The following is a 144,179-nucleotide window of genomic DNA, read 5'->3' as shown; positions in this document are numbered from 1 at the left end:
TACATTTAATTATATTAGTATTTATTTGAGCAAGAATTAAAAAGCAATAAAGAATGAAACAGTAGAAAATAATGTACTTTTTTATATTCAGAGAGAAAAGCAAATGCAATTTAATGACCCATTGGCATAGAAAGCCTGCTATTAGTGATGCAAGGGATCAGAAGCAAACTAAATGTCCAGACAACACATTTAGAAACATAAATTCATGGAAGCAATGGAAGTAATACTGTTTGGATAAATAAAGCACAAAATTAATTTGGATAAATGAAATATTCTAATCTAGGCATCAAGTGTCATGTGAAATCTAAAGTTGCATTTTTTTTTCATCAATTCAATAAGTGAAATGAAGTGTGATTTCTGGATGAGGAGCACAGTACCCAGAGTCCAGGGACAATGTGCCCTTCATTGAACAACCTACCCCAAAGTGTTAGGTGGAAGTAGTATCCATGCCAAATGAAAAGAAGAATCCAATTTCAGAGTTAATGATCTTTCAACCTGTGCACATTTGAGTCCCGCTGAATTGCTACATTTTTATGCTGCCTCATTAGATAATACTTAACATCAGTTACCTTGACTGTAGTTTATTTCTTCTAAATTTCTAATTTTTACTGGAGTGTCTAAGACAACTCCAGGGGAATTTAAAGGAGATAAAATAAAGGTTATGATTAACTAAAATTTTCCTTCTCAGATCATATCAGATCATATATGGCAAATCATCTGATCATTTTCTCAATATTTATTTGGATATTTTTTAACCTTGTGTATTATTCAGCCTTCTCTAGAGGAACAGAACCAACAGGTATATCTCCCAACAAGAACTGGTTAGTGGTATCACAATGGCTGTCCATAGACTTCCGTCTGCAGACCTGGAGGAACCAGTAGCTGTTCAATCCAAGAAGCTGCAGCTTCAGAACAAGAGGGATCAATGATGACACCTCAGTCTAGAACAGAAGGCCTGAAAACTCCTAGAGAGTCACTGGGTAGAGTTTGCTTTGTAAGAGTGAAGAAGCAATGGAGAACCCATTGGTGAACCCATTGGTGAAGAATTGAGCTTGTATCTGCTGCTACTTCCTTGTTCTTTTTGTTCCATCCAGGTCTCCAACCTATTGAACTATTCTACCTACATTTAGGGTGGGTGTCTGCTGTCCCACAGGCCAACTGTTTCTAGATGTACCCTTACCAAAACAACCAGAAGCCTCCTAATGATCTGTGTCTCTTAATCCAATTAAGTTGACAATTCAGATTAACTATCACACATTCTGTTTGAGGTTTTACTATTCTTTCACATTAATTAAAAGCTATAATCAGGTGAATGACCTCATACTACTACTATCCTTAAGAACTTGAGTAGAAAGAACATGAGGATTGTGTTTTAGTATAGAGATAAATTTAAAATAATGTTTTATAGAAATCATATTTAGGGTGTGTGGTTTTTTTCCTGAACGCTTGTAGATAACCAATTTCAGCTTACTTGAAACAAGGATAATTCACTGCTTGTATTGTCTTCGTAAGCATAAATTTCATCTCAAATATAAATCATATGCAAAACCCAATGATAAAATGACTAAAGTAAGAAACAAGAATTCTTATTTCATTTTATAAATTTCTCAAAATAAAAGCACTTCTGTGGCCCAAATTATGGCACATAACTTATAGGCACAGGAACACAAAGCAAATATCAATAACAAAATCATTATAGTTTGTAGTTTTTCTTTTAGTTTTAAAATTTTATCTTCATAATTTCCACCATCAACTTATTAACTTTCTTGTATTTTGGTATAATAGCAAAAATACATCATTGTCATAATTTGTTATGGGTTGTCTAATCATTTTTTTCTATAAATACTTAGTGAACAGTATTTATATTAAAGTCAATGGTAGGCACCAAAGCTGTTGAATTGGTAATGAATAGGCACCAATTAAAAAAAATGTATTATTGTTTCCTTTTAACTCTGTGCCATTTTTAAAACTGAAGACATCTTTCTTCATACTATGGAGATTGAGATTCCCAGAAGATAATGAATGAGACAGGGAAAAGTTTTGGCAGATAGTCAACAAAAACAATATTTTTAGAGAGAAAGGAATGGGCAAAAATGCCAAGCTGGCAACTGCTGACTGGTTTAGAGTCCTGAAAAGATCAAGGGAGACCACATTTAGAAACATGGCATATGCTGGGGTTTAGAATGATTCATGTCCCTCGATGACTTGTAATTCAAAAAGATCATTCTGGCTGAATAGATTACAGCAGAGTGGAATCAACAGCCTGAGGATTCTAGCCAAACAACACTGAACATGAGCTACTAACTGCTTTTGGCATTTGTTGTTATTTAGACAATATTGCCATTATAAGGGAAATTTATGGGAAGCATTCATAGAATCTCAGCAACGTATCCCTGAGGTAGGAATAACACGATTTCTGGGTAAAGAAAGCTAAATGTGATTTAAAGAAAAAAAAAAAAAAAAGAAAGAAAGAAAGAAAAGAAGAAAAAGACAAAAGCAGGTCTTGTTGTAATGTGATAGATGCAAGTGGTTTCTTGGGTAAAATGATAAAACATCCTCTGTAAAATATGTTCCATGCACTAAACAAGTTAGATTGCTTGAATTCACTCTGGGATTGATAAACTAGAGCTTTTGCTGGACTTCAAAACTCTGAATCAGAAAATGGCAACGGTCTCTAACCTTTGTGTAAATATTTTATAATTTCATGTTTTATAGTTTCAGGTAGTTTTCATGTTTTATGAACAAAGTCTCAAGTAATATGCTTCTTACTGTTCTTTTATATAACTGCTAATCATGATCATTTCACACATTCCAATTTATCTTCAAAATAAATGTAGTATCTTTAGGTCAACAAATACCCTAGTGGTGATGTGAAATGTGCTCCCCCCACCTTTTTTGTTTTAGAAGAGAATTCCAGAGACAAATCTGATCTTATTGCTTCACAGCAAAAAGTGGAGCTGTTTTTTCTTTTAAGTTTATACTTACTGGGCACTACACAGTAGTTAACAAAGCTGCTGGGATTGGAAAGTAGAAAAAAAATAGCACCACTCCTTTATTCTACTAAGAAGCAATTGAGAAAGAAGACTAAATATGGAGCGGGGTGGAAGACTAAATAAGATCTTGGCTATTGGGGAATTTTGAATCAAGAAAGTGGCCAATGAAATTTCTTTTATTGATGCTAATATCTGTATAATTTATCCTCCTCAAAATTAAATTGCATGCATTCAGTTACTATAGTCAGCTGATATTCATTGAATATTTGTTAGTATAAGACTACTTTTTCTTCCACATTTATTATAATAAATATTATAATCATATAAATATTATAATCATTGTGTGTGTGTGTGTGTGTGTGTGTGTGTGTGTGTAAATCATTCATCAAGTTCTGGGGGAAAACTAGTGAAGCTGAGCAAAGCAAAGAAGCTTCTATTGTACTTATGCCCAATAGACACCTTTAGTCTCTGCATGTGCTTTTTTCATGGGGTCACAGAATGCATCACACATTCCATACACTTTCAATCAATGCTTGATAGTCAAGAGCTCACCTTTCAATGCTGTTGAGCCACAGCACTCTTCTCTCCATATCTGTTTCTTACTTCTAGCATACTTTATTTTATAAACAATTTCTAGCCACTTTGTTAACATTCCCTCTCCAATTAGAACTAATTACCATTAACTTCATCCTGAAAGTCTCTGATTATAATTTGGGAGCCAAAAAATGGGTTAAGGTAAAATTCTGAAAGTCCAATATTCCTATGCAGAGCCAAATAAAATATGATGAAAAAGAACATCGAATAATAAGTCCATTAGAAAGCTCCTATGACAACCAGTGTTTGATGGTTCACAATCCAAGACAGAAGGAAACCAAGTAAGAGAGTTTATAATCCTTCAGATGGAGTGAGACTATGAGAAGCAATTTCTAGATGCAGAGAAAAAAAAAAAGAGTGAGAGAGATTTCTTTGACTTTCACTGGCAAGGGAAGAGACCATATTGGTATTTATGACTACTAGGTTAACCAAAATTTGAGCATGCAAAGGTGCCAGAAAACGTGAAGGCCAAAGATACAGACAGGAAAAGCAGTTTGTCTGTCTTCCAGCCATTTTGCAATATGTATAAATATTTTTGTGCAGAACAGGGTGTTATAATTCAAGGGGAAAGAATCAATAAAGAAATTCTGTTTTTTTCTTTAAATGTGTGTGTGTGTGTGTGTGTTATTTTCAGAGTTCAAAAGGAATAGAAATTGGAGTTTAATCCTTTCAAAGAAGAATAAATTCAATTATATAGCAATATTAATATTTATTATTCTTAAATGTTATAAAACTGAACATAACAGAATCAAAATAGAATGAACTAAAAAAAATAGTTTAAAGATTACTTCCTTGGCTTAGGTCAGTATTAGTGTGATATTCTTTCAGTTTTTGGTTCCTTCCAGAGAATAGCACTATCCTTCTATGTAGGATAAAAACAAAACTGAAAGTCTTTATAAGTTTCCATATGTAATTTTAATGGTTATTTTTATGTAAAAACTGAATATACTATGGTACCAGATTGTTTGGTCAAACACTAATCCATGTGGTGCTGTGACGTTATTTTTATATATAATTAATACTGATAATCAGTTAACTTTACATTGAGCAGATTATCTGTAATGATGTGAGTGGACTTCATATCACTTATCTAATCTTTTGAGACCTTCAGAGGAAAAGCAAACTTTTCCTGGAAAAAAAGAAAATATTATTAAGAGACTGGAAAAAGAGCTTTTGCCTGATTTTCCAGTTTGCACACCTACTCTAAAGAACTCAGGTTTGTGAGCATCAACAGGTGCAGGAACCAGTTTCTTAATATTCACCTTCTGCCCCAACTAACTCATATAATATACTCTCAATTAAAACAAAAGTGATTAGGCATACAAAAAAGATGACAGAATGGAAAAAATAATATAAGTAGATGCTGGAACCATAATCCAAGATAAACAACCTACCACAATTAACAAATGTAGATATGAAAGTTATTAGGAGTTCTGTGTCCCAAAAGTAAATGTTGAATGGAAAATTTAACTCCTAACCAACAAAGAATCAAATGTATATATTTTTTTGAATTAAAACTGAGTAATGGTGATTAAAAATGATAGATTATTGGGGCATAATACTGGCCACAGCATGAACCAGATGCCAGATAAGCAAAAACATCCAGGCTAAAATTGAAATTTAAAAAAGTATGAATAATACAGAAGAGGAAAATAGCATAAATTACATGTGACATATAATCATCAGATTATATATGTATATATTTAGAGTCAAAGAAAAACAACAGTGCAACATAAAAACAGAAATAATAATTCAATAGAGATATACTGACAATGTCTGAAGACTTTGATGGGGTAGGTTACCCAAAAGTTTATAAGAATGTTGGGCAAAGAATGCAACTGATTTAATGATTCAGAATACATTTTTTTTATTTCTTAACTCTGACAAAGAGCCCTCTTTAACTTTTGCCATACACATTTTAATCAAAGAATCTTATGAAAATTTATTAAAGTTACATTGCCCAAATTCAATGATAGTACAAAATGAAAGTAGCAGATAACACAGTTTTCAAAAGGATTTTAAGCACAACAATGATTGTCTAGAATCAATAAAGTGAGAATTAAATATAAATGTAAGTTTCTTAGTTAAGATAGGAAAACTCAGTTTTAGTAGGAAAAATCACAAACTTTGGATTTGCAAAATTATTCAAAGAAATATTTGGTTCTCTATGAGAACCTGAACACAGTCTGAGCCAATAATATCATAATGCTGCTGACACAGATACCATGTGCATAAGTTATAACAACATCATAATCAGTCATAAAATAGCAATCATCCTCCTAAATTCATGTTTGAAAATGATATTATGAACTATATATAGCTCTTTAGCAGTACTCTTCTGTGAAATATATTATGCAAGAAATAAGTCAAAGAAAATGTTATGCTTCCTAGGTTGGTATATCAAGAATGTAAAACAGATTATTTCCTAATAAAAAATAGTGTTGCATTGATTAAATCCTGTGTTTAATGCCATGTTTAGAAATTTTGCCTTACTTGGAGAGAGATAAAGTTGTTTTTTTTTTGGGGGGGGGGGGGCGGCGAGGGTTGGTACCAGGGATTGAACTCAGGGGCACTCAATCCCTGAGTCACATCCCCAGCTCTATTTTTTATAATTGATATAAACACAGGGTCTCACTTAGTTGCTTAGCACATTACCAATGATGAGACTATCTTTGACCTCCTCCTGCCTTAGTCTCCTGAGACATAGAGATCACAGGTGTGCACCACTGAGTTGGCTAGAGGTTGATAAAGTTTTAAATGTTTTTGAATAGAAATTTGCACAATTAGAAAAGTTATCATATAAGTCATTATGTGGAAGAATATGGGATAAATATTTTAGAGGTCATTGTCACTTACAATATATTAATGGAGTTGAGAATAGAAATTCTAAAAGACTGAAATGTGGATAAAATTCAATATTAATGTTTTGATAGTGCATGAAAAGTTCTAAATGGATCTTTAAGATCAGAGTGAGAAATTGTATCTATTGCTAATAGTGGTTTTAATAGTGAGAGGATTTATAATAACATGTATTAAATCTGAAAAAAAGGCCAACTTACAGAAATTATGATTTATTTGTTAGTGATTGGAATGGATATTCATTTTTGGAAAACAAATTGCAATACAGAGTACTGTGGACTGGAAGAAATGAGAAGAGAATATGTTGGAAGCGTATGAGAAGTGCAGCAGGAAATTGCAATTTGATGCACATAAATAAATTTTATATGGACCAAGGCAAAAAAACAAAAATATGTAAAAGAAAAATAAGAGGGGAATAATGGGAAAACTGTGCAAGTAATTAGTGACCTTGAATGTCAGGATTGATTTATGAAAAATTTGCTTAGTTTTTAACTGTGTCTTTAATATGTCCAACAATTCATATCCTCCATTCCACATTTTAATGATAATAATAGGAAGAATTTTTATCTTGAAAAACTTAACACCACTTTCTCAGGGATAAATATAAGAAAGAATATCTAAACTGCTTTTAGTTTTAGTATTGAGATAATAAGGCCCAGAGAAATAGCATTTGTGTTGGTGATAGAAAAGTAAAAGATAATAAAAGGAATATTATAATGCTAGGATCAACACTATTTAGGACTTAAATAATTTTATTAAAATTAGGTATGCAATGAAAAAATGAAGGTTTCAAGACTATGATCTAGAGATATTATAAAACTATTAAAATGAAAAATAGTTTCAAGAATAAGATATTGAAAATATTAATTTCATACTGCTCATGCAGAATGTGACTTCCTAAAATGCACAATTCATGGAAAGTGCAACATTCTCTCATACCTCAAGCTGCTGATTGATGAATGGGTTTATTATTATTAGCAACATAAAAATTAATCTTAAGATAGGAGAATCTTTTTTTGATACACTATCAGATGTAAAAAACCTTGTGAAAGTTCCCCTCATTCTTTTACCCATGTAATTTTACTATGCAGATTTTCTTCTTGTTTCGTGAATAGGTAGAGTGCAACTTGCCATTTTCCTTGTGCAGATCAGTGCACCATTGGTATATATGACAGAACTGTAGGTTGGACTCACGCTTTGCACTATGACTTGTCATTTGTGGCTGCTGGGAATCTTCAAACATGGTATGAATGAGCCAGGAGATTATTTCTAGCCATCATATATCCTATTTGAAGCCATGCTCAATTGTCAGCTTGTAACAAGCTCTCCCCTGGAGCAGAACTACTCAGATAACCATAAGTATCCTAAGAGATAGTAAAAGATTTGGTTTTTGAAACAATGTATGTTGAGGTTGCTTATTTCACAGCAATTGCTAACAAATATGTAAATTGGGGTCTACAAGTGAGATACTCTCTTAACAAAACCCAACTGTATGTCTTTGATTTGGGTCCCAAACACCAGCCTCATACTAGACAAATGATGACAAATACATTTAAAAGTCTAGAATACTGGCAAGGGAAAAGTTAGCAAAAACTAAAAGGTAGTGAGGTAATGGAAAGAAAAGTCTGAAAAAATAACATCTAGGTTAAGTAGTAGTAAAATATCTGGCAAAATATTGCTTGCAGTGTCATGCAAAATAGTGCAGATACTAAAATACCATTTGCTTATTAAAAATTATTTGGCTTTTACTAGCTAAATATGATCATTACTGCAAGAGGGAACTAAGCAAAAAGAAAGAATTGTTTAGTTTTAAGGAGTTTATAAAGGCTTTTTCACCTCTGTTATTTCTACTCAACACAATTTCCAAATAGGGAGAGCAAATTTATAATACAAAAAATTATAAGCTTGTAACATGCTTGAGGCATTTAAAAGATTTAACATGGTGTGAAGCTGACAAATTTAGCTGGAGGAAAAAAGATTTAAGACTCTAAAAAATATCATCTGATTGCAATTAGGCATGTGATCCAAGGTAAAAAATTAAAAAAAAAAAACCTCTGTTTTATTAAAATATGTGAGTGTGGCTTTTGATATAGGGAATATACTCAAACATACTTCATAGTTGTTAACAGATTACTATGAATGGATGTAATGACAAATTGTATTACAAAATACTAATTTTTTTAAGTTACAAAATTGAATCCGAGCCCCAAATTTCTACAGAAACTAATTTGGATGGAATATTACCAACTATAATCTTGGGACATTATAATAAAAAGGGAACATCAAATCAGTAGGCAAGTTCAAGATTTTATTTGAATTTAAAGTAAAAAGTCAGAAGACAATAAGCCAGGAATCATGTAGAAGGTAGCTGATCGTATCCCAATGATTTCATAATTGCTTCTTTTTTCTCCATTGTTTTAAACAAACATGTATTATGATTATTTGCTTCCAATCTCACTTTCTGTCTTACTTTTGCACGTTGAAAATATGCAAGTTGGATAAATATGACTTTTCTTTCACTGCCTTGAATCAAGAGATAGTGATCATAAGGACTTACATGTAATGAGCTTTAACTGTTCCTGGATCTAATAAAGTACATGAGATTATTAATTATCGGCCCAGTGCCCGAAATGAAAAATAATTTTGATGTTATTGAGAACATTGCATTTTAATGAGGGAGTAACTTACATTGGGTTCCTGGAAATATACTTAACAAAACTCCTAAAGCTCAAAAATAAAGCAAAGAATCAATAAGTGGGATGGCATCAAATGAAAAAGCTTCTGCACAGCAGAGGGAACAATTAAGAGCATGAAGACAGAGTCTACAGAATGCGCAAAGAACTTTGCCAGTAGCTCCTCCAATAGGGGATTAATACCACTAATATACAAATAACTCAAAAAATTTAACATCAAAACCACCACCAACAGCAACAAGAAACAACTCAATCAACAAATGAGCAAACAAGATAAACAGAAATTTCTCAAAGAATAAATTCAAGTGGCTAACAAATATATGAAAACCTGTTCAACATCCCAACTAATAAGGAAAATGAAAATCAAAACTACATTAACATTTCATCACAAGTCAGAATGGCAATCATCAAGAATACAAATAATATTAAATGTTGATAAGGATGTGCAGAAAAGGGTACACTCATATATTGTTGATAGGACTACTGCTGTCCTTCAGGTATAAACTGGGTAGTGAGATAATTTGGTCAAATAGTGGTGCCATTCCAAGTTTTCTAAGGAATCTCCATACTGCTTTCCAGTGTGGTTGCACCAATTTGCAGTTTCACCAGAAATGTATGAGTGAATCTTTTCCCCCACATCCTCAACAATATTTATTGTTACTTGTATTCCTGGTAATTGCCTTTCTGACTGGAGTTAGATGGAATCTCAGTGTAGTTATAATTTGCATTTTCTAATTCCTGGAAGTGTTGAACATCATGTAAATGGCTGCTGCCATTGCAAGCTGAATTAGCCACCTTTGTCATGGAACATAATTTTTTACTGGAGAATGACTGACAAAACCATGGTTATTTAGATGGGTATTGGAAAAGCTTCTTCTTCTTTGTTTTTTTTTCTAAATGAGCAAGATAAACCTGACACTTCTAGGGCAATAATAGTGCTTATTTCCAATGATAAAATTCAAGCTTCCAAATTAAAATTAAAACCCCCCAAAATTTCTCTGTCACTGTGAACATAACAGCTTTTCAACATTTGAAGACATTTTCTGATGACTCAGTAATGAAATATTGACATGAAGAAGTTTGACTTTTTTATTGAGAATTTTGAATAATTCAGTGAACCAGTATTTTCCAAATGACCAAAGCCTGACGTTATAAAATCACACAGGGGTAGATGACCCAGCCAAATTACAAAATGGATCAATGGATTTTAATGTAATAGAATCTGAAAAGTTCATTGCTATTATTTCATATTCTACATTGCAACTAACCTTTAAGAAATTACAACTTGTTGGATGTTGGTAAGGTAGCAAATCAGAAGGAAGAATGTCAATTCTCTAGAAAGGTCATTAACATATACATCCCTTTCCTTGTAATTCTCTTTGCGGTGTGTTTTCTTCATATACTTCTACAAAAACAAGATAAGTGCAGCAGATAGAATGCAGAAGAAAACATATAAAAGTTCAGTGTTTTATCAAGCTGGTTATTGAAAGATTTTAAAAATGTAAATCCAAACTTTTTATTTCTTCATATTTTTTATTTTGGAAAATGCAGTTTTTCATAAAAGATAAATTTCATGTTAAGATACAATGTGCTTGTTGATGTTATGAATGAATTAGTAAACATTTTTTTAAATTTCCTCATCTTCATTCTTTTTATAACAAATAAATACAACCCCCACATTAAAAAAAAAAGAAAAAGAAAAAGAAAAACTAAATAAAATCAGCACACTAGAGTGATACAGCCACATCGATGATTGTAGGAGCATGATTCACAATATCCCAGTCATGGAACCAGTGCAAGTGCCTATGGAAGGATGAATGGGTACATAAAACATGGTATATATACACAATGGCTTTTTACTCAGCCATAAAGAAGAATGAAATTATCATGTTTGCTGGTGAGTGGACGGAACTGCAGAACACTCATGCTAAGTAAAATAAGTCAGACTCAGGAGGTCAAGAGTTGAATATTTCCCTCACGAAGAAACTAGAACAAAGTAAGGGGGAAAAAAAAAAAAAGAGGAACTCCAGAAAATAGAAGGGATTTCAGTAGAGTAGAGAAAGGGATTGAGGGGAAGAAGAAGGGACAGGAAAAATCAGTAGAATTAAGTTGACCAAATTATACTAAGTACAGATATGAATATGCCATAGTGAATTACAGCTTTATGTATATCTTTAAAACACCAATTGCAAAAAAAAAAAAAAAAAAGAAGAAGAATAAATAGTGGGGAGACATGTAGTAGGAATGAACAGTAAGAGGGAGGGAAAAATTTGGAATTGAATATAAATTGAAATGAATCAATTTATACTCTGAGTATATTATTATATAAATAAACCCCTACATTATTTATAATTCCCTTATAAAGGATATTATTATTATTATTATTATTATTATTATAAAAAATTCTTTTGGTACCAGGGATTGAATCTAGGGGCATTTAACCAATGATTCACATCTCCAGTCCTTTTAAAAATATTTTATTTTGAGACAGGGTCTTGCCAAGTTGCTTAGGGCCTTCTTAAGTTGCTGAGGCTGGCTTTGAAATCAGGATCCTCCTTACTCAGCCTCTGAGTACTGAGCCTGGTGATCCTAATAAAAAAATTATTAAAATAATTTTTTTGCATGCTGTTTATTGAAGAAGATTTTCAGAAACTAACCATCAAGGGATTGATGGAAGCCTCCTTCAACAGAGGAAGAATCTGAACTCTAATGAAGTCACAACAGATCCTTCATATTAACAGACAGTACTGGAACAAACATGAACCTTCAAAGTTGGGACAGAATATTACAAAGAGGCCAAGACTTAATACCCAGTATCACCAGATAATTGTTGCCTTCACCAGAAGAGAGCAGATATATTAGAGGAAGTAATTCCCAAGATATAAGGACACTTCCTAAAACTAGGTCAAACTTTGAGCTTTTTAAAGAAAATTCTCTTGCAGGTAGGGGAAATATTATTTTTGTTTTTACAGGAGAATATAGAGAACAGACAACAGCATCCACTAGAATAAGAAATGTGACTAATTTAATGCCAGGGAACATTCTTTGGTAAACAGAAAACATGTCAAAAATTTCTTCTATATTTGTGTATCTTTTTTGTTTGAAATGTGATTTTACCACTACTTCTATCAAGAGGAAGTCTCTGATTCTCAAACCTGTAGTTGGTCATAAAACATTCTTTGCTTAGCGAGATGGTTGGAACATGATTTAAAATGCTGATAAGAGATAATTTGGAGAGAGAGCATGAATAACTACATGGAGTGAGAAGCCTAGTTTTCTCACTCTCCATTCACCCCAGCTAAAGTCAAAGACATGTGCTTATAGCCATGTTGGACAATCTGCTCTCATGAAGCTGCATACAACCCACAACACTGAAGAAAAAATAAAACATGGTTGCATTAAGTCAATAAATTTTGAAGTAGTTTTTATACATTTAATTAATAAACACAGCTATTAAGAATAGATATGTGTATATTAACAATTATTTCTTTTCTCTACTTTCAAGTAATATCATGTTTTCTATAGTGTAGATTTACATAATATATGTGGATCACATCGACCAGGGGTGAAAAGTGGCTAAGAAGATTCAAGGATAAACAATTTATAATTTAGAGAAAAAATTAAAAGATATAATTATTGTATAGTTTGAAAAATCAAATAATTTATTGGTGAATGGTTAATATTTAAAACTAGTAGTAAGTTCCTTTATTATTTTCTATGTGGAGAAACTATAGAAGAAATCTACATTATATTTTATGTACAATTTTAGTACCTACTATTAATCATTTTTTCATAGGTAAAAATGAATGCATATTAGTATAGATGTAAAAATAGCTATTTTTGGAATGTAACAGATGGAATAATTTAAGTAATGTATTTATTATAATAAAGACACAGCAGAGCAAATCAGCAGGATACTTTTTGTGTTTTTTTTTCATTTTCACATTTAATATTTTAAAATTCATCATTATTATGTACTTTCTTGCATGTTCACCAAGGTATATGACTTTATGGTAGTAAAATATCTTAAAAAATAATAACTATAGAATGCATATATAGTAAAAATAGATTTTTGTTTTTAACTTTATGTCAAAAATGACTGCCACAACAAAATATTAATACAGGCTAAGTTAGGTTATACTAAAAAAATCACAGATCTTCTTACTTCATTACTTGGGCTCTTTCCCCATACATCATAAATACATATATAATGTCCCTCTGATATTTTAACAAAAATAGCCTCTATTTCATTGTTATTATGGAAACTAAATACAGACTACCATGATATCTGAGAAAAATTTCATTTTTGTTTTATTAAGGTATGTTGAGAAGCAACTGATGACCAAATAGTAATTTTAATTATTCAATGAGATGGACTTAAATGTTTTCAATTATTTTCATTACAGATTTTTCTATAGATCATAAAACACAGAAAGAAATTTAGTTTAAAACTTTTCTGACTATTGTTTTCTACTCTAACAAGGATGTCCATAATAACCACATATTTTTCCTATGCTTCCATATTTTCTATGATTCAGTCTGCTGTATTATCACAGGTGGCAATTTCTTTACAGACTATTATAAATAGAATTTCATTTTAATTTGATGTCAGTGTATAGAATATATACTTAAAAGCTATTTTCACTAAATATTTCAAACATGATTTTTTCATAAAATATTTGTACATACAAAAGTATACCAAATTCAACCTTCAAATATTTAGCATGGCTACAATAAAAAAATATATTTAACAAAATTTTTTTATCAAAAGCTAAAAATTGATTTAGTATTTTGTTATGGTGAGATTGCAATATATTACTGAGTTGATCAGGAGTCTGAAATTTTATTCACCAGCTGGTGGTCTGGATCCACCAACTGATGGGCCAAGGAGCAGGTGTAGACCCTTTGACCCCCTCCTGGGATTTGTTTATATTTATTTTGGATTTTATAGTCCAAAACCATATTAATCATAAGTTGCTGTTGCTATCATTCAAAACCATAAACAAATGTCATGAGATGTAAAATCATAAACAGAATAGGAAGTAGGTCAAAACAACCCTACCTGAGTACAAGTTAAAGAATGGTTACTAATGTCTAGATAGTTAATCTCTAACAAGGTATACTGTTCAAGAAAAATGGGTACAAAAAAAATAGAACAATTTTTCATTGTATAAGAATTGCCATTTTGTGTTGCCAAACATGCTATGCTATGTAACTATTGGTGGGTACAGAGGCAGAATGTTCCCATGGGAGAAGCATTTCTTACATGATATGGAGTCTCAGTGTAAAATGGAGTCTGTTTAGTCACTGCCCATAAAACCTGGCTCATAACAATTTGCCAAAATATTTTAAATTCTATGTCAAGATACTGAAAACACAGATTTAATGATTGTTAGTTTATATTGTATCAATCATTGTCATGTTTACCTAAATATCTATCCACTCAAAAATTATATAGAGAATGCATAATACATTATATTCGATAAACTTTTAAAATTCCCTTTAAAAAACATCAATATTTTTTATGGCTGCATAACATACCATGTTTTCTTTATCCATAAATCCACTGAAGAGAATCTTAATTGATATCATAATTTAGCTATTGTGTATAGATCAGTGGATGAATGGATAAAAAAAATGTTGTGTGCATTCTTTATAAAATACCCATCCTGTGAAATTCAGATATAGCAAAAGATTGGGTTAGCATTGGATTTCTTTTTGATCCAAAAGATTGGATAATAGCATTAATTTCTTTTGGTGTTTCTGAATAATATTTAATTTCATTTGTCTGTATACAGTATCTTATTTTGCTTTGTTCACATACATATTACTATTCAAACACTTAATGCTAATTTATTCAAAATCTCTAATTTTTTCTTGGTGGCTTGTTCTTTTTGTGTCTTAAAAATGTCTTCCCTAATTTAAACTATTATTCAGTGTTTTTCTACACATTTAATATTTTTCCTATACTTTGAAAAACAAAACAAGTTCCAACTTGTTGCATGTATTTCAAACTAAGAAACAATATTTTTTTAAATGATTTACCAATTGTATCAGAATTATTTACTATTTGTAGATATTTGAAACATTAGTTAGACAATTTTAAATATAAAATTATAAGTGTGGGACTGCTTCTAATTTTCTATTATTTCTATTTTACTAGTCATCTGCTTGATTATTGTAAATTCTCAGTAGGTCTCAATACATGGTTAGTTATTTTATGTCCTCATATAACTGAGAAATTATTACCTCATCAGTTAATACCCCGCTCCTTTTTATAATTCAAATAAATTATATTTACCCCTTACTATATAAAAATACATCAAACCCTTTTTTATTTATTAGTGCATTTTAGTTATATATAATATTGTTTTTCATTTTGACATCATCATACAAGCATGGAATATAATTTGCTCTATTTCAATTGCCATTTAAAGAGAATTTGAGAGAAGAAAACACATACAAGCAGAGGCAGTAAACAATCATAGTTAAATATAGAAGCATGCAAGATATTTTTCAATAACCTTTTCAAGAAAATATCATAAACATAGCCTTATGTCATGTTATTTAAAATCAAACCACGGTTTTAGAGAGAAACACTAAGTTATAGCTTATATTTGACACATATATTACACAGAATTTGTATATATGCACAACTTTTTCTTTAATCAATTGCTGACCCTAAGACACCAACTAGATTGACAAATGTAGCAAATAAGATGAAAGCTCTCCCTTGAATGACTTATGTTAATTCAGCAAGAAATATATTGTGAGAATATGATCCCACCAATCATGATGTTTATGATATATATAATTATGAGATATTTCATCTGTATGTATATAAAAGAGGGGAGCCAGAGACATTCCCAGGATTTGGAAGTGACATTTAGTTCAAGATCTAACACCTGTTGAGAAATTAAATTTCAATATGTTTGGACTAACTGTCACTTTAAAAGTAGGTAATGAGGGAGGTGTTGTGGTGCATGCCTGTAATCCCAGCAAATGGAGGCTGACACAAGAGGATCCCACTTTCATGTTGATCCTTAGCAATTAGTGAGACCTTCTGCCCAGTAGTACCTGTGATATTTCTCAGTTAAAAAAGGATAGAAATTTTTGATTTTTGTTCTATACATTTCTGTACCTTAAATATGAAGAGAATAATATAATTTAGAATAATTTCATTTTTTAAAATATTTCAATTCTCATAAATCATAAACACAATTTAATTTTTAATGTATATAAAATCATTTAAAGATATATGCCATCAAAGTGGATTTGTTTTTGTTTTTACCTTCACAATCAACTAAAGGGAGATCTCAATGAAGTCTCAGAGCTGTGGCTGAAGCAGGAGGCTATGCTGAAGAGAAAGGAGTGGCTCTGAGCAATTTTTTTATCTTCTTGGAGCAGAAATTACTAGTGTGATGTTACTTCTTGTGGCAGCTGACAACATGGAAACTTATGTTAGATCATCTTGACCCAGCTGTGCTTGTGGGTAAGCTGTCAGAAATACATTTTATGATTCTGCCTTGCAGACGAAAAAAGGTCCAAAGTAGACTCTTTCTGGGTGTTGTAGTCTGAGAGAGTGTTGTTATTCTTCAGCTGTTTGAAAATAATCTTACTCTGCTTGTAAGAGGGGGATGCTCCCATTGACTTGGATTTGGGTTCAAAGTTTTGTATGGTTTCTATGGACCTGACCTCAAGGGTGATGGTGGTCCCATCAGGCTCTTCACAGACATCTGTATTTCTGCAGTTGAAAAGAGAAAGCTCAGATAAGATTGTGTGGCAGAAAATTTGGACTACCAAATAAACAAAGTATTTTGTATATTTTAGAGCTTTATCTATATATGAACATACATAATGTATATATTTGTGTTTATTCAAAACTTATATACATACACTCATATATTTATATCTAATATATTTTTTTATATTTGCATGTAAAACATATACATATTATATGTAACATACATGTAAAATCATAAGATGAATAGCACATTGATATATCCGTAAAAACATTTTAATTTTTAAAAGGCCAGGGTAAGAAAGGAATACATAACAAATATTAAATAATTTTAATAGATAAATAAATACACTATAGTTTATATACATGATGGCAAACTATAAAGCTGAAAAATGGACAAGTTAAAAAAACAGAGATGCAAGCATGCAAAAGATTTCAAGCACAATTCTAGGGTGATGATATTTTCAAGAAGCTAGAATACTGGCAAGGTGCCAATTGTGAAGGCGTCATTAGTTCATTTTTTAATTTGTTCTTGTCATGACAATATGACATATTATACATACATGGAGTATACATTCCCACTCTTCTAGTTGTACATGATATGGAGTTACATTGGTAGTGTACTCATATATGGATATAGGAAAGTAATGTGCAATTCATTCTACTATCTTTCTACTGAGTTAAAAAATTAGCAAATGATTTTTATTTGTTTATCTAATTTTTAAATTTTTAAATTATTTTTATTGGTTCTTCTTAGTTATACATAACATCACAACAATAGGATTTATTTTGACATAATTATATAATCATGAATTATACTTTATTCTAATTCAGTCTCCAGCACTTCTCCTTTCTCTTCCCTCTCCCCTAACTTATTATCTTTTTCACTGTTCTAATTGCTATTTACTTCTAGTTTTTTTTTTTTTTTTAATTAATTTCTCGTGGATGTACATTATGGTGAGTTTCACTGTGGGGTATTCATACACGTACACAGGAAAGTTTAGATCAGATTCATTCCACTGTCCAAGTGTTTAAGAAGATGGTGAATGAATCCAGGCCCAACAGCCTGCTAGGCAAAGTGCTCTACTCCTGAGGTACATGTTGAACCCAACAACAGTTATTTGGAATTGAGGGAAATGGAATAAAGGGAATTCTAAAAGAGAGAACGAGATTGGAAATGTTGTGCACAATAATTTGTGTGATGTTTTCACTGGGAATTTTTGATGTCATATTGGAAATATACTCACAACTTCTTTACTTTTTTTTCTCTTTTCTATTTTTTTTTTTTTGTGTGTGTGTATGTTTCTTGGAATTGAACCAAGATCCTTGCACCTTCTAATCATGTGCTCTATAACTGAGGTCCAATCCTAGCTCCATCTTTTATTTTTAGATAGGGTCTTACTAAATTTCCTAGGCTGGCCTCAAAGTCATGAACCTCCTGCCTTACCTAAACAACTGCCTTAGTTTTCCAAATAGCCAGGATTACATGTGTGCACCATAAGTCCAGCTTTTAATTTTTAAAGTAATTTATATGAATATTGAACAGTGAAGCATAGCTGCTAAGTTATTCATAGATATTCTAGAAAGAACATTGCACTCATTCAGTATATAAACATGTCTTGTATGTATTAGCACTAAAATTTAAGTTGAATTGTAAATTTAAGTATTTTAAATAGAAGAATTTAAATTTTGAGTATCATAGAGAAAACCAAGATGACAACAAATGAAAATGCAAATTTTACTATAATATTAGAAATTCTAAATGTACTCAACCATCACTTAGAAGATAATAGTAATGTGGATATTTTAGCAACTTTTTATGCAGAGCAACTTAGCAAATAGTAGATATTAACACTATATAGGAACTGAGATTGTTCACCTAATTGTTTACTATTTCCATAACATATGGTGGTTATAGAAATGTCCAGCTAACTGACCTAAAATTTTAAGGTTTACTGTGGCTCACATGTGATAATAAGCAATTGTATAAATTAGCAATGAGTGCATGAATTTTACCTTTAAAGAATAGTACTAATCAGTAAAAAACTGAACATTTTGTATGTTTTGTTTTATTTACAACTAACATAATAATGAATTAGGTTATTTTAATCATTTATCTGAAGTATGGATACTAAATTGAAAAACTTTTTAAAGAAAATCATACATAATAATAAGATAGTCACTAGAATGATTTCAATTACTTGAATGGTGATTTTCAAGGAATAAATCTTGTATTTTAAAAGATTGCAAGTAGATTATATTCTTTTTATAGTAAACTTTAGTAGCTATTTATTTTAGAAAACATTGCAAATACACACTATTTTTTTATTAATTTATACCTGTTTCAGTTCCTCTGTACTGCATTTATTTGTGTAGTAAAGACATTTATTATTAAACCTTACCTAAATATATTTTCTAGTTTTAAGATATTGTGACATTTTAATTTTTCTAATTTTCCATTACAATATGATGACATAATTTATTTAACATTGTTTTTTCTCTCCTTGATTCAGTATTGATCATTTAATAACATACAGAGAAAAAACAATAATTCATTTTGAGAACATCTATTCAAAAAATTGGTACATCTTTAACTCGTGTGTGTGTGTGTGTGTGTGTGTGTGTGTGTATCATTTGTAACAAATTAACAAATTATAAACATATATAAACACATATATATATATATATATATATATATATATATATATATATCTCCAATGTAGTGATATTTTCATGTAGTAATATATAGGCTATGCTAAGATAATAAATATTTGTTCTAGGAGGTAATTTGTATGTTTTCTTTTTTTAAAAAAAATTTATTTTACTCTATGAACAGTGTGATTCTGCAATCTGTAATTAGAAAAATGAGAAATTATACCCCAATGATTCAAATGTATGAATTTGCCAAGATCATTGTAATGTCATGTGTAGCTAATAAAAAAAATTAAATTAAAAAAAAGAAACATCCCTGGAACAGAGAAGAAAAAAAAAATTCCTTTAAAATAATATTATAAGCACAATACTTCTGTAATTTCTATATCAAAGAAGATTCTGAAATAAGATCAACATGTTATTTTTGAACAAATAGCTATCCTATTGTTGAGGGTGAGGAACAGAATAGCATGCTTGACAACTCTGAATAAAGAAGGCAGAGTTCAAACATTGATATAGATAGAATAAAAAGGAATAAAACATCACTAGCCTTCAGGTTTAATATTTGTATTATTAGGGAGTCTCCAGGGAAAACCAATAGATATATATGTGTCGATCATGAATGTATATATGTGTATATATGTATAAATGTATATATAGGTTATGAGTATATATTTGTATTATGATGTGCAAATCTGTACATAGATACATGTTTAAATATACAGAAAGAAAAGGAAGAAGAGAAAATTATCATGAAAGTTGGTTCATATAATTATGGAAATGTCACATCCTCTATTCTCTCTCTAAGCTGGAGAACCAAGGGCCCTGTTGGTGTAATTTGATCTGTGTCTGAAATACTGAGAAGAATTCCTCAGAACAATGAACCACAATGCCTGAAGGCAGAGAAGATAAAAGTCTCAGATCCAATAGAGAAAATTTTTCTGTTCTTTATGTTTTTGTTCTATTCAAACTTTAAATGAATTATATGATAATGTCCCACAAACATAATAGCATACAATCTTTATTCAGTCCATTATTTACTGAGTGTACTAATTTGTCCGATAATCTCTTCCATAAACTTTAGAAATACACCCAGAAATGATGTTTTACCAGCTACCTGGACATCCTTTACTCAGTGAATTTGATACATAAAATTAACCATCACAAACCCAACCTCTGTAGCTAGGCACTCCCATACTTAGTATTCAAATAACAACAATACCAAGATCATAATTACTCCTTACCGAACACAAGTATCATACATTCTACTAAAAGAGCACACATACTTTTCCCCAGAACAAAATGCAATATTCTTTTTTGATGTTTATTTTTCTCATGATATTACGTAAATTAAGCATGATTATGTAATATTAGAAAACTTAAGTACTGAAATAAAGTCAATATATCTTGTGTCACACAGGGTAAATATAGGAAAAATAACATATATATATATATATATATATATATGAAACTTTTATAGTAAATATTATATATAAATATACATATATGTGTGAAATACATCCTTAATAATATAAGAAGGGAATGTGTATGACAGCCCTCTTTTCAAACTGGTCACCTGTTCATACCTAGTATTTATAATTATCTTCTATTGTACATTATGCAATGCCTTCAGCATGCACCTTAGCTAGTTCTTGCTCTTTACCAGAAAGTTTGAGAAATACTTGCGCATTAGAAGAGGTCTTTTCACTAACTTATTTTCCAAATTAGTTTGTCATAAGATTTCTTATATTCATTCCACATACCTGACTTTCTTGCCTAATCATTTGCCACAGTGCATACATAAATCAATATATAATCCCACATTTGGTTATTTTTTATTCCCAAAAATCTGTGTAGCCAACATTTAATCACTGAAATTTTCTGTGCTAGATAATTTCTCTTTTCCGTTGTCCTTCAGAGATAGGAACCTGATGACTTCCTGAATCATGTAACTTCTGAGTCTTCCTTCCTTTGTGAATTAATTAAAGGCAACTTGTCATGAAACCAAAAGTCCAAGTTGAGCTGGAGAGGGTAATGTAGCAGAAATAGCAATCATGAGCATATCTCCCATATTAATTGTATAGTAGTACCTTCCAGATCTATTTGAGCCCTACTAATTGTAAATCATTTGATGATGGAGGTTGAAGTTGATGATGATATTGTGGACCAAACTCTATGACTTATGGGTAAGATAGGTCAGTTTATGATGGACAGTTCAGGTCACCTGGTGATTTTCTTGACCATGATTAAGTGCTCAGTTTCTTCAACAGCCTAATAGCAGGCCAAAATCTCTCCCTAGGAAAGGATAGCAGTTATTTATGAGAACAACAAAGCTTTGCAATTCATGAATAAAGAACCTACATAAAACTACAAAAGGCATCCCTATCTTCCAGTGACAGTAAGCATCATTGCATCTATTGTATTGTATGGCACAAGCTGCAGAGCAGCTTTTACAACAGCCTGGGCCAGTTTTGGAACCTCTGCTGTTATGGGTTCACTCCGAATGTGGACTGAAGTAACACACACAAATGAGAAATATGTTGTCTCCAAAACACAAATTGGCCCCCTAGGCCATGTGCCTTTTTCTTGGTTGGAAGAGAAGGGAGAAGCCATTTATATAACAACTTATTCTTCACCTAAAAAGGGATATTTCAAAATGCCTTTCAAATACCTAGACCTCTAAATCTCACTGAAGCAGAAAACCATTGAGGGTTCACTGAGGCGGAATATCACCCTCTCACATGCAATTGTCTTACTAGTAAATCTAGAGTAGTTGCTTCTCATCATCAAGGTCTCATCAGTTTAATACAACCAACATTAGGCACCAATGTAATATTTTGTGGAAGATAACAATGATCAACCGGAATATCACTACAAAATTAAGTATGACATAAGGCTGGGCTGGAGAGTTGATATGACCCTGAGGTAGGACAGTGGAAATTCATTTTTTAATTTACCAGCTAAATCCAAGCTAAATTCTGGTGGGCTTTATGAACAAGAAAATGGAGCAAAAATTAATCTTTCACATTAATAGTTTAGTATCAGTTAAAAGGGGGTGTGACAATTTACTCAAAAAATGAAATCATATCTTTAACTGAAGCTAAAATTGGAGTCACTACTTGATTTAGTTTAAGATAATCTATTCCAGTATCTGATGTCTTTTTGTCTTCTGCAGAGACTACACAGAAGATGAGTTTAGTGGGAATATAGATGAACTCACTACCCCAGCATCTTTCAACTTAATGATAAAGGAATTAATCTTTGTTTTCCTTATTCATATGTGATATTTCTGAAGTAGAAGCAGTTCTTTTTTTTCTTCTTTTTTTTTGGGGGGGGGTTGTTTTTTGGGAAAGAAGACCAGAGATTGAACCCATGGGGTGATTGACTACTGAGTCACATCCCAAATCCATTTGTTTGTTTGTTTGTTTATTTACTTATCTATCTATCTATCTATCTATCTATCTATTTTGAGGCAAGTTCTCACTAATTGCTTAATGGCCTGGCTAAATTACTGAGGCCAGTCTCAAACTTGTGATCCTGCTGCCTCAGGATCCTCCTGCCTCAGCCTCCCAAGCCTCTGAGATTATAGGTGTGTGCCACTATAACCAGGAAGCAGAGACAGTTCAAATGGCATTCATTGGACTTTGCAATCATATTAGCCCTCACACTACAGGTCAGGAAACAAACATGAGCATTCTGCAAACTGTTAATTTTTTTCACTTGTGCATTTTGAGACTGAGAAAATTACTATGGGATAAGTTTCTAATCTCTTGGTACCCACTTGGATATAAACTTGAGCTAAACCCCAATGATTGCTGATCCCTGTAAATTTTATCTTCAATTAGTTGACCATAGTGACTTGGATTTCATGGAATCAATGTCTGCTTAAAGAATAGAGCTAATTAGTGTCCCAATGATCTCATCATTTCCTTTACCCTAATGCATAGTTCTTTTTTATAGTGCTGGTAGAAAAATAGCAGTATAGATTTGGGCATTTTACTATGGAATTTTCATGAAGGCACTCATTTTTCCCTTTATTCAGGTGGTTCTTTGTCTGTAAATTGCATCAGGCCTGGGAACTGATTGAGAGACACTAACTCTTTTTGTTTATGATTAGAGTTAGACGTTTGTTCATTTGGCCTGGCACTTTTCTGCTTATAAAAATGAAACCAGAATGTAGTAGATTTCATCCATTTTTTCTTCTAGGAACACCATGACAAACCATAGGACTGTGTGAGTCAGTCTACTCTGATTGCTAGTTTCATTCTGCAATCTATTATAGTAATTATGCTTTCTTAATCCAGTTGCTGTTGCTGTAACAAGAACCTGGATACCCCAAGTTTATTTAAAAAGTGAAAGTTTACTTGTCTCCCAGTTTTGGATTCCAGAAAGCACAAGAACATGCTGATGCTATCTTCTGGAGATTCTGTGAGAAAATAAATGTGCTAGGTTGGGCCTCCTCCATCTGCTTATAAAACCCCACCCTCATGACTTCATCTAATCCTAATTACTTCAAAAAACCCTTATCTCCAAATATCATTGATATGTGAAATTGAGAATTAAATGGAACTCATGAAATTTGGGGGAGACATAAAAACGACAGCATTTTTACCACAGCCCCAATTTCATGTTTTTATCACATGGAAAATATCTATTTTCTAGCTCCATGTCTGTAAAGTCTTAATTAATTTCAGTGTCAAATAAAAAATCCAAAATTCAGATTATTTTGTGAATCAGGCACATAAGGCATAAATCATCCTAGGGTAAATTCACTCCAGCTATGAGCTATAAAATTAAAAAAAGTACTCTCTTTCACAACTTCAATGTTAGAACAGACATAGAACTGACACACATTGCAAAAGGTAGAAATTAGCAAAGTAGGTCCAAATTCAATAATGGAAGCAACATTAAGTCAAGATCTTGCATTATTCAGGCTTGCAGAAATAACAACACAGGGACTTTGCCAAGTTTGATAGCTTGTGTCTTCTAGAGCAATGAGTTGATTTATACATAAAGTCACTTGACTAGCAGTTGGAATAGCTACACCAGAATGCAGGATAAAGAGACTCAGGGTGGTCCAGGACAGTGATTCCATGGAGAATGTCCTTACTCATCCTACAAAATCATGTTGTCTGCTAGATCACTGGGCCTGTGCTGAAAGTGGTAGCCTTGAAGCTACCCTTAAGATTCTCATTATCTTGATGATTGCATTTATTCATACGAATCTCACTAGCAAGCAGTTTCTAGTTTACATCCTTAGTTTATTCTCCTAGAATCTTTTATTTTCTACCACATAGACAAACTTAGAATTTTTCAAATGCCTCAGTTTATTTTTAATTACTTTTCTGGTTTAAATCTTCTTTTTTGCTTTTTCATTTTATTTTAAACAGTTAAAAGTAGCCATATAAATGCCTGAATAGTTTGCTGCTTAGTAATTTCTTTTGCCAAATGCCTTAGTTTATTGCCCCTAAATCTGCAGTCCTTAAGGTGCTAAGCCATGTGCACAATGCAGTCAAGTTCTTTTCTGTTTTATAACAAAGATGGCCTTAACTACAATTTCCAAAGTCTTATTGCTAGGTTCCATTTGAAACCATATGAAAATGACGTTCACCATTCACATTTTTGTCAACATTCTGGTCATGATCACTTAGATATTCTCTAAGAAGTTTCAGATTTTCCCCATTTACTTCTTTCACAAAGCAATTGCCAGAATCTCCCTTAATGCTCCAATTATGGCAATATAAATGTTTTTCAGTATTCACTTCTAACCTCTATAGATACTTCCACATTTTCAGGGACTTTAAGAGAAATAGCCCCACTTCTCAATACCAAATTTCTGTTAATCAATTGCCATGATATTACTAAATACCAGAAAGTGGGTAATTTGTAGGACTAGGAGTTCATTTGGCTGACAGTTCTGCAGCCTGGAAATTCCAGGAACATGGTGCCAGCATCTACTTAGCATCTTGTAAAGGCTTTCTGAAGTACCATAATATGCCAGATGGTACCACCTGGCAAGAAAAATAAAGTGTGCTGGAGTGGGTCTCTCTCCTTCTTCCTACAAAGCCACTAATATTATCAATGGACACCCCACCCTCATGAACTTACATTATACTTATGTAATGGCTAATTTGGGTTGAGGTTTGCCTAGAAAATTGGAAAAGCATACTTCTGAGAGTATCTGTGAGGATATTTCTAGATAACACTGGAATGTGGGTGAGCTGAGAGAGGAAGTCTTGCCCTGAATGTAGGTGGCACCATCAAAGAGTCTGGGGGCACATATGGAATGAAAAGGCAGAAAAAAAGGAAAACTCATACAAATTTAACCATACTTGAGTAATTATGAAATATCAGACTCCAAATTCTTCAGCCTTTGAGTGCAAACTTATTCCAGTGGATCTCCAGACATAATTCAGGTCTTCTGCCTCAGATTGGTGCTGCATTATTAGACTCCGTCTCTCTCTCTCTCTCTCTCTCTCTCTCTCTCTCTCTCTCTCTCTCTGTCTCATTTTGAGGTTTGTGAATTAATTGAATTTATTTGCTACCAAATTTTTCAGCTTCTCAGACTGCAGGCAACCATTGTGGGACTGTTCAGCATGTGATCATGCGAGTCAACTGAAGAAATCTTTATTTCTTATTGGTTCTGTTTCTCTGGGAAACCCTAAAATACCTCATAGTTCCCAGACTCTCTCAAAATACCACTAACATGAATTGGGGAGTTAAGGTCTGAACACACAAAATTTGGAGGAAGACATTCACATATACCATATGCTTACAATGTCTTTGAAAAATGAGTGTGGTCACTGGTCCCCTCCCACCATAGCATCTTTTAACTCTCCTTGTTTTTAAGCTTTCCAATTAAGTGCCTAATTCTTCTCTGTATGTTCTGACCAAAAGATCAGTGAATTTTGAACTTGAAAAAGATGGTTGGGAGATGCTTATAAATTTTTATATCTCAGAGTACTGGTTAAATATATGTCATGAGTAACTTCCCATTGTAGATGGACATTTCTCAAATGATGAACACAATCCCAGTGTCCAATTTTCGTATTTCTTTGAATCTTTCTTCTCCACAATAAACTGACTGAGATTAGCCACTTCAAGTTATAAAAGGGGAAGTCATTCATTCTTCTATATCTAAGGTGCCAACTCAACTATTGGATCATTTTATACCTGTTGGTTTTGCAACACTATATGCATATTATCTGCTTAATAAAACCATCCTAGCTCAACATTGTGTTCCTTCCCTTACTATATTAAACCTCTAATAGACATTTCCAAATATGGTCTCCAGTTTTCTACTTGAATATACTTGAAAATTCAAGTAATTATTTTGGAACATAGCACTCCTCCTCATGAGTCATATTTTTGATTAATTTATTTATTCATTTTTACAGTGCTGGAGATCAAACCCAAGACATCATGCATGGTAGGTAAGAAATCTGTAACAATCTTCTAACTCAATTTTATGACCAGGAAAGACTTGGGTCTCCTTGCAGTTTTGGGCTGGGTGGGGGGTGGGGAGATGGATGGGCAGTGAAGAAAGTCTGTCTTGCAAGATAGTTGCCTGTGAGAAGGACATTCCCTTGCTTTTCACAATGCAGGGTGAATCCTTTAAAATATAGGTAAAGGAGGATACATCCGTGGATGAGGAGGAGATCATTACTAGGTTTGTATAGACCACCTTTCATGAGAGTGGGGAGTCCAGTTCCATTGAGGATGGGAAGGCTGCTTCTACTGGTTATCAGGTGATTGCTTCCAATGGGGGGAAAATAATCATCAGCTTTTTGAAGCTAAAAATCTATAGCTTTATCACTTTCTTCTGACATGTATCTATTCCATTTAACAGGATTCAGTTCTTTCTACTCAGTGAACTTACTTTAACAGGAGAAACCCAGGAAGGTCGAAAATCTGATGAGCCTTTTTATTCAGCCAATTGCTGGATGAGTTTCTGCATTTGATGTTCAGCAATTTTAGTCCTGTTAGTACATGAGATCAGGCTATCCTTCAGAGCACACCTAGACATTACTGGGTCCTTTATACAGCCCTATAACTGATCATGTCCTTTTCTTTCATTAATTTTTCTAATAATATTAGAAGCAGCCAGCCAGTGACAAGTATGAATCTGAGCTTTCTAAAAATGTTCAAAATTTATGTAGAGAATCATTTCACTTTTTGCTTCAAATAAGTGGTTGATTAGGATTATTTATAGAAGTCATTTGCATATTTACGTTGCCAGAGCATTACATGAACTATCAATGCTCTTTTGAATACTGGAAAAGTTAATTGCAATCTTTATATTGAGTCAGATTAGAAAACCAATTTCAGAAAATCCATTGACAAGTTAAAAAACTCATTCTTAAAATTCTCTTCTTCTATCATCTCTCTTGGTAACAAAATCTTTATCATTCAAAGTCCTCCAGTGGAATATAATCATTATATGAAATATAAATATCATAAATATATTACATATGCATTATATATTTGTATATACATATCCTGCAATTATGATGACTGAGAATTGAGAACGTTTGTCATTTTTAAGCTGGAGAGCCAGTAAAACTAGCTGTATATAACTCAGTTGGATTCTGAAAACCTTTAAATCCAATGGTGTAATTCTCATTCTGAGTCTGAACATCTGACACTACGGATGAACAGAATGGGGTGTTGATGGTACAAGTGACAAAGTGTGGCCTGGGTATTACAAACTGTGAGCTCTAAGGGCAAGAGAAGATGGATGACTCAGTTCAATTAAGAAGAACTAGCTTTCCCTTTGCAACGTTGTTCTTTTCAGACCACAAATGCAGAAGATTTTTCTTAGTTCCATTGTTTAAGTCAGATATTTATTATTCAGTCTACCAATTCAAATGCCAATTCTAAAAACACCCCTCATGATATACCTATGAACAAAATTTTTGTAGCTTTCTGAGCATCCCTTAACCCAAATAATTTGACACATAAAATGAATCATCACTATAGTCATTAGTGAATGTTCAGGTCCATAGTTCTGGTTTAATTTGTAATTAATAGACATATGCACTTCCATGAGGATTAAAGGAAAATATTCAGTAAACATGTGATCAAATGTTGTGACCAGCAAACTGTGTGAAATTTTCCCTCAATAATGTTATAGCACCAGAAATATATAATAAAATTCAATATTATGAACCATCAGAGAAATACACATTGAATCCACAGTGAAATATCACCTTAGTCTGATTACATTCTGTGTCAACCTGTGAAAACAACCTTGGATTGCTCAGATTTTATTTTCTTCCCTTGAGAAATTTAGGTCTATATTCAGATGTGTTAGGTGACTATACATGAAAGTTATGTTAATTACTTGCCATGTGTTAGACATTAATTCCCAAATACCTTAATTTTAATGTATTAAGCATAAGTATTTCCTTATCATAATCCTATCCTTAAGATTTTTAAGTTGTTTCAATTCTATTACTACTAATACAAATATTGTGCTATTTTTACTTTTTCTGTTTTTTCAGTGACATAAAATTAAGCAAGAATATATCCACATATGTTAACCTAATTTGGATAAATCTCAGATTTTCTACATTTTAACTGCACTTCTTCCATGGCCTACATTGAAAGTGGTATATATAAGACAGTTGATGTGAGAACCAAAAAAACATCAATGACATTGCTGGAAATACATTCTTCTGAGTTTCAGTAAACTGAAGGGTGTACCTTGAGAAAAATATCTTCAGTCATCCTTATAATAAGCAATCTACCACTCCATCAATCAGAAGATGGCATTGTATCATAGAAATACAGTCTAAGAAACTATAATATATGACCCTATATCCATTTTAAGCATACATATTTTTAAGTGTGAATTTCATTATCATGTGTCTTTGGAAAGCAGACAAATAAGTGAGCTTCTCTTTGCAAAATGAAGAAAAACATGTTAATGTGAGGAATAAATGCTTCAAATATTATATCATAAATATGTTACTTGAATGCTCATATAATAGGTTTTAATTAAGTGAATACTTCACTTAGGATGATCTCAACCTGTTATGCTTTTAAGTGGTTTAAGACATATTAGCAATGATGCAAACATTTTGGCACATTAGAAGTCATTAAAATTCACACAACAGATTAAAAAGCAAAACATACATTGCTTTCTTTAAATGTATACTTTATATATATATATATATATATATATATATATATATATATATATATTCATATATATAAAACATTACATACATGACACTAGTGATATAGAAAAAAAAAATATATATATACATATATATGTGTGTGTGTATGTGTGTGTGTGTGTGTGTGTGTATTTGTGTGTCACAAAAATATCAATTCATATAGCCAGGTACAGTCGTGCATGCCTGCAATCCTAGTGGCTTGAAAGGCTGAGGCAGGAGGCCAGTGTCAGCAATTTATCGAGGCCCTAAGTTACTTAGTGAGAATCTGTATCAAAATAAAATTTTTAAAAAAGGGGGGCTGGGGATGTGGTTCAATGATTCAATCCCCTTTACAAAAGAAAAAAGAAAAAAAGATTAACTTATATACTAAAAGATTCAAACCTATGAATAAGAACATGTTTGACAAAGTATCTTCAAAAAATTATTTTGGCAGTAATGTCATTTATTTGTAAATGAAAATAAACCCAATATAAATCTATGTACCAGCTTCATGCACATATAATGAAATCTCACACACTGATTTATATTAGGATAGCATAACTCATTGTATAATTTCCTGTAGCTGACAAATATCAATATCACTCCTGTGACTTTTCAGATAAGACTGAGTATTAGATAGCTTATAATATAATGAAAGAAGCAAAACAAAATAACATGCACATAATTATCATGGTGGTATCACTTATGCATTTCCTGTAATGATAGTTTAATAGTTTTTAAAAATGACCTGCATCATCAGCAAAAATCTTAATGTTAGAAAAATCTGACATTGATGCAATTTAAAATGGTAAAAATATTCATTGTTTTTGATCACTATCAGGTATTAATGTATCAACATCAACTGTTGCCTCCCAGATCAGGCCCATAACAATGGTCAAATGGTGATGGTGATGTTAGGGGCAATATCTCCCTTATTTACAATAACAAAATCAGGGTTTTTAAGTCAGGTGCAGAACACACCTGTAATCCCAGTAAATCAGGAGGCAGAGGCCAAAAAATTCCAAGTTTGAGGCCAACCACTGCAATTTTGGGAGATGCTGTTTCAAAATCAAAGTGACTGAGAATGTTGCTTAGTGGTAGGAAACCCCTGGGTCAATTCTCAGTATCTCATATGCACATGCATAGAAATCAAGGTTGTTAATGTTATTTATTAAATGTAATTTAGTAACTAATCAATAAAAACATAAAATTATATGTATTAATGTTATAAAATACAATGTTTGAACACATGGATACATTGTGTAAATCAGGATAAATATATCTATATCTTCAATCATTTATGATCTCCTTATGGTAAAATCATTCATGATTATTTCTTATTTATTTATTTGTCTATTTTTGTTGTTTTCTTTATTTGTTTTTTTAAGATCAGGGCATTATTTTTTCTATAGTTACCCAAATATGCAATAGATGATCAGAACTTCTTACTTCTATCTATCTGTAACTTAGAGTTTTAGTCAGCTGTCGCACTGCTGTGAGTAAAAGATTTGACCAGAACAATTGTAGAGGAGAAAAAATTTATCTGGGGGCTCATGGTTCCAGAGGCACAATCCACCCAGAGCAGGCTACATTCCTTGGGGCTCAAATTGAAGCTGAACATCATGGCAGAACAGTATTGCAGAGAAAAAGCAACTCACAGGATGATCAGATAGCAGAGAGAGATTCCATTTTCCAGATACAAAATATATAGCCCCTGGCCCACCTGAAATGAACCACTTCCTCCAGCCTCATCCTACCTGCCTCCAGTTACCACCAGTTAACCCCATCAGGGAGTAATCCACTGATTCATTTAAGGTTGTAACACAATCATTTCTCTTCCAAACCTTCTTACTTGGTCTCATGTGAAGTTTTGGGTGATACTTTATCTAAACCATAACAGTGTCCATTGATAATCTATTCTCCATCCAATCCTATGACCTCTTCCCCAGCAACTAGTAACCACCACTTCTATTTGAATTTATATGGGGATAATTTTTTTTTATATTCCACATGAATAACATCATGTGGTACTTGTCTTCCTCTGTCTGGCATTTCTATTAGCATAAATATTACTCTACTTCCATCCATGTCATTCCACAGGATTCTATTGTTCAATGGCTGAATAACATTCCACTGTGCACATGTACCACATTTTCTTCATCCATTCTTCAGTAAATGGACACTTAGGTAGTTCTCATTGTGAACAGTATTATAGTGAAAATGGGAGTGCATTATCTCCTTAAATTTTGATTCCAATTATTTTAGATAATATCTTAGTTGTGGGACTGCTAGATAATACGGCAGTTCTATTTTCTTTTCTTTTCTTTCTTTCTTTTTTTTTTTTGCAGACTTTCCATACTATTTTGCATACAGATGTTCTAATTTACATTCCTATTTACATTCTAATTTATATTCCTTTTCTCCACATGCTCACCAACAATTTTTATCATTAGTTTTTTTGTTTTAATTGCCATAATAGTTACAGTGAGTTGATATCTCTCATTGTGGATTTTGATGTTTTCTGATGTTTTTTGATGTTTTCTTAATATTAGTATCATTGAGCATTTATTATAACTATTAACCAGTTTTAGATCTTTATTTGAGAAATGCTTAAACTGTTTTTCTAATTTTTTAAAAGAACTTTTTTTTTGTATACCTTTATTTTTTTTCTTATTTATTTTTTATGTGGTGCTTAGGATTGAACCCAATGCCTCACAAGTTCTAGGCAATCTACCAATGATTCACAACCCCAGCCTGTAAACTGTATAATATCTATTACACAGTTTTTATTATTCCTATCTTTTCTGAGTACTAATCTCGTTTGGAGTGTGCAGTTTGCAAATATTTTCTCCCATTCTGAGGTGTGTCTCCTCTTTCAATGACAGTTTACAGTTGATATAATGCCATTGTCCACATTTGCTTTTATTTATTTATTATTTTAGTTGGGGAGGTTTTTTTCTAAAAATAAATAAATAAATCCTTGCCCAAATAAATGTTCTGAATCATTTACCTAATGATTTTTCTAATAGTTTCATAGTTCCAAGTCTTACTTTCAGTATTTAACTTGTTTTGAGTTGGTTTTGTAACTGGTGGAAGATAGTCATTGAATATCATTTGTCTGCATAGGAATATCCATTTTTCCCACCACCATCTGTTAAAAAGAATGTCTTTTTCACAATGCATATTTTAGCAACTTTTTTGAAAATCAGTTGGCTATAGATGCATACTTTTATGTCTGGATTCCTTTTTTCATTTCACTGGTCTGTATGTCTGTTCTTACACTATATTATGCTGTTTTGTTTTCTCTGCCCTATATATATAGTACAATTTGAAGTCAGGTAGTGGAATATCTGTTGCTTTGTTCATTTTTCTCAATGTGTTTTTCACTATTTGGAAATTTTTGTGGTTCCATAGAAATTTTAGGATGTTTTCCCTCTAGATATATGAAGAATGTCACTGGTATTTTTATAGGTTTTTACAGAATCTATGCATTATTTTGATTAATATGAACATTTCAACAATATTGATTTTACCTATCCATGAACACAACATGCCTTTCTATTTATATGTATGTGTCTTTTTCAACCTTTTAATTGGTGGTTTATGGGTTTTATTGCAAAAATAATTTACCTCTTTTGTGAAATTTATTCCTTGGGTGTTTATTAATTTTTAATTGCTATTACAATTGGAATTTCTTCTTTGCTTTATATTTTAGATAATTTCCCATTGGTGTTTAGAAGCACTATTGATTTTTGTATATTGTATATCCTGCTGAGATAATTTATTTTCTAATAGCTAATTTAGGGAGATGAAGTTTGGGGGATTTTCTATGCTTAAGATTATATCATGTGCAAATATTTGAAATTTGACTTTTTTTCCAAGTTGGGTCTCCTCTTTTCCAAATTTTCTAGGAGTATATTTAAAAAAGTAGTGAATTGAGAATCCACATCTTATTCCAGATCTTTGAAGAAAATTTTTCAGCTTTACCACATTCAGAATCATATTAGTTGCATGCTTATAATATATGGTCTTTATTATGTTAAGATTAATTTCCTCTATACCCAATTTGTTCCACATTTTTATCATGAAGTAATGTTGCATATCATCAAAATCATGTTGTACATCTCTTGAAATTATCATATGCTTTTGGTTCTTAAATGTTTATTAAATGTCAGAATGTATGCTAATTTGCATGTATTGAATAATGTTTTAGCTCTGCAGTAAATTCCACTTGATCATGGTAAATAAACTTAGTAAAGTGCTATCATTTTCAGTTTGGTAATATTTTGTTGAGGAGTTTTGCATTGCTATATCTCTTCTTCTTGTGTTTCATATGATTAAGCAGTGAAGTCATCTTGTCCTGGGTTTTTCTTTAATGTAATACAGAATACATTTATATTCATTTTTACTAATACTTATTTTTAACTTTACCTATTATTAGTCTGGGTTTTCTATTTTATTGTGATTTAATATTGCAAAAGTATGTGTGTGTCCAAGAACTTGTCTATTTATTTTATTGTATCTGGTTGTTGGCAGGCAGTTGTTCATAACAGTCTCTAATGATCTCTAGCATATCTGTCGGAATCTACTAGCCTAGCTATTTGACAATTCATCTTTTGAAAATTCAGTCCTTCATTTTTTGCTCTCTATTTTATTTATTTCTACTATGATGTTCATTAGTTATTCATTCTACTAAATTTTTGTTTAATTTTTTTTTCAATTTATAATATTTTGATATATAAAAACAAGTATTTTTTTCAATTCTTAATTTGAGATCTTTCTGCTTCTTGATATGGGCATTGATTTCTACCCACTTCCTTACATATATCCCTTTTCTGCATCTCTTGGCTTTGTTTAATGCATCTACAGTTTTATTTGTTTCAAGACATTTATTCATTACTTTTAATTGCTTCCTTGATCAAATGGTTGTTTAAAGTTATGTGTCAACTTTCAGAATTAGGTACAAATTTTAACAAATTGATAAAATATTAAGTAGCTAATATTTTTTCTCAACTTATGAATATTAGAGTTCCAACAAACATAATGATTTTCAAAAATTCAAATGAATATAATTAAAAGTATATTTCTTACCTAGTAGAAGCAAAATCACCTACCAAATAGAGAGCCACAATATTATATGAAATTTTTGTAATAAATATTCTGTTTTTATTTATTTATATAGGTTTACAATTATTTCCATATAATCCAACTTTCTTTTAAAATATTACCAGGGGCTGGGGATGTGGCTCAGCTGTAGAACGCTCACCAAGCATGTGCCAGGTCCTGGGTTCAATCCTCAGCACCACATATAAATAAATAAAATACAAGTATCATGTCAAACTACTTCTAAAAATTAAATATTAAAAAAATCCACCTTTCTTAACATAGCTTGCTTTGATGTGTAAACAAGGTTAAATTTAGTAGCATTTCAGTTTAGTCACATGTAATTATATATTGCATTCCCCATACGTAAAGACTTCTAAAAGGATGTAATCAATGTCTGCTTCCTTATTATTTGAAAAATTTATTAAAATATATTTTAGATTGTTTTTAAACATTTGTAATAGAGAAGTTTCTTTTTTAAAAAATATTTGCAAGACATTTTTAATACATATTATTTTTTTGGTGAGGGTTACTGGTTATTGAACTAAGGAGCACTCAACCACTGAACCACATCGCCAGCCCTCTTTTGTATTTTATTGAGAGACAGGATCTGTCTAAGTTGCTTAGTGCCTCACTTTTGCTGAGGCTGGCTTTGAACTTGAGATCCTCTTGCCTCCACTACCTGAGCTGCTGGGATTACAGGCATACACCATTGTGCCTGGCGAATTTTTAATATATATTCTTGACTCATGCCACTTTTCAGGTTTCATACAGCTTTCATATGATCCATTTTTTATTTTCATTACAATATTTATCTTTGTCTCCTAGCAAATTGATTTTGTATTCTGCATCTATATTATTGAATTTATTGAGCACTTTACACAATCTAAAATTTATTTCTCTATGAACTACAAAAGATCAAAGAAAATAAGATTTCTCTTCCATAATAAATCCTATATAGACACAAAGTCCTGTTAACTCATGTTGTTTATTCCTCTTCCCTAGTTAGCCACACTCTTCTCATGTACTTATCAAAAGTCAACTACTTTTTGTCTTAAACCTGGTAAAAATAGTTTTACTACACTTTCAAATTATGTTTATTACTAAATCAAATATACATATAAAATCATTAGAAAAATGTAATTATATTAAGAAAATTGAATGCTTTGGAAAGTATAAAGATGAGTCAGAATAATTATTGTCAAGACAGTGTGAGTCAAGTATAATAGGTGATTAAACTAAAGGGATTACAAGTTTCTTAAAGACCAAAGAACTGCTAAAATTCTCTCCTATCTTGGTAAAATAAAAGTGATTACTAAAAATATGTTTGGAGTATATAACAAAGACAGCATGCAATTCCATCAACTAAGGACCTCCATACTCAAATTAAGGTGTTGATCATCATTACAGGAATTGTATGCTTGTACACATTTTCAAGTGAAATAAAACATACAGTTTTTCATTGAAAATTATTTATTTAATCTTTTTGTATTAAGAATTTAACTCTGATTCTCAATCAAAATTTTAATTCAAGAAAAACTTCACATTTTTTGACTTGGAAAAAGAAACATAAAGTGTAATGCATGAATAGGTAAAGAAAATCATATTTTACCTTGGAAAATTAACAAAAACAAATACTTTATAAACATTTGCTCTCAGAAAAGGCAAAATCACAGCTTTGTTTGTGCTTTCTTTTCTTTGGTATTATCTTTATTTTTGAAAAACAAAATATACAGAAAAGTTTGTATGAAAAAAAAATCAAACAGTTTTTATGACTCCATTACCTTATGTGTTTATCTCTACAGACCATTGTTCAGTATTTAACCACATTCACACAAATACACATGAATATGCATATCAGTGTAAAATGTTGTGTATTTATGTTCATGTCTGTATAGACACTTGAATAGATAGATGCACAGAAGGTTATATTTATAACATATAAATTTATAAAATGCATTATGTATTTCTTTATATCATATTATATGTATTATAGGAATACAATTTATACATTGTCTTACCACTATATATAAAAACACACATGTAAATTATCATTTCTTTTGATGTTGCTTAGGTTTTTTATTATACAAATTTTATATTAAATATTATTATGTTACTATATAAACATGTAATATTACATATGTAACTTTCACTTTCTTACTGATAAGTTTATAGGTGCCATTTTTCACCTTTATGAACAATTCTGTCATACTTGTGCTTTTCCCCAGGTTGGATTACTTCTGTTTTGGATATTCCTAGCATTGGAATTATTGTCAGAATTTTCAAGATGCCTGTATGATTTTTTATAACCCCATTTTTATCCAGTACATGATCTTGATTCTCCTTCACCACTGGCTTCAAGTTACCATATTATATAAGGGTAGAAATACAGCCAGGAAGTGAAGGGGTCAGGGAATGGGAACCACAGGGTTAGGGGAGCCTACACATTCTCCCCTACCATTTTCCAAATCATCAATCACTCTCTGCATATAAGAGTACTAGACATAATATTTCTAAACTGCCCCTCTTCCCACCTAGGTCCTAACCTCAAGTCTGTCCTGTCAGCAGCAAAGGTCACATTCAGTTTCAGTCTACATGTTCAATTCCCTCTGAGATCCTCTATTTTATCAATCTGACAAACAAATAAAAAGCCACACGCAGATCAAACAGCTCCCAATGCTGCAATCCCACTCAGTAGCCTTGCTATGTTGGAAGCAAGGTGCTTTTGACTAATACCTTGGACCACTTCCAAAGATCCTTTGATGTTTCTGCCTCCAGGGAAAAACCACCATTTGTAATAAAGCAGCATTGCTTCACCTTACCCTGCTCATGTGTGCCTTTTAATTAGCCCAGGGTCACACACTCTCTTAGATAACACAGTGCATTTCTCACATTATAAGATGTAAAATTCCAAATTGTGGAATAAGGGAACTAATGATCTTTGAACTAAACAGGCTGGAATTTTTGTTTTGAGAGGATATACCAGTAACCATCTGGGGTTATTTTAAAGCCTTCATCTGTCTTCCCAGCAGCTTCAATTTAACAATATTAATGCTGGCTGGTTCTTATTTTAGTTTCAATCCTATCAAACCAAGAGCAAAGGTTAATTTCTTTTCTGGCCTTTGTGCTTTGGCAAGTGAACACACTGAATATTAAATGAATAAAAATGACTAATCATTGCCGTTCTTTATATATTTAAAGAGAGTCACCATGAGAACAAATATTATAACCTTTCTTTTCTGTTCTTTTAATAGAACCATTAATAATAAGGGGTAAATGAAAGTATACAACAATGCAATGTTTTTCCTTCATGCTAATTATGTTGTCAGCTTCCTCTTTGATTATATAACTGGCTGTGGCAGCAGCCCATATCATATTTTGTAAAGGTACTGTGTTTAGTTTGTGTTTATAATGTTCCTGAAAAGAGCACCAGTTTCGTAACAGGATTCATTTCTCAGAGAATTCAGTGTCAAAATGCACCAGTGTAAAATTTCCTGGTCATGGCTAGCTATAAAACAGGACAAACGTGGGGTTTTAAAGTTTAGAAGTAATAATTTTTTTTTTTTCGATCTACTCCAGTATTTTTCAAATTTGAGAGCACTTGTGATCAATAATATATATGTATACCTATCTCCATGAGACATTGCCACAAGCATCCTGGGTAGTCATATTTGGTGATTAATTGGTGTCTTAAACACAAAATGGCAAAGCTGCAGTTTCCAAGCAGGGCTTCATTCATCATGATCTTATCTATAATTCTACAGAATATATAATTCAAGTATTTTTCTATTTATATGTGTGAGTGTTAAAAGTTGCATAACAAAAATGAAACTATGATATCATATCTAATTCCTTTAATTTATAAAGATGGCCTTAAGTTCCCTTCAGCTCAACCAAAGTTTAGAAGGTTTTCTTCCTTGCCTAAAGTCTCTAACCTCCTTTTTCTTAGGGCACTTACTTTAGAAACATGAAAGTTTGGGTTCTTCACCTGATCTTTTGAGATGTAAATCTTCTACGACCCAGAAATTTTCTCTCACAGTTTTGGGGAAAATCCTTTGACAATTAATTATTAAGAAATATAATACCCTGTCTGTGTCCAGGTTTCTATGGAAGGACAGGAACCTAAATCTGTAAAGTTTTACTACACACACAGATAGGCTAATTATGTTGATAAACCCTATGACCACCAAATCCGGCACACCTGCCATTTAAAATATAGTCTTTACCCATGTTGTTATAGTCTTGAATGAAAGCTTACCTGAAGTTTTTGTCCCTTTCTATGTTTTGATATTAGGGATTGAATCCAGGGTTGCTTAACCACTGAACCATATTCCTTTTTTATTTTTTATTTTCAGATAGGGTCTTATTAAGTTTCTTACAGCCTAGCTAAGTTGCTTAACCTGGCTTTGAACTTGCTATCCTCCTGCCTCAGAGGTTGGAATTACATGTATGTAGCAATGCACTCAACTTAATTGAATTTTTTAATCAATTATAAGGTGGAATATAACTATTATTTTTTTTCTTTACTATGAGTTCAGTGCCCTGATACTGGGTCTTTGGAACCAATCAATGACCAGTTCTTATTAATTTTAACATGCTCACTACTTATTTTTAATGATGTGTTTAGAAATATATGACATGTTTTATTTGATAGAACCTAAAAAAATAGAAAATTTCCATTTCTTTTTACTGTAAGGAATGTTTCTGCCTTATAAATACAAGAGTTACTCTTTGTTGAATATTCAATCATCAGAAAGATGACCCTGATAAATTTGTTTTCTTCTGATAATTTTAATAGATATTTCTAGATTATATGATGTATGTAGTTCCCTTTTTTCTTTAAAATAATTAATGAACCCATTATAAAGGGGATTAGGTAGAAAATCAATCCTAGGGTTTCATTCTTAATATGTTACTTTTCCTTAATACTGATACAGTTGAAAATATATATATATATATATATATATATATATATATATATATATATATTGACAATTTATGAAGATTTTGCAAAGGCATTTGTTATTAAACATGTTCATTTTTCATTAATGGATTTAAATTAATTCAAATAATTATATATAAATCTTGGCTTATTACATAAGCAAGTACAGAAATAGATATCTTTTTTTCAATTTCATCTCAAATTTGACTCCAAGAATTAAAAAAATATTTAAAACTCACATCCAAATATAGGCTCACCACATGAAATTGAAATTCATATAGGTCTAATGACAAATGAGTATGAATTAGACAATTCTTTAATTCTATAAATAATATAATAGGCATGGCTCTTTTTTAATGTGTATTATATAACCTGGCTAACTGGTATATTATCTTGTTAGACTCTATGAAAAGCACTTTATGGAAACCCAATTTTTTTAACATCTGACATCAATAACAAAAGATAGATGTATGTACATGAGGAATAATATACACACTTTACAAAAAATATATTTTGCAAAAAATTTACTCATGTACATTTTAAATTCTAATAAACAGATCTAATATATAGCAATCATTTATAATTATATTAATAAAAAGAAGCCCTGCCAAGATGAAAATCCCAGAGGAAAATTACAAGTAGTGAATTTGAGAAGCCAAGGTAGGAAAGATTGTTAAGTGAAAAGTCAGTGCTATAAAATTACATAGAAAGGTTATATATGAAAACAACTAAAAGTGTCAGTTGTATTTGAAAGACTTATACACCAATCTCTGAGTATCTGATGTCCTATGCCTGAACCCTACTACAGCAGTTATGATAATGTTATCTATTGGCAGATGCTCCCTTGTCTAAAGCCAAACATGCAGTTTTCCAACAGATACTTATAAACTATTTACAATACTTCCTATTTGGTGAGTAACAAAAAGTAGGATAACACAATTTAGCCTGGCTAAATTGCTTAGATTCTGGCAATTTGCTATGGCTGGCCTTGAACTTGTGATTCTACTTCTTTGGCCTCCAGAATCTGAAATTACAGCTGTGTGCCATTGTACCCAGCTGTCAATTTCCCTTATATTATTTTTCTCTTCTTATCAAAGTCAGTCAGTAAATTTCTTATCACTTGAAGGATGAAATCTCATTGCACATTCTATACTGCATGACTCTGGACTACCTGGCTTCAACCTGTGTCTCTAGTTTTAATCACTATTCCAATCAACTGATCAGAAACTGTTCTAGCATATGGCAGTAGAACACTGCCACAGTCTGGCTGGGCACAGAGCCACTGAAGCAGGAACAAATTTTATTTTTGAACTCCACCAGCAACTCCTCCCAAACGTTCGTCCAGGAAACAGCCACCAGAAATATCTCCTCCGGAAATCACTCCTCCTGCACTTCTCCAACCAATGGGAACTCCCTGGGAATCTCTGGGAATCCCCAGGAGAACTCCAAAGTAGCACGAGAACTCAAAAGTAGCAGCCAAGGCGGATAGTAATGCCGCGCCTGTCAATCAATACTGTTGGCCAAATGCCAGGGGCCATACAGACTCGGCCATGGCTCTCAGCAGAACACCACTCCCTACTCCTGCTAAGTCATCTCACAGGGTTGATATTCTTTGTCTATATTCTAGGACCATCTATTGTTTATCTATTCACCATAGTCTCAGTAATTGCAGAAACTAGTAGCTCTTTGCCCAAATACACAAGACAGGACATGTATCTAAACAAGTTCTACCTGAAATATGGAGATACATATTAAATTAGTATTGGAAGTGCACTTGACACTCAGGTTATTAAGTAACACAAAAAGGTAGATGAAAAAAAAAAATAGAAGTTACTCTTCTGCAAATTTTTGGTTCTTGGCTATAACAAAACATTTCTTTAACTCCCATTGTCTTTTCCCAGTTGAATCAGCCATATTTGTACACTAGAATTTTGAAATGAATTTTTAATGAATGATAAACATTTTCTGGGATCAATGATATCTTGTTTTTGGTCCCCATATGTATATATACCTCCAAAACTTAATACAGGTATATCAGCAAGTCAAAAGCTCATTGTATACCATGTTGATATCAGGTTCCAATCACACTTTATCTAATTACATTTCTGGAGGTATCCAGTCTTTCCTATACCAAACCATTAAATTGATCTTCAAACATTTTGTGTATAGTATATTTATAAGTAGCTACATAGTAACACAGTGTTATGATGAGAAATTTAATATAAAACCAAAAGAATACCATGACAGGAATACATTCTCTTTGGATCAGATATTTTCAGTGTTGAAATCAACTCTTTTCTTAGATATATACATTCTTCGCAGACTTTTCCCTTTTTCATCAGTAGCTATAGTTTTATTGCTTTCTTTCATAAGAGTTACAAATATATAAATCATAAAAAAATGATTTATACAAGAACATCTTCAAACTAGTGAATATTCTCAAAAGTTTGACTGACTCACTGACTTATAACAATAGGGTGTTCCTCAATAATCCTTAATCAGGAAGATTTTTTTCCTGTTATCTAAGCTTTGGCTTTAGAAAAAGATATGTCGTGTGTGTGTGTGTGTGTGTGTGTGTGTGTGTGTGTGTGTGTAAATTTTTATTTGGATACTTGTTATGGTTTGAATGTGGGGTGCCCCCCAAAAGCTCACATTTGACACAATGCAAGAGGCTTTAGAGGGGAAATGACTGGGTTGTGAGTGCCTTAATCCAATTAGTAAATTAATCTGATGGGATTAACCAAGTGGTTACTCAAGGAAAGTGGGCTGTGGCTGGAGGAGATGGGCATTAAGGATGTGACTCTGGGGTACATAATTTGTATCTGGTGAGTGGAGTCTCTCTCTCTGCTTCTCATCATCATAGGAGCTGCTTCCCACTACCACACACTTCCACCATTATGTTCTTCCTCACTTTGAGCCCTGCAGAATGGAACTGCCTTATGGATTAAGACCTCTGAAACTTTGATCCCTCAAATAAACTTTGATCCTCTACAATTATTCTGCTTTGGTATTTCAGTCAATGCAGCAAAAAAGATGCCTAAAATAACATTCATTTTAAAAATAAATATATAATACTACTGGAAGAAAAAAATTGAAAAGCTTCAATTCAAATCATTAATCAAAATCTATTAGAGTTGTCAATGATATATTTTAGAGTTATACCACTTTTAGCATCCAACATGGGTACAGATATCCTGTGCTTCATTAAGTTATTCATTTAAAGCACATTTTAATTATGTAGTTCTATGTTCTTTTCTTCTCAGATAATCTGCACTTTTCAAGTAGATGAAGAAGGCCTAAAATTTACAAATAATATCCAAGTTATGCTTATTCATGCTTCTTTATGTGGAGACTTAAAGTATGTTGTATAGCTGAGCAACTAAATAACCATTCATAAATACCATCAATACTGTCTACTCTCAAATCAATGAAAGTTTTCTAAATATAAAATTTTTAAGGGCATAGAAATATGGAACACAAAATACACAGAAATATGAAACACAAATGGAAAGTAGTTTTCTTTGTTCCAGCTAATAAAGCAGATCTAAAATAGGTATATACAGAACAGGATGGAGATTGCTCAAATTTGTGATTCACTTGACCTCAGTTCACAGTTCACGTGTTCTCTAAACTGATAAGTGAAAGGGACACACATCACTATAAACTCAGGAAAGTCCAAGTGTTGTTGTATATAAAATTCTGTCTACTTAAAAAAAAAAAAAAAACAGGCAGCTATCTCAGCTCTTAGTGAATTATATTACAATGTGTTTCTAACTGTAGTGACCAACTGACATTCTTCCAAGGTGACTTCTTTTTTGCACCAAGCAAGTTGTAACAGCCTAGAGATTACAAGATAGTGATTACAGACATTTGAATTATGCCAGGATTGCACATATCTCACTATAGGCATTCCTAAGAGGAACTCATATCCAGGCTTGGCAGTGAACACATGTAATTCCAGCTACTCAGGAGGTCTAGGCAGGGGGATCTCAAATTTGAGGGACATCAGCAACTTAATGAGATCCTAAGCAATTTAGTGAGAACCTATTTAAAAATTTAAAAAGAAAAAGAACTGGGTGTCTACTTCAATGCCTAAGTACTCCTATTTTCAACCCCAGTACACACACACACACACACACACACACACACACATACACACACATAAAAGAGGAACTCATAGTGGGTAAAAGTTGAAAGTGAAAATCTCTTGTGCCATATAATACTTAAAGATGCATGAAGTCAGTGAAAGATGTTTTTAAATAAATCAATTTGAAAAAAAGCCATATTATGTAACCCCAAAGTAGACATAACAAATTACATATTATTACTTAGTTACATATATTTTTTTAAAAAAAGGCTTCAATTAAAATCATTTGATAATCATCATCACATGTCCTTAATAATAGTATAAACATCCATCTGGAATTTGGAGTACAGGTCAAGAGGATCTTATGGTGCCTAAAATTAATGAGTTGATTGTTGAACTCTGGAATGCTACTGAAGAAATAGAAAAAGGGTTCAAAACTCTTACTGTCAGAGATAGGATATGTGGACTCAGAAATCTGAGGAGGTAACTATTTCCCAAAGGGAAGAAAATATTTCAATATTTTCAAAACTGGTATAGGTAAGCTTCCACTTGCTGCCTGAATATCAGCCCAGTACAAAGGATTTTTAAAAAATAATATATCATAGTGTTCCATGAAGATCTAAAATTGAATCTTAGCTGACTGAATGTATTTGGTTACCTCTTGCTGTCAGGGGCATTTTGAATTCCTAGAAAAAGAGTTATTTTAGAACACCATTAAACAAACTCAGAAAACTGCTGGCTTCTCTGCTGAATGATGCAGTTGGAGAGAAGAGACTAACAAATTTCAAGAGGCAGACAAAGCCCCAGCAGCTAGGCATCACAGTTTTCTCTGCTCCATGATCTTTTCTTTTTTCACTGCATATTCTGCTCAGAATTTCTTTACCCTTAGGATTGTAAAAATAGAATAGTAAAACTTCTAGTTCATTGACAGTTATTTGGATGCCCTAATCACTATTTTTCAGTTAACAATAAATATCAACAGTAAATGGAGTCATTGTTGCCAATAGAGAAAACTTCTATTTGAACTGATAATTATCATCTTGCACTTTATCTCTGCTCTGCTTAGTCATTCCTGTTTCTCTGGCTTACTTTTGCCTATTTATGTAAATGGTAATAAACTTTGTTTAAAATAGTAGACATTCAATAAGTTCTATCAAAAAGGCTGACATAAATATAGACCTGTTTGTAATTTATCTGTTATATGAAAAAACATATATATTTGGTCTATTTTACTTTAAATTTAAAAAAAAAACATCTGTATCAAATTGTACACGACATCTGCTACTGAAAATTTTAAGAGTTTAGAAAATAAATACAAAATTATTACCAAAAGTAATGTTTATGATTTTTATGTATTAGTCTGCAAATAAAATATATATTGTAGTGAATTAATTGATCTTTGATATGTAACATGATATACTCTAATAAATTTAAAGTAACTTTATTTATTTATGGTAATCAGTTATACATAACAGTAGAATGCTCATTAATTCATTGTACACAAATGGATTAGAATTCTTCATTTCTCTGGTTGCACCCAAATTACAGTCACACCATTCATGCAGTCATACTTGTACTAATGGTAATGATGACCACCTCACTCCAAATATTTTCTATCCCCATGCACCCTCCCACTCTCCCCTTTGCCCCATTCAAAGTTTCTCCACTCATCCTATGCCCCTGTCTCCATTATTGATAAGCATCAACTTAGAGAATACATCTGGCCTTTGGTTTTGGGGGATTGGCTTATTTTGTTTAGCATGATATTCTCTAACTCCATCCATTTGCCTGAAAATGCCATGTTTTTATTCTCTTTTATTGTTGAGTAAAATTCCATTGTGTATATATACTATAGTTTCTTTATCCATTCATCTATTGAAGGACATCTAGGTTGGTTCCAGAGATTGATTATTGTAAATTGTGCTCCTATAAACATTGATGTTTATAGGAGAGGGATAGCTGGATTGACTGGTGGTTCCACTTGAAGTTTTCTAAGGAATCTCCATACTATTTTCCAGATTAGCTGCACTAATTTGCAGTCTCACTAACAATGTATGAGTGTACCTTTTCCCTCACATCCTTGCCAACATGTATTGTTGTTTGTATTTTTTATAACTGCCATTTCAATTAAAGTGAGATGAAATCTTTGAGTAGTTTTGATTTGCATTTCTCTAATTAGTAAGGATATTGAACATTTTTTTTCATATATTTGTTGATGGATTGTATATCTTCTTCTGAGAAGTCTGTTAGCTCCTTAGTCCATTTACTGATTGAATCATTTTTGTGTTAAGTTTTTTGAGTTCTTTATATATCCTAGAGATTAGTGTTCTATCTGATACGCATATGGCAAAAATTTGCTTGCAAAATGCAAACTCTCTCTTCACCTTATTGATTGTTTCTCTTGCTGAGGTTTTTAGTTTGAATCCATCAATTTATTAATTCTTGATTTTATTTCTTGTCCTTTAGGAGTCTTACTAATGAAGTCAGGGACTAATTTGATGTACTGAAGATTTGGGCTTAATTTTTCTTCTTTTAGGTGCAGGGTCTCTGGTCTAATTCCTAGGACCTTGATACACTTAGAGTTGAGTTTTGTGTATGCTGAGAGATAGAGACTTAATTTCATTTTGCTGCACATGGATTTCCAGTTTTCCAGCAACATTTGTTGAAAAGGCTTTGTGTGTTTTGGTGCATTAGTCTAGTATGAAATAACTGTATTCATGTGGGTTTGTTTCTGTTTTCTATTCTTTTTAAATATTTATTTATTTATTTTTGCATTACAATTCTTAATACACCATTATGTCACAATTTATCATATCTCTGATTATATATAAGGTATGTTGACACCAAATTCTCATCTTCATACATGTATTTTGTATAGTGATGAGGGTCTCCTTTCATCATCCATGCTATATCCCTTCTCCCTTCCTTTTCCTCCCACCCCTATTCCCTATCTAGAGGTAATCTTCCTCCCTTGCTCTCCTTCCCAACTCCATTTTGAGTCACCCGCCCTCATAGCAGAGAAGACATTTGCATTTATTTTGGGGGGATTGGCTAACTTAACTTAGCATAATCTTCTCTCATGCGATCCATTTCCCTACAAATGCCATGATCTTATTCTCTCTTATTGCTGAGTAATATTCCATTGTGTATAAATGCCACATTTTTTTTATCCATTCATGCACTGAAGGACATCTAGTTTGGCTCCACAGTTTAGCTACTGTGAATTGTGCTGCTATAAACATTGATGTGGCTGTGTCCCTATAATATGCTGTTTTTAGGTCCTTTGGGTATAGTTTGAGAAGAGGAATAGCTGGGTCAAATGGTGGTTCCATTCCCAGTTTTCCAAGGAATCTCCATAATGCTTTCCAAATTGACTGCACCGATTTGCAGTTCCACCAACAGTGTATGAGTGTACCTTTTTCCCCGGCATCCTTGCCAGCACTTGTTGTTTGTCTTCATAATGGCTGCCACTCTTACTAGAGTGAGATGGTATCTTAGAGTAGCGTTAATTTGCATTTCTCTGATTGCTAGAGATGATGAGCGTTTTTCATATATTGTTGATTGATTGTATATCCTCTACTGAGAAGTGTCTGTTCAGGTCCTTGGCCCATTTATTGATTGTATTATTTGGGGTTTTTTTGGTGCTTATCTTGTTGAGCTCTTTATATGTCCTAGAGATTAGAGCTCTATCTGATGTGTGAGGGGTGAAAATCTGTTCCCAGAATGTAGGCTCCCTATTCACCTCACATATTATTTCTTTTGCTGAGAAAAAACTTTTTAGTTTGAATTCATCCCATTTGCTGATTCTTGGTTTTAATTCTTGTCTTATAGGTGTCTTATTAAGGAAGTTGGGGCCTAGCCCCACGTGATGGAGATTAAGGCCTACTTTTTCTTCTATTAGACACAGAGTCTCTGGTTTAATCCCTAGATCCTTGATCCATTTTGAGTTAACTTTTGTGCATGGTGAGAGATGGGGATTCAATTTTATTTTGTCACATATGGATTTCCAGTTTTCCCAGCACCATTTGTTGAAGATGCTATCCTTTCTCCAGTGCATGCTTTTGGCACCTTTATCTAATATAAGATATTTGTATATTTGTGGGTTAGTCTCTGTGTCCTGGGCTACCCTTTTATTTTGGTGCCAATACCGTGACATTTTTGTTACTATAGCTTTGTGATATAGTTTAAGTTCTGGTAATTATGATGTTCCTGCTTTACTCTTCTTGCTAAGGATTGTTTTGACTATTCTGGGTCTCTTACTTTTTCACATGAATTTCATGGTTACTTTTTCTATACCTATAAGGAATGACATAGGGATTTTAATTGGAATCACATTGAATCTGTATAGCACTTTGTGTACTATGGCCATTTTAACAATATTAGTTCTGCTTATCCAGGAGCACGGGAGATCTTTCCATCTTCTAAGGTTTTCTTCAATTTCTTTCTTTAGTGTTCTGTAGTTTTCATTTTAAAGGTCTTTCACCTGTTTTGTTAAATTGATTCCCCAAGATTTTTTTTTGAGGTTATTGTGAATGGAGTAGTTTTCCTAATTTGTCTTTCAGAGGATTCATCACTGATGTGTATATATAGAAATGCATTTGATATTGTATTCTGCTACTTTGCTGAATTCATTTATTAATTCTAGAAATTTTGTGGTGGAATTTTTTGGATCCTGTAAATATAAAATCATGTCATCAGCAAATACTGATAATTTGAGTACTTTTCCTGTTTGTATCCCTTTCATTTTTTTTCATCTTTCTAATTGCTCTAGCTAGAGGTTCTAGAACTATGTTGAATAGAAGTAGTGAAAGAGGGCATCCCTGTCTTGTTCCAGTTCTTAGAGAGGAAGCTTCCATTATTTTTTTTTCCATTTAGAATGATGCTGACCTTGGATTTTGCATAGATATCTTTTACGATGTTGAGGTATATTCCTACTATCCCTAGTTTCTCTATGTTTTGAACATGAAAGTTGCTGTATTTGGTCAAATGCTTTCTCTGCATCAATTGATATAATCATATGATTTTTACCTTTAAATCTGTTAATATGATGAATCACATTTATTTATTTCTGTAAGTTGAACAAATCTTATATCCCTGAAATGAATCCCAGTTGATCATGGTGCACAATGTTTTAAATGGGTTTTTGTATGTGATTTGCCAGAATTTTGTTGAGAAGTTTTGCATCTATGTTCTTCAGAGATATTGGTGTGAAATTTTCTTTCCTTAATGTTTCTCTGACTGGTTTTGGTATGAGGATGATGCTGGCCTCATAGAATGAGTTTGGAAGGGTTTCCTCCTTTTCTATTTCATGAAATAATTTGAGGAGTATTTGTATTAATTCTTTTTTGTAGGTCTTGTAGAACTTGATTGTGAATTTATCTAGTCCTGGGCTTTTCTTATTTGATAGGTTTCTTATGGCATGTTCTTCTAGTATTTAAAATTGATATGTTGAAATTGTGTATATCTTCCTGGTTCAATTTGGTTAGGTTGTATACCTTGATAAATTTGTGGGTGTCTTTGAGGTTTTCTATTTTATTGAACTATCAAATTTCAAAATATTTTCTAATAATTTCTTGTCTTCTACTGCTTTTGGGGTTGATTTGCTCTCCCCTCCCCCCCCAGGGCTTTGAGATGTAAGTCAGGTTATTTGTTGACTTTTTCTTCTTTTAATGAATGAGCTCAACCCAATGAACTTTCCTCTTAGTACTGTCTTCATAGTATTGCAGGGATTTTGATATGTTGTATCAGATATAAATTGTCTTCTTCCATATATCCAGTAGGTTTGCAAAAGATGTTACAGTTTGTAGTGGTGAGGAAAAAGAAGAAAAAGAGAGATGATCCCATGCAAGGCTCCCTGTTGCTTCTTCAACAGGATAGTGACTGTAAGCACAACTAGTAGGCATACCTCTGGTGCTACTGGCCCACAGGGACTATGGTAATAATCTTCCAGGTCTTCTCTTCATTGTTGTCTCTATATGGCTGTAGCCACATCCCTAGTTGGTAGTGGCATGTAGCATCGAGTCTGTAGATATCTTGCTATTGGTCTTCCAAGCCTCAGTCCATGTCCCAAGGTGTAATCAGCCCCTATTGAAGGTGGTGGAGATGGCAGGGGAGGTAACCCAAGATGGCAGTGGAAGTGTCCCAAGATGAATGCAACCGCTTTCAGAGATGAGGTTGGGAGAATGGGCTCTGCAGTGGTGTTAGACAACCTCTTCAGTGATGGCACACTTTGGTGTACAGGACAGCAACAGGCAGCTGCCACATGGCCCTGTCCATTGTCCCACAGTGGAGAGTACCATATGGACTATGGCAGTGACTGCAGTGTCCCAAGATGGAAGTGGTCTGGGTTCAGCCACACTTCATGGATGGGGAACTGCAGTGTGGTGATCTTCTCCACACCAGGCGTGGTGTTCCTCTCCACACAAGGTGTGGTGTTCCTCAGTTCCTGACTCTAGGGGAGGCAGGTTTCATGGGGTTCTGGCCTGGACTCCAAGCATAAAATAATATTTTAATACATCTGAAAAGGTAAATTACCTACATATATATAATTATAAAGTTCCCTTTTGACTGTATTAACATGATTCACAGATACAAATTGTGTTTGTGTGCATGCTTATCAAAGCATTATTATCTAAAGTACATGTATGAAAACACAAATTGGTGTGAATATACTTTGTATACAACCAGAGACATGAAAAATTATGCTCTATATGTGTAATAAAAATTGTAATGCATTCCACTGTCATATATAAAAAGAAAGAAAGAAAGAAATAGAGTACAGAATTTTTAGACAAAGAATGAAAATTTCCAAAGAGAAGTAAAATGAAAAGTCATGTGAACTTAAAAACAAAATCTTAAGTTTGAAGTAGTTATACATTAAACATGTCACATAGGAATATATACCTTAAAATTTAAGGCTATTATTTTAATTTGTGACAAATGGAGATGAGCTAGTGGGTTTATGTGAGGGAGTTACAAGTAATCAGAACTCCTACATATGTGTGACAATAAAAGTTATGTTTAAATTAATAAAACATTCTATCTTTTACAAGCTGAGTTATTTCCTCCAAAACTTACACACCGAAGTCTCAGTCTCCTAATATCTTGTAGTGTGACTATATTTGAAGATGTAGTCATTAAAAAGGTAATTAAACAAAATGAAGATATCAGAGTGCATTTTCATGCAGTATTACTGGTGTTCTCATAAGAAAAGTAAATTTAGAAATAGACATATAGAACAGGAAAATGTCATGAAAATGGCTATCTACGAGCCAAGATGGAAGTACTCAGAAGAAAGCAACCCTATACATACCTTGATGTAGACTTTTAGCCTCCAGAATTATAAGATAATAAAATTCTGATGTTTAAGTCACCCTGTACATGGCATTTTGTGAGGACAGTCCTAGAAGACTAATAGTGTTTAAAGTGCAACTTTGCTTTGGTTGGGGGACTCTCCCAGGAAGAAAGGAACTCCCAAGCTCTGTAGCATAAGAGTATGAAATTCAAATGTATTTTTCCAAAGTAGAGGGCAAGAATCAAATTGAAAGTTATAAGCAAAAAAAAAAAAAAAAAATCAAAATCTTGGCAGCCTAAAGAAAATTATCATATTTCTTGTAGAAATATTTCCCATAATCTAGGCACAGAAATTTTTTTTGCTTGAATGTGGTTATGAATGACAATTGCAGCTATCATAGTCTATTGATCTTATTTAAGAGTCTTTAAAGAAATAATTCAATCTTTGCCCCAACACATAAAATAATGTAGAAATGTAAAATAAAATAAAATGTCTATTTTATTTGTTGAAATAAATGAGAAAAGAACAATGAATAATAGGGAAAAACTATTAAACTTAAGTAGCATATTTTAGAAAATAAAGATATACTTTATGAATAAAAGTAAAATGTGTTTATAGGAATATTAATCTTATGAAGTTATGGCTCTTTATTCTTTTAATATAAGAAACACTCTTAATTTTAATATAGCCATTTGTATCAATCTTTTCCTTTATGATAGCTTTTTTTGTTTTTGTTTTTATTTTAAGGAACCTATTGCTACTTCAATGACAGGCTGATTGTATTCCATTTTATTTTTTTTTAAGTATTATTATTTTAACTGTTATGCCAGGATACAGTTTCTGTATATGTGTTGATAAAAAGATTGCCTGCCTGTCTCCCTTGTTCTTTCCTTCTCCCTTCTTGCCTGGCTGATTTTCTTCATTTCTCATTTTCTCTTAATCTAATCCAAACCACTCAGCAGTATTCTTCGACAAGTGAGTCCTATTTTCAATGTTCTTCCTAAAAAGTCAAATGGCCAGTTCAGTCTTTCTGGACTTCTGTACTCTTTGGTTCTACCATGGATCAGAGATGGCAAATGTAGCACATATAAGCCACAAAAGTCTCCTATCTATAAGATTTTGTAATCACATTTATATTAATTAGTAAATGGTACAAAATGCAATACAGAATAGGTATGAACAGGCACTTCAAAAGAGAGGATGTACAAGGTCATGAAATATCTCAATTACATTAGTCATCAATGTCAATTTAAAACTTCAGTTGTATAACACTACAAGTGAAGCAGACAGACTAAAATTGAAAAAGACCATCAATAACAAGTATTGTGAAGGAAAAAGAACTCTTATAAGGTTTTGAGGCAGTGTAAATTGGCATACAGTATTTGATAATTTGACATTTATCTACCAAATTTGAAGTACTCTTCTTGAAAAATTCAATGTGCTTCAACAATAGAATGAATTCAAGACTAATGATATATTTATAAAATACAGTACTACACAGCAAAGAAAATTAAAAATGGCTTAGGTCAATATGAGGAATATTACCATGTTCAAAATTCTTATTAAACAATATAATATAAAAATAGATGAAAATAATATTGTTATATAGTATTCAAAGCAGCAAAGATAGTGGTAGCCAGGTGTGGTGGTGCATGCTTGTAATTTCAGCAGTTCTGAAGGCTGAGGCAGGAGGACTGTAAGTTCAAAGCCAGCTTCAGGACCATTGAGGCACTAGCAACTCAGTGAGACCATGTCTCTAAATAAAACCACCCAAAAATTATAGTGTTAAACTTTAGGCAGGAGACAGAAGTGTTTGGGAGAAGCAGGAAGTGGCTAATCATAATATTTTATTTTGTAGCCTGAGTGTTTATTACAAGATTGTGTTCTTCCATAGTGTTAAATTTCTTTTTTTAAATTATTTATATATGAACCTGTGGAAAATATACAGGAACATGTATTTTTCTAAAATGTTTGATTACAATTCAATAAGACAATTTTAAAAAGTCAACAGATTTGAACAGTTTGGGGTAATAGAACACAGTGGTAATAATGTAGTTTATGAATCCACTCAGGAATAAATAAACAAAATAACAAAAATAAACAAAAACAAGATAATACCTAAAAACTAAAAGGAAGATAAAATGAATGAATATAATTTTTTATCAAGTTGTTTACACAATCAAATTAGATAAGGAATTACTACAAGAGTCTTTAAAAGACTTTATTTTTAGTTAATTCTTAGCTGAATATATTTTATAGTCTAATATGCTTACATATATATTTTAAATTTTATTCTGCTATCTTATTGTTCAAAGAAACATTGCTATCATTACTTTGACATTAGACATATATATATATGTGTGTGTGTGTGTGTGTGTGTGTGTGTGTGTGTATGTGTGTGAGTATATATATGTGTGTATATATATGTGTGTGTGGTGTGTGTGTGTATGAATGTGAGGAAGTAGATATATATACACATATATATTAGATATATATGAATAAGTAGATATAGCTATAACAGACAAGTAACTATTCTAACATTAGATTTCAGTGTTAGGACAATACAGAACTCAAATAAAAATTGTGAAAATTTTGTAAGGATGCTCTAATATTAGATATACATTCAAAACATTACTATGAGTTCATTAATTTTTAAATGCATTTTCCTAACTCTATATGGCAAAATGACATTACTAACACATGAACTAAAGCATCCATGATATCTAAGATAAACTTGAGCTCATAGTATGAACTCCCCAGTATCAAGACTGGGCTAGTTATTATGCCTGTGAAAATTCAACCTGTTTGACACAGATAGATGTTAAGCTCTGAATGCTGCATGCGTAATGCTCACAGTGACCAGCATGCCACTTGCGGAAAACTAAATAGCATACTTCCCAACTATCTTTCTGTTTTGTCCCTAGGAAGCCTATAATCTATTAAACATCTTTACAAATCTTTGTTGGTTAGACCTCTTGGATTGACCAGTCATAACAATAATTAATGCCTGACTTCTGTCATTTTGGGCACCCTCATCCAGCTGTGTTGCTGTCTCTCTTACATTATCCATTCTCTACAAAGGAGAGCCTGGTGATACCAATGATCCTTACTTCATGATCTTAATGAATAGTGACTCACCAATCTCTCCCACCAAGCGTACAACTTAGAGAGATCTTCTTACCTTATATAATAAGTCCATTCCAGAGAGCTCATTTTTCAAACCTTTTTTTACTTCTTTCTCCTAGGGCAATTCTGATATTCTCCCCTCACTTGTTTCTGGCTGGTTTTGTTTGTTTGCTTGTTTGTTTGTTTGTTTGTTTGTTTGTTTCTCACTTTTAAGTGGTCATTGCAGTAGCAAGTTGTGTTTCCTAGCTTCCAGGGGACATTGTAGTAGAAAGTTTTCCCAATATATTGAAGTCTCTCTTAGGTCATTATATCCTGTATTTTGGGAATGCATACTCAATTCAATCAATGGTTGGATTTTTGCTCTCACATTTTTGCCGTCTTGTTCAAAAACCCACAAGGAATATGCCCCTGTTTCTTGTCTATTTGTGCTGACTTTCCTTCTAGTATATTTGAACTGCTATAACCCTTTGTTATAATGTTCTTTTCCTGTTTTAAGCTCAATATATCCCCATCCATCTTCTCTGGGGTTGATCATTCTAAAAGTCAAGAAAATATGTGGAAACAGTGGGATAGTTTCTAAAGAAAACCCTCTCTGTTTGGGGGTAGAAGCCTCTGCAATGTCTTCTCTTTTTCTTTTTTAATTTTTTAAAATGTATTTGTTGTAATCAGTTATAATGACAACAGAATGCTCTTTGACTCATTGTACACAAATAGAGCACAATTTTTTTTTTTTTACTTCATGGTTGTAAACAAAGTAGGGTCACATCATTCATGCAATCATACATGTATGTAGAGTAATGATGTCCATCTCATTCTACCTTTTTTTTCCATCCTCATGCCCCCTCCTCTCTAACTCAAAATGGATCAAGGACCTATGCCTTGATTCTATGCCCTAATAGAAGAAAATGTAGTCCCAAATTTTTTTTTTTATGCTGGATTAGGCCCCTACTTACTTAAAAAGACTCCTAAAGTGAAAGAAATAAAATTAAGAATCAATAAAGGGAATGGATTCAAACTAAAATCCTTTTTCTCAGCAAAACAAATCAATGAGGTGATGAGAGAAATGATAATATGGGAGCAAATTTTTACCACATGCACATCAGATAGAGCACTCATCTCCAGGACATATAAAGAACACAAAAAAACTTAATACCAAAAAAAACAAACAACCCAACCAATAAATGGACAAAAGAACTTAGCAGACACTTCTCAGAAGAAGATATACAATCAATCCACAAATATATTTTAAAAATGTTTATCATCTCTAGTAATTAGAGAAATACAAATCAAAACTAAGACTTTATCTCACTCCAGTCAGAATGGCAGTTATCAAGAATACAAAGAATAATACGAGTTGGCAAAGATGTGAGAGGAAAAGGCATACTCATAAATTGTTGGTGAGACTGCTAATTGGTGCAGCCAATCTGGAAAGTAGTATGTTGATTCCTTAGAAAACTTGAAGTGGAACCACCATTTGACCCAACTATCGCTCTCCTTGGTCTATATCCAAAGGACTTAAAAATAGCATAACTATAGTGATGCAGCCACATCAATATTTATAGCACAATAGCCAAACTGTGGAACCAACCTAGATGTCCTTCAAAAGATGAATGGATAAAGAAACTGGTATATGTGTGTGTGTGTGTGTGTGTGTGTGTGTGTGTGTGTGTATGTATATACCATTGAATATTATCAGAAATAAAGGGAATAAAATTATAGTATTTGCAGATAAATGGATTGAGTTGAAGTGATAAATTACTGAGTATAGCAACTGGAATCATAAGTCAAATGCACCCCAATACTCAGAGAATTCACAGGCATATATTCCTGTCTTACACACAAATGCATAGTTTTCTCTAGCTACATACAAATAGATATAGTTATGAACTATTCTTGGTAAGTGAAGTAAGCAGGTCCAAAAACCTAAAGGACAAATGTTTTCTCTGAAGAGTGGATGTTAATCTATAATGGAGGTAGTGGAGCATGGGATTAGTGCAATGTCTTCTAGCATATCAGAGATCTAATTCTTAGTAAGGAAAGGCAGGCAACTTTTGCAAGAAAGACAAGTCCTTTAACTTCCATCTCTTACTATCCCTCCATGTCATCAATTACAAGGTAATTTTGATGTAACTAGTAAGTTTTGATGTAACTTACTTGTTACATCAAACTAGAAACTAGATAGCTCTGATGTATTAATAACCGTTACCCTCTCTCACTATCTTTATATTTTCTGGAATGTCTGAATTATCCCATCTATTATAGCAGTTGCCTTTACTGGAACTTTTCCAATGGAATTTTCAATGAAATATTTGGCAGCTGAGAAACTATTGTGCTGAAGAAATTCACAACTCTCCCATCAAAACTATACCCCAGATCTAATTTATGGTGCATAATCCAGTCCCAAATTCTCATTCTACCACATGTATTCTTTATTCAGATGCAAATTGTGTTAGTCTTAATTCTTTAATAAGCAAATATATAGACAGATAAATCAATCATATTATTTATTAAAGGAAATTCCCTTCAAGAAAATGGAAGAATAAATGGGGAAAGGATTGAAGAATGACCAATTTTTGATGAAGGTATCATTCCAGGTAGAGGAGTGAGGAAAGAAAGAAGGTGGAATAAAAACATCTTAGAATGCAAAGCAGGTCTAAGAAGCAAGAAAAAGATTCTCAATCCAAAGTCACCTCTTAGGTGATTCTCATAACTCTCAGAAACAGAATTGACTTAATATCCCTGCTGTACTCAGACTTTCACTGAAGTCTTATGGGAAATGTGGCTCTGTGTGAACAGAGTGATAAGTTACATAGTGGCTAGAATCATAGGTTAAACACACTCCCAATACTCAGAGAACTGACAGGCATGTATTCATGTCTTACACACATACATATAGTTTTCTCTAGTTATAGCAAATAGATGCAGCTATGATCTATTTAGTATTTTAAATTTAATAATCAGCCATTTAATAGTTTTGGTATATTATGTTTTACATTGGACATAAATATAAATACATTTTATGATGGCAAGTATACTTATTTAAGAATATATAGCAATGTGTTAGAGAATTGGTTGGGGAATAATGGGTACTCAGTGGAGGACATAATTACATATATTTGGTAAGTCATAAAAGTATTCAGAGAAGAAGCAGGTAATTAAGGTAAATATCTGTTTCAAATTTAATAAGATTAAGGAAATAGTTATGGAGGAAAATTAAAATTTAAGCATTTTTATAAACAAAGGCTAAAGTGGAGAAAAAAATTATAAATGAGTGCTTTAACAATTTTGACCAGACAGCAATATAGAGCATAAACTAAAGAACTCTGAAAACAAGAGTAGACAATTTCTGAGATTCCTTATGACAGTAGAATGAAGTCAGCACTGTGTTGTATAACAGGAATTCATAAATGGATTTTGATCATGGCAGAATTGTGATGAAAAAATTATAATGATTCTTTTTGTATAAATTTAATAACATCTTTTATGATCCAAACTCTGTGGTGTTGGGAAAGTCAGAAACTAGAAGAATTTAAATCTGACTGTAAAAAACTTATATCCTAGTTATTGAGGGGAAAAAAGTAAAAAAAAAAAGAAAAAAGACATTTCTAAGCTATCCAGTGCTATGTAACATGGGGAGGAGTAAAACTGAAAAAGGGGACTGAGAGTGAAGAATTGCAGTCATCTATTGATGGGCAACTAGGCTGATTCCACATTTTCTCTATTATTATGAGTAATTCCACAGTAAACTTAGGTTTGCAGGTGTAATTATTTTTGTTGACTTCAATTATATATAATTTGACTATATATGGATAAAGAAAATATAGTACATACATATTTTAGTATTATTCATCCATAAAGAAGAATGAGATTCCTTCATTATATGGAAATTGGAAGGAACTAGAAGGTATCATGTTAAATGAAACAAGCCATACACAGAAAGACAAGCATCATATTTATTTTCTAAGGAAAAATAACACATGCATACACACAGAGAACAAAAATCTCAAGTACTAACTTAATATGATTTTACTAAATTTATATATCTGTCCAGAAAAAAAAAAAATATATATATATATATATATATACACACACACCAAAAATATACCCTCAAACTTTTATGCAAGCAAACAATGATTTTCTTTCAGAAGTATGGAAATATAATGATTTATGACATTACTTACCAGGTCATTCAACTGTAGAACTATGATTTATTTATTCTTCCACCTTTTTGAACTTAAATGTATTCAGGAAAATGTAAAAAAATGCTTTAAATGTTTACCTAAGTAAGTTAATAGCACAGTTTTTACAGAAAGTAAAAGCTTTCACAAAATTCATTTTTGATAGATATGTACTCTTCTGTACGAATCCACATATGCTGAACGTAGTCCATTATATAGCAAATGGTGTCTTATCCTACGATACGTCATATGTGTTGTTGCAGGCAATGTAGCTTATACATTAATAAACTTTTCATTGACACTAAGAGATGAACTCTTTGTTTATAGGGTCACTATCAAATATTTTCATATCCCATGAAGGACAAAAAACAGGAATAAGAGAAACATAGATACAGACCGCCAAATTATTTTATCAAATGATTGGTTACCTACACCAAGAAATGGTTTCAAAACTCTCAATATATTTTTCTAAGTTAGTTTCTTATTCAAACATTACTTTTTTCTTCAATTCAGATAAATACACAAGCTTAATGTTTAATAACAATAGAATAACTTTGCTATTACTATTTTTCATCTTGTTGTAGCTTTCAAATTTTATTTCTTTACCTTCATTTTTTTACTAAAAGAAACAGACATTTTATGGTGAAAAATTATAAAAATTCATACTGGATTTTATTATTTAAAAATTATCACTTTATTTTGTTGTATAAATAGAAATATTGTTTCTTTATTTAAAAAAACTGAGCAGGAACTAACCATGTGATTACCCTCTTTGTAAGGCAAAAATGACCCTATTCTCACAAGAGTGTACCTATCAGGTCATGCTGAAGACTCAGGAAAACTTTTGTACATCTTGATATATCTCTTGACCAAGGAACTTGGCTATTTCAGTACTTGAATATTCCAAGTTTGCTTAAAGGTTAAAAATTTCACAATTTTATCTCTCTGGAGTTGAACTTTATTGGAAATAGAATTTATTGGTTGAATTAGAGTCATTATGATAAATATGAATGAAAGAAATGATAAATGTAGAGACTGAGGAAAAAATATTCATCATTAAGGTAATAAAAGATAGAGCTGTTTGGGCACCTTTTCCAGTTATGTGAACACTGAAAAACGATTATTTGGTCACAGAGTGGCCAAGCTGAATTCTCAGAGCTATTGACAACATGTTGGGAGAAAAATGAGTCTCTGCAGTGAGTGTTCACATGTGAATTGAGAGTACTGATAAGCAAGATTGAAGGCCAAACAGTTATTGATATAAGACAACCTTCACAAAATGAAATTTGGTAGTGACCTGCTTTATGTTTTGTGAGTCACTGTGACTTGGGTTATTATATGATATCTTCAACTCCACAAGCCAAAGACTGATGAAATTTGGGAGCAGTTTTCGACTACAATGGTTAATCATTGCTTTCTTCAAAACAACTCATGTTAGAGGTATACACTGGACTGCTGTTTTGAAAAGTTAGTCAGCTGATACTGAGACAGCAGCAAGCATCAGGCAGGTCAAAAGATTTTCAACAGCTGTTTCTATATCATGTGGAAATCCATCTCATTTTCTATTTCCCACATACAACTGTGTACTGTGCAAGAATTTTGAGAGACTTAAAATTTCAGAAAATGATTCTAAATTTCAGTAAGAAATACTATTGCAATCTACAAATAAAATTATACTGCTTTTTAGTCCAAATTTGAGAGGGCTAAAATCACAGAAGTAAAGTACAATTTTATTCAAAATATATTGAGCATATATATACACTGACCCAATCAATACCATGACATTGAGTTAGAATAAAAAAAAAATGAAATTTCATATTTGTATGAAGAAAGAAATGGAAAGGATTAGAAGTAACTTTAATTTCTTGTGAATTTACTTTTCACAAATTTTCAATAGCAAATGCTTTTTAAGAACTATTATTAACATATCCAATCTAGTGTTCCAAATAAAGTAGACAACAACATATAATTATTTCCACCATAAGTTACCACTTTAATGCAATTATTTTTAGAAGGAATTTAACAATGCACATAAAAAAAACTCTCTTAAGTGATTATGGAATAAAATTTTGAGATTACTCTTAAGGTGATAAGTATATGGCCAAGAAATTATCTTTTATCACAGAGACTAACTTAAAATAACATAAATACATAATAAAAGTTATGAGATAAAGTGTGTTGGCAAAAGTGTAGAATATTATAAGAATATTAAAGTTCTATTTGATTATGGTGATATTTTATTATATATTACAAGCACTAAAAGATAACATAAAAGAATAATCATGATACTATCAAATCAAACACACACAAAGCAAATATTTTTGCAATAGTGATTTTATTCTTTTGTTAAACTTCCTAGAATAGACCAATATTAGGCAACAAAGCAAGTCTTAACCAATTCAAAAAATTAAATAATATGTTACATCTTTTTTTTGTTCACAATAACACAAAATTAGAAGTAAATAGCGTGTGAACCTTTGAATATTATAAAAATATATGATGACACATTTTTGAAGAAATGGTTGGAAACTGAAAGAATCAGAAAAAAATTAGAATTTTCCTTGAAATGAAAAATAAATAAAAAATAAAAACACAACAAACCAAGCCTGAGGGGATGCACAAAAGCATTTACTAAGATTTAAGAATAAAACAATGGGTGTCTTCATTAAAAAATGAAAGAAAAAAAGAAATATTTTATGTAAATAACAAAAAGATGCAACTAACTCTCTTAGCAAAGCAAGAACATGCCTAAAACAAAATTACCAAAAGGAAATAAACAATAAATATAAGAGCATGAATAAATAGTCTTAAGAATAATATAAAAATCAATGACACATGAATTAATGTTTTGAGAATATAAGGGAAACTGACAAGCCTTCAGACAGAGAAAAAAAAACACCCTAGTACATAAAATTAAAGATGAAAAAGGAGACAGTACAACTGATGCCACAAAAATAAAATAAATCAATAGGGATAATTTTGAAAAACTATGTGCTACCAAATTGAAAAATCTAGAAAAACATAAAAATATCTGGATACCTGTGAATTACTAAAACTGAACAAAGAGGTTATTAGAAATATGACTATTAGGGGCTGGGGATGTGGCTCAAGCGGTAGCGCGCTCGCCTGGCATGCGTGCGGCCCGGGTTCGATCCTCAGCACCACATACAAAACAAAGATGTTGTGTCCGCCGATAACTAAAAAATAAATATTAAAAATTCTCTCTCTCTCTCCCTCTCTCACTCTCTCTTTAAAAAAAAAAAAAGAAATATGACTATTAGAGCATAAAGCATGGGACAAAATCTTTGCCAGCTACTATTCTGATAAGGGATTAATATCCAGAATTCAAAAAACTTCACAACAAAAATAACTCAAATAATGTAATCAATAAATAAGCAAAAGAACTAAAAGACACTTCACAAAAGAAGAAGAAATACACATAGCCAACATTTATTAAAAATGTTCAACACCCCTTGCAATCAGAAGAATGTAAATCAAAACTACATTGAGCTTGGTGCTATGGTACACCCCTGTAATCCCAGCTGTTTAGGAGTCTGAGACAGAAGGATCTTGAGTTTAAAGCAAGGCTCAGGAACTTAGGGAGGCCCTAAGCAACTCAGTCAGACCCTATCTCTAAATAGAATACAAAAAAGAGCTGGGGATGTGGCTCAGTGGTTAAGTGCCCCTGGGTTCAATCCCCAGTACAAAAAAAAAAAAAAAAACTACATTGAGATTTTATCTTACCCCATTCCGAATGGCAATTATCAAGAATATGTATAATAAGCCAAGCATGATGACACATACTTTGATCCCAGTGACTCAGGAGGCTGAGGCAGGAGGATTGCAAATGTATGGATAGTCTCAGCAACATAGTGAGGCCATAAGCAATTTAGTTGGAACCTGTATCAAAATCAAATGGGCTGGGTATTTGATGTTAAGTTTTTTCAGTTTTCCTTATATTCTCAGAGGTATCAGTGGTAAAGCATCTTTGGGTTAAATCTCCAATACCAAATAAATTTTTAAAAATACTTATAATAATAAATGCTGGTGAAGATGTTGGAAAAATGTTCACTCATACATTGTTTGTGGAACTGCAAATTTAGTACAACCACTCTTTAAAGCAGTATAAGCATTCTTAAAAACCTAGGAATGGAACCACCATATAACCCAGCTATCCCCCCCCCCTTGGTATTTATCAAAAACAAAACAAAACAAAAAACCCCAATAATAACAAAAAACTGTAATTGGCAAACTGTAGTGATAGTCACTTTAATTTTTATAGGAGCACAAATCACAATAGTCAAATTATGAAATCAGCTCAGATGCCTACTAACAGAAGAATGGATTAATTTAAAAATGTGCACACACACACACACACACACACACACACACACACACTGGAGTTTTATTTAACCATAAAGAAGATTATGGCATTTGCTGGTAATGCATGGAATTGGAAAATGTGATGCTAAGTAAAATAAACCAGACTCAGAAAGTTAAGGGTTGAATGTTTTCTCACAGGCAGAATATTTCATTAAAAATATAACTAACATTGTATATTCTCAATATTTTATGTCCTTGATCAAATATACTTGGATTTTAGTAGATATAAATATTGAAAAACTCTTTGTTCTTTTGCCATTGATTGGATTATCAATCCATTCCACCTTCCCAGAGACATGTTTTCCAGTCATGAAATCTGCAGTTTGCTCATGGGGATTGCTTTGGCCAGTGAGGTGTTTGCAGGCAGAAATTAAATACCGCTTGTGAAGTGCTTGTAGGAGTGAACTTTATTTTGGTCTTCTGCTTTAGCAGAAGATAATTCTTCCCAGAGAAACCTTCCAATTTTTCAAAAAGAACAAAAACTTGTGGTATACAGCTCTCAAGTTCTTTTTGTCAACTTCAATCTAGATTATCCAATTTTAAAAATCTGATAACTGGGATTCTAATTAAATAAGATATATTCCATGACTGCCTAAATATATCAAAGTAGATTTTACTGCCATGTATAACTAAAAAGAACAAATAAAATTCTAAGAAACATAAAAGGTAAAAAGTTAACTTAAAAAAAAAATTGATGTTTGATCATACTCAGTCAAATTCAGTGGAACCACTAACCATGTTCTGGAAAAAGTAGATCCCAACTTCATATCTGTAAAAACATGTGATTTTCAGTTTAAATTACTGAATTTTAAGGATGCTTGCTATACCAAGTCCTTGAAAAATGTCAACTATTTTTAGTTGCAGGAAAAAAAGTGGTTTTAGTAGGCTACTCATCTTTTCAGTCTAAAGCCATGATATTAAATTAGGTACAATAAAGGACTCCATGTACCAAACTTTGATGACTTCTCTGACCTGCCGTGGTAGCTACACTTATCTTTCTTCTCAAAAGTAAGTTTTGCTATTTGACTTTTGAATTTATGGGATCTATTACCTCCACTAAATTTAGGAAAGCTATTAGGAAAGCATTTCTATGTTCATTCCCAACCTGTATGCAAGAATAGTACAAAGATGCAGGAAGATGTTACTTCTTGCTTCATCAATTCATTTCTCAACATTTGTATAATTGAGATATACCTCCTTATACTTCATTAGTAACATGTGAACAGATCCAAAATAATAAATATGCTTCATCATTCTCAATCCCATTAGCCTTAGGGATCTTCCTTCTATAATAAAACCAAGAAAGTTTTAATATCTGATCTTTAATGAAGGTAATCCTTAGGTCCAGATTTCTGTCTACCATCCAAGCTTAGAAGTGTTCTTAACTACTAAGGAAATACATTGAATTCACACTTTTTTGTTTATTTGCTTTGGTTTGTATTCTAATATAATTTTAGAAGGACTCATATTACATTCCTCCCAAATTATACTTGACACCCATATAATTATTTCCCATGAGGATTCCTCAGGTTTGTTATAATTTTGCAATTGTTGGCAGTAGTCACTGTCTAGTGACAGTTTATAACTTCCATTATGGATCTGGCTGTTATCTGAATCTGCTTATGTGTCCAGTGACAATGAGATTGAAGTGTGGTTCATGATGAGAATCATCATTGCCTTATAAATCAACAAACACAAGGAAGGCCATTATAGGTTCTTTATGCAAAGAATGCATTGCTAAACCACATTATACAGTTTAGAAAGGAAAACATTTGGATAGTATATCTGTATCATGATTTATATATAGTAAAAAAAATCACAATTATTCATTGATTATTTAGTGATACGAACTTACAACAAATGTATAGGACAGATTCGGATTTTTTTAAAAATCTAAAAAATGTGTAGTTGGGGAATTATAAATAAGATAAAAAAGTAACTAAAATTTTTTTCTTTATCTGCACTAGCATTGTTTATTAATTTACACTTTTATTTTTTATGTTTATTTTTGATATAATTTAAGAATAAAAATTGAAAAATCATCACTTTTTCCCAAAAAAGTGTTCAATTTTTAATGTGTTAATTTGTTACAAATTTATTTCCTTTGAAATAAATTATTTGTTAATAATTTAACTTTCTGGAACCTAAAAGCAAAACTAGCAACATGGTGTCATCTTTCACAAGGTCTTCTAAACATGGCTATGTTACATTATATTAATGATATCAAAATGGAGTTCAAATGAAAACCTCAGAAAAGTTGAGAAATGTTGTATTCATAAAATTGGCAATCATCTTTGAAGCCACAATCTTTAATTATCAATGTGCTAATTAGTATTTTTTAATTATATACACACACATGCACACATACACTCACACATACACACAAAGAAGTGGTCCTTTGATGTTTGTTATCATTTGGATCTGGAATACTCCCTCAAAAGACCATGTACTGAAAGCACAGTCCGGAGTGCAACAAGATTCAGAGGTGGGGCTTCTAGGCAATGATTGAATCATGAGGACTCTGACTTCATCACAAAATGGATTAATCCAGTAAAAACTGAATGGACCTAGGGTGGAGGTAGAAATAGTTGGAGAAAATAGGTCACTGGGTGCATGCCCTGGAATGGTTTGTCTTCTCCCCAGTGTATTTCTCTCTCTCTGCTTTCCATTGTATGAACAAAGCAGTTTTATTCCCCCTGCCCATTTACCATAATATTTCCACCTTGAAGCATACCAAAAATAGACTGAACTTACTGAAACTGTGAAACCAATAAAATATTCCTCCTTTATGTTTTCTTGTCACAATAATGAGAAGCTGATTACACAGTATACATGGTGTATTAGTTTCAGGAAACCCTAGAGATAACAAAATTTACAGATGTTCCAATTTCTTATATAAATTGGAATGTTATTTGCATACAACCTAGAAATATCCTCCTGTGTAGTTTAAATCACACATAGATTGTTTATAATTCTTAATATAACATAAATGCTATGCAAATATTTGTTATATTGTATTTCTTAGGGCATATTGGAAAGAACAAAGTCTGTACATATTCAGTAGAGTTACAATAGTTTTCCCTGTGAATTTATATATGTGTGTTTGTATAGATATATATGTAAATAGGTATGTACATGTGTGTGAAAAATACACACATTCCAGGATCCCAGAGTGCATGAATCATTTGTCATTGGAAGAGACTTTCTAGTCTTTGAGAAATGAAGTTGACAAACACTGATATAAATGGTTTGAAAAATGATATTAATAATCAGTATTTATTGAGTTCACTATGTATGTAATTACACACACAGATAATAGTATAGGTGCTTACATATCAATTTTATTGTTAAGATATATCTGAATAAAACATTAAAAATATGACAGCTTAATATAAGGAAAACAAAATTTCCTGCAAAGCAGTAATTATATTTCATAGTATTTGAATACAATGTGAGAATTTTAAAATCTAACAAAATATGTCTCATTGGATATATTTTATAAAAAAAACTGAAGCTGATTTTTATTTTAAAAAGTCAACTTCACAATTATAAATAATTATTTTTAATAATTAGAGTTGCATTTAGAGTTAAACTCACATGAAAATTACTTCTGTATAAAGCTACTGACAAAAGAATGAAATTACTTAATAAATATAATAAACTAATTTATCAATAAGAATCCAAATTAAAAAAAAAACCAAGAGATACAGTAACAAGTATAATAGTACAATATAATGGATAAGCTGAAAATTTGTGTGTTTCTTGATAAAATAGCAAATCGATGACTAGAAACTCAGAATTTTACACTGGTACAGATATAACCAAAAATTAACATTTTAGAGATTATTTCATATAAATCTGTGTTAATGTATTTGAAGTTAATTTTACTTTTGATATTATGTAAATAAATAGACAAAGAAGTTCAAATCCGGTATGATTAATTTCCTTAGAAAATATCATTACAAATTGTGATATTTTCCTCTTTGAGAACAACATAAGATTTTGGGATATGGTAAGGAAGTGCCAGTAGATGTCATTTGTATTAGTACCTATTAAACCGAACATAAATTTCTAATCATTTTTAATTCCATGATTCAACATAAACAGTCTAAGAATAGAGATTATTATTCTAATTAGTTAACTCTAATACAGATTTTGTTTATAGTAAAATTAGCACTATCTTAAAAATGAGCCCATTATTAAGGGTGCAAAGGTATTTTCAGCCCATAAAGTCATTATTATCTCTGGAACAATTAGTAACTCTTTTAATGTTCTAAATTGTTTCTTCACTATCCATCAGCAAATAATGATGTCTTCTGTGGTGGATAGCCAAAGCATTAATCCTTGCAGAGAATATTAATGTTTAAAGAGAATGTAATTATTGATTTTTATAAAAAATGAAATCATTACTGCATTACTTAATATATTCAAAGATAATGAATATCAAGATATTATAATTAAATTTTCACAGTACCTCTCTACTCCATTAACAAAAAATTTTTATCAAGGTTCTTATTATATTTATTCTAAAATTTTAAAACCCTTTGGATCACTAGGATACTCTTCAAACTTGTTCAGAATGAATATCACCCTAAGTCCCTAAAGCAATGATTATGCTGCTGTCACATCCTGATAGCTGTGGTTTTGAATTGTACCATGGCAATGATATGTAAATGACATGTGGTTTTAAAGTTTCTGCAAAGCATTTTGGATGAAGATAAGCATTAAGTCGAAGGTTAACTTTGAGATTGAACTAAATAATCTCAGTTGAGACTGAAATGCTGACAATAGCAATACAGAACTATCCTTTGGTTGACCTCAGCAACCTGGGCAGCCTGCAGGCTTGCCTATAATTATTTAAATGAATAACCAGGTAAAGTGGGAGCGAGCATGCAAAAAACTTAGCAGTAAGATTGTTAAGGTCTGTAAACAAGTCAGATTGGCACCTGTTATTTTGCCAGAGAAATGTTAGAGACTGTAAACAAGTCTGGATGGCGCCTGGCCAAATGCCAGAGGGAGTGGTTTGTGAAGTAACAAAAGCAAGCCATTAAGTGTGGAGATTCCTTATTGGTTGACTGCTGTATCTATTTTATGCTAATTAGATAAGCTATGTAAAATGTATAAATATCGCTCAGATCCTACAATAAACGGCTCCCTCTCCTGCTGTATCAATGTACACAAGTTATTCGTCACCCCCTCGTTTATTTTGCAGCCAGCCGGACTGCAGCATAAGATATTAATCAAAATCATGTAAATAGCTATCACAAAAGAATCTTGAGATTTTTAATATCTTTTGCGGGTATTAAATTGCATGTATATGCCTCTTTCATTCACTTGTGGATTTGGAAGCAAATTTTGTATTACTGATAGATAAAACTCAGAATTTTACAATGGTACAGATAAAACAAAAAATTAACATTTTAGAGACTATTTTATACTATTTTATTGTGAATGTGTAATTGTACATGTTATTTGTTAGGGTCTAAGTTTTAGGCAAATGTTATATAATGTAATCAAATATGTATGTGTATATATTTAATACTTAGATAAAAAGGAAAATCTACAAAGCAAATAAATAATTATTAATTATAATATGCAATGTTTTTACACAGATCAAAAGACATTTAAATAAAGCTGAAAAGGTATAACAGAAATTCTGAAACTAGATACCAAATTATGAACAATATATAGCCCTAATCATTAAGCAATTTGTATTTATTTCCAAAAGGGAAATAGACAGATAGTTAAAATCGAATTTGGATGTACTAATAATACTATGTAATTAAATGCTATTCATAGATAAGTGTACTTATATCAGTGTAATATAAGTTATGTAAAACATGGTGTAATATTACACAAATTGTCTCCAGTTTAGCAAATACAGACATATTCCAGAATTTCTGAAATAAATAAATTATTAAATAAATAGAAAAAGGCATTATATCACATGTTAAATTTTAACATAACTTCTATAACTGTATGAATATGCAGTGATAGTTTTTAAAAAGGAGAAGAAAACAGCAATACTGAATGTGGAAATCAGTTGTGGTAAGAATAAAATTGGAAAAGATGAGAGAAGTAGAAGATGGTGAAGATGAAGACAAAGAAGACCAAAAGAAGAGGAGAAGGACCAGAACAACATAGAAGTTGTGCAAAAGAGCATGAGGTCCTTGGGCACAATTAGAAATAGGTGAAAATAAGGAAGAATTTGCTTTCTTACTAATAGTATGTTGTATTTGTTCTCAGAGTAAAAAGAATGTGATAGAGTCATCTGTGTTTCCCAAGGAAGTCGTTTTGTAAGGGGGGATTATTTGTATTTATACCTAGGCACATTGATGAATTTCCCATCTTTAATGACATTTCCCCCAAAATATTATAGATATTTAAATTAATTTTATTTTCTTTTATCATGTTAAATTTTTACTGAATGATTACACTTTACTGTTTTCTACTTAAACCAGTGGGTAACTGGTGCTGTCTTTTGAGTATTTCATTTCTGTGTGTGAATTAGTGCAGCCATTATGGAAAAAAAAAAAATACTGTTATTATCCAGCCATCCCAATATGGGAATATATCAGGAGGAAATTGTAAAAAAAAAGTTTCAGAAAGTGATATTTCCACTCCCCTGTTTATTGAATCATCATTTATGATAGATACGAGGTGGAGTGATCTTAGTGTCCATGGGTAAAGAAAATGTGGTATATCTTTACAATAAAAACTATTTGGCCTTATTAAGGGAAACAATCTTATCATTTACAACATACACGTTCCTGGAGGACACTGTGTTATGTAAAATAGGCCAGGAACTGAAATGCAAATAATGCATAATTTCACTTATATATTTATTTATTTATTTTTGTTTGTTTGTTTTTGTGGTGCTAGGAATTAAACCCAGGGCCTTGTGCATGCAAGGCAAGCACTATACCAACTGAGCTATATCCCCAGCTCCTCACTTATATATTTAATTTAAAAAGGTTAGTTTCTAAAAGCAGAGAAAATAATTTTGGTTACCCAAGGCTGGAGATTTAGGGTAAGTTGTGGAAAGGCTTTTCAAAGAAGACAAATTTTAGTTAGATGAAAAGAATATGTTCAATAGATCTGCTGTTTAATACATGATTATATTGAATAGTAATGCATTCTATTCCTAAAAATCACTAATAAGGCAAATTTTACCACCAACAATGTAATATGACTGGTAGTGCATATGATAATTAGTTTGATGTGGCCATTGTACAGTGCACATAAATTTCAACACATTGTATTGTACATGATAAATAAGTGAATTTTTGTCAACTAAAAATTATAATCATATGAGATTGTCAATATATCTAAATGATAGAGTATTTTCTTAGCAAAGATGAGAACCTAAATTAAACACCCAATGCTGAAAAAAAAAGAAAGAAAAGAAAAAATGATAAATAAGAACCAACGAAGGCCCTAAAATATTTGTTTTCTTCTGGACCACTTATAACCATTGTGTACCTCCATTCTCCCAAAATATCACATTCTATGACTATAATTCTTGTACATATATTTTCCCTAGAGCACAATTATCTACATCATACACCAACACAAAAGATGGTTATCATATCCTATTTGATAAATATGTCGATAATATAATATCATATCTTTATATTATTATATAAAATGCATGTAACTAGTATATTATCCATAAATTGATAGTTAATTCATTTGATTTCTTCTAGTTTTTGGACAATATTTTAATTAGTTATTTTTAAAGTCATTAATTATTTAGCTTTTGGAATTTTAAAGCTTTCTTAGGGCATTTTATGAAAGTCAATATTGCTGGAAATAGAGACTTTTTCTTAAATTTTTAAGTGTTTATCCTTCCTATTAGTAACTAGGGACAATAATTAAATGATGAATAAGCATCCAGTGACAATAGCGTTTATGCATCCTTCTCTTAGATGTGATATATCAAGAAGTACTAATGTCCTGATAAATGATAAAAATGATTTTATAAAATGATTTAGGTAAAAAAGATTTTTCTATTTTACATTAGAAGAGAGCAAACTGTGTTAAAATAGAAATACATAGGCTTTAGCATTTTACATATTAAAATAAAATATAGCTTAATTTTTCTTTAATTTTAGTTATTCTTTGATAATTTATAAAATAAAATATAGGCTTGTATCTAGACAAGACTAGAGACTTGATATTGAATATTTTAAAGGTGATCCAATCCTGCCTAAAATAAACATAAAATCTAGTTTAGAAATAACATAAGGAAAATGTGATCACACTGTATGCATAATGTGATATCCTGTCACACTAATTGCTGTATCAGTTTTAAAACAAAGTATAAGATCTTTTCAAAGTGGTAGGTTATTAAATTTATGAGACATTGCAAATATACCTTACATAGATGTGGGAAAAGAAAAATATTAGCACAGTTTGGAGATTATAAATAGGAGAATGTTTAGGGAAATATTTTATATATGTACTTCAGGGGAAAGAACACATTTGATTCAGTTACTGGGAGGGAGAGCAACCAAAAAATTAATTTACAAATCATGAAATATTGTCTTTCATAATTATAGAGATTAATACAATATGACCAAAGTTATTTTTAAAAACAATAATAATACTTAATGTTTATGGGGGAAATAATACAAAATACAGAAATTCAAAAAAAAGGCAATCATCGTTAAGAAATATCAGTAGCATGATATTGAGAGAAGATTATATTTCAGGAAAAAAAATGTTTTTAACTATAGATTAGGTAACAAAGGGTGAAGACATAGACACACTTGAAGCTCCTTGATAGGGAAATAGTGTGCCACTAACCAAAAATTAATCAGTTATGCCTATTTTCCAGACTTGTGAATAAAGCATCAAAGCAAAGGCAAATAAATTTTAAGTAGCTTAAGTTTCTAAAGATAGAGGAAGAGATAGAGTTGTAAGAATCCTCAATGAGGAACTTATTTACAGCCATAAGAGGGGTTATCATGAAATAGCATAGCCATCTTCTCTCTAATTCTTTTATATAATAGATATAAAATATGTCTCACATATACACATATATCTCATGTACAAATAAGAAACACGTGTATCTCAAATATACCAATTATACCTGTATATTTCAAACAGAATGAATCTACAGATATATGTGATATAAGAAATATTGATATGTATATGATAATAGATAATCTATATATACCTAAGTTTATCTGGGTAGATATGGATCTATTTTTCATTATAAGTCAATATATATAGACAAATATGCAGTACATATGATATGTAGATACACAATACATTTATATAGTGTGATTTATTTTTTTCAAGGAATATTAATTTTTATTTATTTATTTTTAGTTGCTTTTATTTTTAAATACATGACAGCAGAATGCATCACAATCTTATTACACAGATAGAATACAATTTTTCATATTTCTGTGCCACAGTCCGGCTGCAACAAAATAACCGGGGGTGGGGGGTGATGAGCAACTTGTGTAGATTGATACAGCAGGAGTAGGAGCCGTTTATTGTAGGACAGGAGGGGTATATATACATTCCAACCAGCTTATCTTAATTAACATAAACTAGATACAGCAGTCAACCAATAAGGAATCTCCACACTTAATGGCTCACTGGAGTTACTTCACAAACCACTCCCTCTGGCAAAATGCCAGGTGCCATCCTGACTTGTTTACAGACCCTAACATTTCTGTTTGTATATAAAGTATGTTCATTCAAACCAATTCATATATGCACAATGGAATATTGCTCAACAAAAAAGAGAATAAAATCATGGCATTTGCAGATAAATGGATGCAGTTGGAGAAGATAATGCTAAGTGATGTTAGCCAATCCCCCCACAAAAAAAACAAAAACAAATGATGAATGTTTTCTTTGATATAAAGTGACTGACACATAGTGGGATTAGGAGAATGAGCATGGGAGAAATAGACAAACTCTAGATAGGGCAGAATGTTGGGAGGGAAAGGGAGGGGTCAGGGGGTAACAAATGATGGTGGAATGTGATGAACATCATTATCCAAAGTACATTTATGAAGATATATAGTGTGATTTATATAATACATAGAATGTACATAGAAATATATATATATAAACCAAATATATATATATATATATATATATATATATATATATATATATATATATATATACCAAAATTCTTCAGAAAGACAGATCAATGAGGATTCAGTAGATAGACTGATTGATAGATAGATAGATTTGTGGAAGGATGTATTAAGTGAATTGTCTCCCATAGTTATTGAAGCTGAGAAATGCCACAGTGTGCCATTTGCAAGTAGCAAACTCCGGGATCCCCTTGGCATTGTTGAACCCAAGTCTGAAAGTATCAATACTAGGGAATTTTGGTGTTTTTTTCAGTCTGATGCTGACCACTTACAAATCCAGGGACCTGCTAATATTAGTTCTGGTGACCCAAGACTGGAGATCGTGGAGTTCAGATATCCATAGGTACAAGGAGCAAACTAATGCAGCTCCAGGAAAGAGGAAAAACTCATTTTCTCTTTTTCCTCTACTCAGAAGCCCTGCTGAAATAGAGCCTGAGTTTACCTTGACTACATGGAACACAGATCTTCCCTTCTCATTCCACCAAATTCACAAATTGCAAACATTCTCAAAAATAAACAAGAAATAATTATTTGCCATATTTCTTGGTATTTGTGTTAGTTAGTTGTCTGAATCTGGGATAAAATGCCTGAGGAAAAAAAATGACTTACAGGAGGAATGATTTACTTTGGCTCATTATTTCAGAGATCTCACTCATGGTCAGTTGGGTCCACTTCTTTGGGTCTGAAGTGAGGTAGAATGTCCTAGTGAAAGAGCATGATGGAAAAACAAAAACAAAAACCTTTTTTACCTCATGACAGCAGAGGAGCAGAGACAGAAGGGGAGGTATGGGAACAAGATATACATTTCCAAAGCATGCTCCCAGTGACAGACTTTTCCAAATAGGCTCTAATTCCTATAACTTTGATCACTCCCCCAAGATGCCATCAGTTTATTAATTCCTTAATTGATTGATCCACTGATGTCAGGTTCCTCCTGATCCATTAACTTTCCAATAGCTCCACCTCTGAACATTACTACATGAGGGACCAAGTCTTCAACACGAGACTTTGGGGGACATTCCAGATTGAAACCATAATAGAATTCCTCAATCTAGTCAAATTGACACCTAAAATCTATACAGATATGAGATATGGGGGTATGGCCATAAGTATAGGGGGCGTGTCTCTCTCTCTCTCTCTCTCTCTCTCTCTCTCTCTCTCTCTCACACACACACACACACACACACACACACACACACATTGAAATGGAAGAAAGAGTGCCATAAAATAATGGAGAGAATTCATAATTAGTCAAAGATTAGAGGTGGTATTTTCTATATCTTCCCTACAAGGTGGTACCATCTGCCATCCATAAAGCCAAGTAAACTGGTTTCCAAGGCAACTGGACTTAGGGTGAATTCTGGGTGTCAGTATAATGTGCCTTTTTGATAAAATAAATTCGAGTTGGGTAGGCCAACTTTGCAACATTATAAGAGATATGATAAAGACAACCTGAAGCAAAGTAAAAGTATATAACATAAATATTTGTAGAAAGCATATGTGAGCTCCTGGTGAGCCTTAATTCAACAGGGTTTGTATAACATTTTCTCAGGAAGTAGACTGCTCCAGAAGGGTTAATAAAATAATTAGAAGGCATGAGAGTTTTTCAGGATGCCTATTGAACTCACTTGTTGTATGTAAAATGACACATGTTGTAATGTAGTTAAACACTGAACCTACTGGTTTTCTAAGACCCCAACTCTAGTAAAGGAGGGGAGCCCTAGAAAATAAGGGAAAATTGTTAGAAAAATCTTATCTATGCACATATGTGTGTGTGTGCACACACACACACACACAGAGCACTACAACCTAGGTAGACTTCACAAGTTAAAGTGAGTGTGAAAAATTACTACAATTAAATACACATTTTGGGTTTCAAATTGATTAGAGTTTACAGGACCAACTTATATTGAAATGTGTTAAAAATTTGTCCAAACTGTTGATGATAAATTAGTTGAAGACTGATAGAACAGAGTTAAAATAAAATTGAACTATTTTTTTTCTCTTAATTGGGACTATAAATGTAAACCCCCCCAAATATATGTCATTTTGTCACTTTTATGCATGTATTATTTTCCAATCATAGATCAGTTGTTCACTTTATTTTAAAAAATAAAGGTTATTATTATTTTTAATTTAAAAATAGTATGTAATATTATGATATAACTGGTGCTAAGAAAAATACTTTTATCAAAAAAATAGTCACCATTCACATGCAAGAATTTTACTGATAATAAGAAATAGGACTTGGAGCCAGAGCCCAGCCTCCAATACAGGACCGCCAACTGCTGGGAGGCCAGTCCCAACCTAGATCCACCCACACAAGCCTGCATGGGACCCAGGCTCACAGGAGGCCTGAGTTCACCCCTCTACCTGCAGGCAACCACCAGAGCCCAGCCTCTGGCGTAGGACCGCCCCTTCTGTCCAGCAACTAACAGGATAGGTCAAGCCTAGCAGCCCAGATCCACCCACACTAGCCTGCTCATGACCAAGGCACACAACTACCATGGAAGCCAAGGCCCTGACCAGGTCCACCGACACCTACTTGCACAGAACCCAGGTCCAGGGTAGGTCCAAGTTTGCCCCCAGAAAACCTGGGAGCCTAAGACTAAACCACTTCCATCTTAGGACACTGCAGTCACTTCCATAGCCTTCCCCATACAGTAGCCCTTAACTTTTTGTCGAAAGGGCCTAGAAGCAGTTGCATCTCAGAGCAGGCATCTAAAAGAATATGAAGCTCACCCTTTCAGCCCTCTGTAAGGGGCTGTAAGACATTGTCTCTGTAAGACATTGTTTCCACCTTGGGGCACCTCAATTATTATCTTAAATTACTTAGGCTATTGCCTCCACCAACTTTAGATACAGTAGCATTCATTGAGGGACACCAGCAGGGTCTGGAAGCCCAACATCAAGGTGAGGTACAGACAATCTGCATGGATACTACCAGAATACAGGGAAGAAACTGTGAAATCTCAGTTCCACATTGCAAGAAAGGAAAACACATAGACAACGTGAAAAAACAAGAGAGAAAGGTGCTCCAAACAAACCAGGATACTGTAACAACAGAGCCCATGGACAGCAAAGTTGATGAAATGTCAGAGAAGGTGTTCAGAAGATTTTAGTTAAAATGGATCTGTGAATTAAAGAATGATGTAAATGAGCAAATACAGGCACAAATTGATCACTCCAACAAAGAGAAAAGAGCAAATACAGGTAGCAAAAGATTACTTCAAGAAAGTGATAGAGACTCTGGAAAAAAATAAAGTCAGAAATCATTGAAATGAAGGATATAATAAACCAAATTAAAAAACTGAATAGAAAATATGACCAACAGATTAGATCACTTTGAAGAAAGAACATCAGATAATGAAGACAAAGTATACAATCTGGAAAATAAAGTTGATCCCACAGTGAAGATAGTAAGAAACCATGAACAGAACATCCAAGAATTATGGGACAGAATCAAAAAACCAAATCTAAGAGTTATTGGGAAAAATGAAGGCACAGAGTTCTAAACCAAAGGAATACACAATCTCTCCAATAAAATAATATCAGAAAATTTCCAAAGCATGGAGAATGAATTGGAAAACCAAATACAAGAGATTTACAGAACACAAATGTACAAAATTACAACAGGTCTACACCAAGGCACATTATAATGAAAATGCCTAGCATACAGAATAGGGATAGAATCTTAAAAGCTGCAAGAGCAAGGAATCAGATCATATATAGGGGGAGTCCATTTCATATCTCAAAAGATTTTTCAACCCAGACCTTCAAAGCCAGGAGATCATGGAACAACATATACCAAGCTCTGAAAGAAAATAATGCCAACCAAGAATCTTATATCCAGCAAAACTATGATTTAGATTTGATGATGAAATAAAAACCTTCCATGATAAAAAAAAAAAGTTAAAAGAATTTACATCTAGAGTGCCTGCACTACAGAACATCCTCAGCAAAATATTCCAAGAAGAGCAAATAAAATAACAATAATGAAAATGAGCAAAGAGAGGGATTACACTAAAGGAAAATCTAATCAGAAGAGAAACCAAATCACGCTAAATACCAAAAATAAACAAAATGGCTTGGAATACAAATCATGTCTCAATAATAACCTTGAATGTTAATGGCCTAAACTCACCAATAAAAAGACATAGACTAGCAGATTGGATTAAACAAACAAACAAAAAAAACACCAACAGTATGCATTGCAAGAGACACATCTCTTAGAAAAACACATTCACAGACTAAAGGTTAAGGGTTGGGGAAAATCATACCACTCACAGGGATTGTGGAAGCAAGCAGGGGATTCCATTCTCATATCAAATAAAGTAGACTTCAAACTAAAGTTAATCAAAAAGAATAAAGAAGGACACTACACACTGCTTAAGGGAAACATACACCAACAAGACTTAACAATTATAACTATATATGCCCCAAACAATGGAGCATCTATGTTCATCAAACAAAATATTCTCAAGTTTAAGATTCAAATACACCACAACACAATACACAACACAATAATTTTGTGTGACTTTAACCTACCCCTTTCACCACTGGATAGATCTTCCGAACAAAAGCTGAACAAAGAAACTATAGAACTCAATAACACAATCAATAATTTAGACTTAACTGACAAATATAGAATATTTCATCCTCCAACAAGTGAATACACTTTCTTCTCAGCAGCAAATAGATCATTCTCTAAAATAGACCATTTAATATTGCCATAAAGCAAATCTTAGAAAATATAAAAAAGTAGAGATACTACCCTGAATTCTATCAGATCATAATGGAATGAAATTAGAAATCAATTATAAAATTAGAAATAATATTCACTCCAACACCTGAAGACTAAATTATAGGCTAAATTCTGTACCTATTGTTCATTTGATAAAATGAACAATAGGTACAGAAAACATCAAGGAGGAGACTAAAAAAATAGCAGTGAATGAGAACACAGATGCAACATATCAAAATCTCTTGGACACAATGAAAGTAGTTCTAAGAGGAAAGTTCATTGTATGGATTTCATTCCTTAAAAGAAAAAAAGTCAACAAATAAATGACTTAAAATTGCATCTCAAAGCTCTAGGATGAAAAGAACAAATTAACACCAAAATCAGTTGAAGACAGGAAATAATTAAAATCAGAGTTTAAATCAATGAAATTGAAACAAAAGAAATAATTAAAAAATATTGACAGAACAAAAAGTTGGTTCTTTGAAAAAAAATAAATAAATAAAATTGAAAGACCCTTAGCCATGCTAACAGAGAGAGAGAGAAAAAACTCAAATTAATAACATACATGATGAAAAAGAAAATATCATGATAGACACTACAGAAATACAGAAGATAATTAGAAATTATTTTGAAAACTTGTACTCCAATGAATTAGAAAATATCGATGACATCAACAAATTTCTGGAGTCGTATAATCTGCCCAAATTGAATCAGGGATTATATACACAATGTAAATAGATCAATTTCAAATGACAAAAGATAAGATGCCATCAGAAGTCTACCAACCAAGAAAAGCCTAGGACCACTTGGATACACAACCAAGATATACAAGATCTTTAAAGAAGAACTGATGCCAACACTCTTCAGTTTATTCCAGGAAATAGAAAAAGAAGCAGAACTTCCAAATTCATTCTATGAGGCCAATATCACCCTGATTCCAAAACCAGTCAAGAACACATCAAAAAAAATTAAAAATAAAAAATAAAAGAAAAAGAAAAAAAGAAAACTTCAGACCAATATTTCTAATGAACATAGATGCAAATATTCTCAATAAAATTCTGGTCAATCGAATACGAAAACATCAAAAAGATTGTGCACCACGATCAAGTGGAATTCATCCCAGGGATACAAGGTTGGCGCAACATATGGAAATCAATAAATGTAATTCATCACATCAATAGAATTTAAGATGAGAATCATGTGATTATCTCAACAGATGCAGAAAAAGCATTTGACAAAATATAGTCGACACAATATAGTACCCCTTCATATTAAAAAAAAAATGAAAACTTAGGGATAATAGAACATACCTCCATATCATAAATGCTATCTATGCTAAGCCCAGGCTGATATTATTCTAAATAGAGAGAAATTGAAGGCATTTCCTCTAAAAACTGGAACAAGACAGTGGTGCCCTCGTTTACCACTTCTATTTAACATAGATCTTGTTACTGACCAGAGCAATTAGACAGAAGAAGGAAATTAAAGGGATAAACATAGGAAAAGAAGAACTCAAATTGGCACTCTTCCTTGATGACTTGATTCTAAACTAAACCCCTATCTCTCACCATGCACAAAACTCAACTCAAAATGAATCCAGGTCCTAGGAATAAAAGCAGAGACCCTGCATTTAGTATTTAAAAAAATAGACCCTAATTTCTGTCATGTGGGATTAGGCCCCAAATTCCTTAATAAGACTCCTTTGGCACAAGAATTAAAATCAAAAATTAAAAAATGAAATGGAATCAAACTAAAAAAATAAAAATTCTTCTTAGAAAAAAATTAAATTAAATTAAAAAATAAAAACAATGTGTGGGTTGAATAGAAAGCCCTACATCTTGGGAGCAAATCTTTACCTGTCACACATCAGATAGAGCAATAATCTCTAGGGTATATAAAGAACTCATAAACCTAAGCACCAAAAAACAAATAACCCAATCAATAAATGGGTCAAGGACCTAAACAGGCATTTCTCAGAAAATGATATACAATTAATCAACAAATATATGAAGAAAATGTTCATCATCACTACAATTAGAGAAATGCAAATCAAAACGAGGATTTCATCTCACCCCAGTCAGAATGGCAGCTATTATTCATACAAACACCAATAAGTGTTGGCGAGGATGTGGGGGAAATGGTACACTCATATACTGCAGGTGGGACTGAAATTGCTGCAGCCAATATGGAAAGCTGTGTGGAGATTTCTTGGGAAATTGGGAATGGAACCATCATTTGACCCAGATGTCCTTCTCCTCAGTCTACCCAGAGGACTTAAAAAGAGCATACTGCACTGACACAGCCACATCAACACAATTCACAATTGCTAAACTGTGGAACCACGTAGGTGCCCTTCAATAGATAAATGGATTTAAAAAAAAAAATGTGGCATATATAGATAATGGAATATTCCTCTGCAATAAAAGACAGTAAAATTATGGCATTTGCAGATAAATGGATGGAGTTAGGAATGTTAATGCTAAGTGAAGTTAGCCAATCCCAAGAAACCAAATGCAGAATGTTTTCTCTAACATAAGGAGGCTAATTCATAGGGTGTTAGGAAGGGGGAGCTTGGGAGGAATAGATGAACTAGAAAGGGAAGAGGAGAGTGAGGGGAAGGGAAAGGGTATTGGGGTTAGAAATGATGGTGGAATATGATGGACATTATTATCTAAAATACATGTATAAAGACATGAATTGGTATGAATATGCTTTGTATACAACCAGAGATATGAAAAATTGTGCTCTCTTTGTGGAATAGGAATTTTAAAGAATTCCTCTGTCACATATAAATTTTAAAAAATTATTTTAAAAGTAATAGGACTTGGTATAGTTGGGTTGTATCTGCATGCAAAGAAAAACTTTGGTATTTTTTCTGTTAGGCAGGAATAATCTTATATTACACCAACATTAAAAAAAATCACTTCATAACCTTTTTTTTTTAAAAAATACACCCCAAATCAGGACACTTTGAAAATCACAATAATACTATACACCCATACGGTCCCATTAGTGTGAATTAATGTTTCTCACTTACCCTTTACAGGCTTGGATTTACTTTATTTTCCACCACTGTATTCTTAGAAAGTCTATAAGTGCTCTTTATGAATAATGAATAGAAAAGCTGGTTATATCTCAATGAGGAGTGAAAGAAAGTATAGGCCATGTCATACTCTTACATCTGAATCTGAGGAACGATTAAAAGAGAGCTTCTTATGATTTGTCTTCAAATCCTCCATCATTCCATTTGTCACAGACTCTTTGTGAACTAAAAATGCCTCAGCCAAAGATATCATACTTCAAATAATATTTTGGATAAATTAATGGATACTGTGACAATAGAAAAAAAAACCTAAAGCTTTATTATAAGAGATTTAGTAAATTTAGTTTACTATATTTTGCCCAGAAAAATCTCATTGTTCAATAATTAGGAAAGTGTGAAGAATTTGAGGCATTAATTATAGAACAGGGTAGATAAGCAGCAAGCCAGACGCCCCAGTGTCAATTCAAGGTGAATAAGAGAAGTGGGAAGTGAAGTTGAGGAGTTCTCACTAACTTCACTATGTGAAAATTTAGTCTTTTAGGATCTTTCATATTGGATAATTTTCCTGAGCTGTAAGACTAACTAGTACTCTCACTGACAATACCTCTACCTGACTTTTGTCAGTTAATGTACTGATGACATCCTACACCTTATTTTCTCAATCTGGTTTATTTCACTTAGGATAAAGCTCTCTATTTCCATCCATTTTCCTGGAAGTGAAATAATTTTATTTTTCTTTATTCTATATTGAATATTCCTGACTTGTTCTCAGTTTTAGAAAAAATACTTTCAGTTTTTCTCTATTCAGTATGTTTGGACTTTGTTTTTTGTTATACTGTATAGTCTTTACAGTGTTGAGATAAGACCCTTCTATCTCTAGTTTTTTGAAAATATTTTTATCATAAAAGTGTGCTGAATTTTGTAAAGTAGTAGTATCTACTCTATGTCCAGCAAAGTAGAAATCAAGCCCAAATTTTAAGAGACAAGGTCACTATGTATTGTTACAGGGAACAATCAAACAAGAAGATATTATTAATTTAAATAGTTATGCGTGAAACATTGGTGCACCTAATCACATAAACCAACCATCATTCAATGTAAAATTGGCCCCAATACAATACAACTGGATCATGTCAACACACCTTTCTCACGGTTTGTTTATACTTGAGAATATGTGTATCTTTACTGAAATACTCTTTCATACATTGTATTTTATCCCTCTGTTCATTCCTTTATTATCTTTTATATCATAAATCATTTTAGCAATCAACTTTTTAAATTATTTGTCCATCCTTTAATCCACTCTGATATATGTGAATTTACATTCATAAATTTTAGAGGAGTCTTTTTGTTGATTCCACATTTCAGAAGTCATGCACCTGTTGTGATGGATTCCTTTTTCTCTATTACATGAGGGAATTGGTAAGCAGTTCTCTCTTTGGAATATGTCCTGATCTGAGAGTATGACTTCATACCAAACCATTTTTATTCAAAGTACTTCGTTCATTCACCAGATCCACTTTGAGAGGAGAAAATACCCACCAGTTACATGATAACTCAGAAGCAAACCATATATCACATATATTAAAATATTTATTACTAATGATTTCTGCAGATCTAATAACCAGTGAGGTAGGAAGATAAGAAATAGTATAGACTTAATGTTAAGCATTAAACTAGTCTTCTGAAAACCAAATTATATTAGAAAGGTAAAAGAAAGGAAAGAAATTAAAAATGGGGTAGGGGAGACAACATAAAATAGAGAAAGAATTGTAAGAGAAGGGAAGGGGATAGAAATGGGAAATCAGAAAAGAAGTATCAAGGTAAAATCCAATTAATTAAAAATACAAAATTATACAGCCCTATGTAAAAATAAGTAAAGAGGGAAGACACAGCAAATACTTTACACAAATCAGCCAAAGCAACAGCAATCATAAAAATGATTCAGCTTTCTCCTTGCTGAAGTATTTTAAATGAAGGTGCTTCTTTCTGGGGCTTTAATTTTAGAGTCCTCCAGCAATAAGGAAATCTGTAGTACTCAACTATTATACAATTTGTCTGTTCTCAGCTCTGACCCAAACTAATGAAATTTGTTAGAGGAGTCTTTATGTGGACCCCTGCCTCTTCTTGCCTGCTAGTAGCAGTGAAGCACTGTATATTTGATAGCAGAATTCATCCTCAATATCTGTGTTTCTGTACTTGAAGTTGGGGATGTAGATATAGTAGCAGCTGCTAACTTCTCACCCATGTAGCCTGAGGAGTGGTCCAGTTTATGACACACCTTCATTCTCAGAGTAGCAGTCCACGAGCTGGGTGAGGTTTATGGGAAGTACTCAGATTTTGTCAGTAGATCCTCCAGAGACTTCTGGGTGTGGGGGAGGTGGCCAGGTCCATGGTGGGATGATGCCAGTAGCATCTTTCCAACCAAAATTGACCCATTCAACTACCATTTTTACAGTCCTTGCTCCATATTACCAATTAAAGATTGCACAGGTCCATGAAAGTGTCCTTCACTTTTCTGTGCTCTGCAGTTCAACAAATCAGCAGTTGCAGCTCCTGTCACTGCCAGTGATTTCTGATTTCATACTATATTCCCATTATTGAACCTAGGTAGATCCTTTCCTTGTGTGCCCACCATTCTAGGTAGTAGTAAAACATAGGTGGTCATTGGGTCTTAGGTACACAAAATAAGAGCACATTTAGAATAAGCCAAAATAAGGAAAGAGACAGAGACAGAAAGAGAGAAAAAGGGAAGGAAGGAGGAAGGGAAGAGAGAGGGAAGAAAGGAAGGAAGAAAGGAAGAGAGAGAGGCAGGGAGGAAGGAAAATTGCAGGTTTCTAATCTCTCATAAAAAGTCTAAATAGTGATTCTTTTTAAGCTAGAACTGCTTCCCCATTTTCACAAAATGGTCTGAGCAGTGCTGGGACTATCACCTACAATGGTTCATTTTGCAGTATCTGACCTCTTTCAGCTCAGGTTGCAGACTTTGTGAACAGTCCGAACAGGCTAAAGCAGGTTATAAACCTGCTTTTCTTGAACTGAATGAGAAACTCCTTTAATTTCCTTGAAGAAGTTTTCCTTCCCAACCCTGACACTATGAGTCCAGTATGGGATTTTCTTTTATTAATTATCTTTCTATGCTAAAAATGTATATTCCTGGGTTTAACCTAATTGCTGGCTTTCTGGGCTGCATTCCATTGTTTTCCCATGTCACCATGCAGCTGTGGAGCTGCTTTCTATTTATATTGAATTTTGGGGAGCAGTTACTATGGAGTGGGTGCACCTAGTATATATTTAAGAATAGCCAATATTGAGGTTCCTAAAGGCTGTTTTTTTGTTGTATAATGTTGAGACAGGATTATATGTCCCTTTAACTCCTGTTATGAAGAAAATAGAACATGATTTAGATGTTTCATAGCATGTTCTCCCCAATTACTCATAGAACTTTTATTCCTTGGTTCCTTATTCTAGACTTTTTAAATTAGCTATACACTTCCAAACCACTGGCTTTTTTTTTCAGTTTGATTATGTTATTAATTTCTCAATTTTGCTCAAACATTTGATGTTCTGTCTTAAACACACAACACTCATAAAAAGGTAAATGTTCTGGGTCCTTTTTATTACTAGAGTAAATATGAAAGCATTTATGTACAACAATATGCATAATGCCTTTAAAAAGTAAAAGTCCAAGGGGATTATACCATACATTTCAATAGAAGTAATAAAAAGTTTTACTTTTCAATCAGATATATACAATACAAGCAACTCAGTTTTCCATATTAAACTTTTGAACTTCAACATAATTTGTTTTCAGTATTACAAAGCTACATATTTTGATTATATAAAGGTAATTTATAAAACAAAACAAATTATTTGACTTTGAAATACATAGTTACAGGAACATGATTCATGTCTAATTTTGATTTACTGTCATCAATTCTTTCTTTGCCAATGAATTCCCATTTATTTCTCAGCAGTTTAAGGTGTTCATTTTAGTTTAAAAGTTGATATTGAGGGCTCAGTTATTTTCATGAATAATCAATTGTTTTGAAAATGTCAGCATTTTAATGCACACGAAGCTCAATTAATGGCCATAGTTTGGAAAGTTTCAAAGAAACTAATGGTAATATCACTTTCATGTTTTAATATATCCACTCATCTAGATATAATTGTCACATTATTTTATTCTTTTGCAAATAACTTAAAATTTGTGTTGAGAACCTAAAATAAAATTTCAAATAAATAGTACCTTAAGTTTTTGTTAACTAGCAAAAATTAAATAATCAGAATCAAGAATTTTAAATTCTTTGCACTGTTTTCTATTAAAAATAAAACTTTCAATATTTTTTGCCATAATCTAATGTAATTTTCCATAAATTAATATACTTAATTTCATATAATTATTACTTTTTGTGTGTGTGGTGATAGAATTTGTATATACTACCTAAGAAAGTTTTAAAATAAAAAAACAATTAAGGATACTAATGATATAATTTATTTAAATAGTTCTAACTTACACTACTTTTATTAGTATTATTTCATTAGTAATAATTAATTTGACCAGTTTTATTGCATGATTTCTACAATAGTTTAAATATTCCTTTAGATTTGGATGCTAACATATACAAAGACACAAAATTGCTAATGCCCATTACATATTTTTTAAACATATGTATTTTTTTAATTGTCAATGGACCTTTATTTTGTTTATTTATGTGCAGTGCCGAGGATCAAACCCAGTGCCTCACACATGCTAATTGAGCCTTCTACTACTGAACTACAACCCCAGCCCCACCAATTATATATTATAGTTCATTCCTGAAGTGGAAATAAACTGTTCTACAGGATAGTTGCTTGGCATTTATTTTATTTAAAATAAATATTAAATAAAATATTTATCTTTTAAAATTTTCTAATGCTCCTTTTTATACAGATGCTAGTTTCTGAATATACTCTTTCTTCAGATAATAAACTTAACATGAAGGATTAAAAGCATATTCCATTTCAGCAGTTAAAACATTGTCCTGAAATTTATTAATGTACAAAATATATGGAACTCTTACAGTGAAATTGGATCAACTCAGAAACTAGAGATTTCTCAGACTATACAATCTCTGAAGACAAGAAACAACTTTGTCAACTCTCAAAGTCATTAATTTGCAGATCTAATTATACATGTATAAAATTAAAACAACTTGTGAATATACATTATAAAGCACTCTTTTCTATGAACCCTTATAACAATTGTAGTAAATGTAGTAGTGTTTTACAAATACATACTTTTATTAGTCACCACAGATTAATAATTAGATCATGTAATTAATGAAACTCGGCTTAGCTTTGTCTCATTTTAGTAGATTTAAAGAATGTCCTAAGTTTTAGATAAAATATATGAAAAATATGAAAACAATTGAGTTGTGGCAGTTTTGCTTCTGTAATGTGTTCCAAAAGAAATATTTCCTATGTGATCTGTTTGGCAATTGTTTTGTTGGAAAAATGATAATGTAAGTACCAGATAAAGAAATGCTTTACTTTTTAAATTGCATGGGTCATAACAGATGGCAATATTAAAAGAGTCCTTTTATACACATTTCCCATATGATAATTCTACTCCCATTAAGTTAACTAATCACCTTCCTGGAGTGAGAACTCCAACTTTCAAATGTGTGGTATTGAAGATTAGTGTAATTGGTAATTGGTCACCTGCTTCATCATTAGATTTCAAGAACATTGGTTGCCTAGATGAATGAACACCACAAGCAATTCTGAATATTTTAAACACATGGCTTGTTTTCCTGTTCTCCATGTGTCTGAAATTGCTCAGCATGTTTATATATTTTTCTTTATATCATTCCCATGCATGCTTTAAAAATATAATCAATTATAACTGCAACAAATTTGACTGAATTTTCATTTTAAACCAGACCATAGTGTAGAAGCATATTTAACTTACATTTTTATAAATAAAAGTATTGCCAAAATATATTTACAAGTTAATTAACCAAAAATATAATAATTATGAATCAACAAATTACCTTAAAATTAACTTGAGAAGTCATCTATTTCCCACTTTCCCACTAAAAGATTATTTTTAAAAGAACTTATATTATTTCAGAAAAATATACTTTAGAAGTCTATCAAGCATAATTGCTTTTTTCACTTTTCATAGTTTTTTGTAATTATGATAATGCTTAAAGAAATAAGTTGGCAATTGCATATATTTATATTGTACATCAGTGCCCTGATATATTTCTACATTGTGAAATGGTTGCCATAATCTAATTACTATATACTTAATTTCATATAATTATTACTTTTTGTGTGTGTGGTGAGAGCATTTGTATATACTTCCTAAGAAAGTTTAATAAATCAGATTAGAAGCAATGTGTCTCAAAGAAATAAAAACCAAATATCACAAGCCAATAGCTACAATTTGCTGAGCAGTTAAAGTTGTAAGTTTTTCCTCTCTGAACAGAAAGAGGGGAAAGTCACCCATTTTCAACATGTTAACTAACATAGTACTAGAAACTCTAATCGGATTCAAAAGGAAATAAAGCAAAATAAAAAATTCAAATGAAAATGTAAGTTTAACTGCCTGTGTTTTCAGGTATAAAATCAAAATAAAAAATCAGTTGCATTTCTAGATATAAATGATGAACCATCTGAAGAAGAAATCAAGAAAACAATTTAAATTACAATAGTATTAAAAAGAATACAGAACTTGGAAATAAATTAAAACAAAGAGATTAATGAGAAGTACAACAAAAAGTATAAAACATTGATGAAAGAAATTTTAGAAAACACCAAATGGATGTCAGCATACCTTATATACAAACAGAGATTTGACATATTGTGGTATAAAAGTGTATTAAGAATTGTAATGCCAAAAAAAATTATGAATGTAATGCACTCCTCTATTGTGATGTAAGAAATAATAATAAATTAATTATTAGTTAATTTTAAAAAAGAAAAAGAAAGAAATTTTAGAAAACAGAAATAAATGGAAAGGTAGCCTATGTTCCAGATCAGAAGAATTGATATTGCTAAAATGTCCATACTACCCCCCAAAATCTACGTATTTAATGCAGTAACACTCAAAATACCGATGGCATTTGTAAGAAGAAGGAGAAGGGGAAGGGGAAGAGAGGGCGGAAGAGGAAGGGAAAGAACAATAGGAAGAGGAAGAGGAAGAAGAAAAATGCTCTTAAGTTCTTATGGAACCACAAAATTCCTGTAATAGCTAAAGCACATCAACAAAAAAGAACAAAACAGAAAGCATCGAACTACCTTATGTGAAAGTAAATTACATATCTTTAGTAGTTAAGAACAGTACACTACTTCATGTTGTTGAATATGAATTTCCAGTTTTCTCAACACAATTTGTTGAAGAGGTAATCTTTTCTCTGATATAAGTTTTTGGCACATTTGTCTAATCTGAGATAGCTGTAATTATGTGGGTTTGTCTCTGTGTCCTCTATTCTTTACCATTGGTCTATAAGTGTATTGTGATGCAAATACTATGCTCTTTTTGTTACTATTGCTATGTAGTATAATTTAAGTTCTGATATAGTGACGTTGCTTGCTTCACTCTTCTTGCTAAGGATTTTTTTGGCTATTCTGGGTCTCTTATTTTTCTAGATGAATTTCATGACTGCTTTTTCTGTTTCTTATGAGGAACATGCAACAAAATGAAATTAAATTTCTACCTCTCAACATGCATAAAATGGATTTAGGACCAAAGTATTAAACCAGAGACCCTGCACCCAATAAAAAAAAAAATATATGTAGGCCCCAAAATCCATAGAATATTTTAAATTACCAAAAATTTAGTATGATTTAGTTACCAAAATATGTTACCAAAATAATATAATTGTATAATTACTAAAAATTTTAACACCAAAAAACTAAATAAGCCAGTCAATAAATGGGCCAAGGAAATGAACAGGCACTTCTCAGAAGATGATATATACAATAAATCAACAAATATATGAAAAAATGATCAACATCTCTACCAATTAAAGGAATGCAAATCAAAACTACACCTAAGACTTCCTCTTACGCCAGTCATAATGACAGCTTTTAAAAGTACAAAACAACAATAAGTGTTGACAAGGATGTGAGTGAAAATACACACTCATACATTGCTGGTGTGACTGCAAATTGGTGCAGCCAATATGGAGACAGTATGGGGATTCCCTGGAAAATGTGGAATGGAACCAGCATTTGACCCAGCTATCCAACTCTCAGGCTTATACCCAAAGGACTTCAAAACAGCATACTACAGGGATGCAGCTCCATCAATGTTTATAGTAGCACAATTCACAATAGCAAAATTGTGGAACCAACATAGATGCCCTTCAGGAGATGATTATACAAAGGAAATGTGGTTTATATACACAATGGAATATTACTCATCATTAAAAGATAATAAAATCATGGAATTTTCAGGAAAATGGATGGAGCTGGAAAGTATAATGTTAACTGAAGTAAGCCAATCCCAATAAAACAAATGCCATCTATTTTCTCTGATATGAAGATGCTGATCCATAATGGGGATGAGGGGGGTGGGCATGGGAAGTATGGATGAACTTTATAAAGGGCAAAGGGGAGGGAGGGGGAGGCAGGAGAGTTGAGGGTAGGGAAAATGGTGGAATGAGATGAATATCATTATTCTAAGTACATATATGAAGACACAAATGGTGTGACAAAACATTGTGGGCAACCAGATACATGAGAATTGTGCTCTAATGGGTAATATGAATTTAAATGCACTATGCTGTTATATATAACAAATTGGAATAAATAAATAAATAAAAACAATACCATGACACTGATATAAAACTCATTAACTCTTTCAAGACACCAGGATGCCATCTGGTATAATTCTGGAAGGGTCTACAGACTTGGCAGTGTGGGGATAAATCACTTGCTCATAGGAATGCCAGCTTGTCTATGTATCCAGTTTATCATACAGTCTGGTTCTATAAGTAAAACTGCCCCATTTTTTCCTTATCTTAAAGTATTAACTGTTATATGACAATCACATAGTCATTTAAATCTCAATACAACCAAAAAAATAATAATAATGTCCTCCTGGTAAAAATCATCCTCTCTAATAATTGATATAAAAGTGTAGAAAAATTACCAAAAACTCAGAACATTCTGGAAAGATCTGCAAGTTATTTATTCTATAATTATTTTATTTAATAATTATATCAACGGAAATTATAAAATAAAAAATAAAACCCAAACCCTAGATAAACTTTAAATCAGCTTTTAAAAATAAACACCAGACAATTGAGTTACAAAGTGACTGATGTTAGAGGACAAGATTATTTTGAACAATCGATATGTAGGTATTAAAGTAACAGTCATTCACTATGCTATTTCTTATGGTCACAGTGTTCAGGAAGAAGTACATATCAGAGTCGCACCCAGACTTCATTTTGTTGTGCATGTCACATCTAGCTTTGCAATATTAAATAAATCCATACCCAGGTCCCAGGATTTATGGTAGTTCATCAGATCCTGAGTCCAGAACATCAGACTCAGAGTGACTCTTACCACTTGAATCATGGAAGCTAGACCATTGTAATTTCTTGTGTCATGCATGAAACCCAATTCTAAGAATGATTCCTTCAGCCAGGACATTTCCTGTGAAAACAGTAGGAGGAATAGCCTACTAGCCCTTGCCACCAAGAACTCTGACAGTCCTTGCAGACATCTCTACCTCTACAATCTCATGCAGTGTAGAGTACTGAGGCATATGTAGTCTTTAACAACATTGCCTGCAGCAGATGAAGAAGCGCTAAATTTGAATTACTGTGTCCACCCAAAATAAAACTACCACCTTACACTGTCACCCTGGGACTGAACTTCAGGTGAAAGTTTTCCCCCATGAAAAACGATCTCTAATGTTAGGGATAACTATTCCATCAAACATACAGACATCAAAGAAGGTACACGAGGAGTATGAAAACGTCAGAAAATATTATACCAGCAAAAGAACACAATGAGATCCCAATAAGTTACTCAAAATAATGTAGATGTGAGAATTGTCTGAAAAGGAATTTGAAATAGTGATTTTAAGCAAACTCTGTAACACATCATTGAATTCATAGAGATAATTCAATAAAATCAGGAAAAAAATTCCTGACAAAATGAGAAATTCAGCAAAGTGATACAAATCATGTAGCAGAACAAAACATACTTCATGGAGCTAAAGAATTGAATCAATAAAGTAAAAAACAAATACAATGGAGATTTTCAATAATTGACTTCATAAATCAGAAGAAAAAGTCTGTGAGCTTGAAGATACTTTGTTTAAATTATGTAATCAGAGAAAATTAAAAAAGAAAAATGGGACAGAATTTTATAAACCAATGTATTATTTATGGGAGATTGGGCAAATAAAGAGAGAGAGAAAAAAAAAGGGCAGAATTGTTTTTGATGAAATAATAGCTGATGCAGTGCATGGGTAAATGGGTGCAAGTCCCAAGACCCTCTATCTTCCACAAGATGCTAGAAAACAGTTCTATGAGAATACAGGATTCCCCAAAAGATTCAATCAATAAAAATATTCACCAAGGGGGTTAGACATTATGTTGTTTTGACAAAATATCTGAGAAATTCAACTTAGAAAAGCAAAGTTTTGTTTGTTTGTGTTTCTTTTTTATTCAAAGTTTCAAAGGTTTTGGCTCATTATTACTTTGCTCCATTGATTATGGGCATGTATTAAGGAAAATCTTCAAGGCAGGGAGCATGTAGCAGAGAAAAGCTGCTCACTTTTTGGCAACCAAGAAGAGAGAGTGATCAATAGGGGTTGGGGACAAAAATATAATCTTGAAAAGCCCAAACTTGGTGACATACTTCCTCAAAATGAGCTTTACATCCTAAAGGTATCACCCCCTCCTAATGTTGCCACAGGCTAGCTGCCAAACTTTCAGCATGTGACTTTGAGGAAACAATTCATGCCCAAACCATAATATGAAGAACCAACTTGTCAAAAGTGAATGACAAGCACAAGTTTAAAGTGAACTTATACCTACAAGAAAATGTCTATTAGACTATCAGTGGATTTTATAAAAGGAAATTTACAGATCAAAGGAGGTGATATAGTTAAGTGTCAAAATAAAATAATTAAAAAAAACCCTGCCATCCAAGAAAACTAATCTGATGAAACTGTGAAGAAATAACCTCTCTAGACTATCAGTCTCTGACAAGGTACATTGCCCAAGAAAAATGAAAACCAAAGAGAAAAATTTTACCATTGCTATTTTGTGTTACCAAGAAACTAAGTAACTATTAATGGGTACAGAAGCAGGGATTTCTCATGGGAGAAGCATTTGTTACAATGATATGGAGTCTCAAGGTAAAATGGAGTCTGTTTAGTCAATGCCCATAAAACCTAGCCCATAACATGTTTAGCAATAAAAAGATCATCCAAAGAGGAAATGAATAAGAAAATAAAATCCAGAAAACCATCCCATTTATTTATAAGAGTGACAAAACAATAAAATACTGAGCAATAAATTTAACCATGGATATGGAAAATTTGACCTAAATACAATAAAACATTGATGAAGAAAATTTAAGATCAAAAAGATAAATTAGAATTAAAATGTTTCTCTTCTATGAGATTGGGAAATAAATTTTGTGATGTGGTATGTTGAAAAAATTATTTAAACATTTAAAAGAAATTATTTGAGAGACATCAACTCATTATGTTAATGAAATGTAGCTTTGTTCCATTAAAAAAAAAAAAATTAGGGCTGGGGTTGTAGCCTAGTGGTAGAGTGCTTGCCTAGTATGCATTAGGCACAGGGTTCAATCCTTGGCACCACATAAAAAGAGAAATTAAAGATTTTGTGTCCACCTAAAACTAAAAAATAAATATTAAATAAATAAATACATAAATAAATGAATCTATACCTCACATTATCAATCATAATGTTCATGGAGTAGAGAAATTGGTATTATTAAAATGTCTATGTTACCCAAAGCAATCTTAATTGATTCCTAATCAATAAAATTTCTACAAAATTTTACTAGAATTTTTCTTTTTTCAAAAAATATACTGTAAAGTATCTTATACTTCACATTAAAACAGAAAATACGATGTTTTAGTCAGTTTTTTTTTTTTCCTGCTATGACCAAAAGACTAGACAACAACAATTACAGAAGCAAAAGTTTGTTTGGGGGCTCATGGTTTCAAAGGTCTCAGTCCATAGATAGCTGAGTCTTGGGCTCTGGGCCCAAGACAAGGCAAAACATCATGGAAACATCATGTTGGAAGGATGTGGTGGATGAAAGTGGTTCAGGACATGGTACCAGAAAGCAGAGAAAGACTTCTACTCTCCAGAGACAAAATATATAGCAGTAACCCACTTTCTCCAGCCATACCCTACTGACCTACAGTTACCACCAAGTTAATCCATATCAGGAAATTAATGCACTGATTAGATTAAAACTTTCAACCCACCCAATTATTTCACCAATACACTTTCTCGCATTGTCTCACACGTGAGTTTTTGGGAAACACCTCATATCTAAACCATAACAGATGTCAAATATTCAAAGCAATCTTGAACAAGGACACTACCTGACTTGAAAATATACTACAAAGCTCAAGAAATATAAAAAAAATAGCAAGGTCCTGACAGCAAAACACATAAATACTCAGAACAGTGATAAGAAACCAGAAATAAATCCAAGGATTCACATTAAAAAATAAAAAATGCCAAGAACACACATTGGAGAAAGGATGGGCTTTTCAATAAGTGGTATTGGGACAATTGGATATCTAACATGCAAAAGAATAAAATTGGACATTATCTCAAACCATATCCAAAAAATCAACTCAAAATGATTTAAACAATTTATATATTTTGTATATAGGTAGTTTCTACAGAGACCTATATGTTAAAAGCACAGCCCACAGGATGAAACAATTGAAGGAGTTGCAGACAATTAGCTGATAGGGCCTTATGGCAGGTTCATAGGTCACTATGGATACGAAATTAAAAGGTATTGTGGGAATGCCTTCATTTTTTCTCCCGTTTAGAATGATGCTGGTCTGAGGCTTAGCGTAGATAGTTTTTACAATGTTGAGGTAAGTCCTGTTATCCCTAGTTTTTCCAGTGTTTTGAACATAAAGGGATGCTGTATTTTGTGAAATGTTTTTTTTTCGTCTATCAAGATGATCATATGGTTCTTATCTTTAAGCTTATTTATGTGGTGAATTACATTTATTGATTTTCGTATATTGAACCAGACTTGCATCCTGAGGATGAATCCCACTTTGATCATGGTTCACAATCTTTTTGATATGTTTTTGTATCCAATTTGCTAGAATTTTATTGAGGATTTTTGCATCTATATTCATTGGAGATATTGGTCTGTAGTTTTCTTTTTTGAAATGTCTTTTTCTGGTTTTGGAATCAGGGTGATGTTGGCCTCATAGAATAGCATATTACAGGGAAACAGCCACAGCAATGTTTATAGCACCACAATTAACTAGACTGTGGAGCCAACCTAGATGCCCTTCAATGGATGAATGGATTTAAAAAGTGGCATTTATACACAATGGAATATTACTCAGCACTAAAAAGTAACAAGATCATGGCATTTGCAGGGAAATGGATGGCATTAGAGCAGATTATGCTAAGTGAAGTTAGCCAATCCCTAAAAAACAAATGTGGAATGTCTTCTCTTATATAAGGGGGGTGACTCAAGATGGGATAGAGAGGAAGAGCACGAGAAGAAGATTACCACTAAATAGGGAAGAGAGGTGGGTGGGAAACAGAGGAAGAAGAGGAATTGCATGGAAGATGGAAAGAGACCCCTCATCGTTATACAAAATACATGTATGATGATGTGAGGGAAAAAAAAAAGAAGTGTGTCACATTAGATTGGGTAGAGAGAAGTGATGGGAGGGGAGGAGTGGGGATGGAGGATAGGAAGGGCAGCAGAATAAAATAGACACTAGTATTGCTGTATGTGTATACATGACTGTATAACCAATGTGATTCTGCAACCTGTACATGCAGAAAAATGAGAAATTATTCCACATTTGATTCAAATATATGATATATCAAGATCATTGTACTGTCATGTGTAACTAATAAAAATTAATTAATTAATTAATTAATTAAAAAAGGTATTGTGGAACCCCATCAGTCCTCTATATCTCTGACTCCCAGATCAAGATGTAACCACTTCCTCTGCCATGTGCCCCAACAATAGCTATCTGTCACTCTCATCAGAGGCCAGACCAATCTATTGCACAATTTTAGACTTGACCATCCAAACTGTGAGCTTAATAAGACTTCTTTCTTTGCAAATTACTTGTCTCAGGTACTTCACTATAGTAATCTGAACATGATTATTATGCAAATTTGGTACAAAGGAATGGGGCTACAGCAGTATTCCTGAAGCTATGGAGAAACATTTAGAATTGGTTTGCAGAAGGAGATTTGAAAAGGTTTGAAGAGTAGGCTAGAGAAAGCTGAAAAGGCTAAGGCCAGTCTATAACTGGTAATTCAGGTGAGGGCTTGGAAAATTAGAATGATGATATAAATGTAGTCACTAAAAGTCACATGGAAGAGGTCTCATATGTGAATGACTCTTACACTGGAAACTGGAAAAAAGGCCATATTTGACTCACTGTGAGGGAAATGTAAACTACATTTTGTACGTGCCCTGCCACTTTGTGAATTGCTAAGATTAGAGATAATAGACTATTTCATTTGGTGGAGGAGTTTTCCAGGCAGAAGAGCATTCAGACTGTGGTATGGGTGGTGCTAGATGCTTTTATTCAAATTTACAGCAATTTAAAAAAAGAGCAGAGTGGAAATATTTTAAAAGTTTGCCACTTGGCCTGAAAAGGAGTGAAAATTTTTATAAGAATCTGGCCAAGGAGGGTGTGTTTGCCAAGAGATTAGCACCAATCAAAAGAAGCCAAATATTTTGTATCAGAACAGTGGAAATGATGCCTGAGGACATCTGAGAATTCCACCAGGCTCCCTCACCCATCACAGTCTCAGGCATAAAAATGCAAATTTCTTCCCTTTCCAGGGTAAAATTGTTTCAGAACAAATCTCTAGGGTGCCCTACACGCTCAGAACCAACTTTGGATTTATTACCCTGCATTCAGCTGGCAAAGAACTGCACAGCTGCAGTTTGGTTCAAGGGCACACAATACAGCTTGTAAGGATGGTACACCTTGGTAATTTCCATATAGTACTGGTTTTGCAGACATGCAGAATGCAAGAGGTACGCGATCGTTGTGGCATTCAAAATTCCAAAGGAAGACTTGGGAGTCCATGAAAAATTGTGCTACAGAGAAAAATTCCCTACAAGTAATCCCTAACAAGGCAATGGAAATAAAACTATGGTAGTAAAGCTGCAATATATATCCAGGAATGGAATCCATCAGCCTTGTGCAGTATCTACTGAGGAAAGCTGCAGGCAGTGTGAAAGGTAACCTTACAGATTGGTCATGTAGGCCAGATTCAGAACAGTTGTAGGGGTAGGGCTGCCCAGTACCTTAGGAGGTCACATACTGCTACATTGATTCCTGGCTGTTGAACATGGATCTGTAGGATTTAATGTTTCTCTCTCTCTCTCTCTCTCTCTCTCTCTCTCTCTCTCTCTCTCTCTCTTTCTCTCTCTCTCACTCTCTATCTCATATATATATGTATGTATATATATATATATATACACACACACACACACACACACACACACACACACATACACATGTATATATATATATTTAATCTTTTTATGAAGTGATCACTACTTACTCTTTCCCTATTCCTCATTTCCCATCCATTTTGGAATAGAAATGTTTACCCTGTGCTTCCTTCACCATTGTATATTTGGAAGAATATAACGGTTTTATTTATTTATTTATTTATTTATTTATTTATTTATTTATTATTTTCCAGGGCTCACAGTTGTGTGTGGAGTCTCCGATGAAATTTTACACTTGGCATTTGGCACAAGGAAGAATTAAAATTTTGGAACAGTAGGAGACATATGAATACTTTTTGCATTGTGAGATGCACTTGAACTATTTGGTGCTTGGGGTGTGAATGCTATGATTTAAATATAGGTAATGTTCTTGAAATAATCATATTTCAAAGATTTGGTCCACAATGTGGTTTGTGATGTTATTGGAAGTTGCTGTGGACCAGTAGAAACTGGATCTTAGGTCATTGGGGGCATCCCATCAATCAAAATTGTAGGACCCCACCTGTCTTGTTTGTCTTCACTTCCTAGTGCAATATATGACATTTCCTCTGACATGGATACCCATCATGATGTGACACACCCTCATCCTGAGGCTTAAACAAATGGGTGTATGATCTTAGATGCAAACTTGGACATGAGCACCAGAAATGTGAATTCAATACGATTTAAAAGAGAAAGACAAAAAATTGGAAAACAAAAACCGTCATACACTGATGGTGAGAAATTAGATTGGTAGAGTCATTACGAAAAGCATTATGAAGGGTCCTAAAAAAATTGATAAATGTCCTATAACTCCAAAGTCCTTCTGTGCCCATTCCTAAAAGAAATTAAGTTGCCAACTCATAAAGTTATCTGTGCTCCTTTGTTTAGTAGCATTATTCACAATAGCCACGAGACAGAAACAATGTATCCATGGATACTTGAATATATAATAAGTGCATATTGAGATATTATTCAACCTTGAACAAAGAGATTCTATTATTTATTAAACATACACTAACCTGCATAACACTATGCTAAATGAGATACATCAGGCTCAGAAAAAAATAATAATAATATTTTTATTAGCTGACATCTAGTGGAAGTCCGAAAAAGAGTGTCAAATAGGGAAGAAATATTGGCTACTGAAGATGGATGGAATCCTGGTAGGGACAGGGGGAGACATAGGTCAACATAATGGCTGAAATACTGAAGGAATAATCCTGAGATTACATGTTCAACATGAGGACTAGAATTAATAATATTGTACTGGACCAGAGATTCTTACTAAGACATTTCATTGTGTGTTCTTTATTGATCATCTGCTGATAGTCACTTTGGTTTTTTCTTTATCTTGGCATCTGAAGATGGCATATCCTTTTGCCTCCCTGCCCTGAAAAAGGGTCACTATTTGAAATTATGGATATATTAATTACTTGAATATAATAAAGATTTTACCATGCATAAATATATAAAAGCCTCATGTTGTATTCCTTAATTATATGTAACAAGCAACAAGCAAAAATACAAAATAGATAGTAGAAACCAAGATCAATATTCTCCAAATTACTTGCTTTTTTATGACATATACTATCATTAGGAGCCAATATTTAAACATTGGACTTTAAATATAGATATGCAATATAAAACAATTTAAATAATGATCTTCCAATGTTAACTTATATGGGAAATTGTAGTTCAAGTTAATAATTACTTTTTCCTCTAATTCAAATAATTATAATATTGGTTCTTATTTTATTCATTGAAAGATTTAGATACAAGAAAATGAAATGAAGTAATCGCTACTATTTTCCAGATAGTTTTTCATAAATAATATTTTTTATTAAAGAAATCTGAATAGAATCCCTCAGAAGTGTTGCTGGCTTAGCTTTATGCTCTGTGATATCTTGATTTTATGAATTGGCTCTGAAATGTCCCTTCAAAGGCTCATGTGTTGAAGGTGTCATCCCCAAAGTAAAAATACTCAGAAGGTAGAACTTTTGTAAAGTTATTAGATCATGAGGGCTTTATCCTCATCAATTAATTAGTCCCCTGACACATTAATCATTTCAAAGGAATATGAGAATTGATGGAAACCATGCTTTATATCCCAAATTTTTTGTTGTTTAATACTTTTGTAATGCATTATACTATAAGTGTGGATTGGGGAAAAATAATATAAAACTTTTTAATGTTATGTAGTTTAGATGGTAAAAGTGAACATAAAAGTCCCCAGCAAGTCTTCAAGTGTCTTTCATTAATTTACATAGTTTCCTAGTTGCTGTTCAATATATTTTGAGATTGTATTTTTCTTCAAATATATTGAATTTATTCACATTGCAAAAATATTGAAAATGTGTGTAAACCTATCCATATTTATTCAATTTTCTCTTGTTTTCTTATTGACTATTTGTGTGTTTTTAGTATTTAATTTTGTATTAGCTTTATTTTGTGGGTAATTTATTTTGTGGCTGCTTAATGAAGTTGACTCAGATACATAATAATGATCATATTAGATTTACAAAATCTAAAAGTTGTTATAGTTTAGATATGAAGCATCCCTCAAAAAGTTCACGTGTGAGACACACCAGAAAGTTTAGAAGTGTAATAATTGGGTTATAAGGTTTGCAACCATTTCAGTGGATATGGATAAACTGAATGGATAACTGCAGGCAGATAGAGAGTACCAGGAGGAAGTAGGTCACTGAGGTATACCTTTGAGGTTTATATTTTGTCCTTGATGAATGAAGCTCTTTCCCTCTCCTTTCTGGGGGACATGTCCCGAGCTTCTTTTCTTGGCCATGTGCTTCTGCCATGATATTTAACTCACCTTGGCCCAGAGCTATGGGGTCAACCTTCAATAGACTGAGAACTTTAAAACCATAAGCCAAAATAAATGTTTTCTTCTCTTCATTGTTCTCTTCAAGACTTTAAATCATAGCAAAGAAAATCTGATTAAAACATAACTGAATACTTGAAATACATGTTTGTCTACCTAGCTTGTCATAGATGAAAGTGGGTTAATTTTTTTAGTCTCTTATACTTTAACTTGTATAAGCGTTTTCTGCTGTGTTTGCTATGAATGTTTTGATACTTTATTATTTGGTGTAAAATCATTCATACCTTTTATATTTTGATTTTTATCATAACTTGCTTTATTTCAACTGCTATGTGCTTTGGTATCATCTCCATTTCATCTTTTTTAAAAATTTATTTATTTATTCTAATTTGTTATACATAATAGCAATTCATAGTATACATATGGAGCACAATTTTTCATGTCTCTGGTTGTACGTGATGTAGCATCACACCACTCATGTCTTCATGCATATACTTTGGGTAAAGATTCCATCTTATTCCACCACTTTTCCTACCATCATACCTTCTCCCTCCCCTTTGCCCTATCTAAAGTTTATCCATTCCTCCCAAGCTCACCCATAACTCCCATTATGTATCAGCATCCACATATTAGAGAAAACATTTGGCCTTTTATTTTTTGGTATTGGCTTACTTCATTTGGCATGATATGCACTAAATCCATTCATTTACCTCAAAAATCCATGATTTTATTGCTTTTATTTTATTGCTTTTAATGCTGAGTGATATTTCATTGTGTATATAAACCATATATTCTTTATCCATTTATCTATTGAAGGGCATCAAATTTGGTTTCACAATTTATCTATTGTGAATTGTGCTGCTATAAACATTGATGTGGCTGAGTCACCATAGTATGCTGTTTTTAAGTCATTTGTGTATAAGGACCAAGGAGAGGGATAGCTGGGTCAAATGGTGGTTTCATTCCAAGTTTTCCAAGGAAATTTCCAATGATTCTCCATGCTGCTTTTCAAATTGGTCACACCAATTTGCAGTCCCACAAGCAATGTATGGTGTGCCTTTACCCCACATCCTTGGCAACACTTACTGTTGTTTGTATTCTGCCAATCTGACTGGAGTGTGATGAAATCTTAGAGTAGTTTTGATTTGCAATTCTATAATTGCTGGAGATGTTAAACATTTTTTCACATATTTGTTGAATGATTGTGTATCATCTTCTGATAATTGTCCATTTCCTTGGCCCATTTATCGATTGTGTTATTTGGTTTTTTGATGTTAAATTTTTTTGAGTTCTTTATATATCCTAGAGATTAGAGCTCAATGTGGTATGTGTGTAGTAAAAATTCGCTTCCATTCTGTAGTCTTTCTATTAACCTCAGTGATTGTGTCTTTTGCTGAGAAGAAGCTTTTTAGTTTGAGTCCATCCCATTTTTTAACTCTTGATTTTATTTCTTGCACTATCAGAGTCTTAATAAAGGGCCTACTTTGACAAGATGAAATTTGGGGCCTACTTTATCCTCTATTAGGAATCTGGTATAATTCCTAGGTCCTTGATCCACTTTGATTTTTATGCATGGTGAGAGATAGGGGCTTAATTTCATTTTGCTGCATAAAAATTTATAATTCTCCTAGCACCATTTGTTGAAGTGGATATTTTTTCTCCAATACATGTTTTTGGTGCCTTTGTCTAGTATGAGATATCTGTATTTATGTGGGTTTGTCTGTGTATCTTCTATTGGTCTAAAAGTTGATTTTGGTGCCAATACCATGACATTATTGTTACTATTGCTCTGTAGTGTAGTTTAAGTTCTGGTATAGTGATGCCACCTGTTTCACTCTTTTTGATAAAGATTGCTTTGGCTATTCTGGGCCTATTATTTTTACCGATGAATTTCATGATTGATTTTTCTATTTCTATGAGGAATGTCATTGGGATTTTAATTGGAATTGTATTAAATATGTATAGCGCTTTTGGTAGTATGGTCATTTTGACAACATTAACTGCCTATCCAAAAACAAGGGAGATCTTTCCATCTTTCAAGGTCTTCTTTAATTTCTTTATTTCTGTAGTTTTCATTGTAGAGGTCTTCCACTTCTTTTGTTAAGTTGATACCCAAGTATTTTATTTATTTACTTATTTTTAGGGTATTGTAATTGGGGTAGTTTTCCTAGTTTCTCTTTTAGAGCATTCATCACTGATGAACAGAAATGCCTTTGATTTATGGGTGTTGATTTTATATCCTGCTATTTTTCTGAATTAATTTATTTGTTCTATAATTTTTTTCTGGTGGAAATTTTTAGATCTTCTAACTATAGAATTATGTCCTTGGCAAATAGTGATAATTTGAGTTCTTTTCCTATTCATATCCCTTTAATTTCTTTTGTCTGTTTAATTGCTCTAGCTAAAGTTTTAAGAACTATGTTAAATAGAAGTGATAAAAGAGAACATCCCTGTCTTGTTCCAGTTTTTAGAAGTAATGCTTTCAATTTTTCTCCATTTAGCATGATGTTGGCCTGGGGCTTAACATCAATAGTTTTTACGATGTTGTGATATGTTTCTGTTATTCCTATTTTTTCTAGTGTTTTGAAATGAAGGGATGCTGTATTTTGTTGAATGCCTCTTCTGTGTCTATTGAGATGATTATGAGTCTTATCTTCAGGTCTATTGATGTGATGAATTATATTTATTGATTTCATATGTTCAACCAACCTTGCATCCCTGAGATGAACCCCACTTGATCATAGTTCTCTATCTTTATAATATGTTTTTGCTTTTGATTTGCCAGAATTTTATTGAGAACTTTTGTATCTATGTTCATTAGAGATATTGGTCTGAAGTGTTCTTTCTTTGATTTGTCTTTCTCTGGTGTTTGTTTCAGGGTGATATTGGCATCATAGAATGAAGTTGGAAGTATTCTCTCTTTTTCTATTTCATGAAATAATTTGAGGAGTAATGGTATTATGTCTTCTTAGAAGGTCTGTAGAACTCAACTGTGTATCCATATGTTCCTGGACTTTTTTTGGTAGATAGGCTTCTGATGATGCCTTCTATTTCATTGCTTGAAATTGATCTGTTTAACTTGTGTATATCATCCTGACTCAGTTTGAGCAAATCACATGACTCTAGAAATTTGTCAATGCCTTTGATATTTTCTATTTTATTGGAGTAAAAGTTTTCCAAATAACTTCTAATTATATTTCCTTTTCATCACAGATGTTAATATTTTGTGTTTTCTCTCTCCTTCTCTTTGTTATCATGACTAAGGGATTATAAATTCTATTGAATTTTTCAAAGAACAACTTTTTGTTATATCATTTTTTTCAATTATTTCTTTTATTTCAATTTCATTGATTTCAACTCTGGTTTTAATTATTTCCTCTCTTCTACTCCTTTTGGTGTTGATTTGTTCTTCTTTTTCTAGCACTTTGAGCTATAATGTTAGGTCATTAACTTGTTACATTTTTCTTCTTTTAAAGAATAAAATTTATGCAATTAACTTTCCTCTTAGAACTGCCTTCATGGGTTCCCAGAGATTTTGATATGTTGCATCAGTGTTCTCATTTACCTCTAAGATTTTTTAAATTTTTTTCTTTACTGTCTTCTGTATTCCATTGTGAATTCAATAGCATGTTATTTAGTCTCCTGGTGTTGGAGTAGCTTCTACTTTTTATTTTATCATTGATTATAATTTCAATCCATTATGATCTAACAGAATGTAGGGTTATACCTCTACTTTTTTTATTTGCTAAGAGTTACTTTGTGGAAAAATATATGATCTATTTTAGAGAAGGTTCCATGTGCTGCTGAGAAGAAAGTGTATTAAATACTCATCACAGGATGAAATATTCTATATATGTCTGTTAAGTCTAAGTTACTGATTATGTTATTGAGTTTTATAATTTCTTTTTTAGATTTTGTTTGGAAGATCAATCTAGTGGTGAAAGAGGTATGTTTAAGTCACCCAGAATTATTGTGTTGTGGTTTATTTGACTCTTGAACTTGAGAAGAATTTGTTTGATGAATGTATACATTCCATTGTTTGGGGCATATGTATTTATAATTGTCATGTGTTGTTGATGTATGGTTCTCTGAAGCAATATGTAATATCCTTCTTTATCCATTTTGATTAACTTTGGCTTGAGGAGCCTACTTTATTTGATATAAGAATAGAAACTCCTGCTTGTTTCTGCAGTACATCTGAGTGGTATTTTTTCCCCAAACTTTCACCTTCAGTCTGTGAATGTATTTTTCTATGAGATGATAGCTTCAAGGCAGCATATTGGTGTGTCTCTCTCTCTCTCTCTCTCTCTCTCTCTCTCTCTCTCTCTCCTTTTTTAATCCAATCTGACAGTCTATGACTTTTGATTGGTGAGTTTAGGCCATTAAAATTCAAAGCTATTATTGAGTCTTGATTTCTATTCCTGGTCATTTTTGTTTATTTTTGGTAATTTAACTTGACTTGGTTTCTCCTTTGATTGTTTTTTTTTCCTTTAGTGTAATAACTCTCTTGCTTATTTTCATTGTTGTTTTTCATTTCCTCCTCATTTAATATTTTGCTAAGGACATTATGTAGTGCAGGCTTTCTAGTTGTAAATTCCTTTAACTTTGCTTATCATGGAAGGTTTTTATTTTGTCATCAAATCTAAAGCTTAATTTTGCTGGATATGAATCTTGGTTGGAATCCATTTTCTTTTAGACTTTGGTATATGTTGTTCCAGGATCGTCTATCTTTCAGGGTCTGAGATGAAAATTCTGCAGAGATCTTAATCAGTTTCATCACATATGTAGCCTGATTCCTTTCTCTTGTGGCTTTAAAAATTCTGTCCTTATTCTGTATGAGAGGCATTTTCATTATATTGCACCTCAGTGTAGATCTGTTGTGATTTTGTACATTTGGTGTGCTATAGGCCTTGTTTGGGAAATTTTCTCAAATAATTTTATAGAATAGATTGTTAATTTCTTTGATTTGAAACCCTATACCTTTCTCTACCCCAATAATTATTATATTTGGTGGGTTTTTTAATGTTATCCCATAATTCTTGAATGTACTGCTCATGGTTTCTTACCATCTTCACTATGTGGTTAACTTTATTCTGAAGAATATGTATTTTGTCTTTATTTCTGAGGTTCTAACTTCCAAGTGATAGAATCTTTTAGTGATGCTTTTTATTGAGTTTTTTAATTTGGTTTATTGTTTTCTTCATTTCACAGATTGTTGTTTGTTTTTTCTTTTCTTTCTTTTTTTTTTGTCAGAACTTCTATGTACTTATTGAAGTAATCTTTTGCTTCCTGTATTTGCTTATGTATCTGATTATCAAAATAATCTTTTGCAGTCTGTATTTGCTGTCTTATATTATACTTTAATTCACAGAATGCCACAGTCTGGCTGGGCAAAATAACCCGGGGGTGACAAGCAACTTGTGAAGGTTGATACAGTGGGAGTCGCTTTACTGTAGGACAGCCGAGGTATTTATACCTAACTCATTATATACAGCTTGTTTCAATTAACATCATCTAGATACATCAATTAGTCATTAAGGAATCCTCATCATCTTAATAATTACACACAGCTTAACTTAATTAACATCATCTAGATACAGCAGTCAGTCACTACTAGAATCCCAAGTCACAAAGTGATACAGAATGTAGCCTCCCTCTAGCTCACCATCTTGTCTATTCTGTCTTTAAGACTACTCTTTGGTTTTCATTTATGCTTTGCTTATCTTTGCACACATGTTCATGTTACTTTTTTTTTTTTTTTTTTGGTTGTGGGCTGATATTGTAAGTCAGTGGTAGAACGCTTGCCTAGCACATTTGAAACACTGGGTTCAATCCTCAGTGCCACATAAAATAAATAATTAATTGTTGATGGCCACAGCCGAGTCGGAATGACGCATGGCATTTTTGCCAGAAGTAGTGGTTGAGAGGTGACGCCAGGGAGTTCTCATGCAGTTCCTGTTGAGTTCCAGTTGAGCTCTCATGGGGATTCCCAGAGAGTTCTGATTGGTTGGGGAAGTGCTGGAGGAGGGATATTTCCTGTTGCCAGTTCCTGGACGAGCTGCATGGCATACAGGAGAATTCCCAGGGAGCGTGTGGAGTGTGCTGATGGAGTTCAGAAATGAAGTTTGTTCCTGCTTCAGTGGCTCATGATTTGTGCCCAGCCAGACTGCGGCAATTAATTAATTCAATAAAGGTACTGTGTCCATCTACAAATAAAACATATTTAAAAATTTTATCTAGGTTGTATTGTCAAGCATACACACACATGCACACATGTACACATGATTTCAGACACATTACTGGATAAAGGCTGATATTGACATAGACATATGTATCGTTTTGAATAATACTGCTAATAGAGAATATATTGGGTTTTTTATATTTTGATGTGGCCTTTTTCATTTTTTAATGCAATTTTTCTTATTCTTTTTGTTATTTTTATTGATTTTTTTTTCTGGAAATTTTGAAAAGATGTCACTGCTCTTCTTTTTGTTAACATGAATTGAAGCAATATATTTTACCTTCTTTCTTTTTTTACTTCAGAAACTGTTTAAACAGTTCATTATTAGTTATTCTTAAACATGAAATCAGCTAATTTTATTCCTTGTTTTGTGTAAACAATTTTATATTTCATTTTGAGTTTCAGTTCTAGTTCTTTCTTTCATATTGTTACTCAATTACATAATTTTGATGAAAAATGCTTACCAAAAATGCATCTTCAGGCTGGAGACATAGCTAAGTTTGTAGAGTGCTTTCCTTTCATGCACAATGCCCTGGATTCAACCCGGAGCAACACACACACACAAAGCATATTTATTTATTTTGTTCTGATTTTTAATTCCTCAATTAAACATCATATTCTTCTAATATATAGCACTTAAAACAAAATATGTTGCTACATTTTTAATTTACATTCCTACATAGACTACCTGAATTTTTAGAATTTGTTTAATTTTCAGTTTACAAGTGTCCATATATTGCTTTATTTAAAGATTAATAAGAGCTGTACCCTCTCTCATTTCATTGGCTTAGTACTATTCATGGTAATTAGTGCATAAGTCGTAGGCCTTTGAACTCCTATAACAGAATACCACAAATTAGGTAATATAATGAATGGAAATGTATTAATTCCTAGTTTTGTAGAGTGGGAAATCAAAGACCAAGGCAATGGCATCTGTCAAGGCCCTTTTTTCACCTCTTCCCATGGTAGAAGATAATGAAAATGAAAAAGGGAGAGAGAAAAGATGCCAAACTTCTCTTTTCTATGAAGAGATCACTCCTATGATAGATGCATAATTTCATTCACAGATGACTACCAGTTATGCCAAAATACCTCTTAAAGTAATCATCTCCTAATTGTATTACAATGAGAATCTTGATGAGTTTGATAAGTTACAAATATTGGAACCATTACAATATGCAATAAAATCTGTTTTACTGCATAATTTTTGGTTTGCTCTTTTTGATCTCTATTTTTTTTCAAAAATATACTACATTCTTTATTGTAGAAAATAATGCTTTGAAGATTTTGAAGCCAGGATTTTTACCCTTCTACTTTGGAATTCATATTCTTCCCCTCTCAAGCTCAATTGAATAAATTTCTATGTGTGTGTTTGTGTGTGTGTGTAAAAGAGAGTGCTTGCGCACATGCACACATGTGCATGTGTACATATGTGCTTCTTTCTAACAATGCTCATGATAATTCTTTATGATAATACTTTGCATGTCTTTGTTTTGTTATACTAGTTCCAATAATAAAATGATGATCAATATACATCCTTTCTGTTGTCTGATTTTTAAATTATACCTACAAATAAGATAAATTGCCCTTATAATATTTTAAATATTCAAATTATCGATACGCTTTTTCTTGTATCTATAAGTTCTCTGCATTAAGAACAAATTTTATAGTTTAAATTTCCATAATTGTTAATTATATTCATATATTTCTATTGCTGTACAATTTATATACTTTTCTCATCACTTCACACCACTAATCTGTTCATATTAATTATTATTTCTGATTTTCTTTTTAATGTAGTGTATTTCTGTTTTACATATTCTTATTTTTACAATGTCTTACAAATAACATTCTGTAAACAGTTACATAATTTATGGTCATTTCAGATATGTACATTCTCTCTAGTTTATTTGATCATGTAAGGACTTTGTGCTTGATATTTTGGTTATCTCCTAAAGCTCACTTAAAGTGATAGTATATTCTATCTGCCTTTTTGAAAAAAAAAATTTTAGAACATTTTTTCATATACTTTATGCTTTTTTGGTGTGAATTAGCATCATGATTTTTCTTCTTAGCTTCTTTTATATATATGTGAATGCCTTCTGTTTGTTTAAATATAGGGAGGTTAGATACTTCTTAATCATCCTCTTGCTATATTTCAATTGTATATTTATATTCCATGTGGAATTTCAGCTTTAATATTTGTTGTAGGAAGTGTTTGTAATAACTTACTTTAATCTCTATTTAAAGAAGAAAATGAATATAGTGGGAAGATTTATGTACTTAAACTGGTAACTTTTCCTACACTTTATTTATCTACTTAAATTTTGTTTAATTACATCAACAGATGGACTTCTACATCTACTTTTTAAAATATCCTATTGTACAAGCCTGGTCTTAGACCAATTGTTTGAATCAGAGTACCCTACTGAAGTAAGGTAGGTTACATGTCACTTACTGTTGGAAAAAAATTGCCTTAGTTAATTAATGACACAGAATCTGAAGAGGAAGTTTAATTACAATTTCTTATAATTATGGCAATGGCATATGTTATTTAAGTGAAATATTGAGTACTTATGAGAATATGATAACCATTTTCTTTCCAAGTCACAGGAATCTGTATTTATTTTGCTATCATTTTCATTTTTCCTCTTGGTAAGACAATGCCAAGATAACACACTTGTATTGTTAAAAAAAATTATTTTATCCTGTGGGATAATTTTCTACTTACTTCAGCTTCTGGTGGATTGTAATTATTAAGCATGCATTATTCTAATTGTCCTGTAAAGCATATGAGGGAGAATTTCTTAAAGAGGGAGAACAATAAATTGAATGCATTATCTTAAAGTTCATATTTATTGGTTCTTTTTATTTACACATGACCATAGATTTCATTTTGATAAAATTATGTAAGAATAGATTATAACTTATTCTAGATACTGTCATTATGTCAGATTCATTCCTCTGTCTTTCCTATTCCTATCCCCCATTCCTTTGCCTAGATTTCCCTTTGTCTAATCCATTGAACTTCCATTTCCCTCCCCTTATTGTGGTTTACCTTCCACATATAATGACAGGATTCAAACTTTTGGTTTTAAGCATTAGATTATTTCATATAGCATGATAGTGCCAGAGACATCAATTTACTGGCAAATGTTATGAAGTCATTCCTCTTTATGGCTGGGTAATATTATATTGTGTATATATACACCAGAATTTCTTTACCTATTAATCTGTTGAAGGGCACCTAGGATGGCTCCATAGCAGAGCTATTTTGAATTATGTTGCTATAAACTTTGATGTGGCCGTGTCCTGTAGAATGTTGATTTAAAATCCTTTGGATGTATGCACAGGAGTGGGAGAGTCAGGTCAAATGGTGATTTTGTTCCTAGTTTTTTGAGGAATCGCCATACTGCTTTCCAGAATGGTTGCACCAATTTTCAATTCCACCAACAATATATGAGTGTACCATTTTCTCCACATCCTTGCCAATATTTATTGTTATTTGTTTTCTTTATAGTTGCCATTCTAAATGAAGTGAGATGAAATCCCAGTGTAGTTTAATTTGAATTTCTGTAATTGCTAGAGATATTGTTGAATATATGTATGTATGTATATATATATATATATATATATATATATATATATATATATTACCATCTGTATTTCTTCTTTTGAAAAGTAACTGTTTGGTTCCTTTGTCCATTTATTGATGAGGCTATTATTTTTATTTTCATTTTTTATAGTAAGTTTTATGAGTTCTTTTTTATTCTGGATATTATTGCCCTATCTAAGGAGTAGGTGGCACACTTTTTCTCCCATTATATAGACTCTATCTTCATGCTCTTGATTGTTTCCTTTGCTGTGCAGAAGCTTTTTAATTTGATGTCATCACAATTATTGATTTTTTTAAAAATTTTACTTCTTATACTTTAGGAGTCTTGTCAAAGAAGTCAATTCCTGAGCTCACCTGATGGAAAATTGAGTCTACATTTCTTTTAGCAGTTGCATGATTTCTGGTCCAATTTCTAGGTCTTTGATCCACTTCAAGTTGAGTTTTTTGCAAGGTGAGAGATGGAGTTAAGTTTAATTCTATTACCTGTGGATTTTCAGGTTTCCTTACACCATTTGCTAAGAAGCCTATCTTTTCTACAATATATGTTTTTACCACCTTTGTCAAGCATGAGATAACTCTGTTTATGTGGGTTTGCCTCTGTCTTCTGTTTCATTGGCCTTCATATCTTTTTGATTCCAATATAATGCTGTGATTTTTTTTTTACTATAGCTCTGTAGTATAATTTGATGTTGTGATGTTTCCTGCTTCACTTTTCTCACCAAGGATTGCTTTGGCTATTTTGGCTATTTCATAATTGCTTTTTCTAGATCTGTGGATAACATTATTGAAAATAGGATAGAATCTGCACTGAATCTGTATGGAACTTTTTGTACTATGGTCTTTTTGATAATAGTAATTCTATTTATTCAAGAACATTGGGGTTCTTTCCATTTTCTAAGTCTTCAATTTTTTTCTTTAGTCTTGTACAGTTTTTATTTTACAGGTTGTACAGGGCCTCTCCTTCTTTTGTTAGATTGATTCCCAGGTGTTTCCAAGTGTTTTTTCTTCTTTCATTTAAGGCTATTGTGAAGGGGATAGTTTTCCTAATTTGTTTTTCACTAGATTTATTATTTTTAGAATATAGAAATGAAATTAATTTATGGGTGTTGATTCTGTATCCTGCAACTTGACTCAATTCCTTTATGAGCTCTTAACATCTTCTGATGAAGTTTTTCTGCATCTTCTAAATGCAAAAATGTTGATCATGTCATCAACACAGATTATTTGAGCTCTTCTTCTCCTATTCATATCACTTTAATTTCCTTCTCTATCCTGATGGGTATGGATACATGAAAAGTTCTATGTTGAATAAAAATGGTGAAAAGTGAACATCACTGTATTGTTGTTGTTTTTAGAGGAAATGCTTTCAGGTTTTCTCCATTTAGAATAATATTGTCCTTGGGTTTATCACATATATAGCCTTTAAAATGTTGAGGTAGATTCCTTCTATTCCTAGTTTTTCTAGGGTTTTAAACATGAATGGATGCTGCACTTTGTCAAATGCTTTCTGCATCTTTTGAAATAATAATATTATTATTGTCATTAATTTTATTTATGTAGTGAATTACATTCCTTTATTTTCATAGGGTGAACCAAACTTGCATCCTGGGATGAAACCCACTAGATTATGATGCAGTATCATTTTTATGTGCCTTCTGCCAATATTTTGATAAGAATTTTTGTATCTATGTTCATCAAGTTTATTGTTCTGAAGTTTTCTTTCCTTGATGTGTTCTTTTTTTCTGTTTTTAGTATCAGGGTGATATTACCTTCATATATTGACTTTGGAAGTGGTCCCTTCTTCTCTATTTTATGGAATAAATTGATACAGATTGGTGTTAGCTCTTTTCTAAAAGTCTGGTAGAATTCAACTGAGACTCTGTCCATTCCTGGGCTTTTCTTTGTTAGAAGAAAGGTATTTGGTAGCTGCTGTTATTTTATTATTATAATTTGATCTCTTTAAGTTTTCTATGTCCTTCTCATTAAATTTGGGTAGGTCATATCTCTCTAGAAATTTGTCTATATATTTAAGATTATCTAATATTTTAGAGTATAAATTTTCAAAATAGTTTCTTATTATGGTCTATATTTCAATCTGTCCATGGGGGGTGATATTTCTTTTTCCATCTTGGATTATGATAATTTGCATTCTTCTCCTCTTTCTTTTCATTAGTGCCTAAGTATATATCCTTTTTGTTGTTGTTGTTCTTTCAAAAAATCAACACATTGCTTCATTGATCTTTTTCGTTTTTTAAATCTCAAATTCATTAATTTTATCTACAATCTTAATTATTTCTTGTCTCCTCTGTACTGAATTGGGTGTTGATTTGTTCTTTTTTCCATGACCTTGAAATATAATGCTAAGTTATTTATTTGATATCTTTCTATTCTTTTAATATGTGAGGTCAATGGTAGGATTTTTCTCTTAGAACTCTCTTTATACACTTCTTGAGGTTTTAATGGTGTATCATTATTCTCATTTACTTCTAAGAATTCTTTTTATTTATCCCCTGATTTTTAGTGCTATCCATTCATCATTCAAAATTGTATTATTTAATCTCCAAATGTTAGAGTGGTTTCTGCATTTTTATTATTGATTTCTGATTCCATTCACTTATGATCTGACAGAATGCAATGTATTATCTTTATTAATTAATTTATTTATGTTTCTGTCTTTTATTTATTTATTTTAGGGGGTACTTATGAAGCTTTGCTTTGTAACCTAAATATGGTCTAGTTTATAAAATGTTCCATGTGCTGCGAGAAGAAAGGGAAATCAGTCATTAATGGATCAAATATTTTATAGATATCTATTAGGTCTATATTTTTAATTATATATTTAAGTTTTGTAGAATCTTTAGTTTCAAATATTTTTTGAATGCATTTTGACACATAATACATAAAGGGAGTATAACTTCTCCTTCTTCTAGTTGTACATGATTTAGAATCACACCAGTCATTTAGTCATTTAGGCACATAGGTTAATAATGTCTGATTCATTCTACTAGCCTTCATACCTACTTCTCAATTCCCCTCCATTCGCTCCCCTCTGCCTAGTTTCTGTAGATATAACAGTAGAGAGAGAAGCATGCTAAGTCACCCAATATTATTTTATTGTGGTCTATTTGATTCTTAATATTGAGAAGGGTTTTTTTTTTATGTAGGTAGATACTCCATTGTTTGGGTTATGAAGATTTATGATCATTATATTTTGTTGATGTATGATTCCCTTAAACAGTACAAAGTGACCTTCTTTGTCTCTTCTGATAAATCTTGGCTTGAAGCCTGCTTTAACTGATATGAGAATAACATCCCCTATGTGTTTACGAATCTCATGTGAAAGGTGGTGTTTTTTTTGTTTTTTGTTTTTGTTATCTTCCTGCCTATTCATTGTGAGCCTGTAGATTTCTTTGCCTTTAAGGTGAGTCTCTTGCCAAGAACATATAGTTGGGTCTTGTTTTATAATCCAATCTTCCAACCTATCTTTTTATTAAAAAGATTAAATAGCTTGCATGCTATGTCATTATTGACAGAAGAATTTATTTATAAATTTATTTCCTGCTATTTTAATTTGTATCTAATGTTTAAACTGAGCTAGTTTCTCCTTTTGACTATCATTCTAGTATACAGCATATCATTCTTCCTATGCTGATTTTCATTTTTTTAAATTTTTTCTTCACAAAATATTTTATTGAGTATGTTTTGTAGTGCAAAGTTTTTAGTTATAAATTCTTTTAGCTTTTGTTTTTCATGGAAGGTTTATATTTCATCTTTAATTCTGAAACTTACTTTTGCTGGATATAGTATTTTTGTTTGGCATCCATTTTCTTTCAGAGCTTGGTATATTATTACAAGCTTTTGGGCTTTTTAGGAATGGGTTGAGAAATCAATTGGAGTTCAGATTTGTTGATCTCCAAATGTGAGCAATAATTTTTCTCTTGAAGTTTTTAAAATTCTATTCTTATTCTGTATGTTTTTTTTTTATTTTAATTATAATATATCCTAGACTGGATCTATTGTGCTTTGTATTTTTGAAATTCTATATGTCTCTTGGATTTAAATTTCTAACTTATTTTTAAAATTTGGAAAAATTTCTAATATTATTTTAATGAAGAGATTGTGTGTTACTTCAGTTTTTGTTTAAGAGCCTTTTATTTATTCCAACAAATCTTAAATTTGGCCCATTAATATTATCCCAAATTTGTTGAATATTCTGTTCATGTTTTGTTAATATTTTTGCTTTATAGACAACTTGTTTCAAGATTTATACTTTGTCATCAAGGCCTGAACATCTAACTTTAAAGTGGTCTAATATATTAGTGATGCTTTCCATTTAATTTTTAATTTGGCTTATTGATTCTTTCATTCAGAGGATTTATATTTGGTTCTTTATAAAAATCTCTTCCTCTTTTTGAAAGTGATCTTTCAATTCCTGTATTTTCTCTCTGATTGTGCCCTTTACATCATCTTTTAACTTATAGAACAGTTTGGCTGTGAACTTTCTAAATTCTTTCTCTGATATTTACTCTACTATTGTGTCAACAATGTCTGTTCTTCGACCATTATAGCTCTTTGGGATGGTTTGTTCTCTTGCTTTTTGACATTGTTTGTGTGTTTACCCATCTATTGGTATAGTTCTGCCTTTCTTTTAAGTGAGCTTACTACTTAAGTTCTGACTACTTTGTGAGATTTGTTTTCATAAGAGCTCTGGATTGTATATAGATCTAAAGAATGATATTTTAATTCAAAGTGTGATCTCTATTGATCCCAACATCAGCAGGTCTTTAAGAGATGCCACTAAACCTTATTTATAATTACTTCAGAGACAACTGTTATTCTAGTCAAACTTATAAGAAATAAAAACTTTCTACAATTGATTTCTATTCCTCAAATTCAGGAATAAAACTGTAATAAAGCTCTAGAATAGGCTATAAATTTAGTTTTCAATATATTTTCTCCATACATACATGTACTTAGATAAAGATGTCCATCTCATTTCCCGTCTTTCCTACCCTCATGCTCCCTGCCATACCTTCCCTCCCCTTTTACCCTTTGCCCTATCTAGAGTTCATCTAATACTCCCATGCCCTCCACCACCACATTATGAATCAGCATCCTTAAATAAGAGAAATTATTTGGCATTTGGCTAACCTCACTTAAGATTATCTTCTCCAGTGCCATCCATCTACCTGAAAATGCCCTCATTTTATTCTCTTTTACTGCTGAATAATATTTCATTGTGTATATACACTACATTTTCTTTACCTATTCATCTCCTGAAGGGCATCTAGTTTGGTTCCAAAGTTTAGCTATTGTGAATTCTGCTGCTATAAATGTTGATGTGGCTGGTCCCTGTAGTATGTTATTGTTAAGTCTTTTGGTATAGACCAAGGAGTGGGAGAGCTGGGTCAAATGGTGGTTCCATTTGACCCAGAATGGGTCAAGAATTCTCCATACTGCTTTCCATATTGGCTGGACCAATTTGCAATCCTACTAGCAATGTATAGTGTGCCTTTCTTCCCGCATCCTCTCCAACAGTTAAAATTGTTTGTATTCTTAATAGCTGCCATTCTGACTGGAGTGTGATGAAAGATTAGTTTTGATTTGCATTTCTGTAATTGCTAGAGATGTTGAACATATATTTTTCATATACTTGTTTATTGATTGTATATCTTTTCTGAGAAGTGTCTGTTCAGTTCCTTGGCCCATTTATTGATTGAGTTATTTGTTTTATTGGTGTTAAGATGCCAGAGTCTGGCTGGGCACAAATCACGAGCCACTGCATCAGGAACAAACTTTATTTCTGAACTCCACCAGCACACTCCACACATGCTCCCGGGAACGCTCCAGAACGCCACCCATGCTGCTCCTCCAGGAACCACCAACCAGAAATCCCTCCTCCGGCACTTCCCCAACCAATGAGAACTCTTCAGGAATCCCTGAGAGAGCTCAACCCGAACCCAATGGGAATTCCCCGAGACCTCAAAAGTCATCATCTTAATAGCTTGCTGGCATTACCTCTCAACCACTACTTCTGGCAAAAATGCCATGTGTCATCCCAACTTGGCTGTGGCCCTCAACATTAAGATTTATTTTTAGTTCTTTATACATCTTAGAGATTAGTGCTCTATCTTACATGTGTGTGGTAAAATTTGTTTCCGAATAGTAGGCTTTCTATTCATCTCACTGATTGTTTCTTTTGCTGAGAAGAAACTTTTTAGTTTGAATCCATCTCATCTATTGAACTTGATATTAATTCTGGTGCTACAGGAGTCTTATTAAGGAAGTTGGAGTCTAATTCAACACGATGGAGATGTGAACCTACTTTTTCTTCCAATAGCTAGAGTGTGCCTTTTTTTAATTTCTAGGTCCTTGATCCACTTTGAGTTGAGTTTTGTGCATGGCGAGAGATAGGGGTTTAATTTTATTTTTATTTTTATTTTTTGGACATTAATGGGCTTTTATTTTGTTCATTTGTTTATATGTGGTGCTGAGAATTGAACACAGTGCCTTACGCATGCTAGGCAAGTGTTCTACTACTGAACTACAGCCCCAGCTCCAGGGGTTTAATTTCTTTTCTTTCTTTCTTTCTTTCTTTCTTTCTTTCTTTCTTTCTTTCTTTCTTCTTTTTTTTTTCTTTCTTTTCTTTTTCTTTCTTTCTTCTTTTCATATGGATTTCCAGTTTTCCCAGCACCATTTGTTGAAGATAATATTTTCTCCAACATATATTTTTGGAGCCTTTGCATAATATAAGATAGCTGTAGTTATGTGGGTACTCTGTGTCCTCTATTCTGTACCATTGGTCTACAGGTCTATTCTGGTACCAATACTATGCTGTTTTTGTTACTATGCTCTGTAGTATAGTTTAAGGTCTGGTATAGTGATACCACCTGCTTCACTCTTCTTGCTAAAGATTTCTTTAGCTATTCCGGGTCTCTTATTTTTCCAGATGAATTTCATGACTGCTTTTTTCATTTCTATGAGGAATGTCATTGGGATTTTGATCAGAAATGCATTAAAGCTGTATAGTATTTTTGGTAGTATGGTCACTTCGATAACATTAATTCTGCCTATTCAAAAGCAAGGTAGATCTTTCTATCTTCTAAGGTCTGGTTTGCTTTCTTTCTTTAGCATTCTGTAGTTTTTGTTGTAGAAGTTGTCCACCTCTTTTGTTAGGTTCATTCCCAAGTTGCTTTTTTCTTTTTCTTTTTCTTTCTTTCTTTCTTTTTTTTTTTTTTTTGAGTCTATTGTAAAGAGTAGTTTTTCTCATTTCCTTTTCAGAAGATTTATCACTGAAATACAGAAATACCTTTGATTTATGGGTGTTGATTTTATATCCTGCTACTTTGCTGAATTCATTTATTAGTTCTAGAAGTTTTCTGGTGGAAATTTTTGGGTCTTCTAGGTATAGAATTATATAGTTGGCAAATTGTGCTAATTTGAGTTCTTCTTTTCCTATGTGTATTCCTTCAATTTCTTTCATCTGTCTAATTGCTCTGGCCAGTGTTTCAAGAACTATGTTAAGTAGAAGTAGTGAAAGAGGACATCCCTATCTTGTTCCAGTTTTTGGAGGGAATGCTTTCAATTTTTCTTCATTTAGAATGAAGTTAACCTGAGGCTAAGAATAGATAGCTTTTACAATGTTGAGATATGTTCCTGTTATCTCTAGTTTTTCTAGTGTTTTGAACGTGAAAGGATGCTGTATTTTGTCAAATGTTTTTTCTGCCTCCATTGAGAGGGTCATATGTTTCTTATCTTTATGTCTATTGATGTGATGAATTATATTTATTGATGTCTGTATGTTGAACCAATCTTAAATCCCTAGGATAAACCCTACTTGATCATGGTGTATTATATCTTTAAGTGAGGGCTAATGAGGGAGGAGACTGGGAAAAAATATGAATGGACAAAAAAAAATGATGCAGAAAGAAAGAAGGAGGAAGGAAGTGAGGGAGGGAGGGAGGAAGGGGGAGAGAGAGAGAGAGAGAGAGAGAGAGAGAGAGATTTATTCCAATGTAGAAAGAAGAAATAGACAAATGATTGGCATTTTAAGGAGCATCAGATAATGCAAGAGCATGAGTGAGGGTTAGAGGAGCAGGAATAAAATAGAACTAGGAAATAAAGATAAGAAAATTGATTTCAACTTATGCTTTAAATCATTAGATAAAATATATTTTAATTGGGTTCAAGACTATTGGACTAAAAATTATCATTCAAGTTAAAGAGTTATTTATAGGATTTGACACTAGAGTTGTTTATAGTAATCATTTAAAGGTGAAGAAAATCCTTGAATCTTGGTTTGAATATCATTGGCATTTGGATATTTATCAGATGTCCATTAGCCTTTGGCTATGGATCTCTCCATGTTACATTTTCTAGTTGCTATGAATCTCTTACATCAGCTTCTGGTTTCTCAACTCAGGGGCTTGGAGCTCACTGCTTGGTTGGTTCAATGCTTTTTTTTTTTTTTTTGTGTGTGTGTGTGTGTGTGTGTGTGTGCATTAGTTCAGAATGCAGGTTTTGGAGTGCACCTGGGTCACTGTGTACCTGCTCTCCTCTATGATATCCTTTTCCCTGTAGTGAAGATTCTCGTGGCTGTCTTGTAATCTAAAGAACTCTACTTATGGATTTTCTGTGGTTCAAAATTATTCACCTAATCAACCTTTCTCTCTGAGGAAGTTTAGTGAAGAGTCTCAGGTCGTTCACTTGCACTCTTTTCCATTGCCCCACAATGTGAATGTTGGGCATTGATTCCCTCCATTTATTAAGGCTGATGTAAGCTTCTTCCCGGTATCCCAACAATGCCCTGTCATTTGCCTGTTCTGATCGCAGGTCAGGTTGTGCACCTGTTAAAGCTGGGATTAGCCTCTTCCTGCTGTGCAAACTGTATTAATTTTCTGCTGGGTCTGAATGTCACTGAATATTCATGCTTCTTCCCTCTGGATCCCTGAGATCCCAGGACCATTTCTAGGGGAAGCTTGCTTCCCCGCAGTGTCAATGGTCAGGGCCTGGTGAATCCACTTTCCTTTTTTCAGGGCCAAAGTTGCTTTGTTGCTGTCTCTGTATGAGTTGAGTGAGTAGATACAGTACACAACTTAGTAGAGGTAGAGGCAGTTCCCAACACAGGTCCCCACCAGCCCTCTCTGTACCCCTTGTTTGTCGGGAGGAAGAGGGAGAGGGGAGGTCAGCTATTTTTGTCTACTAGTAGTCCTTCTAGAAGTATTTTCTGGCCAGATTCTTAAGAGGTGCCACTGCACTGGACTCCCTCTTGTTTAATTTGCAGCTAAGTGTGTAAAGACACTGGGTTGATTTGAGGGGCTGACTACTACCCTTCTAGCCTGAGTGCTCCACAAGATGGCTGCAACTTCCACCCACCCCACCCTAGCTCAGGTATCTGTGACTTGATTTTAAGCTGTTTTCTCTGTTTTAAGGATTCTTCAGTTATTGTGAAGTTTTAAATTTTGTCTGCCTTTCTGCAGAGGTCTAGCCCTGGCAGGGTTAGTGAAGGGGTCCTGAAGGAGGAGTGGCATCAGCAAAAGAAGAGGAGTCCAGACTACAGGTTGCAAGTTATGAGCAACCTCCAGAAGACACCTCATACTGCTTCTGGAGGGATCTTTCTTTTTATACTTTTTTACAGGTATTTTTTCAGGTAGTTAATGGATACCTTCAAAACCCGAATCTTTTTTGATTTGCATAATATTCAAGAATTACAATCTTTTCTGACATACATTGATAGGTAATCAAGATATTGAGTACATTGTTCAAAATATTTTTCTGTAACCTTAGACAATCATGATTAAGCTTTTCCTTTTTCACCTCAATCATTAGGTGCTAGGCAACACAACTAGACTACATGACTCCTGACCTATTATTCACTTTTAACTTTAAAGCATACCTATAATTATTTCATTAACCTTTAACTTTAAAGCATACTTATGATTATTGGTAAACTTTCTTACCTCTAAACTAAAATCCCAGTAAAACACACTTAAAGTAGTGAAAGTACATTATTTAAAAGCCTACTACTCTGAAATGCCTCTAAAATATATCTATGTTAATTTTACATTATTCTATTTTAATTTCCAAGGTAATTTCCTTTTTTATATGATGTATTCAACTGCTTTCTTAAAGAACTTCCTTGATCCTTGGTCAAAGCACACCAATTCTTATGTCTCTGTAATCTTTAAATAAAGGGCAGGTTTTACACCTCAACTCATTTGTCATTTATATTACCTCTGTGTTTTCCATTTTTATCATAAGCTTCTGCATAAACCAAAGTAGGGTCTATTGGTTGGGGAATGTATTTTTATTAGCCTCTTGTCCTCAAGGGGATACAGTAAACTACATATGGTGGTCCTTGTACTGTTGGCAGAACAATTGTTTTTCTGTAGCTAGCCTATTGTACAGGTTGTGGCTTTAGAATGGGGTTGGGTGGGGACTAGGGTAAATTGTTAACCCTGGGATAAATATTTCTCATTCCTTAGGCTTAAGGAATAACACCATTGTTTGTATCCTGAGAAATACTGAAATGCATCTCATGGCATGTCTTCATTGTATCTTTAGTCTCATTCTGGGAATTTTCCTGCAATCTTAGGCATTGTGTGCTTTTATTATTAATTGGTGTATTCCCTGTTATCAGTATCATCAATATCATAAACAAAACACTTAACATTCCTAATGGTTCCGGTTTCCAGATGGTGTGGCCTTGCCAAAGCATCCCCCAGGCTCTGACCCTGTCAGACAGCAGGTGCAGAAACACCTTCACCACCTTTCCAGATGTTTTAAACTGGCTGATCTTCAGAAATTTTCAGCTCCCCATCTCTCTCTGTCTCTCTCTGTTGCCTATCCCCACTTCTAGATCCAGGTCTGGGTTTTAAATTAGGGGAATCTCAGTTTGTTTTCTACTTTGTTACCCTATCTTTCAGTCTCTCCAGGTCTCAGACTTTTTAATATGAATTCTTAGAGAATTTATTTAATTATCCGCCTCTCAATTCTGCTTTTTATCATTGCCTCTTTGCTGTGTTGCTCCCATATCATTTTTGTTACAGAATTCATAAGATACTAAGACATGAAAGTTATCCATCACCTTCTTACTTCCAATGTAAATTTCTCTGCTGATGAAGTCACTTATTTACTCTGAATTTTAATTATAAAGTGTATTTCTTTGAATTCATTAAATCTTCTAAAAGATGTTTTTAATTTTTAAATTTAGCTATTTTTAGGAAGTTGTACTAGTTAGGTCACACAGATTATAATATCTAGGCTTTCTTATATTTTGTAATATCATTTTAAATACCATATAGTGGCCCATTTTATGAATATACTCTAACTAAATTTGCACAATTTTTCATTGTAGTTAAATACATGTAGCATAAAATTTGCCATCTTAACCACATTTTAAGTGTATCATTTATACTGATAAGTGTATCATTATACTGTTAAACACTATATTCATTAAACAACTCTCCATTTTATGCTTTAATGGCAACCACCATTCTACCTTTTTTTATAATCCATTTTAAATTTTATTATATTTCTGAACACTTTTCAGATAACTCTTTAATAATTTTGTTTTTTATAAAACAAAGAGTACCTATACTCTTGATTGTATTTCTCATGGCAGAAACTCTACTTGACAAATAATTTCCTAGTGAACGAATCCTTTCAATATATTTTTGAGTCTCTTCCCATATATTTTTTTATATTGAAAAATAAATAAAATGTCTAAGGATTATCTAGTGGAAGAATTCTCAATAACTGTAAACCATAAGTGGTTAAAGTGCATATGCTTTCAAACAAAACATCACAAAATGTTCAACATTTATTTGCAAACATGAAAATGGAAGTGTTTTTTTTTTATAATAAGCTCTCATTTTGTTTATTTAAATAATATAAAATGCATCAAATATAGAAAAATAAATGTTCAACCAATATCCTGCTTTTTTTATTGTCTGTTTTTTTCAAAATGACCCCTTTCATTCAAGTTTGTATATTTAACATTTTTGGATTTTTTTGTAATTTGAATCTAATAATATTTTACAAAAGATAAGAAAACATAGGGCATTTAGAGTCTCCATTGCCCAGTAGAGTTAAAATCACCTGGGCCAGAAATTCAAAATTCGTAATTATAATTAGTATTAACCAGTTATCAAATGCTAACCTCATATATTGTAGTCTGCTAAAAATTTTTAGACTCTTATCATTTGGGAATATTGTAAAAGCTATAATAATAAAATTTAAAATATTCTATTCACAATTGGGAATGAATATTAAGTGGATAAATTGGCAGTGAAGCAGGATGGGGAATAAAGTGAAGTAGCTCTCCTGGAAGGATTGTCCTGGATTTATGACTCCCACATGGTAACGTCTAATAAGACCTTGTCCTAAAAATACTCTTGTCACTGATTCCTTAACTTTCACTTATACAACAGGGAAAAATGGAAGAACAATGAATAAGGATAAATGACAGCTATTCTGATAACCAGTTGGGAGCTAAAAACAGACTGAACCTAATTTTCCAAAAATGTCTAATTGCAATTATATTTCCCCTAAAAGGGGAAATATTATAATATATTTAACTACATAAATATATTATAATAAGCTATAATATATTTAACTATATAAATATATTATGATAAGACTGAGCAATTAGTGGGAGGGGAGAGAATAAATGACAGAATATTTAGAAAATTTCTGAATACTTAGAAAATATTATTTAATAAATATGTACTATACTCAAAATATAGAATATATTTAGAAATTGTGGGTTTTAATATTGATTGTTTATCAGGATCACCTATGGAATTTTTTCATCCAAGTTTTAGCAAAAGAAGAATAAAATAACTTAGATTCTAAGAATGATTTCATTATTCTTATGGACAAGTTCTTTTTTTTTTTCCTTAGGCTTTAGAAAATAAACTTGGAAACTCATGTACACAGGCTCATATTAGGAAATTGTTTGGATATTTTTCTCTAAAGAATAAGTTGATCCTTATTGAGAAAATGATATTTTCCTATTCATGAAAGTAGTTTTGTATTTTATATTTCAACTCAATCAATTGTAATTAAATTCAGACTAATTAAATTGGGAAATCAAAAACAAATGAATTGACAAGGTGAATCATTCCCATAAGATTAAGGAGAAACTTAAAAGTAATTTTCTCAAGCAAGGAGAAAATTATCATCATTATAGGTCAATTACCTAAGGCATTCTGACTTGTTTTATTATAAAAAATAATGAACATGGGACTTCACACTGTTAAGATTACAAAAATAAAAAAACTAGTTGGATAAGAAATTAATTTTAATTTTTCATTTCTATAATTATGAGTATAGTACATATTTATTAAACAATAATTTCTCCTTAGAGATATGTGGCAGAAGCAAAGAGCTGATGTTATCAGTTCTTTATAATTATAAAACATAATTTTAATTTATTGATTTTTAGTTATGTCTATATAAGTCATTTTAAGTAAATATGAAGGCATGTTTGCTTGGTTTTCCACTGACCTCAAAAATAAATTCACAGGGTTCTTATTTTTGGTCCTCTAATATGTTGAAAAATAACATGCATGATTTTGGAATAAAATATATTAAATGGAAACTTGTTTTATAAGCTAAAATTGATCAAATATTATTCATTTTGTTTAATTTTACCTATACTATAGAGACAGATTTATCTAATCACCCTGTAAGTAGAAGAGGGGCCCAGAGAGGTTTTGAATTTTTCCTGAGGGTGACAATAATTCAACAACATAAATGGAAATAAATCAGGACCGATTGACTTTCACAGTGGTATTTTTTTTTTTTTTTTACTCCACAAAATATCAAGTGAAAACATGGTCATGAAATTATAGAGTGGAGAGAAGCTCACTGTGTTTTTGCACAGAAAACATATCCTGGGAATTTCCAGACAGCTAGTCATTTCTAAGCCAGAATTAATCTTTCTTAAGACTAAGGATGCAAATTCAGGTGAGGCCACCAGCCCATTGCTAATCATGATGATTAAAGAAAGGGAACTACATAGGCCCACACACAAGACCCTTGTCTGGATTCTACATATCACAGTCCCAGACAAGTCTGTGATTATTTCTTTCCCCTGAGTCAGTGCAAGTCCTCATAACTTTAACATGTCCTTCTCTAGTCTCTTCCATGGGCAGCTCACAGCCTCAATAATATTTCTAAAATACAAATTGGAACATCATTCCCTTACGAAAACAGACACCCTTTGAAGATATTTAGTGATTTCTTTGTGCTGTTAGCAATAATTTCAAATTTGTTGGTTTCTAAATCGCCTTTATTATTTGAACAAATGAATCTCTAGCATTATGATTTATCGTTTTTTATTAGTTGCTCCAGACAATACAATGATCTTGACATATCGTATATTTGATTCAAATAGGGTATGATTTATCATTTTATCTTTCCTGAATGCTTCCTGGTGCCTTTCAATTTTTCAAATATATAACACAGAGCAAATTAGATACAGCCATACTGAACTTTTTTCCAGTTTTTCAAAATATGTGATGCTGTGTCAATTCTATGCAGATATCTGCACAATTATTTCTGTTCTTTTTCGATAGCATAGTTATTTAGTTTCCAGCAGAAACTTCAGAGCATTGGATTGTCTGCTAAATTAACACTTTGTTCTCAAATAGCTGCTGTGACTTAGGGACTCTAGGAAATGGTCTGTGTTTACTTTTGCTACTGTAACTAATCACCACAAATTTAATAGATTGAAGCAATACAAATGTATTGTCTTTAAATTATGTAGGTCAGAAGTACCACTCATTTCCGATTCAGAGTGTCAAAGTTCCTTTGAGTAATCTATTTTCTTGACTTTTTCAGCTTCTGGGTGTTGCCCGCATTCCTTGGTTAATTGCCCTGTTCTATCTTAAAAGCTAGCAATGGAGAATGCAGATTACTCACACTTTGCATCCTTCAATAAAATCTGTCTTGCCTTTCTCTTTCATCTGTAAGAACCAGCTTCATTATATTTGGCCTACTAGAGGAACCAAGGATAATATTCCCATTTTAGGTCAACTGTTCAACAAAACAATTTCATCTGCAACCTATGTGTCCTTTACTCCATGAAACGTAACATATTCAAAGGCTCCAGGCATGAGGGCATGGGTATCTCTGAGGTGTTATCCTGCCCATCTCAGATTGTCAACAACACTGTGCCCTCATGGCACCACTTAAAGCATAGGTGTCATACCTCCTCCATACTCTCCTAGACAATTTAACCAGAATCAGATGATTTTACTAATTTTACCCTATTTTCATACCACAGGTGGCTTGCATAAAATAAGACCAAATACAATAATTAAAAACAAGTCATAAATTAAAAGCTGTGGGATATTAGGAATATTCCAGAAGGATGGATGTTTGGGACTGGGAGTATAAAGTGGACTAAATTATTTCCCAGAGCTTTTTTTAGAATCAGGATTAAGTTTCAATTTCATTCCTGACTTCCTTTATCAATACTGGAGTTTACTTCTTGTTATCACTACTGGGCTTCATATAAAATGTTATTAATAAAGCACAACCCTCTGAAATATCTTCTCTCTCTCTCTCTCTCTCTCTCTCTCTCTCTCTCTCTCTCTCTCTCTCTCCCACATCCCTGATTTTCTTCTTTTTCTGTTTCCCATTTTATCTCCATTCTTGGTCATTTTGGTTCATTGAAATTGAATAGAAGCAAAGAATTAGCCATTCTATACCAATGTATTAAGAGCAAACAAAGGATTTAAAAAAGTGAAAAGGAAAGACAATTTGGGGTCATTCTTTGGATTTCCATAGTGTATTCAACACTCTACTGGTACCTTCACTTCTTTGAATTTTATTTTATTTTATTTTGTGGGGGTGCCAAATATTGAACTTGAGGCACTCAATCATTGATCTACATCCCCAATCCAATTTTGTATTTTACTTAGAGTCAGGATCTCACTGAGTTGCTTAGCACCTCACTTCTACTGAGATAGACTTTGAACTTGCAATCTTCCTGCCTCAGACTCCTGAGCCACTGGGATGTAAGGCATACACAACAATGCCTGGCTGATATTTTTTAGTTGTGGTTAAGTTTTCATAGTTTGCCCAGTAATTTTTCTGTTTTGTTTTTATAGTTAAAAGTCATACCTATCACTATTATATCTATTATCAAAGGATTCAAAGTTCGCAAATGATAACAAATACAGAAATTAGATTCATACAGTTCATATACAGTCTGAACAGGATAGTGCCCACTTACACCCCAAGACAATGGCAGCTGTATAAACTTCTTTTATTGCTTCTGTCACTTATTTTAGGCCATCAAATTTGTCATGCTTTGTGAAGTTATCTTTAATTACTCTGAGAAGTGTCATTGGTGAGACAGATATGGTACATCATATTCTACATTTTGCAAACCACAGGGACTAAGTGTTTATACTAACTAGCATACTAATGTTTGATCGTTTTATTTGATTTTTCCCTGTAGCTACAGAAATGTTGAGGAAGAACTATGATTATTGTCTTCACTTGGTCAGATTAACCTACATAATACTGCTAATTTTAATACATAAAACCAGTGTTATATTTTCCAAATTGATGAATTATTATTTAAATTTTTACAATATTCTATATGAGATAATAAGACAGTAGCTTTTTATGACACTGAATTCTGTGATTTTTTTTTAATATTTAGGGATTTTTACCTTTTATTCCCACAACTATCACATTATTTTATTCACTTTCAGTCATGTACAATAATAATTCAGACAAAAGCAAGTAGATATTAGGTAATTAATTTCTTCAAAGCATTTTTTCTTACTTATTTTCTACAATAGCTCAAAATTAGCGCTGCTGTTCCTAAGATTTTGAAAATAAAGAAACCAAAGCTTATTGAGGTTAGACTATTGTATGGCATACGTTAGTAAGTATCAGATTAAGGATTTAAACTTGGAAATATTGATTCCATTAGCCACAATTATAGTCACAAAGCAATAGGGTGCATTTCCAGGTACAAATAAGAATTGGTTTTAAAACTATTCCATGTGAAACCAGGGACCTGAGATTTTTAATTCTTTTTAAAAACAACAACAAAAAAAATCTTCATAGTGTTTTAAGTTTGATTTAACATTTAAAATAATAAGATTTCATCAAATAAATTTAAATTCCCTGATTTCTGGAATTGATATCCTAATGGAACATGTATGTGTGTGAGAGAGAGAGAATGAGAAAGAAGAAAGAGAGAGAAGGAAATTTGTGTGTGTGTGTGTGTGTGTGTATCTGTGTGAGTGTGTTTCTTTGTTCAGCATGAATTTTTCTCTTTTGGTAATAATTTATTTTACTTGGACAATCACCCCTCTCTTCTCTCATTATGAGATCCAAATGGTACTGAGCCCTGCTCACACTTGCTACAGAGGTGGGTACTTGGCCCTGTGCTTATTGGTTAATCGGTTCATTTTAGAGCCTAGTCATATTGATTCATTTATGGAAGGATCTGGGGCTGCAGTTAATCCAGTGGGATTCATGCCCATGACATTTGATTGAATTTGAAAGCAATTTTGTTTTCTATTAAGACCGAAGATGTGGATTTCTGTTGCTACAATGCATTGATAGACCTACAAGTGAACATTATAAAGAAGGAAGTGAATAGAAGAAGAAATTGAAAAAGTGATCCTCTGGATCCAGGCATTTCCGAAGAAAGCTTAAACTTGGTTTTATATTTTCATGTGTCAATATTTTTCTTTATTTCTTAAAGTGAGATAATCTGGTTGCCAGAACAGTTTCATTCCATTGCAGACATGTAATATATTTTAGGCAGAACACATGAATTTCTTACAGTTTATTAGTTTTTTTCAAATATACGGAATAGAAAACCAAAGCAAAGTAAACAAAAGAAAACTTTGAGTTCCTTGTCAAGAACTGCTTTTACTGTTGTCATTGCCCAGTTGGCAACCTCCATGGTCATTGTGCACTACAAACTCACCTGAAGCATCCCCAGAAGAAACACGTTTCTGCCACTTCACACATAAGGAGGTGGCCTCATCCCAGAGTAATGCTATTTTACATTACTCAATTCTTCAATGACATCTTCTGTACCTACTTACAGAACTAGCTTTGAGAAAATATGGCAAATGTTTTCCCCTTTCTTTCCAGCCTCTACTGCACAAAGAAGGACTCTGGATAATACCAGAGCACCTCCTGACTAAAGCACTATTCAGTATTGACAAAAATGGCAACAGAAGGCATACAGAGTCAGAAATCATAGTCCCAAAATCATTCAGCTCACCAACATCACTTTGATTGCTTATCAGTTCAAAGTTACCCTTGAGAATAAATATATTTCAATTCAGTCCTGGCACTGAGTATCTTTATATGTATAAGACATTTTTACTCAGTTTTGGGTAACTTGTAAAACATTAGCAATGAAAGAGACTTTTTGATGGCTCATCTAGCACATCTCAGTTTACACACAAGGTAATCAGCTAAAATGCAATCCATTGCAAAGGCTAAGAATTTAGAACTACTGGAGATGTCATGGTATTTGAAAGAACTCTGGAGGAGCCATTATGTCTATCTCTTCAATTTATTTCTTCTGACCTAATAATATAGGCCCCAAATCTATATCATGTGAGCACAGATTCATACAGTCAAGGTTTGTGTGAATTTCTCATCCCCATACAAATTTCTAGAGTAATGAAGTGTTTTGTGTATCTACTAAAGTTTAAGAAAATTTTAAAATGACAAAGGAAAAGATAGGTCAATTGTAAAATAAATGGTCTGTTTCTGTTTTCATAAAAATTTTAAACAAAATTTCTCATGATAGAAAATATAAATCATCACCTAGAACAAATTACTGCATCAATTTTGATCTGCCATGTTTTGGTTTGTTTTGTTATGTTAGGGAATGATTTAGTCATCTTTTGTATTATTGTAACCAAAAGGCCTGACAAGAACAAAACAGAGGAGGAAAATTTTACACCAGCTTTTAGTTTCAGAGGTCTCATTCCATGGATGTCAACTCTATACTCTGGGCCCAAGATGAGGCAGAAGATGATGGTGGAAGGGCATGGCAGAGAAAAGCAGTTCAGGGCACAGAAACAGGAAGGATAGATAAATAAATAGGTAGGTAGGTAGGTAGATAGATAGATAGATAGACAGACAGATAGATAGATAGATAGATAGATAGATAGATAGATAGATAGATGTCTGTTTGCCACTGACAAAACGTAAACCTCAATGTCACCACCCCAGTGACGGACCTACTCCAGCCACATTACATCTGCCTGCTGTAACCACCCAGTAAATCTCTATCAGTGGATAATCTACTGATTATGCTACACCTCTGATCATACACATCTGATCAGTTTACCTCTAAAAATTCTTGCATTGTCTCACAGGTGAGTTTTGACTGATGTCTCATACATAAACCAGGACAAAGAATATGTTTTAACTCATATTCATGTTTACGACAACAGAAGGAGACATAATTATCCATTTGGGCCCTTAAATATTTGAGGTCACTGCTTTCAGAAGAAGGAACAGTTTATGTCTTTGTCTTCATCAATCACTATCCATCACTCCCTCACATGTTAAAACCATGCTAGAATTCTGAGTATTACTTCATTATTTTTTTCTCCTGAATTAGGATCTTGTTGGAATGTTTTCTTTGCCTGGAACTTGCTGTGTCCAGTTTTACTCCTAGCTAAATCCTTCTTGCTATTGAAATAGTAACTCTAATATCACTCGTGCATCAAAATGTTCCCCAGTCATCCAGTCTGATTTGACTTATAGACCCTCAGAAGTGATTACTCACCTGGGTTTTTCTGGTTTTCATCCCCATCTGGAATTAATCAGTTAGTGTCTATTTAATTGCATACAGTCTGTCCCTCCATTAGCACCTGAAATCTAGTTAAACACAGGGTGTCATATCTCTTTTTCAATGTAGTGTTCATGCCTAGATTTCATCATGTATGGTAAGAAAACTTTAATGAAAATATAAAATGATAAAATTATTTCAAATCTGATTTACTGATCTAGAAGATTTTTTAAAGATCCAAGCTCTCTTATCATTTCCCTAATATAGGTCCGAGGAACATTCCTATAAAATAAAATCTTAAGTTTCACTTAGATAAGTCATAATTACCTAATAGAATTATGAATATTAAAAAAATAATGACCTCTGTGATGAGAAAGCCATGTATCTCCCATTAGTGATTCTCTTTTTTGAACAGAGATTGAAATTATAAAAGTAATCACTGAGTATTCAAAGCATCCACCATTATGTTATAATTATAAGTAAAGGACTGATGGCTACAATTAACACATCTTGCAGGAGATTTTCCTATGAGCTTATTTGTCACTGTTTATAGTGTCTCAAAGAGACTAAATTCAATTTAAGGCAAATTCTAGTATCCTAATTATTAATTAGTATAGTCCTTTCAAGAATTTACAGAGTGAACCTAATTGCTCCTTCATGCCATACATATCAAAACAGTTTTATGTTTCCTTATGAAATGGGTTTCTCTCCCTATTACATATTACCTCAATGATTACATCTCTATCTTCTTCACATCTATAACTTTATCTCTCTAAAAAGGTAAATAATCAGCTCATAATAATCCATGTATACATTTTAAATTTTTATAACCCTTAGCAATGTGTTAGAATAAATTTGGGAATTTATGAATTATTTGTTGTATTTATCTTTTCTCCAGATTAATTTATCATAATTTAAGTCAACGGATATTTATTTCACTTTATACTTTAACATGACTTTAAAGAGTCCTAATAGAAGTGATATTTTAAGAAATATTTCTCCTTTTGCTGTATTTAAAAGCAGTTTTTAGACATTTTTTTTCCTGAAAATGTTTCATATCCAACAAAATTTTTTAAAAATCTTGTTTTATTATTAAAAGTAGAAGAAATATTTCTGACGATTCTTAGGAGATTCAGACTGACAATTGTAGAAAATATTGTCATGTATGAATCTATTATAATGCATTTATTACATAATATAATAAATAGGTGCTGCAGCCCAGCTGGCTGGGCAAAAAAAAAAAAAAACGGGGGGGTGACGAGCAACTTGTGTACATTGATACAGCTGGAGTGGGAGCCGTATATTGTAGGACAGGAGGGGTATATATACATTCCACACAGCTTATTTTAATTAACATAAACTAGATACAGCAGTCAACCAATAAGGAATCTCCACACTTAATGGCTTGCTGGCGTTACTTCACAAACCACTCCCCCTGGCAAAATGCCAGGCGCCATCTTGACTTGTTTACAGACCCTAACATTTCCCCCTTTTGCTTAATTTAAATAATGATCATAGTGGTTTTTACACAAACACCATAAATAATCTGCTACAAGCAGAAGGGGAGGATACAAAATGCCACAATACCAAGCCAATTGATGGCTCCAAGTAAGAAGCCTTTGGAAAAATTATACCAGCAAAGATACAGTTTGTTGTCTCAGTCCAGGTAAAGCAGTGTCTCAATAGATTAACTCACAGTCCAGGTAAATTCACAGTCCAGATAAGTTCTGCAGGCAGCTAGCTTAAATCACAGTCCAGGTAAGTTTGCAGGCACCTAGCTTGATCCGAAGTCTCATACTGTTCTCAGCAACACTGGAAATTCTTCCACCCTCTTCCTCACCGGCACTGGGATGAAGGCAGGAACTCCGGGAATGATGCTAAAGAAAATCCTGTAGTATTCCAGCAGGCACTAAGAAATCAACCTTCTGAACAATTTAGTACATTATCTCAAGGTTTTTTTTACATTTGAAATAAGCCTTAATAGTGCTCATTACTCATTAGCTTCCAGGTGTGGGAGAACCATTGTAGTTACTGACATTGGGAATGATCAAATTTCAGGGACACTGGCCCAGTCTTCCATCTGCAGCATCCCAGGCAGCCCCAGATGGCCCCGGGGAGAGTTTGGGGAGTGTTCCGGACTCAAACTTCCAATGGGCATAGGGAGCAAGATCCTGGGAGACTCTGCCTCAAGGTCAGGTTTGGATTGGGGCTCTCGCAGTGGCATCCTGCTCCTCGGGCGGGGGGCGGGGAAGAGCCGGCTGCTGCCACTTGGAAAGCCCTTGCTGCACCATGACCGGCTCCAGATTCACGCACCCTCCGGTAACGAAAAGTATTTAGTAATAGCCTTTTGCGGCAACTTTTTTCCTGATAATCCTTCTGCTTCTGAACTTTCTTTTTCTTTCTGACTAGAGTTCCTGGGCTTCCATCAATACATGCCCTAACTGCTCTTGGTTCCAGGGGGGTGCCTTCTTCCCTTAGTCATTTACTTCTCACCCCTTCCATATTTTCGTCACAAAGACAATACAACATTTCAAGACAAAACAAGATACAAACATACTGTATCAATCTTCTCCATTTTTTCAAAATGGCCATTTTTCCTCTTTCCCTATCTGCCTAGGGATGAGCAGATTTGCTCCCGTCCTATCTAGGGACGGGCAGCTTTTTTTTTCCTCACTTACCCCTGAGTGTCCTGGGGCTCCCCGGACGGGCCACCATCTGCTACAGCCCAGCTGGCTGGGCAAAAAAAACTGGGGAGTGATGAGCAACTTGTGTACATTGATACAGCTCAAGTGGGAGCCATTTATTGTAGGACAGGAGGGGTATATATACAAATAGGGAATATTTACTACAACTGATTAATTAATAATTATACAATATATTATACTTATAAGATCTATAAAAATTATTAAAATAATTTAATAATTAATCTCAGATTTTTCAACAGACTTGTAATTTTAAATAATATAAAATTAACATTCCCATCTTTTCATTGCAAAAGAACATTAAGAGAATTAAAATATAATTACATAAATGTTTAAAATATGGGCAATTCATGCAAGGATATATTATGCTAATAAAAAGAATAATAAATGACATGCAATTTAGGTAAGCATTTACATTTTAATATTTTATTATTCATTTAATATGAATATTATACATATATACAAATATAATTTTACACAGTATCATAATTATTTATATATTTTATTTCATTCACTGTAAGCTGAACAGCATATAAATAGCACACATGATGCCTTATTAATAATATGAATAAATGGTGGAAAGGATCTTCTGAAATGGGATATTCTAATATTTCCTCATGTGTCCTGTTTATATAATCCACATAGGAAATCAAGACAAAAATCTTAGTAACTTTATTTTAATAGTATTTTGAAAATATATGTGGAAATAATTTTCTTTTAAAAATTTTCCAGCAATTTCAATCCAGTAAAGGCAAGGTCTTTATTGCTCATATTAAAGCCTTCTTAATTGCCAGGCATGGTGTAATCCAGCAGCTTGGGAGGCTGAGACAGGATAATTGCGAGTTCAAAGCCAGCCTCAGCAACTCAGTGAGACCCTGTTTCTAAATAAACTACAAAATAGGGGATGTGGCTCTTAATTAACTGGAGCTTAGCCTTCAGTCTTCTCACAAAATTAAAAATAAACATATAGTATATATCAGTCATTGTTCCTATAGAATTCTACTATGGTACTTGAATATTTTAATTTTAGTCTTTTCTACTATAGATCTGCGTTCAACTCATGGCAATATATTATCTTACAACTTAATATATGTTACCTGTACAATTGAGCATTCATTAATAAAACTTGCCCAAAAATATTTATTACAGAATCCCTTAGTTTTGATCCAGATTCTATGCTAGACTTTGAAATACAATAAAGAGAAAGACAAGAGAATTTGCTTGGTAACAAAATAAAAAGATGATTAAGTATGTAATTGCATGAAAATGTGGTAAACATTATATTGTGATTTTACATACGCTTTCTGGAGCAAATAGAGATTTATGAAAGGTGAGGACATGGCATGGTGATAGGACCTAAACATCACTGATTTTTAAAGGAGTCTACAATTGACTGTAAAATATTTTTTAAAATCCAGAACCACTTTTATTTCAAAGTGAAACTTACGTCTCCAAAATCCAAATATAAAAAGAAGTAAAATATTTGGAAAAAAAACAAATTTTGATTAGATACCGAACCCATGGTTTCATTTCATTCAGGAGACTGGTGTCAGGAGAGTGTTGGTAGTAGCCTAGCCTTGTTCTTAGCAATAGAATTGGGACAGAGGCAGTGGAAGCACTAAGGATTTCCTTTTCAGGTGTCCCTAAGTGTTTCATACAAAGTAGCCTTAGGCTTTTTGAAAGATCCACAGCTACTGAACTCTATTGTTTCTGTGTTCGTAATTTTTATCAAAATATTTTCCAGTATTATAAGCAATCAGAAATTGATTAAAGTTGTAAAATTAAATATTAAATGCATACTTTATAAAACTGATACAATTACCTAGTCTAAAAATTGCTGTGCTTCATTGGTTGTGTTATATTAAATATGAAAAATAAACCATATATCTCTGTAAATATTTTGATAGCATTAAACATTTAGATTAAAAGTCAATTTTGAAAAGATTCATGGTTGAAATCACATAGGAATATGCCAACATTTTAAATAATTGAGACTTTCACCATCACCAAAACACAGTATAATGAGTAAAATAAAAATTTGATGTATTTTAAAATGTTAAGTAGAAATTATTCAAGGCACAATTGGATATCATTTATGTGAAACATATAAATATATTGCTTGAATTTGTTTACATATTTTGCTTGAAAGAAAATACGATTGTGGCTCAACATTCAAACTGAAATTTGACTTTTCCATGTTCCCAAACACTGGGCCTCTTTGCTTTAGAATAATGGCATAATATAGCCAGCAAATAAAATTTTTAAAAGAAAAAAAAATGATCTCTGTTAATGATATGTGAAGAATGGTCACAACATAAAAAAGGAATCAATTACATTTAAAAAAATAACTTCAGTTAAAAATAGAGTTATGAACTTTGAGTCCCTTTACTCCTTATAGTGTTTGTTTAGGGATATTGAGCCTTTTAAAATATATGTTCTTCAGATGGAAAATATGATAAAATGTATTAATATCTGGGTATGATTATAAGAATTAAATGAAGTTTAATTTGTGGATAATATTACAACGGTATGCAATATTTCAAGTAATTTCTTAAACAATCATATTTGTAAACAATCATAAACTACAAGAGGAAGATAATGTCATTGCAATCTGGACGGTGGAAAAATCATGAGAATAATAAATGCTAAGTTTGTTGGTAGATTAGAAGCTGAGTGTGCACTGATAGTATTACAGTGTGACTTTCAGTTAATCTTTCTCTTAGAATTTGGAATTTAACATTTTGATTCTTCACCACAGTGAGAAGAAATGAGCAAATGAAATCTCAGGGGAAACTCCTCTTTGATTCCCTGCTTCAGATCTTTTTCCCTGTGTTTGGGATCTATATTGCATATTCTTACTTTGATCTCTGTCTGGAAAGGCCACTGACAACAGATACAACTTTGGTATGAAAAGTGTTAGATGGACATACATGGAAGTTTAAAATTCAATGTGATAAGCATCATTCAAGAATATTATAACCATGTTTAATCCAATTAATATATTTTAAGAAGACTAATTGCCCAAATAGCTATAATAGGCCAATTTGTATATCCAATTTGTATATCCATCCCTCCCATTTAACAACACTACTATAACGTATTAATAGTGATACAAAACTCTGCCAAAAATGTGGAGGTTAACAGTAAATATGGAAAATTTCTAATAAAGAATAGTGTTTACCAATATGATAAAAAATACCATTCAAAAATGATATAACAAATAAATAGCTGAGCCTAAGATCAATCAAATTTACAAAGAAAAAAATTCATAATGAATTCTCTCTAGACCTATACCCCAAAGGAATAAATTTGATCTAATTATATGAAGGGTGTAGTTTGATCTATTGCTAAGTTAAAGCAATTGAAAATGGGAGATCCTAGGATTATTTATTTACATCCTAATCACCAGTTTAGATCTCTAGTTTCTCCAGATTTTACTATCTCCATTAGTAAAACCCTGGTCTCAGTTGCTATTGTTTCTTGCCTAAATAAGAAATAAACATTATCTACAAAGGTCCATGTAGTAAATATTTTAGGGTTCGTGGCTCATCGGTTCTCTGTGGCATTTATTCAAGACTGCATTTACAGTGAGAAAAGAGTCATAGGAAATACAGATGCCAATGAGGATGGCTAAATTTGGATAAACATTATTTACAAAAACAGATATTGGGTCAGATTTAAGCTGCAAGACGTCATTTGTTGATCCTCGGCATAAACTAAAATGTCATGTAATCTAAGCTCCACAGAACTACAGAGTTGTATTCACACAATATAAATCTGGTAATGTCCTGCCTTGTTGGAAATACATGAGTGGTTTTTCAGAAACATCATAGCAGAGAAGACACAGATCTTTTGCTTCAACCCCCTGTGATTGTGTTCCAGTTTGTTGAAGCCAAACTTGTTTATTTGTCATTGCAGACTTTCCTGCCTGCCATTATCTATCCCACATATGTTTTCTTCACCTTGGGAAACTCTTGTGTAAGTTTTACTTTACAGCTAAAATATTGTAATTCAAATTTTATTTGCTTGGTTTTTTTTCATTCCATCACTGAAAGATAAGGAGTATGACTGAAGAGATGTAGAAATATTTTACTCATTTGATGATTCCAGTGTCAAATATGTGCTCAGTAAATATTTGCTGAATGAATGAGTGAATCGTAAATCCACCAACTGCACAGTATTAACAGGTGACAAGCTGACTGTCACGATACACTACGGATTGACAACTAGGTGAAAGGACATTTCCAGATCTTTGACAAATGTATCTGATGAATAAAACTCTCAAAAATATAAGTTCTGAAAACAATTGGTTCACCTCTGTCAAGTAATATGAATTGCTTCAGTTTCAATTTTCCAAGAGAAATTGAGTGGAATAAACTTTTAAGCAATGCAATGATGAAAGATTTTGAACATTAATATACATCTTTGTTTTTTTCCCTGTATTTCTTATGTATTAATAATGAGAAAAAAATACATTTTAAGCACTGGATGTCAGAGCACAATCATAGTGGGGAGGAATCTGTGTGAAGAAGAAAATTTGGCAGAGAAAAGAGATGGCTTACTCAAGAATTGATGAAATAAATAAATAAGTTGAAATAAAAATGAAACAAAGCCAGGGGACAGATTTCTTAATGAAGGAGATTGGCTTATGATTTAGTCAGCTTTTTCGCTGCTATGAATAAAGGATCCAATCAGCACAATTATAAAGAAGAAAAGATTTATTCAGGAGCTCATTTTTAGAAGTGTTATTCAAGAAGATCAACTGCATTTTTGAGACTGGAGGTGAGGCAGGACATCATGGTGGAAGGCTGGTAATCAGAAAGCTCACATGGTAATCAGAAAGCAGAGAGAGAAAGAAAGAGAATCCACACACCAGATACAAATATACACTCTCAAGCTATGCCCCAATTTCCACCTCTTCCAGCCACACAGTAGCACTTCAGTTACCACTTTGTCAATCCCTATCTGGGGATTAATTCATTGATTGAGTTAAGACACTTACAACTCATTCATTTCTCCTCTGAATCTTCTTGCATTGTCTCACAAATGAGTTTGTGGGGAACACTTCACATCCAAACAATAAAAGCTTGCAAATACGGAATCATATGAAAAAGTACTGACTGAGAAGAAGAATTGAAATTGGATGAATTGTTAATAAAACCATGGCCATAAAATATATGTATGTATAATATATATATAAATGTAAATATATTTATGTTTTTGTATCTATTTATGCAGAGAAATAGAAAGAGTACCCCTGGGAGAACTGACACACTGTTATCAATGAGCATACTCAACTTCTTGATACCATTGTTCATCAAAAAGAACCATGGCTCATTGGAAATATAGTTGATTCTCTTACTGGGCTGGAGCAGGAAAATTATGAGATTACCTGGAATATATTTTGCAAAATATGAGTAAATACCTAAAGAAAAATAGGAAATCCTGATCAATTAATTTTTGAGTGCTTAAGCAATAAAATAATTAATGACAAAAATGAATGGCAAGGGCTGTGGATGTGGTTAAAATGGTAGTGCACTTGCCTAGCATGTGTGAGGCACTGGGTTTAATTCTCAGCACCACATAAAAATAAAATAAAGATATTGTGTCCACCTAAAGAACTAAAAAATAAATATTTAAAAAATGAATGGCAAGCCATTGAATAAAAGAGTAAAATTTGAATGCATATTGTAAAAACTACATGTATGCATTGAAATATTAACCCAGAATGGGAAATAATATAGTTTCATATGGCACCTGGAAAAAAAACACTGAAGAGTATTCAATTGACAGAGAGGATCTTTTTGGTAGAGAATCCTGGATGCTCACACCTTAATCAATGTTAATATCATAAGAATAAGTTTAAAATGTGCATAGTCTAAGAGCAAGCAACAGAAACACAGAGTTTTGTGATTTTCTCACTAACAAAGCATATTTTAAATTTCACATAAGAACATTATCATCAAATTCAAAGTGAGGAATATTCCATAAAATAATTTACTTGTTATTATCCAAGTGTCAAGTTTATATAAGTCAAAGCAAAAGGGAAAAAATACTTTACCTGAAAGAATATAAAGAAACTTGTGAACTATATTAAATGCTCCTTCATAACTGTATGTTTCGGGCTGGGGATGTGGCTCAAGCGGTAGCACACTCGCCTGGCATGCGCAGGGCGCTGGGTTCTATCCTCAGCACCACATAAAAATAAAATAAAGATGTGTCTACCAAAAACTAAAAAAATAAATATTAAAAAAATTCTCTCTCTCTCTCTCTCTCTCTCTCTCTCTCTCTCTCTCTCTCTCTCTCAAAAGATAATAATAATTGTATCATGTTTCTATGAAGAACATTTGGGATAATTTGTGAAACTAGAGTAGGGATGGGGGTAGAAAATAGTAATGTGTCAATGTTGACTTTCTGGTACTTGTGGTTGCATTGTGGTCATGTATGAAACTATCCTTACTTGTAGAAAATATAAAGTAAAATTGGATGATGGGTCCTCATGTTGGAAACCTACTTTGGAATGGTTCCAGGAAAATGTTCTTTGTCTTGTATTTGCCTTTTCATAAATTAGTTATCAGATTTAAGGGGAATTTTAAAGTATTTTAAAAAGTCAAAATGTATTTTTAAATGACTAATACATTTGGAAGAAATTCTGTTATCTGATTTCTTTACATTGGCCTCATTTCCAAGTGATGATAATCAGAATGCTGAATGACCTTGACCTGTCTAAGGAAATGAAATGGTGGACAGTTCTTTTCATATGTCCAAGATAAGTGAGATGATGATGGGAAGAAGCTTGTACCAATCAATAATGACAAGTAAATGCCACAGTGTACTCTTTCCATCAAGTTCCATAAAACTGGATTCACCATTCTACTGTTTACAATTTCCAAAATCAGAATTCTTTGCTTGAGATTATTTTATGTATATTTGAATTAATAAAACTGATATAATAAATTTGTATGCAGAAATCTTACAAAAATGTGCTATGTACTTAAAAAACTATAAGGTGACAATTTTTAGGAATACACATTTATATTGCTCTTCAAAAATTGTTCATACATTCAAGTTATTATAATTAAGATTAATATTCTATTCATATTTTTACATGTCAGTGTGCATAATATTACTTAATATTTTGATATCTGATTGTATTAATCTGTCATACTTGTTAAGGTTGTAATGATTTTAATATATTTAATGGCAATTTTATTATTTTTGGAAAAAGTAATTTTATTAGAAGTGAAGGAAAAATACACTCTAGTATGAATAAATTGCTTAATATGTTGTGATTAAAGCAAGTATTTATCTTTTATAATATAATATATATTATTATATTTATAAGGTATAATATATGTATGTATAATGTTAAATTTTGCCTTAAAATATCTGAGAACTTAAGTATATAAAGTTAAATTTTTTATTAAATTTATTAAATTTTTATTAAATTTAAATTTTAAAAAATTTATTATTTTCATTTTTTATTAAATTTAAATTTAAATTTTTATTAAATTTAAATTTAAAAACCTTTATGCAGCAGGGAGCAGGAAAATATAGTAAAATAGACTGATATGATGTGGGACATATAAAGAAAAATGGATTAAAAAGGAAGAATTATCAATTTTTCTCAGAAAAAGCCTTGGGTTTTAGGTACCTCTTCTAATAATAACAAAACTTAATGATAATGGATAATGTCAAACTTAACTAAGACTCTCAGCCAAACAAATTGTGGCACAAAAGAAGATTCTACTTTATAAATAATAATAACCTGGAGTCTTATGCACACATTCATCTTAGGTGATCTGAGCAGTGAAGCATTAGTGTGTGTGTGTGTGTGTATATATATACATTAATTAGTGGATCCATAAATACTAAAGTTCCTTTATTTAGACAGCACTGATATGGAAAAAACAACTTCTTTGATGAGAAGCCTTCAGAAAAAGGCAGAAATACTTGCTTTCAGAACATTTTGTAGAAGCATGGTTTCAACTGCAGAACCTGGGACATCATATTAGATGGAAGATCAAGAACAGGAGACAGTGGACCCTACAATCAATTCAACTAAAATATCTGTACTTATTTGTGTGTATACAAATATTTTTCCTTCAAAATAATTCTCCTACTAAATACCTTTTAAAATACGAATTTATTTCCACCTGAAAAAAAGTCTCAGAGAGATGCAATATCTTGCAAGATCACAGACATAATTTAAGTGGTAAGAATAAATTCTTCTGGGAGTTAGTCATATAGTTATTTTTTTCTATTTGTTTTTCTTGCAAATATGGTAATTATGATGACATCAATATTTTGAACTTTAAAATTAAGGTTTTTAAATAAAAACGATCAAATATTTGAGAATGACGGTGTTGAGTGTGAAAATCATTGTACTTCAAAAAGTTGACCTTCAAGTCAACTTATTAATTTTATATGAACTCCACTTAACACACAGCAGTCACATGATACCTTGAAACTGGAAAGTCTGAAAATATATAATGTCAGGATTTTAAATTCTCTTTAAAATACACTCCAGTCTTTTCCAATTATATCTTAAGTCATAAAAATAAATTTCAGTGAAATTTCACACCCCAGTAGCAGTAGAACCATACACAAAGACACAGAGCTATTTAAAAACTAGAGCACATGTATGTTTCCTAATGGATAAAAGTGTGTGGTGTTAATAATCCCAGAAATTCCATGTCCCATCAATCCACTGAATAACTGAGAATAACACTGTTGCTAAATTTGTCTGTACATATTCTTTTCAGTAAATTGAGGTATTTGGAAAAATAGATACTCTCATTTTTTTTTTTTTTACAATCTTATGTGTGCATTTAATTTTGAGTTAATAGCTCAGAGACATGCACTGGCTTTTAAATACAAAATAACAGTTCTTCAAGCATCAGTATGATTGATTACTCTACATAAAACATTTAAGCTTTATATGTAAAAACAATTATATTTGAGATACCATGGGAAAAAAATCAGACTGTGTAACACAAAATGTTGTAGATAGGTGGGTGGTATGAATAAGGAGGAACTCAGCCTAGTGCTGTTCTCCCGTCATGAGTTACTTTCATCTTGGGAGCCCAGGGAGATGGTACGTAGTTGCATTTGAACATTGGAAAGATTTTCACATAACCAAACCTGAAATTTGAAACACAAAGTAAAGTGTTATACTTAATAATACAAGATTAAAGACATAATTCAGATTAACTTTCAGGATGAGTCAATTCCTCTTTTATTCAATATTCTCTATATTATAATCTTTAAGACAGGTGTAATTATGTCCATCCGTCTCATAAATTGGAGAAGATTAAGTAAATTAAATATGTGTGTCATCCCAATAGATAACATTGTTAATTTTTGTTTGTTTGTTTTTTTGGCACCAGGGTTTGAACCCAGAGGTACTTAATCACTGAGCCACATCTCCAGCCCTTGTTTTACTTTGAGACAGGGTCTCTCTAAGTTCTTTAGGGCCTGCCTTAGTTGCTGAGACTGTTTGCCTACTTGCAATCCTCCTGCCTCAGCTGCTGGAATTACAGGCATGGGCAACCACAAGTGGCCATTGTTAATTTTTGACCTTCATTAGTGATTTAAAAACAAATCTGAGTAAATTCAGAACCTAAGAAATCTTTCTTAATCTGATAAACTAAATAGTAAATTGCTTAATACATCTGGACTTTTGTTTGTCTTCCAAAAGTCTCTGTCTCTTCTTGCACCAATACCTTTCAATCATTTCTTATAACTTTCTTCAGGTAGAGGAAGTCCTCTAACAATATTGTATTCTTCCATATTGTCTTGAATAATCATATAACTTTATATTGCCATGTTAAATTCGGAGTCGGCAATTAAACAAAAGAAAAAAATTTTTTTTTCAGATTTAGGGTTTTTTTTTTTTTATTACCTAGATGATTGCATCAGATTATATTGTAGTCTTGACTGATTCATAAAAGTGTAAGCCCTTTGATATTTTATTTATTTTCAATATCTCACAGTATTTTAGTATTTTCTTTGCAGAAATCTTTCATACCATCTATAGAAATTTTTCTCAGGTATTTTTGATGATAAAGCAAAAAGTATCATTTTTGAAATTTTATTTTCAAATGTTTTACTTCTACCATATGAAAACAAAATAATTGATTTTTATATATTGACCTTGAAGTTTGCAACTATGATGAACTCACTTATTAGTGCTAATTTTTATTAAAGATACGATTTCATCCATGTTCATAATCATTTGAACATGAATGCTATGTATAGTTACATTTCTTTGCCAGATTATGTATCTTTCATTTCTTTTTATTTCCTTATCATGAAGGTTAACAATTTGTGCTTTAAGTCTAATACTAGTAAAATTTGTGTATTCCTGACTTCTGTTTTCTTACCTGATGTAACAGCAACCAAAAAAAAAAAAAGGTATTTCAAACTGCTTAGTTTATCAGAATAAAAAAAAAAATCACTTTGGTCTAAATTTCTTCAGATTTGTTTTAAAATCACTAAAGAATGGTAAAAGCTGAGTAGCAAAGATATCTGCCTATATTAGGATGACACTTATTTTTAATACTGTTAAATTGGTGAAAATATATTTTGTAGCAAGTCAATCAATTACTATAAAGTTATATTTTTAGTATAATAAAATTGGTCATTATTTATTCACCATTTTGTGTACGACTTGAGTTTGTTAATATTTTCTTTGCGATATATCATGTACCTTCAAGATTAAAATGAATTTTATAAAATTGCATTTTTGTTCTTCATCCTTTCATTGCATAGTCTCTTGATATTTGCTATTTTATTTATCTCTTTCCACATATGTGTGTACATATGTTTAATGTTGCATGACTATATACTGAAGTCTGCAAATCTGTTTTGACAGAAATGTACAGAAATATTGATTTGTGACACATTTTGTATTTTCCACTGCTCTTTAATCCATTCTGCATCATGAAAGTTCCATATTAAATTATTTTTCTTCTACCTAAAAACATCCTATAAAGATAGTAGTATGAAGCTGAAGATAAAAATTTATTAACTTTTTTCTAAATTTTCAATTTTTTTCAATTTTGAAAGTTGTTATCAATATGTATAGAATTTTTGATAAAATTTTATTATACTAAAAGTTTATTTTAAAATTCTCTATGAGCCAATGTTTTTCTGCTGAGAAATTAGCTGACATACCCATTTTTTTATCATTTGCTGGAAAGCAGTCTTGTGTTTCTGTGCAGCTTGATATTTCATGACTCTCAGTTTTAAGGTGAGGCAAGTAAGAAATGGCAGTTGCAAATCATCAGGGAGCACTTGCTCCTGAGGCCATGCAAGTGGACATGCAAGTGACACTTGTGTATTAGGCATGTATTGCACATACAGACATATGTAGCCTAGATTCATGGCTGTGTTTAGAAGGAGAATTCTTCTGAACTATGTAGTCTACTACTGTCAAATTGAACATGAACACATACTACCCAAGATGTTTCTATCCTCATCATCATTAATGCTATTAAGTGTGTTACTGAAGCTATTTTACTATTATTGAATTTATGTTTATATTGCTTAAATTGAAATTCCCAAAAATATGTTCCACAAATTGTTTTACTTTGGGTAAATAGAAAAGAAACATTATTTATAGGCAGCCAGGTGGTACCAAGATAGTCAAACTATTGTAATGGAGGTTCAGGGCCACCAGACTAACATTCAGAAGTTGGATTTTTCTGGCTTCTGCAAAGAGTTAAGGAAAGTAAAGAAGAAAATTGAAAAGACAAAATGAATGACTATTTTAACAGGGATGATTTTGATCCTTGTCAGATGTTTAGGACAAAAAACAAAAACAATGGCATTAAATTTTTCTAAGATCGGATTTTACTGGTTATAGAAATATGGCTCCAAGCTGAATGTACAGACAGATGCACCGATTTACACATACCAATTTAAAAGTTGTTTTTATGATTTACTTAGATGTTCTTTGTTTAGTATTCCAGCCTAATCTACTGCAGAATAATGTCTTCCCATGTACCACTGGACAGAGGACAGACACCTTCCTACCATTGTTCTCATAATCTGAATCTCCCTGTGTGTGATTTTATGCTGATATGGAATCTCCCATTCTATTAGCAATAGAAAGCCTCTGTTACATTTGACTTCATTATTCAGTCCTAAATCCCAAAATTGGGTTATTTAATTTTTACTAATGTCACTTACCCTTTAGGCAGATCCCTCAAAGTAAATTCCTTAGCCTCCCATCAAATTATGCTTCACAATCCCCCTATGCACCTTCTAGCCAGAGCAGCCAGGAAGGTACAATCATAATTTAATAAAATCCACATTCCAAAAGCATCACAAAATTTATTTGAAATAAATTTTGTGAAAGGCCTAGAAAGGAAAATTTAAAAATGAAAAGAATAAACAGTGATCTGGTGTCTCTTTTAAAAATATCTTGAATCCTATTGCATTCCTAGTTCCAAACAGGAAAAACTGAGACAAAGTTTAAAGAGTATTGGTCACTCTTTCAGTTCTGGTCTTGTGCTGAATATTT

Source organism: Callospermophilus lateralis, chromosome 5, assembly GCF_048772815.1.
Source record: "Callospermophilus lateralis isolate mCalLat2 chromosome 5, mCalLat2.hap1, whole genome shotgun sequence".
Classification (NCBI taxonomy): domain Eukaryota; kingdom Metazoa; phylum Chordata; class Mammalia; order Rodentia; family Sciuridae; genus Callospermophilus; species Callospermophilus lateralis.
This window is presented reverse-complemented; position numbering follows the sequence as displayed.